The sequence below is a fragment of the Macrotis lagotis genome, chromosome X (genome assembly GCF_037893015.1).
Source record: "Macrotis lagotis isolate mMagLag1 chromosome X, bilby.v1.9.chrom.fasta, whole genome shotgun sequence".
NCBI lineage: Eukaryota > Metazoa > Chordata > Mammalia > Peramelemorphia > Peramelidae > Macrotis > Macrotis lagotis.
Window position 1 is genome coordinate 151270276 of NC_133666.1, and position 108426 is coordinate 151378701.

The following is a 108426-nucleotide window of genomic DNA, read 5'->3' on the forward strand; positions in this document are numbered from 1 at the left end:
AGTCATTGTTCAATCTCATTTTCTTCCTTTATAAAGTACGAACTTTTCTTTTTTGTCTGAATTTATTTGGTGCTTTATATTTTTAATCAGTTTTCATCTTCCTTAGAAACTTACATATGTATATATATATATATATATACTGTCATACTGTGTAAATCATTAAAGTCTAGCTCAGGTATCCTTAACCTTAGAATTGTAAATTTATGTACATTACTAGGTTTGGTGTGTTTTTTTAATATATTGGAAATTCTATTTCAATAGAATTAGTTTCTTTTGATCTATTTCACCAGACTGTACTGTGTCCATGACACACACCAAAAAAAAGTTTCATAACCCTTGCCTAGCATAATGCTTCTCTACTCCAAGGTAGCTGATTTCAGAGCCTTTTTATTGAACTATTTATATCCCAACATAAATGGGCCCCATTCTTCATGAGCCCCAATTTTCAGGACAGTTAGCTTTTTAAAAGCCTTCCCCTCCCTGTCCCATACTTCAATCTTTTATTTCATCTACAGCTTGGAGAGATTTTGTGTTAAATACAATTAGATTACCATCATCACTCAAGATCTTAGACTGCCAAACATAATCCTAGTAAGGCACATTTTTTTTATTATTCAGCCAAGTATATGACTGAGAGTATTCAAGATGTGATTTTTTTTAAAACTTGGACTGTAAAGTGATAGGCCCATAGCAAGAGGGATTACATAAATAATCAAGGGAATGAAAGAGAATACAGATGATGTAACACTATCTCTTGCTTCAAAGCAAGAAACAGCATGTACTAGGCAACATTCAGGACTTAAAGAGGAGTGACTAAAAATGGAAGCATAATTGCTCTTTATAGTTAGAGTCAATTATTTCCTTTAGGAGAATGTACCCTCTACATTAAACAATCTCCCGAAATTTCAAATGAAATGGTGAGGAAGAACTTTACTTACTGAGCTATAAATGGTTTTCTTGAAGTCACATACAGGTAGTCCTTTGGAACTATTCCATTTCATAATTTAAGTATGTCCTAGTATTCTATTAGCTACCCTAAAAAAATACAACAGATCCTTGTTGGTTCACATTCTCCCAATTCAATGAAGCAAGCCTTAAGCAGGACCTAATGCATTATGAAGTAGTAATTTAGCTCTGGAAGGGCACTAGAAGTAATCATCTTGTCCTCTGCTTCAGTTTCTAAAACTGATGAGGCAGGAAGGAATTAAAAGAACTTCAGTCAATCCTTTTCTTCAAAATTCACAGTTTTTGAAAACAGTAAATGTGATGGAAGTTGGTTTGGGGTTTTAAACAATTCTAATGCAATTCCTTGTAGAAAATAAAAGCTAAACAAAACAGTAAAGTTAGGTCCAAGGGCCAGAATTAGGGGTGAACTTAGGGGAAACTGTTATAATTCAGACATTGCCCTACCTTTCTTCATCCATCTGGGGATCTTGTTTCATATACCTATGATACTTTGTATCCTTAGGATCATTCTAGAACTAGAAGGCATACTATCTAGTACAAGCAAATTAAGTTATAATGGGATACTGAGGCCAAGGGAGATTAAGGAACTTGCTCAAATGCACATAGTATGCTGTAGGGGCAGCTAGGTGGTGCAGTGGATAGAGCACCGGCCCTGGAGTCAGGAGTACCTGCGTTCAAATCTGACCTCGGACACTTAATAATTGCCTAGCTGTGTGTCCTTTGGCAAGTCACTTAACCCCATTGCCTTGCAAAAAAAAACTAAAAAAAAATAGTAAATTCTACTCATTAGAGGCAGAACTTGAATTCACTCTGACTTTTTTCACTCTCCTCCCTTCCCGAACATATGTGGGTTCCACAAAGCCTCTAACAGTCATTTACCTATTGTATGAATATAAATCACAGTCACTCCTGAGAGGAGCATCTGCATTTTAGGATAATCTCTAATCTAGTAAAAGGATACATCCTCTACTAAAGCATCAGTGCAAATGGAAGAGGAAAATCTTTTTCCAGGATCCTTAAACTCATGCCAACCATAAGGAAAGGAGGAAAAGTGGGCCAGGAGGCAAAAAAATTCTCTAATATTAAATAACTCAGTATGACCTTGGGCAGGTGATTTACACTTTAATCTCAATATGCTAAAAAATAGAGGATTGGACTGAATCATATAAGCTTCCCCCAGATCCAAGACAGAATGTCTTCTATGACTCTAAATAATTGCTAAAACCTCTCACATCACTGATCAAGATTCTCACATTTAGCCTTATTTGAAGGCTGCAGTGTTTCATTTTTCCAGGATTAAGTTTAAAGGATTATTATCAAGAAAACTAATTGTTATTGTTTTTAAAGAGAATCAAATTGATTTGTTTTTTAACCTTAGAAAAACTTGAAGTAAGATTTTACAAATCAAAATTTATAGGTTGAGAAGGTTAGAGTAGGGATTGAGTTCCTGATGATTTAATGAAACCAGATAGAGTAAGTGGCTTTCAACATGCTTGTGATATAGCAAGCACACCATTCTTACTTTTTAAGCTCTCAAATTATATATGCATTTTCATTTTTGAAATGGCATCATGGATGCCTAGCCTCAGGAAGACTTGTTTAATTTGGGTGACAATAAAAAGAACTTATATGAACTAATTGAATTAATGATTTGTGATCATGAACATGATTCTTGGAATTGGAAATATGCTTAATACTTGCATAATAATCCCCCTTTCCTCCTCTCTGTGGAATTATGCTTGATTTTTTAAGTCAAATCAAGGGTTAATGCTTAATCAAAATGCCTACATATACATGCATAGTATCATTTATCAAGAGATTTTAATGGAATCAGAATTCCAATATGAATAATTCTAACCCATTTCTAGGGGCTGATGTGATGCTAAATCATATAAGATTGGTATGTATTGTAGGTGCTATAAAACCCTCATTATGGCAGCCTCTTGGTTCAGTGAGACAAAGTTACAAAAACATTCATAAAGCTACCAGAAAGAACATAGTTTATCAAAGCTGCCCCTTCAATGCTAAAATAACAACATACAATTATATATACATGTAACAACAATGATCATCTCTCCTTCTGAAACAGAGGCAAGATTGTGTCCTGGAAAGAACACCTGACTCAGAGTCAAGAAGACTTGGGTTTGAATTCTGCCTCAGTTCATCATTTGTATAATGAGGAGGTTGACCTTGAGTACCTCTACAATCCCTTCTACCTGTAAAACCATGATCCTTTAAAAAATGTCATCCCTTTGATATTTCAAAAGGATTCATGATCTCTATGATTCCAGCACTTCAAGGAATTATGAGATAATTTCTATAAAGTACTTTACAAATGTGCTGCTCCCATTATATGCAATTCTTGTCTACCTTCTCTGAAAATCAACTATAGACTATACCCTGTTGACCATACCCTATGCACTGATGGCCTTCAGTTAATTAGTCAAGTCAACAAGAATTGATTAGACACATTATGTGTTGAGTACAATGCCTGACAAGCAAAAGCATTACACTGGAAATATTTTTAAAAAAGACAAAACCCAGGCCCTGCTCTCAAGAAGCTCATGGTCTAAAAAGGGAAACAAGATGCAAATAATCATGTATAAATAGAACATAAACAGAATAAATTGAAAATAATCAACACATTAAAAACAAAATTTTAAGAAAGATCTGGAAAGGCTTCTAGTAGAAGGTAGAATTTTAGTTAGGACTTAAAAGAAGCCAAGAACATCAGGAGATGTAAATAAGAAGGTAGAAAATTTCAGCCATAGAGGGCTAGCTTACCCAATTAGGATATAAAGGATCTACTCAAGGATGCCAAGGCCACCAAATCATAGTGTATGTATAAGGGAATTCAGAGACTAAGGAAGGAGTTAGATGTAAGACTGGAAAGGTCTTCTGATTCTTTTCATGCTTTGTAGAAATCAGTACAATATTCATACTGTACATATGCTTTCCCTTTTTCAGGTGCTATATATTTAAAAACTGGGGGCAGGAGAGACTTTGGGTGTCCCCATTCATTTTAGAGATGAGACAATTAAGTCAGGGAAATTAAGTAGCTTGTCCAAGGTCATACAAATGACCTTGCAAGTAAGTGACAGATAAAATGTTTGAACCCATGTCCATGGATTCTAGAACCAGTACTTTTCCCACAATACCATGATGACTGTCCTATCTAATTTCTCAATCACAAATCAATATGATGTTTTATGGGCCATTTTTTTCTGTGTCAGTTATTATTAGTAATAAGACTACAGCTTACTTATATAAAGCCACTTAACATTTCATTTGGGCCACCTGCAATTGTGATTCTTTTAGGGCACTGAAAATATCTATATAATGATAAGATTGCCATAGCTTAAAAGATAAGAATAAAAAAAAACAACCTTATCTATGAACTTCAGCACTGAAGTAAGCAATTGACCCCAAAGAAACCCCAATGATTATCTAATGGTAATGAATATTGGACATGAGTTTTCCTAACCAGGGTCATGGAGAGGAGGAGGAGGATATATTACCATTGATTGGGCCCTTCAACTCTAAATCTATGAGTCTATGACCTTATAAATACTTACCCGCTTACACCATCAAAAAGAACAGGGTTCTTTCATGTCATGGAAAATACAATTTCTTTTTCTGTATAAATTTATACCACCTTTACACCACTAGCATGCAAACAAAGTTAGGCTTTCAAACATGAAGCTAAAACATTGACTCCTACAGAAATTGGTGAAAGCAATTTGGCAACAAATGTTATTAACATTTCAAATAAATATTTAGGAACCTGTCTCCAATCTGTATTATATACTGTTTGTACAAACTTATTTGTTAACTTTTCAAACTATGTTTTAATAATCATTGTAGCATAGAGTCATGCAGCTAAAATAATTAAATTTGTTATTATTGTTTAAGTAGGGAAAAACTCTGAATTCAGTAATACCTTGCCAGTTTTTATAAACATTTCATAGAATATTTCAACTGCATCCTGAAATTTAAAATTATTCTTAGAATATTTCATAAAAAAACCATTCTACATTCATAACAACTTTCACTTATCTCCCCTTCTTTCCTCAGGCATTGCCACTACCCTGGATTATTGCAATTGCCTGTTGGTTGGTCTCCCTGCCATAAGTCTCTCCCCATTGCAGTCCATTCTCCACTCAACTAATAACCCTATCTTTACTTCTCCCATTCAATAAGCTGCACTGATTCCCTGGCTTTTTCAGAATGATATAGAAAGTCTTTTAGCATTCAAAATCATTTCTAGGGGCAGCTAGGTGGTGCAGTGGACAGAGCACCGGCCCTAGAGTCAGGAGTACCTGAGTTCAAATCCGGCCTCAGACACTTAATCATTACCTAGCCATGTGGCCTTGGGCAAGCCATTTAATTCCATTTGCCTTGCAAAAACCTAAAAAAATCATCCATAACTTATCTCTTCTCCAATACTTAACACTGTGCTCAGAACTTAACCCAATTTCCGTCACACAAGTGTTAAATAAATGAACTATTGCCTTCATTTCACACTCCATACTTGAGATTTTCCAAAGTAGGTTTCAGTAATATGTGAACCAAACAGTGCCAGAAGAACAGGCTCGTTCTCAAAGAGACAGAGACCAAATTGCCAAGATTCATGGGATATGCAGGCATCAAGGGACTGCCAGAAAAAATCCACTTCTGCTTCATTGACTGTATTAAAACCCTTGACTATGTGAATCAGAACAAAATATGGCAAGTCCTCAAAAAGATGGGAGTATCAAATTATATTATTTGTCTAATGGGGAATCTGTATGTGGATCAAGAAGCAACATTTAGAACTGAATATATTGATTGTTTTAAAATTGGGAAAGAGTACAACAAGATTGCATCTTGTCACCTTATTTATTTACCTAATATGCAAAGTACACTATGCAAAGTATCATGGTGAATGAATCAAAAAACCAGAATTAAGATGCCAGTAAAAATATTAAAAACTTTAGATATGCAAATAATACCATCTTGTAGAAGAAAATTAAGAAGAATTAAGAATACTATTGATGAGGGTGAAAGGGAAGAGTGTAAAAGCTGCCTTGAAGTTTAGCATTAAAAAAATCATGGCAATAGATCCTATCCCTTTCTGGCAAATAGAGGATGTAACAAGATATCATCTTGTTGCAAAGGTATAGCCCAAATTATGTGGTTTTTTTCAATAGTAATGTATGGTTATGAGAGTTGGACTATAAATTACAAAAATCTAGTAATACTAAGTAACATTTAAATGGTGATTTAAGATTTGCAAAGCACTTTACAAACAGTATTTCTTTTTTATTCCAGCAATGACACCTTGAAGTGGTGTTTTTATCATACCCATTTAAAAAAATGAGGAAACTGAGACAAATATCAAGTAACTTATCCATTGGTTATCCAGCCAGTAAATGTCTGAGACTGGATTTCATTTTAGGTCTTCCTGACTTTAGGTTCAGCAATCTATTCACTTTGCCACAAGATACTTTTAGAAATTTTTACATTATCTCTCAAAAGAGAAAGTTGCCATGAAATATTTCAGCTTATTCCAACAAAATTTACCAATTTTTTTAAATAATAGAGTTGACTAGCAGAATTCTAGTCTTATCAATATCTTATTATTACTTTCCATTCAAAGAGCCTGTAGACTGCTCCTCCCATTCCACACTCTGTCCATATTTGCTCCTCTCCTTTAAAGTCCCATTTCCCTCATTTAACTGTTTTGATTTTTGTTTGTTAAACTCCTGGTTTAGTAGAAAAGTTTCCCATCACCCAAAACTTGAGATAATTCTAATCTCTTCAGAACCAAGAAGAAAATTTTTATCTCTGGAACAATAATTCTCAGAATTTATATTTAGTTTTCAGAACGTTTACCCTGAAGTTCTAAGCACAAGAAGCTAAAGCAATCTGTTCTTTTAAGACACAACCCTCTTCTGTTCATGACACAAACTGCAAAAGTCCAACCATATGTATCCCCAGGCATCATCTTTGGCATGTATGCCTAACAGATTTATAACCAGGCTATAAATGCAAGAGATAATATTTGGCTTTGCAGAAGAAGCAAAGAAGAAAGTGAACACTCCCCTCAAGGAGTTTACATAATCTGGGAGCTGGTAAAGGGAAAACCTCAGAAAGATTAGGGTTTAGAGAAAGTCTCCTCAGGCTTTTTTCCTGATTTTCTAGAATTTCTCTACCTTAGCTGCCAAATAATGCTCTTCATTCTGGAAATTCATCCACCTCCAGACTTCTCTCCCTGTCAGTATTCTCCACCTTGTAGCCTCTTCTTGTTGACTGATTCCTCCTAGGAATTAAGGAGGATGCCCAGGGCAGCCATGTCTTCATGTCTCTTCAGGCTTTATTCTTGAATCTTCAGACTTTCTCTACCATGTTTTCACTCAGATACATCTTTCTCATCTTTTAGCTTCTACCTATACTCGTATGCTAATAGAATGTAAGTTCCTTAAGGGCAGGGATTGTCTTTCTGCTTCCATTTGTATGGAAGCTTAGCATACTGCAGAGACCATAATAAGCACTTAATAAATGCTTGTTGACTTTATTTGCAATAGAGGATAAGGGTTGAAGAGATATCTTAATCAAATCAAGAATAGTCAGTTGATAAACATTTATTCAATAAATGCCTTGTATGGGCTCAGGAGAGTGAAGTCAGTGAAGACTAATTTTGCTTCTTCAATTTTGCCCAGAGTCTGCCCAAATCTTGCTAATTAACAATTCTTAGAGTTTCCTAGAAACCAATTTAAAATTTGTTTGTACATTTAAAATAACTTAATTTGTTAATTATTTTTATCATTTCATTAAATTAATAAATTAAAATTAAAATATACATTTAAAAACATAACTACTTTCTGACAAGAAATAAAAATGGTGATGTCTGACCAAGTCTGTCAAAGAGAATACTTGGGAAATTCCACCTCCATGAAAAGCTTCCTCATATCCATCAGTCACCATACTAAATAGACAACTGAAGTCCTGGACAGCAAATGATAAACATATACATTTTATCGGTACCATGATTGTAATTATTTCTTATTCTTCATCCTTTATATTTATTTTGTTGGAGAAGAGCTATAATTTTCTTGAAAAAAGAAATTCTTATTAGAGAAAAACACCTATCCCTGTGGAGTCTTGCCTGCTCTACTTCTTATAGTCTTACAGTATCAGAATGCTGAAAGGTTAAGTCATTCACCCCAACACATGAATAGCACCATAATAATTATCACAATAATAACTAACATTTATATAGGATTTCCTATGGCTAAGTAATTTAAAAGTATTTCATTTGATCTTCACAACAATCTTGGGAGACAGGTATTTTCCCAATTTTACAATTGAGGAAACTGAGTGAGAGGTGAAATGATTTGCTCAAGGTAGCATAGCTAGTAAATGTCCAAGACCATATTTGAATTGAGATTTTCTAACTCTAGGTCCACTGTCCTATTCACTGCTGCTGCCAGAGGTGACACTTGAACCCATCTTCCTGACTTGAGAAAGACATTTCCAAGCTGCTTCTCAGCAGTGTTATTTTAGCTTTAATAATAAAAAGGAATATTATTGTAGGGAGCATAAGAATAAGGAAAGCTTTCAGTTATTCATAAACACAAACTAATTATTGTTCAATAATAAATAATGTCTATGAAGCTAAAACTAATCGCAAAATCAAACAAGAGAAATCATAAATCAAAAAATAACAAAGAACAGAAGGAAACTTATTTAATGCATACTTTTCAGTATAAATGATAATCATATAATTCCTACCTTGTGGATTGTTGAAAAAGATTCCTTCTAAAGACCAAGGAACTAAGAGACTAAGACTATATCAGAAAGCATAATCATTCAATAGCCAAAATACAAACCAACATCTCCCAGGACTGACCTATTATGCAAGTAGCAAGTAGCATAATTCTTTCCAATGAAGAAGGAAAGAAAAACAAATTTAGATAGATACAACTCATTCCAAGATGAAGAACTTAAATAATTGCTACCTTAACACAAAATATTTCCTGTAAAATGAATACAAAGTCAAAGGAATTTAATTAAGGCCATTGCTGGCAATCTATTGAAACTAAATCTAAATTTTAAAAGACAGCAAGGATACACAAAGTTAAACAAATCCAGTATACACATGTACCCTTTCCTTAATAGCTAGAAGATGCAGCTAAATTGTTTTTTTTAGTTTTTTCAAGGTAGTGGGGTTAAGTGGCTTGCCCAAGGCCACACAGCTACGTAATTATTAAGTATCTGAGGTCAGATTTGAATTCAGGTACTCCTGACTCCAGGGCTAGGGCTCTATTCACTGTACCACCTAGCTGCCCCTAGCTAAACTTTTAATGAGCTGTATTTCTTGTGAGGTGACTCAGCATTCTTTATGCCATGTCAATTAGTGGACTCTGAACCAGGAGCTATTCTATTATGTAATTAAATTAAATAAAATTCAGAGCCCCATCTTTTCATAAGATATACCCACAACTGTGAACTGCACCATCACTATATTGCATATACAGTAATATTCTCCAGAAGGCTTATCCAGACTTTTGCTGTTTGAGTAGCATGGTCTGCTGTTTTCTAATTTTTTCTTCAAATCTTCTAAATGAATCATGGTTTATAATTATTGAGACTTCTATTGCCCTCCTCAGAGACCAGCCATAAGGTGAATTTCAAAGTAGACTGATAAGTTTAAGGATCTCTCTGTCACTGGGACTTGGTCTTTTTCAGATCAACTACCATAAAAGGACTTTGTGACTTCTGATATCTAGGGTAAAATAAATATTATGTTAAATATATTGGAAATTTAAGTATTGTAAAACCTAAAAATAAAGTTTCAAAATATTTTTAATTAAAATAGATTCTCAGGATAAAAGCTAGCAGAAAGACACTTGGCATATTTGTGAATTTTTCACATTTCTTAGTCAGTGGCTTACTACAACTGGAGGGTACTCAAGAGGTCCTCTAATCCAAACCTTCTCAATTTTCCAGATGAGGAAATTGAGGACCAGGGAAACGAAGTGACTTGCTCAAGGCAATATAAAGAGCAAGTAGAAAAGGCAGGATTTGAGCAAAAGTCAAGATCTGATCAACTGCCTGGCAAATTGGTTGTTCTTTGGTCGTTTTCATTTTGGATCCAACTCTTTGTGACTCCATTTGGGGTTTTATTAGCAAGGATACTTCTATGGTTTATTATTTCCTCTGCAGTTCATTTTGCAGATGACAAAACTGAGGCAAAGAGGTTAAATTTTTTTGTCCAACTTTACATAGCTAGTTAGAGCCTAAGGAGAGATTTCAACTCATAAAGCTGAGTCTTCCTGATTCCAGGCCCAGCACTCTGTCCAATGTACCACCTGATAATGCATCTTATCTATATATAAAAAAAGTCCAAGTGGGTATAATCTGACTGTCTTTTACACTATAAAAGCAATTATGTAAATATATTTTAGGAGGGATTATCATGGAATAGAACACATTTTTATAGTACTATTCCATAAAATATGAGTACCATCTCATCTTTATTTGCTCAAACATCTGAAATTAAAAGTTATAGGTAACATATGTGGTGCAACATAGCAGAAAGAACACTGGATTTGAAATCAGAGGACCTTGGTGTGACCTTAGGAAAATCATATAACTTCTCTCTATCTAAGTTTTCTCATCTGTAAAATGAGTGTGTAGGATCAGATGTCCTTTAAGGTCTCTTTCAGCTCTAATTTTTTTTTAGGTTTTTTTTTTTTGCAAGGCAAATGGGGTTAAGTGGCTTGCCCAAGGCCACACAGCTAGGTAATTATTAAGTGTCTGAGACCGGATTTGAACCCAGGTACTCCTGACTCCAGGGCCCGTGCTTTATCCACTATGCCACTTAGCTACCCCTCTAATTTTTTTTTAATCTTAGAATAGGACATAGAGAAGAAGCTAACTACCTCGGTACTCAGAATCAGAAAACATAGTTTCAAAATCTGGTTCTGACACTAAGAAGCTTTATTTCCCAGATTAAATTGCTCTGCCTCTCTCAACCTCCTTTTTCTCATCAGTAAAATGAGGATAATAAAACTTGAACTACCAAGCTCACAGGTTTGTTGGGAGGAAAGTGCTGTATAAACATTGACTTTTATTATCATTTTGCCTGGTACTTCAAAACCCAGTAGAAAAAAAAACCATGTTGATAATGCATTATTCAGAACCTTAATCTCTAAGACCTTTGTATAATGTTTCAGTCCACTTTTTGAAGCTTCCAAACCACAAGATCTATTAGGCATTGAAAATAAGGTACCAACTTACTCTGCCAAAGGTTTTCTACCATCCTGATTTTTCCTGTTGAGCAACATGCTTAAGCAACTTCATTGGCACACTTACTTTTTTTCAGAAAACTAGTTAAAGAAATGCATTTTCTTGGGAACCTAAACTTTCACAATACTTTTGAAACATAACTTTAGAATCTCAGTGAAAAAAAAAAACCCACAATTTTTTCTTTTTATTCTTTATCTCACTATTGACATGGTACCATGCATCAAAGTCCCAAGGTCATTAAACAGTGAAGTTCTTTTGGCCCAAAATAATGTAATTGAGAAACAGAATATAATCTTTTCCTCCTTGGTAACAAGACAAGGATTCCAATATGACTCATTCCAAGTAAGTGAAGGACAACCTGAAGAGATATGAACTTTGCATCTCCCTCTCTATGTTCTGTTCCCTGGTTCATATGATGCTCTGGGAGTCAAATTCCAGAGTCTGATGTCTTTAATTAACAAAGCTCTTGATTTTCCTTTCCCCACTATAAAAACCTGAGGATTGTCAAATGTTAAGTGCCAACTCAATAGAGTCCCCACAAAAGAATGAAGATAATTCATTATACCCTGATTCTGTACCCAACTTTGCTGTGAATGGGATGGAAACTTAAACCCTTATCTTTGATGCTGGTTCTTCCAAAGTAGAGCAGTAATTCAATACACAGCTCATAGAATTCTAAAATCTTAGAGCTGGAAGAGACCTTATAAGTCACTGAGCCCACTCTATAGAAATGTTTCAATCCCTATTCACAAATTCTTGGTAAGTGAGCATCCTGTCTCCCTATGTACACTTCCAGTGACAAGGAACTCAATATCTCATGAGGCAAAGCATTTCATTTCCAGACAGCTATGATTATTAGGAAATTCTTCCTTATATTAAGACAAAATTTGTTTCCCAATTCTTTATACCGGTTTGAACCTAGTTCTCTCTGGAGTCAAAGAGAACAAACTAATCCAACTTTCATGTGAGAAAGCTTCAAATATTTAAAGATAATATCACGTATCCATAAGCATTCTCTTCTATAGAATAAATACCCCCAGGAGTTCCTGATCAATTGAGGTGCTTCTCAAAAATTTTCACAATCTGATTTAAATTTACCTTTAGACTCGTATTATACATTATTTAACTTCACATATTCTATTATCCTGGTCCTTTTTCTTCTTATTCATATATGATCCTCTACCTTCTTCCCCTAGGCATATGCTCAAATTATCATCTACCATTCCTAAAATGCACTTCCTTTTCACTCCTGACTTTCAGATTCCATGCTTTCCTTCAAAGCTCAGTTCAAGCTCTAGTTTCTATATGTAGCCTTCCTCTAGGTTCTCCATTACTTACCACCACCACCCCAAAATTGTTTTAAGAAATTTATTTTTCTTATAATTAAATATGTATGTATGTATGTATTGTGTCTCCCAGTAATCTGTCCCCTGTATTTTTGGCTATCTATAGTCATGTTCTTTGAGGGAAGAGACTACTTATCACAATATCTGAAAGATAGGAATATACAAAAATGTTTAATGATTGTGGATTGGTTGATTGAACAGGAAGGAACATTATTAATTCTTGACCAAATTTAAAGAGTTCCTCAATTAAACTGATGAGATACAGGGAACTTGATTTATTCATTGATAGAAACTGGAGGATTTTATTTTTATGGCTAGTAATAGTGACTTAAGGAGTAGTCTCCTGGTTTGTTTCTCACAATAGTATGTCTCCATACACACTCTGAGTAGTGAGTTCAAGTATATTACTCCTCCTTTTACCTCTTTTGAAAAGGAAGATAGGACTTTGAACTCTCTAAATTGCATGATATCAAATACTTTTCCTATTTCCTAGACAACACTAGCCTTAGATAGTGCACTATGGATAGTGCCAAACTTAAGAATTCTAAAGTTCAAGAACTCAGACGCCAAAGCTTCCAGAGAAAGACTTCTTGAGGCAGCAAACAATGTGGAGAAAAAAAGAAAAGAGTTCCTATGGATTCTGTTCATTTAAAGAGTGAGTTACCTATCAAAATAGTCCATAAAACTTTTCTAAAGATTGGATAACTTTATAATGTCAATAGGTCCTGTTTGACTTTTTTTTGACACAGTGTTGGAATTTATAACATGCTTCTTCTCCTTCAAATATGCTCTTGCATCTACTTACCTTAGTACTTGTCCACATCAAGAATGCTAGATGTCAGGGTGGCTAGATGGCGAAGTGGATAGAGCACTGACCCTGCAGTCAGGAGTACCTGAGTTCAAATTCGGCCTCAGACACTTAATAATTACCTAGCTGTGTGGTCTTGGGCAAGTCACTTAACCCCATTTGCCTTGCAAAAACCTAAAAAAAAGAAATTAAAGAATGCTAGATGTCTAGAGGACTTGGATATAATACTGTTATATCTGTAATATCATGAAAATCTATAATTGTTCTTATAAAAGCAGAATTGAAATAACACATATTGCTCTAACACTACATCCACCAGTAGTGCAAAGGAATTTCCCCATTTCATGAAAGACTGCCAGCTTCAATCAAAAGCAAATACTCTGCAATGTGTCCATAGATTTGGGGAGCCAAAAATAACTAAGCTCAACATTCACATTTTCCTGTTAAGTCCTTTAGCCAATTAATGATGCTGATTCAAAACAACAAAAATGAGGAGATTCTAACAAGGATAGTGTTGTTCTGCACTATCTTTCTTAAGATTTATAAAACAATTCAATTCCTAAGATAATGCATTCTTTAAAACTGTTAAGGATTTCTAACGTTGACAATACTTTTTTAAAAAAAAATGTTTTAAAATTTTAGTAGATAGGGTTATATGGGTAATGCAGTGGATAGAGCACCAGACCTGGAGTCAGGAGGACCTGAGTGGATAGAATTTCATTCATTTTCATGAGTTCAAATCTGGTCTTAGAAACTTACTAGCTCTGTGACCATGGTCAGGTCACTTAACCCTGTTTGCCTCAGTTTCCTCATCTATAAAACAGGTTGAATAAGAAAATAGCAAACCACTCCATTACCTTGGGAAGAAAAACCCAAAAGGAATCTTGAAGAGTCAGATACAACTGAAAAATGGCTGAAAAACAGCCAATAATTATTAAATGCCTATGATGAATCTGATACTACATAAAACTCTGTCTTGTAGTCATCTTGTTCTGTTTTTTCTGTTTATCAACTTTCCTACTTTTTAACAAGTACAAAATTGTTTTTTTTAATTAATACTTTAACCTGTATCATGTGATCAAGACAAGCATGAGAGAGAAAAAAGAGAGACAGTCTTGCAGTGTTGTTCTTACAATATTGTTCTCATAATACCTTTATTTCTGAAGTCTGCAGACCTGTTTGACCTCTTTTTTCGTCCTTGTGGTATTCAATTCTTGAAGAAATGGGAAGCTAGCATTTTGGGAGTCCCAGAGAAGGTGATTAAGAACCGAATTACCAGCTTTTAAATTTTGCTTCATTTGTATCTTCTTCTCTTAAGATACTGAAAGGTTGAATAGTTGGCAGTGGAAGGTAAAAGCATTATTGTGATGATTTTTAGTGGCAGTATAGAGTCAGAATCTATTATAGACTAAATGTTCTTTTTTCTTTATTAATAAATTTTCAGTGAGATCCAATCAGAGCTCATGAAAGTGTTGTTTTTAAAAGTTGAAGGAAGAGACTTCCTAAAATTTATTTTTTATATAGTAATGGGATTGTTCATTTCTGACTAAGAGAGATAATAATAAAGTTGATATAAAATTGGCTACAAGAGGAGGATGTTGAAGAAATAGGAGCATTTTTGCTATATATAAGGACTACTCACCATGAACATGAATGCCTTTCCAAAATTTAAGGATGCTTTTTTGACTGCAATGGGGGGCATGCATATGTGTAGCTTAAACACGAATATTATTAATTTTGTACAATGCTAGTAAAGATAAAACTGCGTTATTTAATAAGTTTTTCTGTATTCTGTTATTGTGACTACTTTCAACATCTTCTGTTTTCCCCTGTTAACAGCAACTATCTTCTAATCTCTATGCTTCTTATATACATCTATATATTTTGATGATGTTCCCCCCAAAAGAGTAAAGTTTCTTGAGAATAGTTACTGTTTTGTGTTTACTATTTACTTGTTTTCCCTGGGATTAGCAAAATGGTTAGCACAAGGTAAGTGCTTAATCTTAGTGATGAATGTCACAATTTTAAAAAGACATTGAAAAACTCAAATCCACAGGGAGAAAGGGAACCCGATGATGAAGGGACTTACTATTGTTACAAAGTAAAATATAAGTTTGTACATATAGTGCTTCAGGATTTAAAAAGCAATTTCCTTAAAATAACCCTATGAAATAGAAGGCATAAATATTATTATACCCATTTTACAGATAAAAAAAGAGAAGTTCTGAGAAACTAAATGATTCACCCATGATCATATAATTATTAAGTATCTCTTATTAGGATTAGGACCCAGGACTTGTGACTTCAAACTCAGCATACTGACTACACTATTCTGAAAATCAATGGAGAAAATTAGGAAATATATATAACCTTTGTCAGGAAAAAGAACAATGAAATATTGTATAAATGCTTTCAGATTATAATTAAGATCAATAGGTAGAAATTATAGGGAGACAGATTTTTAACTTAGTATAAGATAGAAAAAAATTCCAAACAAACTAAAAGAAAAAAATTTTGAACAGAATAGACTCCCTTGAGAGTTTCCTAGTATTGAAAATGTCCAAAAAGTATAAAGGCAATCTATCAAGGATATCATATGTGGTATTCATATGTTGGGTAGTTGGGTTTTTTCCATTTGTAAGATGAGGGGATTAAACTAGATATTTTCTAAAATTACATTCAATATGAGTTTCTGTTTGATTCAGTGATAGACAGAAGGAGCAATAGGTCCTTAGAAGGCAAGTATCAGTGACTGATCACTGAGGTTGGAGGTAGGAAGATAGTCAAAAAATTTAGCAGGAGAAAGAAGTAGGCCATTTGAGGATAATTATCTCCTATTCCTTTAAGAGATACTGACTTTTTCAAAAATTAAATTGGTGACATAATCAAAGACTTATGTGGAGGGGATAATCTAACAGAATGTCTATGCCCTCTAAACAACTGGATTAGTGAGCATAGAAATCAAAGAACAGGAGATTACTCAGTGAGTGGTTCAAAAGCCTGGGTGTGAGAGGAGAAAGACATGAATGAGGGTTTTAGAAATGAAAATGGAAAGGAAGAAAGTGCAGAAGGAAGCAAAGATGAAAAATATTATAAAGGAAGGTAATTAATTAAATGTGACTAATTTTAGTGGATTTTTCCTTCAAAGATATTGCCATTTTAAACAAATAGATATTGGCAAATCTAAGAGATAAGATTTATATAGTTATATCATTTAGAAGGGATTGAAGTACATAGAAATTAGAAAAAAAGGAAAGAAATTAACTACCATTTATTTCAAGAGAAGACCTGAAAAGGGTTTTAGAAATGAGAATATTAAAAAGCATAGATAAAGTTTTGATAATTGATTAAACACATCATTTGAAGGGAAAAGAAAGTAGAAAAATAGATGTTATGTTTAGTCTCCATAATCAAAGGAAAATTGGCACCACTGACAAAGACCTAGGATGCCAATTTTGGGAAGAGAATTAATTTTCTCTAAAAAATATTAAGTCTGAGGCTCTAATTTTGTCTCCAAATAGTAATACCTATCCAAAAAGCAATACCCAGCAAAATAGAAATCTGAACTGTTTCCATAAATGATATAACTGAAACTACAGGAATAGATACAATCTCCAAGGAAGAAAGATTAGAAAGTGAAAAGTAGAGATTCAATAACTACTAGACCAAAATAGGAGAAGTCTAAGTAAAACAGATTTTAACATGGTCAAAATTTTAGAAAGCTAAGGAGGAAAGAGTACTTGGGCCTTGTTAAACTTCAAGATTGCATTTTTCATTGGGAGAAGGAAGGATGATATAGTTAAAGAAAATTTAGAGGAAAACAAGTAGTCAGAAAATGGAGTCAGTGAAAGCACACCATTTGTGAACCTTGACAATGAATGTGAGAGAATTAAAAATAAGCTATACTGGGGCGGCTAGGTGGTGTGGTGGATAAAGCACTGGCTTTGGAGTCAGGAGTACCTGGGTTCAAATCTGGTCTCAGACACTTAATAAGTACCTAGCTGTGTGGCCTTGGGCAAGCCACTTAACCCCGTTTGCCTTGCAAAAACCTAAAAAAAAAAAAATAAGCTATACTAAAAGAGGTGGAGTGGGGAGATGCAGTTAGGTTTTTGCTTATCAAGATAGGTCAAATTCTATTCATGTTTAAAAGAGGCATGGAAGGAGACATTAATAGGGAAAAAAGTGAAGATACTAGAAAAAGGATAACTAAATGGGCAGAATCCAAGAGGAATTAAATAGATCTTGGATAGAAGTAAATCTCTGATGTAAAGGGAAAGGATCATAGGACAAGTCTATAGACAGAAATACTTAGAAGTACAGAGGAAAGAAGAATGGAAAATTCACATCTAGAGCTTCATTCTTATTTATAAAGGGATATAAAGTCACACAGTCCATCAATCTGCCAATAAACATCTATTAAACCTTTTGCCTCATTTATGTAACTCCAATTGGTGCTTAACAAATGTTTATTGACTAACACAAAATATATTTGATGCAAATATTTTTCTCCAATCAAGTTTACTTTATTCTAGCTATACTGATTTTATTCGTGCAAAAATTTTTAAATTTCATGTAATTGATATTAACTATTTTATCATTTGAACTTCTATCTCTTGTCTGGTTAAGAATTCTTCCTATAACTAGAGATGCAAAAGATACCTATCCACTTCCCCCCAGTCTTTTTTTTTTTGAGAATCAAATTCTTTTTATTACTCCTGAGTAAAAGCATTATGTTGGAAACTGTACTCCACCTATTAATGGATTATTATGCCAAAGCATCCAAATGAGGGGAATTTCCATCTTCAAGAGATATTATTTCTTCCACCTCCATTTCTTCTAAATGGATGAAAAGATCAGTCCCACCACTGGTAGTAACTCCCACATTTAAAAGGTGAAACCAAGTCCAGAATAAGGATAGATACATATTGGAAGGAAGGGAGCTGCAGCTCTTAAGAACTTGAAAATTTCCCAGCTGGATCCTCACCCAGGGGATGATAAGGCTGCTGCTGCTCCAGTGTGGAAAGCAGTGGGTGCAACTCCAACACTGTGTGGTGAGGTGGAGAGGAGCTGAAGGGATCTCACAGCTCAACATGATGGGCTTCGGTGTGAAGCAGCTCACTGTGTTTCATAAAGATGCCTTTCATGGCTCTCCAATAGTTGTTTTGGCTCTGCTGAGCCATGCCATGCACCTCTATTTGTCCACTGATGGGTCGGCCATACTGCTCTCCCTTGACAGAGAGCAGCGAGTCAGTAGAAGCATGTTTGAACCGAACCTCATCGTCTCTCACCCAGTGTGAGCCACTGCAGAGGACTGCCCAGTCATCCAGATAAAGTCCCCTTCATCCTCTTCCCCAAATGCACTCACTCCCTGGTTGCCAGAGAGGGGTGAAGAGAAGTGGTGACTGTGAAGGCTGCGCCCAGTATTGACATGAGTCAGCCATATGGCCTGGCCACACTTCACAGGGGGTTCCTCTCTCACAGACTGCAGAGGTTTGTCCTCGGATCCTCCAGTAACTGCTGCTATCATCCACATCTAATATTCCTGTAACTGACTGCTGCCCACTGCCGGACCCGTAGTGCCCATCCTGCGAGTGCAGCCGGACGTTGTGTCGCGTTTTGAGGAGCTTCACGATGGAGCCGCAGGTGACGAGGGGCGGGGCGGGCCGGGCCCACCGCCCCATCGTCCCCCCCCCCCCCCCCTCCAGTCTTTAAATGATGAGATCTTTTAATTTTAATAATAGTATTCATTTGGAACTTCTTGTGATGTGTGGAGTAAAATATTGCTGTGAATTTATTTAGTTTTTCACAAAATACAGTTTTTTCAAACATTATTGAATGAAAAGATGTTCTTCCTCAAATAGTTTATACTCTTTGTGCTGCATTATTGAGTTCAATTGTTTCTCCTTTCTGTTTATCTAGTCTTTTTTAATGAATTATTTTTTAAAGCCAGTACCAAATTGTCTTTATTATTACTACTGGATTTATAAAATAATTTGAAGTCTTTCCTCTTCTCCCTAATTTTTATCATTTTCTTTGAGATTTTGGAATTTTTATTTCTCTAACTAAATTTTTTGCTCTTTTATCGAAAATCGAAATTTGATTAACATAGAATTTCATTTGTAATTTATATACTGTCATAATTTTTATCATGCTGTTGCAGCCCAAGCACAAATCTACCTTCAAGTGTTTGTCATTCATTGCTTTAAAGAGTGTTTTAAATGGTATATTTAATGACAGTTTTGAGTGTATAGATTAGCTCCCAATTCTTTAAATATTTTGCTATAAATCTGTATGAAATTTTACTTTGTTATTTCCATGTAGTTTTTAAAATTGCTCTATAGAAATATTATTGATTTTTTTGTTTATTCATTCTGACTCCTACTACTCTACTGAAAATATTGAACCTTTCAGGTCCCTTTTTTCATGATCCTCTCCAGTTCTCTAAGAAAAGAATTATATTATGTCCATACAGAAATAGATTGATCTCTTTTTTGCAATGTGAATGTCTTTGGTTTCTTTCTCTTGACCTTCTGCTATTGTTAGTATATTATAGAACAAATTATAATAAGGAAAGGGGTAACATTTGCATTACTATTATATTATTATGTTAACATTAGGTTGTGATTTTAGATCTAGGCTTCTATCATAATGTGAAATGGCCTTCTATGCCTATGATTTTTATAATTTTTAGTGAGTGTTTCATTTTATCAAAGAAGCTTTTCCCCATTTATTGATAAAATCCTATGGTTCTCTTGTGGGGTTTTTCTTTTTTACTGTTTGTTTGTTCTTAATGTTATTAGTCAAACTTTTTTCTGGCTGTTAAGCAATTTTGGCAACAAATGCTGTACAAAGTCCAACTTGATCACTGTGAATACAGTTTTGTCTGTGTGTGTGTGTGTGTGTGTGTGTGTGTGTGTGTGTGTGTGTAGATGGATGAATGGATATGGATAGATAGACATATTCAGACTTTTAAAAAATATTTTATTTAAAATTTTTGCATTAATAATCATTGCTAATATAAGCCTAAATACTCCTTCTTTCCTTCATCTCTCTTTGCTTTACTATTAAAATCATATTTTTCTCATTAAATGAGTTTCTAGCATTTAATAGCATGTAATAATTTATGATAATTATTTTTAAAACTGGTATTTTCTATTACTTCTTAATTTTAATTTTGGCAATTTAATTTTCCACTCACTTTTATCAGGTTATCTAAAGAATTTTCAACTTTCTTGGTCTTTTCAAAGGACCAAATATTTGTTTTATTTCAAATTTCTAGTATTTTTATTTAATTTTTATCTATTTTCCCCTCTAATATTTGTTTTCCTTTCTATGCTAATTTTAAATTTTTATTTTTTTGATTTTCAGATGCTTTTAATTGCATACTCAGTTTACTCATTCTCCTTTTTTTCTATCATAGTACCTGTTTAAGAGTTTTAGCTCATTTTCTCTTCTAAGTTGAGCTGTCTATTTGGAAATTAGAATTTACACAGCCTTTCTACCTTTTCCCTTTCAAATTGTTCCTGGCCTTTCCCCTCCCTTATTATTATTGTCTACTATTGCTGACTTTTCATTGTCCAGTGTAAATGTTGAAAAAAATAGACACAAGATAGGTTTCTAACCACCTCTACCTCAAGCTGGAAGATCCTAGCCCTCTAGTCACCTTATTTTGCTTCATTTCCCATTTCCTCTTCTCTCTTAAACTGATCTAGTTTTTCTCCTTTTATTTCACATAACAGAAAATGTATCTCTGCCTCTTTGGAGGTAAAATGTTTCCACTCAGCAAGTGACATTAGGATAGGGGAGCAAAGATAAACCTCATTTCTGTTATGTTCAAGTATGGCATAGTATGGTATGGTATAGTTTGGCATAGTATAGTTTGAAGGTTGAGATATTGAGTGGAAACACTTTATATTTTAGGATTTTTTAATCTTATTTCATGTGATACTTTATCTCATATGGTGTTTTGTCTTATAGATTCTGTCATATAGATTTTAATTTTTTTCATATTTGATACAGTTTCTACCCAATGTTTTGTCTTATAGATTCTGTTATGTAGATTTTAATTATTTCATATTTGATACAGTTTCTACCCAGGTAGCATAGTAGAGATTTCTGGACCTGGAGTCAGGAGGACCAGAGTTTAAATCTGTCCTGTACAGTCCTGGGAAAAACTTGTCTGACTCAGTTCCTTCAACTGTACAATGGAGTGTTAATATTATCTTCTTCTTTTAGTTATTATCAGAATCAAATTAAAGAATATTTGTAAAGTGCTTAACATGGTGCCTGTTCAATAAATATTTTTTCTCTTTCCATTTCAACTAGAAATGCTTAGGCTATGAAATTTTGTGGAAAACAACTTCTGTTTATTGTTCTTAACAACTCTAGCAATGTTTCATAGGCTGAGAATAGGAATGAATAAAGTGCATGGTTCTGGTGATCAGAGGGATTAAAGATTGGCATTAGTTATGTTGAAAAGCTTCATTTGGTAAAGAGTATGTCCTTTTAGCATTGTCAACACTGAAATAGATGATCAGAGAAATCCAATCTGGTTAGCAAATCAAGTATCACAGTAAAAGACTCATGCTTTTTTCAGAAGGTTTGGGGTCAAGTGATTGAAAGTCTCAGAGAAGATGAAGAATCTATTTATTATGTGGGAATAAGAGTAGATAAAAGATTAAAAAAAGTTTTTTGATAAGAGGGAAACAATATAAATGTTGATATCTTGGAGGAGTTATGTATTGTCACAAGGTCTGTGTGTATATGAGCTATGGTGATAATTGGCTAACATGCAGTACAGGGGTAAGTCAGTAGAGCAAATCAATAAGCATTTATTAATCACCTACTATGCATCATGCCGTGCTAATTTCTGAGGATATAAAAAGAGAGGAAAGACAGACCAGGAGATCAAAGAGACATAAGATGAAAACTGTGAGTTAGATCATCATCATCATGGCTAATGAAGTTGTCAAGGAGCAATAATAATAATAATAGCTAAAAAGAGTTAACATTTATATAGTAACTGATACATGCCAGGCTCTACACCATGCACTTTACAATTATTATCTTATTTGACCTTCACAACAACTCTAAGAGTTAGGTGCTATTATTATTATTCCTATTTTACAGATGAGGAATCTGAAACAAATATAATGGATCTCATTCTCAATATTTTAAGGGGACAATTTACATCTTAGAGAAAGGGAAATACATAATGCAAATAATATTTTTTTAAAAATATGTAAGAAGGATAGTTTGTCATCCAACCTTTCTGGAGAGAAATTTGGAACTATGCCCAAAGGGAAACAAAAATGTGCATACTCTTTGATCCAGCAATACCACTACTGGGTCTATACCCTGGAGAGAGATGATGAAAAAGGGTAAAAACTTCACTTGTACAAAAATATTCATAGCAGCCCTGTTTGTGGTGGCAAAGAATTGAAAATCAAGTAAATGTCCTTCATTTGGGGAATGGCTTAGCAAACTGTGGTATATGTATGTCATGGAACACTATTGTTCTATTAGAAACCAGGAGGGATGGGAATTCAGGGAAGCCTGGAGGGATTTGCATGAACTGATGCTGAATGAGATGAGCAAAACCAGAAAAACACTGTACACCCTAACAGCAACATGGGAGCATTGATCAAACTTGATGGACTCACTCATTCCATCAGTGCAACAATCAGGGACAATTTGGGGCTATCTGTGCTGGAGAATACCATCTGTATCCAGAGAAACAACTGTGGAGTTTGAACGAAGACCAAGGACTATTACCTTAAATTTAGAAAAAAACCTGATATATTATTGTCTGATCTTGCTATCTCTTATACTTTATGTTTCTTCCTTAAGGATATGATTTCTCTCTCATCACACTGAATTTGGATCAATTTATACCATGGAAACAATGTAAAGACTGACAAATTGTCTTCTGGGGGGGGGAAGTAAGATTAGGGGAAAAATTGTAAAACTCAAAATAAATAAAATCTTTAATTTAACAAAAAGTAGGATAGTTTAGATAAAATAGAATATAAGAATCTCAGAAAGAGTAATGTTTTTAATACATGATCTAGAAGTGGATTTTGGAATGAAAGAGGCCAAGACACCTTTATATCTCAATGCACTGAGGAGTAGAATTAAATGAAATGTTTGCAACATAAAGAAGGGTGTGTAATCTTGATGGAAGGACCAAATTTCACTTAAGGTAAAGAAGGAGAAGGAATATGTATTTTGAAAGTTTATAATAAATAATAGTTTATAGAAGCTCCACTGGACAAAGAAAAAATTGGCAATGGGGAGATAAAATGGAAAACAGGAGTGAAATGTAGAATGTATTAAGGTATCTTTGGCAGATACAGAAAGGGTGTTTTGTTCAAGTAATCAATCAATTAAATACTTAATAATTTCTTATTATGAATCAGAAACTGTTGTAGCTGTTGGGGATAAAATGTAAAAGTGAAACTGCCCCCATCCTTATGGAGCTTATACTCTACTAGGTAGAATCAAATCTATAGTTAAGTAAATAAAGGTTATATTTTTTAAAATTATACTTGATTGGTAAGAGTATAAACGTTACACTCTGGAGATCAGGAGAGATCTTTTGGGAGCATTTGAGCCTTGAAGGGAATAAGAGGTCTCAAGAGACAGGAATAACAAGAGAGGATTTTGGCATGGGGGAAAATTTGTTCAGAGTTACAGAGGCAAAAGATTGGTCAATTTGTCTAGAATGAAGAGTTTATAAGGGAAAGTGATACATAATTAACTTATAAAGATAATACTGTAACTGAATTCTTGAAAGGCTTTTAAAAGAGAATTTACATTTTAAACCTAAAGACAATGTATGGGAGTCCCTGAATGCTTTTTTTGCAGCAGAGTCTGTGAATAGAGCTACACATTAAGATCAATTTCTGTAGACCAAGGAGTATCAAAAGGAAGATAAAAGAAGCATTAGTGCGAGAGGTACAAGAGAAGCATGTTTTAAAAATAGAAGAAAAGTAGGAGTTTGTGAGGATACTTTTAATTTATGGAGCAAAATAAAGAGGGAGAAAGGACTAGATAAATAGACATTTAATATCTATATACATAGATACCTAGATGATTATGCAGCAATGAAGAGGCAAGATAGCAAATAGAAAATATCAGATGGAAGTCTAATCAATGACCAAAAGAGAAAAAAATATATAGGAAAAGATAAGCAACCATAATATTTCCCTCCGACATACTGATAAAATCTGAAGATAGTTAGTATTAGCATCAAGGTATTTAGAGAAATCTGCTACTATCTGATAAAGTACTGTCAGATAATGTCAGAAAAGTTAGGAAAATCCCAGAAAAAATGGGAAGAGAAAAGTAATCGCTCTAAAACTGGCTCATCTAATGGACCTAATCAGCAGAACCCTGCATTGTGAAAAAATGGAGGAATTATTCAGTTGACCTTGGGAGGTTGCTTCAACAGCTAAGAATCTCAGTTGAAAAAAAGTAGACTCTGAAGGGATAGTCTAGTGACTTGTAGAGATTGAGATATATTGGTTTTTATAGGACAGAGATTCTTAATATTTTTGTGTCATGGACATCTTTGACAGTCTGCTTACTACAATGATGGACCCTTTATTGGATTGATTTTTAATTTTATTATTAAAATTGTTAGTAGGAGATGATATCATAGGCTTATTTTTTTATTTTTACAGGACAATGTTATTAAGTGACCTGCCCAAGTCACAGGGCTAAGTAATTATTAAGTATCTAATCAGATTTGAACTCAGGTCCTCCTGACTCCAGGACCAGTGATCTATTCACTGTGCCACCTATCACAGACTTATTAAGGTCATCCATCAATTATTATTCTATCATTACACATTTTAATAACTATAATAGAAAGAATTTTCATTTTCAGTTACAGGTTAGTAAAATTTTAAATGTCATTTTCCCCCATGTAAGTTCATTCCCCACCCCCTCCATTTCAATCTCATCCCAGATCTCAGGGGTTCAAGGATCCCATGTTAAGAATTCTTGCTCTAGTGCCAACAAAAAATTACAAGTTAACATAATATAAGATAGAATTGTTTTAAGAAGATTCTGAAAATCACCTGGTAAGACAAGGTACTGGACACTGAGGTCCATTTTTGAACTGAACTACCAAGCATTCAACTCCGAAGGGCTGGCTACATTGTTGGAATGGCAAACATATGTTTGCCTAAAAGACCATTTTACAAAGAACTCAAATGGAGATCAGAAGAAATGATACAAAAGACACTCTCAAAGTCTCTCTATAGAAAGTTAGAATGGATTTGAGACATCAGGGATATTGGTACAGGAATGCCAGCAAGGATGCCAATATCAAAGTGCTCTATGAGAAAAAACAGCTGCAGGGCTCAAAAGAAATATAGGATACAAAGAAAAATCTCCACTCCAAATATTCATATGGGTTATTTGTGTCTGACTTGTAGTAGAGACTTCTAAACTTTCAGCTCTCTGTCACACTAAGACACACTGTACCTTGACCCCAATTTTAGTGATACCATTTTGGTCATCTTCAAGAACAAACAACAACAACAACTGGCCTTCCAGGGGAGAAGGTGAACGAATTGAAGAAATGAATTTTCTAATTCTATTCAATGATGAAAAATTGGTTCTTGAAAGTAGAGAAATGCATAAAGAGGAAAAAATATTTTAAAGAGCAGTAGGGGGTTCTAAGCATCTTTCCTGTATCTGAAAAGTTGAATGAATGAATAAACTTTATAAGGGCTGTCATTTACTAAAATGAATTCTAAAGATATATATATATATATATATATCTTTATAATATATATATATATATTACTATTTTCAGAACTAGAAAAGGGAATGTGGAGTCAGAATAGATTCTTTAGTATGGTAGAGAGATAGAATAGAATGTAGATAGTATGGGCTAGTTATGGTGAATGCTAACAAAGTGGGAGTTTGGGATGAAGCTGGCCTTTGTCATACAGAGATAGGGAGAGGTCAGAGTTCTGGGGTATAGCAAAGAGATAGCCAGAGATAGAATAAATTATGATGATTCTCTGAATTACAAAGGAAACTTGTCAAAAAAGAAAAAGAAAAATGAGGACATTCTGTTCAAGAGATCCCATTTCATCCCATCTCCTCCAAAATGTTGTCTTTTCTGACATTCCCACTCTTGCAATTATTTTCAGTCTCTTCCCATCTACTGGCTTATACACTCTTGCCTACAAACATGTTCATGTCTTCCCTATCCTGAAAAACAAAAAAAAACTTCATTTGATCCTTCCATCCCTACTAATAATTGTTATATTTTTCTTCCTTTTATGAATAAGATTCTCTAATAGGAAACCTACAATAGGTTTCCACTTTCTTCTTACCCTCTTTTTAACCCCTTACAATCCAGGCTTGCAATTTACTGTTCCACTTAAACTCCTTTTTCTAAAGCTACTAATGATATCTTGGTTGTCAAAACCTTTGGCCTTTTCTCAGTCATTATTCTCCTGTATTTCTCTGCAGTTTTTGACACCTATTCATTCTCTCCTCCTTGATATTTTCTTCTCTGTAGTTTTCAAGACACTATTCTTTTTTCTCCTCCTACAGATCTGTTTCTTCTCTGTCTCCTTTGCTGGGTCCTCTTCCATATCAGTCCTTCTAATCATAGACATCCCTCAATGTTCTGGGTTCTCTTCTATTTTTTTTCACTTTGTGAGGTCCTACTTTTGATTCATTGAATTATCACCACAATGCTGCTAATTTTCAAATCTACCTATCTTGCTTGAAACTCTAATAACCTTCAATGTCACATCTCCACCTCCTTTTCAGAAATTTTGAATTGGATGTTGAGTTAGCATATTAAAATCAATTATGTCCAAAACAGAACTCATTATTTTTGCCCTAAATCTACACTCCCTTTCCTATCAATATAGAGGGGAATTTTATCCTTCTAGTCCCTCATGTTTGTAACCTAGAAGTCATTCTGGATTTCTCACTATCTTTCACTCCCCCAAAACACACACACACAACACACACACACACACACACACACACACACACACATCTTCTATGTTATTAAAGCCTGTTGATTTCACCTTTGCAAACATCTCTCAAATGTGCTCTTCTCTCCTTTGACACTTACACCTCTAGTGCAAGCCTTTATCATCACCTAGATTGTTGCAATAGCTTGAATTGAATAGTCTGCCTTCCATATGTCTTTTCCTATTCCAATCTATCTTCCATTCAGCTAGATGTCACACATAGTAAATAGAGTCCTGAACATGTTATTAGGAAGACCAGGATTCAATTCTAGCCTATTGTCTGTACTGGTTTCCTCAGCTACAAAATGTATTAATAAAAGTACCTACTTTACAGAATTGTAATGAAGATAAAATGAGATAATTTTTGTGAAATATCGAGAACAGTGCCTGGTGATGACGACGACGACGACGACGACGATGATGATGATGATGATGCTTATCCTTTGCTCTCCAAGAAGATCTTGACATCGGGGGAGATAATGCCTTGACAAGCACATGAATTGGATTTTGAGTGAGAGGGTGTAGTGCCACGTTACCAGTTTCATTTTTTCCAGGTTTTTCTGCCACCATCCTATTCATAATTTCTTATGGCACAATCATATATCACAACTTGTTCTGCCAATTCCCAATTAATAAATTCCCTCAAATTCCAATTCTTGGTCATCACAAAAAGACCTCTCATAAGTATCTTTGTATAAATAAGGCCTTTGCTCTTTTTCTTTAATCTTGTTGGGATGCAGACTTAGTAGCTGCATTTCTGAGTATGCATAGTTTTATAACCCTTTGAGCATAGGTCCAAATTGCTCTCCAGAATGGTTGGATCATTTCATAACTCCATAAACAGTGCATTAGTATCCCAATTTTTCCACATCCCCTCAACATTTATTTTCCAATTCTATCATGTTAGCTAATCTGCTAGAAGTGAGGTGGCTTCTCAGAGACATTTATATTTGTTTTTTCTCTAATAAGTCATTTGAAGCATTGTTGCATGTGACCATTGATAACTTTGTTTTCTTCTTCTGAAAACTGCTTGTTTATATCCTTTGACAATTTAACAATTTGGGGGATGACTCTTTTGGCTCATTTTTATATTTTTATGAGAAATTAGAACTTTATCACAAAAACTTCAATTTTTTCCTATTTTCTTCCTTCCTTCTAATGTTTGTACTTTTTACTTTTGTTTTGAAAAGTATTTTTTAACTTCATGTAATCAAAATTATCCATTTTGTTATTTTTTTCCTAATTCTATAAAATAACTCCATAGTAATTTGATTGGTATGGCACTGAATAAATAAATTAACTTAGATAGAATTATCATTTTTATTATGTTGACTCAGCCTCCCCATGAACAAATACAATTTCTCAAATCTGTCTTTATTTCTGTTTTTTATGCTTATATATATAATCTGGGTTTGTCTTGGCAGATAGAAAAAATATTTTGTACAGTTTGCAGTTATTTAAATGGAATTTCCTTTTTTATTTCTTTCAACTAGTTTTTGTGGGTAATACATAGAAATGCTGATGATTTATGTTCTATATTTGTGAGACTACATTCTTGAAGCTATGAAGAAATGGCTGTATAAGGTGGTATAAGCATCAGGTTGTAGAAGTGACCTGAATTCAAAAGGAGAACAGGTAGAAATTATAGGCATAGGGAATAATAGGAACAACAGCTGAACATCAAAGTTGAAAAACTGAAGATTTGTTCAGGTGAGAGATCCAAGAAGTCTTACTGGACTGTTGTAGTGTCTAGAGGGGACCAATCTGACATGAAATTTGGCAATGTAACATGGCACAAATTTGTAGGAGATTCCAAATATCAAGCTTTTAATAAGGAAAAATAAAGAATCATAGAAACACAGTTAAATAATCTGCATCCATCTAGCCCAATCCATATCCAATCCAGAACCTTCTTGTCAACCTCCAAGAAGCAGGAAGTCAATATCTCCTGAGAAATCCTACATCCCCCCACTTTCGGGTAGCTTAAAATGTTTTGTTTCATTTTCCTGACATTAAGTCTAAATTATCCTTTTTTATATAGCTTCATTGTTGGTGGAATTCAACCATTCTGAAGAGCAATTTGGGCATAGTTTCCTTTTGATAGGGCAATACCACTACCAGAGATCAAAGAAAAAGAAAAAAAAAGGCTTATAAGTAAAAAAGTGTATTACTTTTTGTGGTGACAAATCATCAGAAACTGAGTGATTGCTCATCAACTGGGGAGTGGTTGAACAAGTTGTAGTATATGATAATGATGAAATACTATAAGAAATGATGACAGGATGTTTTTAGAAAAATCAGAGAAATCTTATGTGAACTGATGCAAAATGCAATGAGCAGAACCAGGATAATGTTGTACATAGTAATAGTAGTATTGTCCATAATAAACTGTGAATGGCTAAGCTAGGCTCAACATTACAAAGATTTAAGACAAAGGGCCTAAGATGATAAATGTTGTCCCTATCTAGAGAAAGAATTAATGAAATCTGCAGATTGAAACATAATTATTTAAATTTTATTATTCTGGGGTTTTTTTTAGTCTGTGATTTCTTTCGGAACAAGACTAATGTGGAAAAGTTTTGCATAACTTTACATGCTTAATTTATATAAAATTATTTGCTGTTTCAGGGATGGGGAGAGGATAAAGGGAGGGAGAGAATTTGGAATTCAAATCTTAAAAAGGAAAGATAAAATTTTTGTTTACATGTTAATTGAGAAAAAAATTAAATGTTAAAAAAGAATGCTATGATAATAGCTCTTTTTTAACCACCCTGGACAACCCCAAGGCATGATGTGAAATGGATGTTATAGTTCATTAGCCTTTCCCTATAGAGATTCTTACAGCTCTCCACAATCAACATTCTCAGACAATAACTATGAAACTCACTTAAAAGCTGTCTCAGTTAAAGACTTTAGCTATGCCCAATAAGTATTCCCAGTCAATAACTATGGAATTTGATTTAATTATCTTAGTCAGACTTATTAGCCAGTAGCCATAACCAATCTCTATTCTCAAGGCAGTCTGAACGAAGATACAGAAAAATATGTTAACATCAGTTCTAGCTTCTTAAACTCTCCTTAGAATTCTTCTGTTAACTGCTTTTCTTCATCTGACCTCTGAACTGAACTAAACTCTGAACTGTTCTCTTTTTAAACTGTCTTGGTTTTACTGGATTTTCTGGATATTTCTACTCAACTGTAACCTAACAGGGTCAGAATCTCTTTTCAGATTTTTTAGGAGTTATCATACCTCTAACTTCAGTTAAATTTCCCTAGTTCTCCACTTATTTAAACAGGAAAGGCATTGAAAGTCATAGGTAAGGAAATTGTTTAATTTCACCCCCCGGGAGTAACTCAATTCTATGTAAAACATCATGTACTGTATTGGCTAGGGAAGACTGAGAGACTCATGACTTTTGTTCAAACTTCTTAACAAACTTCTAAATATCATGACCTGGACTTTTTCTGACTTTTCTATTTAATCATTCAGGCAGATGGAAATAAGAATTGTGAGAGTATGAATTAAGGCAGTGGCAATGTGAAAAGGGATGGGTGTGAAAGATATTGCACAAATGTGATTTATTTGGTTTAGTAAATTACAAGAGATGAGATGTGAGAGATGAGAAAACAACCCTAATTTGAAGAGTGTATAATACTGGTCAAATGGTAGTACCACAGACAGAAACAGAAAAAGTTAGATCTAAAGAGGTACAGGCTGAAATATAATTATATCAATTTGAGGCATATTGATTTTGGGGAACCAAAGGTATATACACTGAGTATCTTTAACTAAAGAAATGGGTCTGGAGTTGTATGCAGAAGAAAGATTAATAGTAAAAATATGGTCTAAAAAGTCCAAATAAGATAAAGTTGAAATGATGGCAATGAGTTTTACAGGGAAATGACATTAGAGAGAGGAGTGTAAAAACTACTAAAAAAGGGCTTTGATGAGGAAAATCCACATGAAATAAATCCATAGTAAGAGGATAGGGAATTACGGAGTGGAAGATAAGGAAAAGTAAAAGGTATAGAAGAAGGCCCAGGAGCACTCTTCAAAGTCAAAAGAAAAAGTATTCAGTAGGATGGAGTAATCAAAAGTATCAAAAAAGACAGAAATTAAGGAGAATGAACAATATTACAAGGAATTGGTTTTAGATTTAGAAATTAGTAATCATTGGTAATCTGTAACAGAGTAATTTCAATACAATACTTGAAGTAAAAATTCAGTTGCAAGGAGTTGAGCAAAGATTGGGTAGCATTAAAGTAAATGTATCAGTTGGCTATGTATAACTTCTATAAGAAATTTAATAGTGGAATGCAGAAGACAAAATGAGGATGTTAGCTGCAGAACTAAAAAGATTATCAATAAACATGTTTAGGATTGAGGAGAATTGAAGTATATTTATTTGCTGATGTAGAGGAGTCAGTGGTGAAGGAATATTTGAAGATACCTAACAGAAGGGAAGTTTATTATATCAAGGTCCCAATGGAGGCATCAGGGAATGGGATCAAAGGAACAGAGTCTTTGTGACAGAGAACTACAAAAGAGTATCCACCAGGATGAAGGTGCTCAATAGGGTTAAAAGTTGCAAAGAAGTCAAGGAAAAGGAAAGATATATTGAAGATAGAGTAAGTGACGATACTCAAAAGCTCTGAGAAATAGAGAAGGGGACCTCAAAGAGGTTATATCAGTTTTCTTACTTTCTTAGTGAAATAAGAACTTAGGAATTAGGAATTGGAAGCAGTAGGATAGAAAGAAAGTTAGTGAACAAAATGATGGTGTTGGTGTTATAGCATGAGAATACCTGTATGTAGAAGGAAAGAAGATAGTAGAGAAGGATCACTAAATCATGTTCCTGGAGGAAAAACTTTTCCTTCTCCTAAGGCATCACATATTTTTAAATTTCAGAACATCATTATCTCCTTCCCTTGATTTCAGTTCCTATCAGTTGTAAATAAATATTTATCAAGCATCTACTATGTACCAGGCTCTCTGCTAAGTATTAGGGACACAAGAGACTCCTCCCTTTTACTTGGGTTAGGTTTTAGTAAGAAGTAGTCTATCCCCATCCTCTGAATCAGAAAAATGGGGGAGAGGATGAACAAAGTGAAATAAAGATCTTAAAATATAGTGGAGAGGAAAGAGATTTCATATGACTGCTTCCTTCTTGTAAAGTAAAAGATGAATTTAAATGCAATTATCTGCTAAAAATAGAAATGGAAGTAGGACAAGTTGGACACTTGTCAAAAGAAGTTGAGGAATCACTGTTTCAGGGTTTGTAATGGAAGTCAATTAGAGTAAATAGGAATTTTTCTAAAGACTTTCATTGTATGACATTTGTTGTATTATTTCATGTATTCCCTTTACACACCCTCTGTTCCAGTCAAACTGGCATAATAGCTCACAGCATCTTATTTCCTACCTCCATGTCTTTGCACAGATGACCTTTCATGTCTAGAATGCACACTTTTGCTGCACTTTCAGCACCGAAGAATTCATATATCCTTTCAAAGCTGAGTTTAGGTGATGATGAATCATTATGATAATGATGATGATGATGATGATGATGATGATGATGATGATGTTTGCCCTTCATTCTCAAAGAAGACATCAGGAGGTGACACCATGACAAACATAAGAATTGGATTTTAGTGAAGGGTTGCTGTGCTAAGTCACCAGCTTCACTTTCTCCTCCAGAAACATCTAGGTCTAATGGCCAGATATGAATCAGGATGACTAGAGATGGCCCTGGATGAGAGGCAAGTGGGTTTAAGTGACTTGCCCGAGGTCAGACAGTGACTGAAGCTAGATTCTCCTGACTCCAAGTTGGTGTTCTATCCCCTGAACCACCTAGCTCTTCCTTTAATAGTTTATTTTGTAGTTCAGGCTATAGATGTCTCGTTCAAGCATTTTCAACCATGTCCATCTCTGCATTATCCCATTTGAAGTTTTCTAGACAAAGATACTGGAGTGGTTTTCCATTTCCTTTTCCAACTCATTTTGCAAATGAGAAATTGAGGCAAACAGTTAAGTGACTCACACAGCTAGTAAGTATATGAGGTTGAATTTGGGTTTTTTTAAGCTTTTTTTTACAAGGCAATAGGGTTAAGTGGCTTGCCCAAGGCCACACAACTAGGTAATTATTAAGTGTCTGAGGCTGGATTTGAATTCAGGTACTCCTGACACCAGGGCTGGTGCTCTAACCACTGTGCCACCTAGTTGCCCCCTAAATTTGAACTCAGGTTTTCCTGACTCCAGATCCCTACTCTAACCACTGCTTTTCTGTACATGTGCTGTCCAAGTTAAAAAGCAATAATATAAGGTCTTTCTATGAAGGGGTTTATTTCTTTCTGTTTCCTCTTTTCCTTCCTTCATTTGTCCCATTCTTTTTCTTCATTCCTTCTTTCCTTCCTTCCAACCATCTTTCCTTTCTTTTTATTTATTCCTTCCTTGCTTCCTTTTCTTCTTTCCTTCCCTCCATCTCTTCCTTCCCTCCTTTCTTTCTTTCTTTCTTTCTTTCTTTCTTTCTTTCTTTCTTTCTTTCCTTCCTTCCTTCCTTCCTTCCTTCCTTCCTTCCTTCCTTCCTTCTTTCTTTCTTTCTTTCTTTCTTTCTTTCTTTCTTTCTTTCTTTCTTTCCTTCCTTCCTTCTAAATAAGTGATGTAGAACTTTTATGCAGGGATTTATTTCTTTCTGTTTCCTCTTTCCCTTCATCCCATTCTTTTTCTTCATTCCTTCTTTCTTTCTTTCTACATAACAAAAATGTAATATTTCCTGAATTAAATTTGAATTGAGACTTAGGTGGCTACTATGTTCTTCCAAAGTTAAAGTTCTGTGTGATCCAATAAACAAAAGGATTGCATGTAGCCATAAGGTCTAATTGAAATTAGTCTTACAGATTCAATATATATTCATTTAATATGGCTCGGTTTCTTGGCAAAATGTTTGTGAAAAACAGATGTTGGGAATTGCTCAGTGTTGGTGTATAAGATTATAGGTTTAAAAGCCAAAACCACCTTTGAGACTATGTAGTCCAACTCCCTCATTTTACAGATGAGAAAGCTGATGCTCAGAAAAGTGAAGGGTATTGACCAAGGTCATTTAGCTATTAAGTAGTGGACCTGGGTTCAGAATTCAGATTCAGATATTCTGTTTCCAAATTCAAACTAACAAGCATTTATTAAATGGACAGTATTTGAAGGCACTGCATTAGATATTGGGCTTAAAAAGTCAAAATTGAAACCAAACTCATTCTCAGTGTTTTCCTCACCTTGAAGTAAAAAATTTCTTTGATCTGAGATGCCTGCTAAATCCCATGTGCCTTTCTCAGAGTGCAAATACAATTGTTTATTTGTTTATTGAATGAAATGGAACAGTAAGGACAATAAGAAGAGCAGATAAGTGATAGGAAGGCAGGTAAAGGAAATTTTACAAGAGAGTCTTACTAATTTTATTTTCTTTCTTTAAAAATATTTGGATTGAAATACTTTGTTTTTATATTGCCTAGATTTCCCCATCTCATCCCTTTCATTCTCAGAAAGTTATGCCTTTTAATCAAGAATTTAAAAAAAAGAAATAATGCACATATCAAAAAATCTGATGTAATAATACATAATAATCCATTACTATTAATACCTCTGGTCCATCATTTCTTCTATGTCTGCAAAGGTGAAGGGGAAGGGTCCTCTCTATCCTTTCTTGGGGTCAATAATTTTTCTTTATAATTTCAAAGAATTCTACTTTCATTGTTCTGTAAATAGTCTCTCCTTTTCATTTTGTAATATTGTTTTTCTGGCTCTGCTTATTCATTTTACCATCAGTTAATATTTTTTCATGCTTCCTCATATTTCTGAAATGGTTATTTCTTACTGAACAGTAATATTCTCCTCTATTCATGTAGCTCAAATTGTTTAGCTTTTCCCCCTTTGATGGGTCTTTACTCTGTTTCCAATTATTTACTCCCCAATAAACACCACTGCAAATAGTCAGGTGGATATGTTCTTGAGTTATGTGCCTAGCCATGGAATCCCTGAATCAAAGGGTATAGGTTTTTTTAATCACTCTCTTTGCAAGAATCCAAATTCAAATTGGACTAATTAACTTTACCCACAATGCATTAACATTCCTGTCTTTTCCTAACTCCTCCAACTTTATTCCCTTCTTTTGTCATCTTTACTTATTTGCTAAGGATGAGGTACAACCTGGGGGTTGTTTTGAATTACAATTCTCTTTTGCTTAGTGTTTTCAAGCATTCTTTCATATGGTTTCTAGTAGTTTGCAATTATTCTTTTGGGAATTGTTTGTTCCTATCCTCTGACCACTTCTCTATTGAGAAATACACTAATTTATTTTCGAGGATTCACAACGCATTTTATAGTTTACAGTAGCAGATTTACCAAGTGCAATGCATAGATAATGTAAAGTGACTTGTCTTATGGCAGTAAAACATGATAGAGGAAGACAATGTGAGAAATGAGGTTGTGAGCCAAGTGTGTTAGAGGGCATTTAACTTGAGGCCCACAGCTTTAACCCCCTCTTCATCAAGCCAATTGGTATTTGGATGCCTAGACAACTGCCAAGTGGTGAGCAAGCAAGGGACCACAAAAAAACACAGCTGCCAGGGCATGGCTCTAGTCAAATTAAGTAACAGCTGTTGTGTGATTGTGTATTTAATAAAAAACACATTTTTGTGAGCATTAGAAAAGTTGATTTTTTCCAAAACATAAATAGGACAAACTATATAAATATTCAAGTAAATGTACAATTACATATACAAACATACATATATGCTCACTTATGTAAGATTCTTTAATGCATATATGCATGAAAGAAGAACTGAAGAGTTAAAATATCAAATAAGGAAGGCAAAGTAGGAGTTCAGTGGGTAAGAAACTGAGTTTCATCCCTACCATTGAGCTGTCTCCTATTAATGAATAATATTAATTCTTATTTTATAACTCCGAAAGAATTTTCTTCATAACAATCATGAGAGATCAGATGAAAGTATTATTCTTCCCAATTTACAGATGAGGAAACTGAGACTTAGACTGGGGAAGTGACTTGCTCAATTGAATGTTTTTATTTATTTATTTTTTAGGGTTTGTTTTTTTTTTTTGCAAGGCAAATGGGGTTAAGTGGCTTGCCCAAGGCCACACAGCTAGGTAATTATTAAGTGTCTGAGACCGGATTTGAACCCAGGTACTCCTGACTCCAAGGCGGGTGCTTTATCCACTAGCCACCCCTCAATTGAATGTTAATGCCAGGTTTAAGCCCTGGCATCCAACCGGCACTTTAAACTACATTATGCTGCCACCATTATTTATATATATAACTGTGGTCATTTGGGGTCAAGGTGGCCAGCACTCTTTATTTTCCTCTGAAATGCTTAATCAGAATAAGCAAGATGAATGAATGAAAAATTTCCCTGTCCCAGTCTTTCATTCAAAGGCATTAGCTAACCTGAGACAGTGCCTTGTATTGGGTCCAGTCAGGATGCCCTTGGGTTAGAATACTACTTCAGACCCTTTACAATGATATTACCAAGGCAAGTCACCGAATCGTTTCCTTATCTGCAAAAGATGACCAACAGCATTTACCTCAAAGGGCTGTTGTGAGATACAGATAACTTAGGTGGAATGCTTTGTAAACTGTTAAGTATACTATGATTATAGGCTATGAAGCAGCCCTTTAGCTGAAAAGGGAACATGGATTTCGCTCCTTTCTTCCAACTCCCAGAAATGGAGGCATGCAAAGATTTTTGCCTTGTTCCTTTTCCTTAAGTCTGTCAGAGCAATAAAAGTTATATCGCAGCACAGAAGAAAAGGGGAGAAGACTTCAGCCACAATAGTTGAAGCAGCTGCATACTCTTGTCACAGGTTTTAGCTCTGTAAATAAATTCATCTGCAAATAGTAAACTATCTCCCAGGGCAGCTGCAGGTCTGGAGAGAAATGGTGTCTTAGGATTTAAGTTTAAAGTCAAAGCCTTTCTACCTTAGGTGTTACAAATAAGTAGTGTCGTTTTCTCTTTGCTCCTAGTTGGTTCATCCAATCACATCCCGGTATGCAAATAATCCCTAGTCCATTCAGATAAAAAGGAACAAATAAAGCCAAGTGCTCAATCTGGACAAAATCGCTGAGCTTGTCTAGTACTTCTCTTCACCTGTGTTTCAGGGGCCAAGTCAGAAATGTCGACAAGTGAGAAGCAGGAGACCCCAGCCAATCCTGGAGAGGGAACCATACCTACTCCACTCAAAGACTGGAAAATTCAATATACAAAGGTTAGTAGGCTTAGACAGCATATGTTATCCTTGCCTTGGGTAGGTGAAAAATTCACTTCTTTTTAAGGAATGGAAATTTCAACTAAGTTTTATTAAAGAATCTTACATAAGTGAGATATAAGTAAGTGAAACCTATACACAGTGAGGATCTAGAGGAAGAATCTTTCTAAATAGGCAGTGTAATGAAACAAAAAACCTTACAGATTACTTGAATTCTGATTCTTAAACTGTTCTGTTCCTCTTTATTAGTCCATAGTATCGCTTAGCAAGTTTATTAGTAAATTATACTGCATAGACCTGCATGTATGGAAGAAAGCAGGACTTATTTAAACTAGGAGAAAAATAATTCAGTAAATACATTTAACGGGTAAATTCGTAAGAATTTGGTCTAATATGGCATGAATGAGGTTTTTTTTTTGTTTCTTTTCTTTTAAAAAAAATATATAGTGGTGATTATTGTATGACTTGACTGGGCTATACAGCTGTAAATTGAATGAAAGCCAATAAAGTGGGGGGGCGGGAAGTGGGTATGCATCACTGGCATACTTTTCAGATGGAAAGAAATGCATTTATTTATCTCACTGGCTAAGTTTTCTGCTATTGGAACAAATGTACAGTGGCTAACTAGTTGATGTTATGAGGGGCAGAGAGGCAGACTAGATCTCAGACATTCTTCCTGAGACACTGATGAAAGGCTCCTGTATTATTCATTTAATTTTTTTTTCTGTGCTATATGTACAAGTGTGCAGATTAAATCTGAGAAATTTCCAAAATGCAAAGAGCTTCCAAAGACTCTTTAAAGTGGTGGTGGTAGTGTTTTTATAATTTGTTGTATAACTGAGGTAAACTTAAGGGCAGAACAGAAAATAAGACCTAGTCATGTTGCAAATTTGTCCAAGACCATTTTGCTTACTGAACAAATTAAAGAGCTACAATCCTAACTACAAAGAGTAACTGAGAGAGGAGAGGGGTCAGAGCTCATTATTTGCAGCTCTGGTTGGTTCCAGCATTATAAAGTTTCAGGATGTTTCTCTCTGATGCTACATGAGACAGTCAGCTGAGTAATTTTTTGTTCCCTTCTTCGCAAATCAGTATGGGAAAGTTATACATAAATTGTGAATGGCCAGTAGCTATCAGATTCATCAAAACATTCCTTTTGGAAATGCTTTACTGAAAGAGAAAGGAAAATGACTTCTTATTTTATAGCAAATAATTCTATACATGTTTCTGTAAAGATGTGACAACTGCAAAATTCCCACCAGTTTTTCCCTCCCTCTAATATAAAGTGATCTTTCATTAGAGGCATCCTATCCCACCCCCCAAAGTGGGCACCTAAATGTTACATTTCTTTAAACATTGTGTTCCATATAGTAGCTAATTTGATTTAGGATAATTCATCCACAGTGATCTGCCATAAGTAGCTATGCAAAGTCAAATGATGGACAAATAATAGCTAATATTTACAAAATATTTTACTTATATTAACTCATTTGGATTTGATCCTTCAAACTCGTTTTCCTTTTCTGGCAACATACTGAGTTGAACTCTATTCAACATACTGGGTTGATGTCTGAGGTCACTTTTAACTATAAGCTTTAGTAAAACCATGTATCTCAAATCCAAAATAATAAGTGTAGAACTCACCCTCCTTAATTGGGGGGAGAGGTAATTTGTGGCATCTAAGCAATTTTTCTAGTTTTTAAGACATTTGTGCCACTTTTTATTGCTGTTTTGTTCTGCTAGAGTTCATAAAAAATTTTCTCCTTAAAATGCATACCTCAAGGAAAATGTATTCAATGTTTTCTTCTTTATAAATTTTTTAAAATACATAAACACATACCATACCACATTTAATGCTAGCTTTTGAACATTCTCTTTGTTCAAGAAACTTGTCTAATGTTTTATTTGGAGGTTTTTGTGAGGTGACAAGATGGTGCTGGTGTGATTAAATGTATGAATAAACCACCCCCATCTGACAAGCCATTTAAAGTCTAAATAGAGCTTAGAATCTAATAATGGTGAATGTGAACAAATGGTGAAGTCAACAAACAAATAAAAATACCATGATATTTATTGATTCCATAGATCAATTTTTAGAATTGACATTCAACTCAATTCAACAATCCTTTAGTAAGTGCCTACTGTTTTCAGGGCCCTGCGAAGTTCAAATTCTTTCACTTGAGCAATCTTTTAAAAAAAGTGATTAAAGTCAATATTTCAGAGGCAGGTAAATCTGATTACAGGTATTTTGTGTTGATGTTTATGTCAAGTGTGGGATAGCAGTATAAAAAATTAGTTTTTCTTAATGAGAGGTGTTTGTGTAAATTTACTTCACTAAAAGTAGTATTTTATATTTTAGTTTATTAGCCAAAGCCTTTTCACACTTGGAAGAACTGCAGTTATGTATGTAATTAAATCTGAATGAGTGAGTGAACTTTTAAAACCGCCTGACACTTTGCATCATCTTGTTTAGTTGCCCCACCAAAGATCTATTCCAAACTTAAATTAATGACAAGCAACTAAAGTATTTGAAGATTAAGCTGGAAATAAAAGGTTGGTCATGTACCTGTCTCTCACTTGAGAAATTAATCAATCATAGAGTCATTCTACAAGCATCTTAGGCCATTAGGAGAACTTTCTGATTAATTCATTGTAACTTTCATCAGCCTTTTTTGTTATCACTAGATAATATGTTAGATTTCTAAAAATAATCACTTATAATCATGACAGTGCAGATACTTTGCAATAATTTAGATGAAAATGAACGTTTTTAAACAAAGGTAATATTGCTGCCATGTATATAATTTCTAAAATTTATTCTTCCGTGTACTCTGATCTTTTCTTATTATTTAATAATATTGAGATCTGATAGTTTCCAAGATTGTGTATCTGGATCAGATGAAATACAGGGATTTACAAAGTACTTCCTGAATAGTACTTGGATTTCAGGCCAGATATATAAAAGGAATTTACCAAAAACTGTATTCTCTTCACTTAACTTTTTTCTGTATCTGTCTTTTCTGTCTCTATCTCTTCTCTGTCTATCTGTCTCTGTCTTCTCCTTGCCCCAACCCCATTTGCACCCCCTCCCCTCTATTGCTTTTTTCAGTCTCTCTCTCTCTCTCTCCCTCCCTCTCTCTCTCTCTCTCTCTCTCTCTCTCTCTCTCTCTCTCTCTCTCTCTGTGTGTGTGTGTGTGTGTGTCCTCTGCTTCTCATAATTGCCATCTGTCTCTATGGGTCTCTTGATTTGTTTGTTTCTTAGTGTTTGCCTCTGTTTCTCTGCGTTGCTATACACAAATACACATATACAAGCATGCACATACACACTCTATTTAATAGAAATTGAATATTAAAATTAATTTCAATAATTTCTCTTAGTTTTTTCCCCATAGTCCTTTCTAACAGAGAATCTTTTTGGCATTTTCCTTTTTTGCAGAGGTGGGAGTGAGGAACATTAGCAATTTTGTCAGATCTTTTCAGTGTTTTGGTTTAGTTTTGCTGAACTATGTCTCCCATTCCCCTTTTTAGTTTTTGACGTATGGTATAGCTTTTTGGGAGTGAAAGGAAAGGAGAGATACATTGAGAGATGTAGATGATATAAAAAACAAAGAAACTAATAAAAATATTTCTTTATAGAAAAGAATTGCCTTATTTATGTTGCCTTTTCTGTCTCGTGGCTTTATACTTAGATATCCTTTTATCCTCTCCCCCCAATTTTTCCCTTATGATTCTTTCTTACATAGTTTTCAGCAGCCATGTTCTCTGGATCAGGATCAGGATCAGGATCAAGTTTTTAAAAATAGGGTATAACAAAGCATTTTTAAGCATATCTAAAATAAAAAATTAAATAAATGTAGAATTCTTAGTATTTGCAAAATCAGAGTCTATGGAAGACTTTCTTAAAACCAAGAAATTATTGTCTTATACCATTTGACCATTTTTCTTTTCTTTAGGAAAAATGTCAGGGAGACAGATTTCCTAAGCGAATAAACCCAAAAGGATGGTGGAGAGCAAGATTTTGAACAAACAAAATCCTAGTCATAATTTTAGTACTGGAGGGAATCTTAATCTAAATCTCTGATTTTGCAGCCAAAGAGACTGAGGCATAAAGGGGGATAATTGACTTGTTTTGAATTCTTCATACAGTGGTTTTTAATTTCCTTTAGAGATCAGCTTAATTTTTAAAGGCACTTTAGAAAGGATTTCAGCTCTTTTAAACTTCTGATGATTTAATAAACAGTTCCCCTACTGCCTTGAAAGAGTGAATACACCAAGATTACTGTAACATTCATAATTTGGACCTTCTGGGTGAAGGAGTCCAGAAGTGGAGAGGATATCAAATTTGGATGTTTTTCAGTTATTTAGAAGTCAACTTTTTCCTCCTCTAGTCTATGTAAATTATAGATGAGAATATGATATAAGAGAAAATTAAATTATATTTAGTATCTTTGGTGTCTCTGACTATTTTCCTAAGAAAGTGAGTACTTAACATTATAAAACATAGTTGTACCTTGTGTTAGCTTTTCAAGAGAGCAAGAGGTACTTGGCAGTAACTTTGCTTCTTCATCAGGAACCTAAAAGTACCTGGAACTGTTCAATTTTGCCTAAGCTCTGTTTGATTTACCAAAGAGGAATCAATTGTCATAACACATTAACATGTTGATGTAATTTGATTTTTAATCACTGGGAGCCCTGAATATTTGAAGGTCTGATCTTCATATGCTGAGACAACAAAAGTATTGCTATCTCCCCAGGAATAGAATGGACAGAGTAGAGAGAGTTTTTAATTCAATCTGAGAAAACAGGTATTGGAGAAGAGAAGATTTTTGAATTACATATATTTTTAACTCCTAGACCAATGATACTTTGTTATTTTCTGGTAAAAGAAATTGACACCAGCACCACAAGTTTCAATTGTAAAAGGAGAAAAAGTATTCTTGAAACCTAGATGTGTTCCACACTCCTTCTGAGCAAACCCATTTCAACCCATATATCAAGCTTGCTAATTAAAAGTTGACTTTAATCTCTGCTTCGATAAAGTAGGTTGTTATCTATAAGCTGAGGAGATAGAGCTGAGAATGACCCTCAAATGAAGATTTCACAGACTACCAGTATTACCTAAAATTCTGAGATTACAGAATCATTCCTTTGAATTACCTAACATTCCATTTTAACAAGCAAGCATCTATCCCATGTAGTTTCCTGTGAACAGTTTAATCATGTCACTTTCTTCCAGTGACTGACAGCTAGCTAAGATAAAGATCCTGACAAAAATAAGGTTATAAAATCTGAGCATGTCTAGTTCAAATCATATATGAATAGAATTATTTTTTCTATAACACTCCCAATGAATGATTATCCGGTCTTTACGTCAAGACCTCTGCTTGATGAAGAGAACCTACAACTCCTCAAAATTTAGAGGAGGTTGCCTCATTCTTCATCTGGGTCAGCATCATTTCTCTTCTATCTACAGATGCCACTACCTAGAAAAGCAATAGGGACAGAAGCACAAGCCATTGAAGTGTATTAGTTAATCTCTCTTCATAGATGTATAGAACCTCTTCCCTCTAGTAGTATGTTCATTGTGAGTTGATTCAAAAGATATTTGTTAGTATGTAGCAAAATTCTCTAGCACAGGAGTGGGGAACCTTTTTTCTGTCAAGGGTCATTTGAATATAATATCATTTACGTGCTATATTTGGTCAAACACTGAAATTAATACACTCCTAAAATACATTCCACATGTTACAAGTCTATATTCTATTCTTAAGTTAAAGGTCTTATAACATCTACATCAATTCATAGCATATAGGGAGTTGCCATTTTGTAGACTCTTTTTGATGACAGGAGTGAGTTTCACTTGAAAAAATCTGATCTGTAAAAATTCAAATTTACAACACAAATAAATTACAAGTGTGTGAATCCACCTTAAAAGCCTTTCTCAGCTTTGAAGAATTTAAATAGAAGGATTTAATGAATATAAGTGGATATTTGTAGAACATTATCTGATAAAGAGGAGATGGAAATTTTAAAAAGGCATTAAAAATCATTTTCAATTAGAAATTAAGAAAGCATATCTAAAATAAAATTTAAATATAGTATCCTTAGTATTTGCAGAATCTGCCTGCTTATAACTTCACAAGAATACACCTATTATGTCAAGTGAATTGTGACTATATCCAGGGTGGTGTTTCTATTTCATAGTTAGTTCCAGCTCCTAGGACTGCCCGAGAAGGCAGTGCATCCAGTTGCCAGTTGAACTGCTTGGGAACAAAAAGGGAGTGCCAATAGCATACTCTAAAAAGACTGGGTTTAAAGAGTTGTATAGACAAGATCTGGTTTATTTAGATAGGTTTTAAGATTGCTTAAAGTCATTGTGCATTTCATTTTAAAAAACACTCCTAAAAACAAACAAAATATGAAAGTCAAATATTTGATTAAACCCAAAGTTTCTTATCTTGGACTTTCTCCCTTATACTGAGGTGTCATGGCTTCAAGTACATATTCTTTGTAGAGAAGATGCAGAATGTTGTTTTTACTTGTGTTTGGTTCTATTATCACTCACTTTTATTTGAACAGTATGGCTGTTAATAGAAAATATTAAATGGTCCATAAATTCCATATAGATATGATATACTAAAACTTTTCAAGCATTTGGACTACAGTTCCTTAAATTTTGTTAGAAATAATATTTAAAGGACTTTATAGTGTTCGTGCATTTTCTCTCTTTACATTTGACTTATAGAAACAGGTACCAAGTTATTTAACACGAGAGTGATGTGGTTTGACTCTCTAGGGAGAAATTTTTTGTTACCTCTCCTCTTTTTTTTTGTTGAGTTAAAAAGGCAGAAAGGACTGTCAACATTGTTTTTATTAAAAGCTCATTCATGAAATGTTTTTCATAATTCTGTAATAAGGTTTGGAGTTGAGGACCATTTTCTCATTTTGTGACCTTCAACAGGTCATTTGACTTCCCCAAGGGTAGTTTATCTAGATGATTGCAAAGATACATTCTGTTTTAACTCTATTATATACAAAGTAGGAATGATCCTAATATTGGCAAAATCAATCTACATACAACTTTCCAAGAACACATCTATTATGTCAGTTGAATTATGCATATATAGAGGGTGGTATTTCTATTTCATGGAGATGTCCAATTACTAGGATAGCCCAAGAAGGAAATCATCGAGCTGCCAATTGAACTGCTGGGGGAATTCTCTAAACATCAGGTTTCCTATCTGTAAAAATGAAAATAACTGCTCTAATTTATTTATAAGATAATGAAGGGGATCAAGTAAGATCACATTATAGGGAAATGTTTATATAAATTAAATTATGTACATAAATATTGGTATATAAGTATAAGATAAGATGTTCACAACTTTTACTTGTTAGGGAATTACTTTTATAAAATCACTATATTTTTCAACCCCCCCTCTCTTTCTTTTTGCTCAGTTTTCCCTTGATCATTGCTTCTTCCTGTCTTAGCATTCCCCTTTCTCTGTATTAAAAATATCATGATTTTTAAAAGAATTCCCCATGGTTCTTAAAAAATTCTTTTCAATTCAGCTTCTTTGGGGAAAGCTCTTTCTTCAACAAGGACATTCTTCCCAAGTCACTGCCCTAACCCATATATTAGACTAAATAATCAAATTTGAATGTCCATACAGTCTTAATTTACCAAAAATTTACTATCTTTTTAGTATTGTGTATATAAAATTTTAGTTCACTGGCACCTTTAACATGTCACACATTAAACATAATGCAACATAAGTTATATTGTCACATATACATTATTGGTTGAACAGGGAACCTGTAAATTGCCTGCTTTTCTCTGAACAAGTAAGTCACTTGAATGGTACATATGTTCCAAATTATTCAATCTGATTCTAGAACTATTATAAGGCATTGCAATATGACTATGAAATCAGAAAAAAAAAAGATGATGAAAAGAAGGGTTTTTCCTCTATCAGAGAGACAATTTTCCTGCCTTCTCATAGCTTCTGGGTAGAATTTAACCCAGTTCTACCTCCAGTCTACAGTTCTGGCATTCAAAATTAGGACATCATAAATATGACTGTTAATCAAATTTAGTTCATTTTTAGCAGGAAAAAAAGTGAAAGTCAAAGAATTCCTTGAAAAATATGCTGCGAGAATAAATATATGAAATGAAACTAAGGCTTGGGAAAAGTTTATGGTCCTCAGAATAATCAAAATTTCTTTCCCAACAGTACATTTCTAGCTCAACAGGAAACTTTATTTACTGCTTAGTAGTGTATTACTGTAGACTTGTCTGTTTGTCATAAAGGACCACAATCCAAAAATAATACAATTTTGTTTTCTTTGTGTTACACACACACACACACACACACACACACACACACACACACATTTATGCATATATGTGTACATAGAAAGCTAGAATTTAGGGGGAAGTAAAAATCTATAATGAAATTGCAATAAAATATATTCAAGGCTTATAGATAACTGTAAATATTTATGATTCAAAATGCATCTTTGTCCCCAGATTCATAATTGATGGTATGTGTAATATCATGGTAAATAGTATGACAAATAATTTTATTTCTATAAATGCTACACCTTTTTTTCCAAGTTTGCTCAAGGAAAATAAGTTTTAAAAAGATTATGTATGCATGCTATTGCTTCTGATTCAAAAAGGACTTCACAGCTTTTAATTAATTCATTCTTTAATTTCATTCCTCTCCACCTTGTTAAATTTTATCTAATAAGAAATGGGATTGTCGAACCCCAATTGTCTCCCTCTGAATTGACTAACCAATCTTTATATATAAGATGTAATGAAATTAAAACTTTGAAAACAACCCTAAGATAATTCCCATTGGTTATTTTTTTTTTATACAACCAAGGGTAAAAAAGAAGGGTATATTGTTTGGTAAATTTGAACCTATAATTAGCATGTTGGCTTTGTTAGATGAATATTGCCTTAAGAGAACTACTAAAAAGATTTTGTTCCTGGCCAAGGTTAGATAACATACAGACAGTATGGATCACACCAATATTTTATTCTAGGCATTAACTTTCACCAAACTCTATTCTGATATGTCATCATGGTATGAAGGATGATCCTGGGTTCCTGAAGGTTATTCTAGCAGCATATCAATGCTGGCTATTTTTACCCAATATGATGCTTTGAGATGCCAGATAAGTTATCTATATCACTTTCATCTTCATACAATAAATGGAATTAAACTTTTTCTTTTTTTTTAAAATCTAACTAGTAAAATCTAGTTGGGGAGTGACTTTAATGAGTAGCATAGCTTCTGATTTCATTAGTTAAGTGAGCTCTCAGATGAGGAAACTCCTTTTACCTAAGCAAGTCATCATTTTCTCTGCAACTTATACTCTCAAAAAGGTTGCTTAAAGACCCTTGCTCAGGGTCTCACAACCAGTAAATATGAGAATCAATGCCTTTAGGGACACCATCTAGCCCTATTTTATGCTGCCTCTATTTAATGAATAAAGAAAAACAATTTTAATTAATATAAAACATTATAATTTCAAATGTTTCTAATATATTTCTAAAGTACTCAAGGATTTTTGAGAAGAGTTAGCTCTTTTAAGTAGTTAAAACATTTTGCCTAACTCATTCATGTTCTTTGCACTATAATAAACTAAATCATAAAAATTATTGATAATTAATAAACAATATTTTTATGGAATAAAAGACTTTATCTAGTTTGTCTGAATTAATATAAATTCTAAATGAATGATGTCCAAAGATACTGTGGTTTTTTTTTTCTATAGAGCCAGTCTGTAATTGCATCATCTCTTAAAAAATTATGTGATTTGCCCCATAAAATTAAAATGACAATTCCATACCATTTCTTAGAAATCCTTTTGAATGAAACAACTATGTTTAGGTGTCTTATCCAAATAAAAATTTTAAGGGGAAGCAAATGAGGGAAAGGGGAAAATTTTGTAGATTTTTGCCAGAAACAAAAATAATTTTATTTCATTGATCATAAAAGGGAAATGTCTTAAGAAATCTCTATAGTTCTGATGTTTCCAGTCAGGTCCAATTCTTCATGACCCCATGTGGGGTTTTCTTGGCAAAGATATTGTAGTGGTTTGCCTTTTCCTTCTCAGCTCATTTTACTGAGGCAAACATAGTTAAAAAGACTTGCCCAGGGTCACACAGCTAGTAAGTGTCTGAGGACAGATTTGAACTGGGGGAAAATGAGTCTTGACTCCAGGCCTTTCCAAGCCTGGCACACTATCTACTGTGCTACTGTTGACCAGAAAATATTGTTGTTTTCCGGTGGTGTCTGTCTCTTCATGATCTGGGGAACCACACTGTCCATGGGTTTACTGACAAAGATTCTGGAGTGGTTTGTAATTTCCTCTCCAGTGGAATAAAGTAAACAGAAGTTAAATGACTTGCCCAGTGTGACACAGTTAGTTAGGGTCTGAGGTCAAATTTGAACTCAGATCTTCCTGTCTCTAGGCCTAGTGCTCTATCCAGAGTCATCTGTTAAAAATCTTAACTCCCTTAAAGACAAATGGGACATCATTGCTATAATAGGCTCATTTTTAGTAAAACACTAATCTTAAGACTTAGTAGAATTTTAAATTACTACTTTTAAATACATGTCAGAGATTAACATTCCTTTATAATTTTAGCTTTCTGAAACATAGAAGAAAAGTGAACTCTATATTTCTGGTGTCAAGTGTTTATTTCAATACGTCTCTCTTTTTTAATTTAGACAGTACTGAGTATGTTATTCTTTAATATAATTTTCCTTTACATACAAAAGCAAGAAAATTAAAACTTAGCTAATTGATCTCAAAGTACATGTAATAATTTTAAAGTAAATACTATATGTCTTAAAGTTCAAGATTTAAAAATGGGACACATAGAAAACTTTATACCCAGATTTTCCTTAATACTCCTGAAAACAAATTGCATGCTTTCATTGTTGTTACAAAGCTGTCTAAAGTACAGAACTATTTTATAATACTAAATCACTAATGCTATGATTAAGCACACAAGCTGAAGTGGAAAATTGAGACAATTAACTCTACAAAGCCAATTCCTGCTTCAGATTGGGTCCTTTGGGTGTAATCATTCCCTTGAATGATTTCCTTGAATTCATTAGTGTGTAGGTGGCCTTCATTCCTGGGGACATTTTCAGATTGTCCATTCTGGTTCATATTATCTTAAAAGTAGTCAAAATAACATGGAGGCAGGAGATTATTTATAGAATCATAGAATCTTACCAGTTAGAAGGATTGTAATGAATCATCTAATCCAGTCTGTACTTGAATGATAATCTCCCCCACAATATGACCTTCATAACTTAGGTTTTTGTGAGGAAATGGTACCATTAAGTAAGGGTCATTAATGATGTTCCAAGACGAATTATTGTGGAAAATTTTTTTCAAAACTCCTGAACTATGTATATGACTTTAATTTCTCTTTATATTTCTCAAGATATTTATAAACAATGAATGGCATAATTCATCAAGTGGCAAAAAGTTTCCAGTCTTTAACCCTGCAAATGAAGAAAAAATTTGTGAGGTGGAAGAAGGAGATAAGGTAAGTTTTCTCATTTATTTTTCCTTTCATCCAATAACAGTTTGTTTTTTCTTGATTCTCAGTTTATAAACTACTGTATAGTCAAATCTGTTTTCATTTTTTTAAAAAAACTAACTTAATATAGGAACATAGAGATTATCTAGTCTAGTACCATTAGTTTCACAGATGAAAAAATTGAGGCTCAGGATTAATGACTTGACTGGGGCATAGAATAAGATTTAAATGTAGATATTTTCACTACAACGTCTATTCCTGACAATACTGATGAATCACAGAAGACAGAGGAATGTTCAAAATGCCACAAACCATAGTTCCTAATAGACAGTTTCTTAATAACTTGTTTATTCATGATTGTTTCAAATGTGATTTTTTTATCATATCCTATATTTTTTCCTCCTCACTCATCTCTAAATTAGCAAAAAGCTTGACCACATACAAAGAAGTTTGACTCATAATTTTAAAATATTTATATGCCCCCATATATTAAACAACTCAAAAGAACAAATTGTTAAAAATATCTACTAATGGAAATGTTTTACTATCCATTGCTCTTAAACCTCACTAAATGTTTTGTCTTTTAAAAATAACTTAAGGAACCTATGTTGACTTAGCTTGTTCCAACACTTCTTTGCACTATTAACAGACTTAATAATCTTTTCCTCCCATTATGAAAAGGCAGACTTTATATAGTATATATGACAGTACAAACTCTGAATCAGTGGTGTCAAAAAATAGTTTTGTTAGTGACCATGCATGTATTAACTGACTATCAAAATACTAAAATTATAAATGAAGTGATAATGGTAATTACACTTGAATGTCACCTCCTCTGTTTAATTATTGGATCCATATAAAATTTTGAAGGAATGAATGAGGGTTGAGAAGAAACATGAGAGCTTATGTTAGGCTATTAGTGACAAAGATAGACCAAACAGCATGTTTTCTGACTTATTTTCCAGTATTCTTTCTAACATATAATGCTATTGAAGTCAACCAAACAACAATTTAAATCTGTTAGAGTTGTTTTAAGTACTGAATCTCTATGCTTAGGAGAAGTAATCTGCTAATTTGTATGTGGGTCCATTCACCAACAGATAAATAGACCTAGTTCTGTCAATGGCCTTAAAAGAATTCAAGGAGTTATGATTTCTTGCACAAGGACACTCCAAAACAGATTTCTTCCCCTCTCAGGCGTTAGTAGGTGGTTTTGTGGAAAGATAATAGCCACCCTTCTGGAGAGGAGTCCCTCTGGAGCAGCCTTTGAAAAATTAGGGTCACCTGCTTGTGACTTTGACTTTAGGATATGTAAGACCAGGTAAGAAACTTAGTCCCCTAAAGAACAATAAAGGATAGAGTTAAAAAAGTTGCATAAATTCGGGGTTAAATTATGAAATATATATTCAAAATACATTCTAGACACCTAAATTAGAAGAGTGCAACGAAATGAGTCTTCCACCATGCAAAATGTTTTTGAAGGGTTTTTGTTTTGCTTTTCAGGTTTTCTTTGGAGGGGAGGAGGTAAATGATTAAACTTAAGTAATTTGGGACCCTCTAATATAACAAAGCAGTCAAAGGGATGCCATACAAACAAAACAGAAGTGACTTGATATATCTTTATTAAAGTAATATAAAGTATTACATTTAAGGTTTAAATAATGTTTTTAAGTGGTATAGACAGAGCAGTAGGTTCATATGATTCTCCATACTTTATCTGTATAATATTGAACCTTTAGAAAATTTGATATAATCTTTTATCTCCCTAAGCATGGCAGTCATTAAACTTTTGGGAAAACAGACTCTAGAACAAATTTAAGGTTATTGAAAGCAAAATCTTCATGTTTGATATTTCGTCTTCCAATACTTCCTATTACAACAGCTGCTATTGACTGTTTATTTAAGAAACTTTATTTACATAATAAGAATGGGCACATTTTAAAATATATCACTTCAAATATTGAATGTCTTTGATATATTTGGATATGGTTTTTTTTACTTACCCAGATGGATTTATGATCTGACTGCTGCACATATTCCCTCCAAAAATGCAAACTGAAGCCCTGGGTATGCCTTTCCATCCTTTGTGACTCATCTATTTCCTCCCATAGGTTCACCATATAGGGTCTACCTAACATGTTGGGAACCTCTTCTACTTTCTCTTATAATTATGAGAATTCCAATGGATCACATGGGATATCAATTCATATAAACTCTTAAAGTATGAAGGGATTATCATTGTCTACCAAGACATAATTAATTGGCATGACTTCAGAAAATACCATGTTTTAACTTAAATATTCCTTGAGCCCTGGCTTCTACATTGAAGTCATCATATCCTATTATCTGGTACACAAAGCAAATATATTGGTTTTGTTTGTCAATGTACTACTAGAAATATATTCAAAGGAATGGAGATCCAACAAAAGTCAAATAACCTATATAATATATGTCAACAAATTTTCTTCTTGAATTGACAGGATCCATTCAATGCTACTTCATGGCCATGATTTTATAGATGATGTGGACCTGCTATCATAATTTCATAAGCTCCATTAGAGCAAGGTCCCTCTCAAAAACATCCCAACTTTGTGCCACTCTCTGGTGTCACTAGCACATGATAGGTATTTGTGGAACTGAACTAAAGCATCAGTGGATGAAAATTGACAAACCTGTCATTAGAAAGGTAATGCTTTCATTACACTCTATAGCGCCATTGCGATCTAAACACACCTTTTCCGGATGGAAAGCTTGGGAAGCTTTCCAGAAGCTCCAGCAATAATATAGTCAGTCTCCATGGACAGGTAGTAGTGGAATTCCTGGAAAGGCAAGCAGTAGCAGAGTAAATTAGAGTCAGAGGATTTGGGCTCAAACGCTAATTTATCACATATTACCCATGTAACAATAGTCAGTTCATTTACTTTACTGACAATTTCTCCTCTATAAATTAAAAGGATGGATTAATTAGAATACCTTTTAGATTACTTGCAACTCTAAATGTATTTTCTTGAAAAACAAGTCTTTTAGGCACATTACTCAACAAGCAATTCTTTTTTTTTCAATTTTTTAAAACATTTTTATTTAAAGTTTTAAGTTCCAAATTTTATCCTTCCTTCCCTCACTTCCCTCCCCACTCCCTGAGATGGTAAACAATTAGATATAGGTTATACATATACAATTACATAAAAAATTCCATTCATTTTATACAAAAAGACTCAAATAAAAATACAAAAATGAAAGAAAGTGAAAGCTAGGATGTTTCAGTCTTCAGTATTCATAGTATTCAAAGAATATCTGTTATTTATTTGGAGATGCATAGATTGCTTCATCATTAGTCTTTTAGGATTGTCTTGGTTCATTGTATTGCAGAAAATAGCTAAGTCATTCACAGTTCATCATCTTGCTGTACACAATGTTTTCCTGGTTCTGTTTGCTGCAATATACTGTAAGTCTTTTCAGATTTTTCTGAAATCATCCTACTTGTCATTTCCTATAGCACAATAATATTCCATTTCAGTCTTAATACTGCAGCCTATTTAGTCATTTCCCAATTGATAGACTTCTCTCTGCTGTCATGGAATTTCAAGTCTTGAGTTCTTAGGGGCAAAAAGAACAAATGTTTCATTAGCATCACAAATGGAATTTGTATTTCCTTCTCCAAGTTGTAAAACAGGAAAATTGGAGATCAGTTCTAATTCAAAAATAATCAGGGGACTTCTTTGCTATGAATCTGTTAGCCCACATTCTTGCAAAAGCCATTTTATGGTAATAAAGAACACTAATCAGATCTGTAACTAGGGTGAAGCACTATGGCAAAGCACTATGGCTTTGCCTCCAAGCATTTATACCTATGGGTACAAGATATATTTTATTCTCATAGAAATCTTTGACCCATCACCTCTGAACCTCAGAGTTCTCCTTTACTATAAAATTCTCCTTTATGTTTATTCTGTTCGTTCAATTAGTTCTAGATTACCACCCTTGGGTCCTGACACTATCATATGACTTTTTCCCAGGGTTTGGTTTCTTTCTACCCCCCATAGTCTCTGCCATATTATTCTCCTTGGGATTGGTGGAAACAGGTATCATGGTCCTTGCCAAAAGGATGCCAACATAGATCTGGCAAACTATGTCACTCTTTTCAAAGGGAATTTCCCAGATTAGCAGTTATGTGGTAGTACACTTTGGGAGGTGATTTTTTTAAACACCAGGTGATGAGTAATATCACACACACACACACACACACACACACACACACACACACACACACACTCAAATACACACTGTAACTGAATTTGCCCCATGGACCAAAAATTCTAATTATCACCCTATATGCTTATTGTCTACTACTGAACTTAAAATTTTAAATTATACACAAAATCAAGTGGTCTGGATTACTAAGCATTTAAATTCCTCAGGAAATGCAACTACTGATCACTTAACATTCAGTTCTCTTCATGTAACTTTCACCCTTCAGGAACAGTCTTAATAATTCATTGAGAAAAAGTTAATGATTACTATTTAGCACAAAGATTTGCCTTCTTTCTAACAGTTCTATAGAGAAATGTGTAAAGATAAATGCTGTTAACTACATTGCTTAATGAAATATTCAAATTTGGCAAATTACACAGTCATTGTAAACCTAATATTCTGGAACTGATTCTTTAGATAATGAACCAAGAGATTTTAGGAATTTAATTTGTGTATAGAATAGTACTAGTAACAAGCCTATATGCTGCCATTCAAAATGTTGTTTTAACTAGAAGATGGGGAAGGGAAGACCAAGTAGAGATTACTAATCATAGATAGTTTTGAGTATAAACTGGTTTGCTTTTCATTTTAGTGGTTCTTTCAGGCTATATGGACAATTAATTGAAGACTAATAATAGAACATGACTATATTTACTAACACATTAATTACTGGAATTTGAAATACCCATTAAAATGTTTATAGTAGATACAAAAGAAAACAAAGTTTAAAAAAAGTTTTCATAAACTGCTTACTCATTACTTTTGATTTAATATTACATATACAATTACAATTCAGCTAAATTGACCTGCTTATTTGTTTATCCCAGAAAATATTCCATTATCAGCCCTTGGCACTTTCATGCCCACTGTTTGTGATAAGCATACAAAATAAGATACAATAGATCCCTGAGCAGTTTCTTCTCTTCAAACAAACCATAGAGGATATAGATCATAATCCCTTTTGTGTTAGTTTTTTGTGGCCAATAAAAATCTATTCCTGAAGCTAATGTCCTAGTCCTGAGCTTCCCTGAACTGATCCAGATTTGTCTTCAGACAACTGATATAGCTGCCCATGCAGCTCTCCTTTGACATTATGTTCCAATGCCCAGTGTTTTCTCCCTGCCATAATGTAACAGAGGAGATAATGAACGTGACAAATTATGAAAAATATGGAAAGACTTGTATGAGCTGCTAACAGAGTGAAGTGAGTAGACCCACAAGAACAATATATATATTTACCATTATAGTAAAAAGGGAAGCAATTCTGAAAGAATTCAGAACTTTGATTTCTAAAATGTGATGGAGAACATACATTCTACCTCCTGGTAGGGACTTGATTGTCTAGAACACAGGACCATGATTCTCCTCCTCATTGTCAGATATGGTCAACATTTTGATCTATTTATCTTGACTGTACACAATTTTTATTCCAGCATCTAGGCAGAATAGGGATGTGGTTTGGCAAGAAATGAAAGACGTAGGGGTATGGAGGCTAGGAAGAGTATCAGGAAAGTATTTTTTTAAATTACAAAGAAGAAAAGACAGGGAATTGGAGAAGGTATAAATTCCTGGTTCATATATATATATATATATATATATATATATATATAAAATTTAATATATTATATATTATATAAATACATTAAAAGTAAAATACTCTATGACATAAGTTCACAATTCTTTGTATTCTCTGCTTTCCTTTATGTCTTGATATGGTTTCAATGATTATCAAATTCAAAATTTCAAAAAAAAAAAAGCTCAAAGAATAATTTGTGTGTGATATAGTGAAAAGAACCCTGGATTTGGGATCAGAAGATCAAGCCCCTGCTTACTAGCTCTGTGACTTTAGGCAAATTTTTTCCCCTCTTAGGGATTCAATTTTCTTATCTCTAAGTGGAGGCATCATATTTTTACTTCCTCCTTCAAAGAGTAGGAGAAAGCCAGGATTCAGAGGTAGTCACTCAATAGGACATCAAGCTCCCCTGTACTCTTCCTACTGTAGCCCTCTTCAAAAGAGAGTTGGAATTTTGAAACTGTAAAATACTATATAAATGTGAGCTAATATTAGAAATCAGCCTCTAGCAAGAGGATATGCTTCAGAGCAAGCCAAGAAGGGGTAGTCAAGCTTCATCTGGGGAGAATGAGATTGGCAGGCACTCAAGGGACACAGACTTCCTGGGGGATAGCCAGGTTATGGAAATTCAATCTAGATGAATAGACAGAATATGTAATGTTCAGGGATCTAAGCAAAAAAGGGATCCTGGGTCCAGAATAGATTATATTCAGGATAGAGACAGATGTGTCCTGACTAAAGAAGTTCAGAAAGAATGGAATGTTAAATTGGATAAATCAGTATTTGCCCTTTGGTCATATTTTATATATGTATTTCTGTATATGGATGCATATGTGTACTCTACTTTCTCTGATTACTAATTTGGTTCCATTAATATATAACATGTTTAGATAGATAGATAGATAGATAGATAGATAGATAGATAGATAGATAGATATAGATAGATAGATAGATAGACACACACACACACACAAAGACACATACAGCAAGTTTCTCCAAACATAAATATGACATTCTAGACAAATGAGAATGTGAACATGCAAGCACACACATGGAGTCACCCACATGCTTGAGAATCAGGGAGGATATGAAATAGAGAGCTGTCCTCAGCATCAAGAGACTAGCTCTGACTTCATTACCTTGAGAAACTCATGAAATTTCCAATGCTTCTGGCAACTCTCTTGAGACTGTAAGAGGTGGAGGATGTGTGGATTGCAATGGCAGAGGAAAATTGTTTACTGCAAGTTCCCTACATCAATGAACTCACAGGTCTGGCAAAAGCAGTCTAGAGATGACCATGTTCTAGGTATGAGGGGAGAAAGTTAAGGAAAAAAAGAAATAGATCCCATCCTCTATCAATTTACATTTTGGTAAGATAGGGCTAATAGCAAAGAACAATAGACAGCTTATAATACCAAGTCCATTTTCATGCTGGAATTAATTTTTTTTAAAAAACATCAATTCACAATGGAAGCCTAGTAGATAGAACCTTGTGCTCTCTTGAGACCAAGTCTGCTGTATTTCATAATGAGGCATTCAAGTTTATAGTCAGGAAGACCAGAGTTTAAATCTTGTTTTAGAAAATATTACTAGCTGTATGACTCTGGACAAGTTCCTTTATATCTCTATGACTCAGAATCCCCAGATATAAAATAAGATGAATAATAGGGTCCTACCTCACATGAAGATTTCAATGAAATAACATGTATATTGCAAACCTTGAAGCTCCACTTAAGTGACAGAAAGAATATAAAGGATATGTGAGAAAGGATATAAAAGATGAATCAAAAAATTTATAATCTGGGGAAACAGAGCATAAATGAAAAATTAGGGAACAATTCCTGGGGGAATTGTTACAGAAATACAGGTTACAGAGATTCAATCTAGATGAATAGACAGAATATGTAATGTTCAAGGATCTAAGCAAAAATTTATACTAATTGTCCCTAATCTCATGGTAGATAAGAGAAGGAAAAGGTCACCATAGGATAACGAAGTCAATCAAGATAAGTAAAAAAGGGGGGCGGCTAGGTGACACAATGGATAGAGCACTGGCCCTGGAGTCAGTGGTACCTGAGTTCAAATGCGGCCTCAGACACTTAATAATTACCTAGCTGTGTGGCCTTGGGCAAGCCACTTAACCCCATTGACTTGCAAAAACCTAAAAAAAAAACCCCATAAAAGATAAGTAAAAAGTCATTGTTGTAGAGATACAAAGAAAGGGGGGTCAAGAAATCTGTGTTTTACTCAAGAGACCTAAGTCAAGAATATGATGAATTCTTGATGAATTACTGCAAGAGGAAGAGTCACCTGAAATGAGGAAGAGGTCCATAGCTAAGTTCCTAAAGTCACATCAGCAAGATATTCAGAGTTTTTGTTGTGTTGTTTTTCATTTTTGCATCACAGGTCAAACAGTCTGCTATGGTACTATATTTTATGATGCATTCAAGTTCTCAAAACCTTTTTTAAACATAAGGGACATAAGGTCTGATGTAGGCAAGAAATAGAAAATTCAAATTTCTGGACAGATTTCCGGTCCATTTGGCTATGTGGTCTCTCTTTGGGAGGCCAGAATGTCTATGATTGGCCATATAAGGATAAAACTATGGACTGAACACTGAACAGAACCACACTATGAAAATTACACCACACAGATCTGTTTAAATACAAGGCAGTCAGTATATAATGTGTAAGTTGTGTTCTCCTGATAGCATGCAGACAGCCTTACTGGTCCTGGTGATTTGCTTTATTTCAAAGCAGCAGGGTCAGACTTCTTTTATTTAACTTAGGGAACAGAATATAAGAAATAAAGCCACATCTCAATGTAATAAATCATAGAGATTAAGATTTATCTACATATGTAGTGCTTGACCATCAGTCCTACGTTAAATTTCTGTTTTTAATGTCTGTCTGTGAATTCCAAGTTGTGTCTTACTGTAAATGTCATCTATTCTCTAAAATGTTAGTAGAATAATTTAACTTAAGGAAACATTTTACATTTGCTCTGAAAATCTTAGCCTAATTTGTACTCAAGTAAATTGCTAATTCAATTACATTTTCATTAACTACTATAGGAACGATACTGGGGGAAGTAATGGGAAACCAAAGACTAAAGTGAAACATTCCTTTTCCTCATGGGGCTTACATACTACTGGGAGGTAAAACAGGTACTCAAAGAATGTAAGTTAAGGCATAAAGGTGACATTCAGAAAAGAACTCAGTTAAGAGTTGTCTTCTGAATTGAGCCTCAAAAAAAAACTTGAGATTCTATGAGGTCGAAGAAAGGAGAATCTTTTGTTTTTGTCAAAAATAGTTTATGACAAGGGTGATATAAAATTATGAAGATAAATGCTGGTGGATCTGGAAAGTTGTTGGATCCTTAATGTTAAATGCAAGATTATTAAACAAGTATATATTTGAACACTCATCTATCTTTTCTTCCCCTCCTCTCTTGTTGGAGGCTATCTCTCTCTCTCTCTCTCTCACACACATACATACATCCACACACACACATACACACACACACACACACACACACACACACACACACAGCCATGTTTTTTAGGTAAGAAGGGAGAAAGCTATGAAAAAAAAGAAATAGATCCCATCCTCTATTAGTTTACACTTTGGTAAGACAGGACCAATAACAAAGAACAATAGCTTATAATACCAAGTTATATGATATAGCCTAAATGATTAGAGAAGTATCACTTTAGCAACAGCAACAACAACAAATGAGATTCTACTATAGAATATATGAGGCTTTCACATGTATACCTAGGAGATGCATTCTTAGCAAAACAAAAAAGAGATAATGATCAAATAGATAATTTTGGTTACATGAATTAATGTAAGAAAATTCATTCCAAATGAATTAAATGAATAAACTTAAAGCAATTATACTATATTAATTTATCTACAATAAAAGAGAAGAGCTCTACCGCTAAAATTTTATATTAGTATTTAATCCATAGTTACAATCTTCAATAGTTTAACAAATATATGACTAAAAGAAAGTCCCAAATAGGTAAAGAAATCAAATAATTCTCAAAAGAAAAATAAATCATTATTGAGGCCATTAAATTAATACAATTACAAACTATTATTAAAATATATATGAATAAATGCTCCAGATCCCTAATAATAAGAGAAGTGCACACTAAAACACCCTTTGGTTTTTACTTCATGTCCAGAAAATTGGCAAAGATGGGAAAAGTCAAAGTTGAGAATGTTGCGAAAAAGTCAGAGGCATTAATGCATCGCTAATAGAATTAGTTGCTAAAACCATTCCTGGAAAGAAATTTGGGACTATGTGACTAAAGTATCCCTACCTTTTGACAACAAGATTCCTCTGCTAATCATATATTCCAAGATGCAGCTGACAAAAAAGAAGGGGTGGAGGAAAACTGTCTATATAGGACAAAATATAGTGTTTTCTGTGGTAGCAAAGAAGTAGAAGCAAAGGAAAGACTATTGTTGAAGAATGCCTGAACAAATTGTAATGTGTGAATAAAATAGAATATTATTGTACAATAACAATGAACTTGAGGAATGCAGTTGACTCAAGGAAAGAAAAATGAACTGACATGAAATTAAATATGTAGTCAGAAAATAACATATACAACAGTGATGAAAATAACATATAACAACATAATGAAAATGGAAAAGAACAACCACCATATAACAGTGGGAAAATAAATGTTGTGAAGTTTCAAAGAACAAGTTTAGTTCCCAAAGCAATATGACAAGGGAATCCCCCCACCACACCTATCTCCAATCCTTTTCAAAGGTTGTGGAAAGAGTGGAACACTGTATATTAATGCATTAATCAATTTAAATTTGGCTAAATTTTATTTTTTTCCTTTTTCTCCTAATTGATTGTTGTAATGAAAATTACTCTGTTAGAAAAGGAAAGGAGGGCTACAAGAATTCCAAGTGATATGAAAACAAATGATAACAAAATGTTAAAAGAAAAAAATCAGCAAAATAGTGACCCATAATATATATCTTAGAGTTTAGAAAGTGACTGTCACAATAGACTTGTAAAGAAATATGATATTATGTCCATTTTACATATTGATGAAATTTAAGGTTTCACAGGTTTTTAATGACTCACTAATAGCACTGAAACAAGTTTTAGGTTGGATTTCCTGAATCTCTACATTCAGTACTTTTCTACAATGTCATATTTCTTCTCTATAAAGGCTTGTAAGAGTAAAGGAAAAGGGACGGCTAGGTGGTGCAGTGGATAGAGCACCAGCCCTGGAGTCAGGAGTACCTGAGTTCAAATCCGACCTCAGACACTTAATAATTACCTAGCTGTGTGGCCTTGGGCAAGTCACTTAACCCCATTGCCTTGCCAAAAAAAAAATGACTGAAACACGGAGAAGTTATGTGATTTACCCTGAGTCACACACTAAGAGAATGAAACAGGAATTCTGAAGATCTTCTAGAATTCAGATTCAGTGTCCTCTAAAATGTTTCCTACAGTGAATCCTTCATCAGTGCTCTAGGGAAACCTACAAATACATGTCACATGAATAGCAGGCAAAGTCAGCTATTTTCCTTTCTTCAGATTTTCATTGTTAAACAGTGTAGTTCTCAAAAGAATAAGTGTTTGCATAAGAAAGGTAGCCTGGTGTAGCAAAAAGAATATTGAGTTCCTTTAGTCAGAAAACTTGGGCTTAAACCCTATTTGTGCTAAATATGTGACCTTAGGCAAATCAGTTAAATTCTCTGGACTTCCTGTTTCTTTCAGTGTAAGAATGAGGGGATCAATATAGGTGCTCTTTAAAGTATTCTCTATCTTCGCATCCTATTAGATTTGCCATATGTGTATTTTTTCCATCAAAAAATATCTATATTTAAAAGACATCTACAAAACACTTCAATCAGATAAACATTTGGAAAAATGAAAATAGCCATAATTCCTTCTTTTTTAATGTAATTTACCCAGTTTTTGCTTTTTTTTGTCAAAATGTTTCATAATTTTAAGCCAATGCATATGAGTTCTATCAGCATACTTAGATACCCAAAGCGTTCCATGTTGAAGTTAAATTGAGAAATATTGCTTGAGTATACTTCTTCTGAATTTAGATTTCTTTGATTTTTTAGGAGGATGTCGATAAGGCAGTGAAAGCAGCTAGAGAAGCTTTTCAGATTGGCTCCCCTTGGCGGACAATGGATGCTTCAGAGAGAGGACGGCTCCTGAACAAACTGGCTGATTTAATTGAAAGAGATCGTCTGCTATTGGCAGTAAGTTTGCACCAGATGAAGCAGGAGATGTGTAGAGGCCTCAATTTTATTCTTTGTTATTAGTTGTTTTTGTTGGCAGTGATGATTTTATGTTCTCAAAAAACAAATTCTTCAAGGTTTTAAGGAATTCTTTTACAAGCTGTTTTACTTCTCACTCCTAAGAGCTGAAAAGAATCTTATTGAAAGTCTTTTTTGCACATAATGATTTTAATAATAATAATATAACTTTGATAGGATAAGAAAATGGTTAATCATGTTGTTTAATTGATATAGTGAATATACCAATTAAGGAAATGCTATCAATCAGGGTAGACTCTTCCCTACAATTTATAATATTAGTGATTCATATGGAGCACTGAGTGAGTCTGATTCATTCAGGATCACATAGTCAGTGTTAGGACTCAGATGCATTTGTTTCAGACAAGTTCTCTATCCAGGGTTTCCTGTTGCCTCTCAAAAACATTTTAGTGTTTGGTAGCACTTTTAAAGTATTGCAAAACACCCTCACAAAATCATAGAGACTCGGAGCCAGAAAGGATTCAGAAAGCATCTAGTTTAATCCATCTAGAACTTATCCCCAAAGTATCTTCTAATCTTTGCTTGAAGTGCTCAAATAAAAAGAAGCCACTACTTCCAAGGATTCCATGGTTAGCAATTCTTTCCTTATAGTGAGTCAAAATTTGCTTCCATATAATTTCTTCCAGTGGTTCCTACAATTTAAAAAAGTTGAATACCTTTTCTATGAGAATTCAATTCAATTCAAAAACTGAAATATCTTTTTGGCTGCCATATCAGTGGAAGGGGAAAGGAATTCAATTTAGCATCTACTTGGAAAATACCAAGCATTATGCCTATATTTTGGGCATTAGTACATGACTATCTGAGGTGGTAGGTTTTTGTCACTGCCCACTTCATTGTTCCTTTGAATTTTTGGGCACCTACTTCCATGATCCTTTCTATGTTGGTGACTACTCTTTAAAGTACCAAGTTTGGTAGATGGATTTTTTTTCCCACTTTCTCTCCCCTATTAAGTTCAGTCAAAAAAATCCCCTTTGTTTAGATTTGCAGATCTCCAAGAGCCCATCACATCTATATTTTAATTATGATACAAATCCAAATTTAATCAATTGAACTCTTAAACAATATCTTAACTAGTGTTTACTTTCCTTCCAACAAATCTGGAACATTTATGGAGACAGATAATAATCAGGTTCTAGGAATGACTTGTACAAGGTTTATAGCATCAAAACATTCTCATTCTGGAAGGGATAATGGAAATTAATATAGTCAAACAACCTCAGCTTATAGATAAAGAGGCTGAGACACATAAGTCAAGTGATTTGTCTAAGACCCCTCAATTAACAAGTGGCAGAGTTGGAATTTCATCCAGCCCTCTTAATTCCAAATAAACCTTATTTACAGTCAGTGTTGTAAAGTTCATATATTAGATCTATTTAAATGATGTGAAATTATTCCATAAAATTTAGAGCAACATGTAAAAAACCAGTTTCAGTATTATCCACAGCTTCCTGAATATCTATAGCAACAGGGAACCTACAATTTTACCGATATTATCAAGGCTATCTAGGATCAAAGAAATCATCATTTATTTAATTATGGACCTACAGAACAGCTAGAAAAGTACTCATTATGCAACCATCTACCAAGTGTCTCTGACATTCAAAACATTGTGCTTGGTATTGAAGGAGTCATATCATTACTGCTTTTAAGACATTAAGACAGTGTTCCTGCTTTGGTGAAGTTTCCGTCTTAGATGGTGAGGAGAGAGGAGAAGAAAGAAATGTAACATTTAAATCTTCCTTGGTAGACTGGGCCACGTCACCCTTCCATCCAAAATTCCTCAGTGCTTTTCATTTATTTTTAACCATGTATTCAGGACTCCCCATCATTTGGTGCCTTAATGCTATCACAGACTTGTCTGATACTACTCCTTTCCATGTACTCCTTTTAGGCAATGAATATCTATCTGTATCAGGAGCTCTTAACTTGATATCCATGAACTCTTTACAATTTTATTTTAGTATAATGAGTTTCCATTGTAGTCTTACTTTTTTATTTTACATATTTAATAAACATTATGAGAAAGGATCCATGGGTTTCACCAGATTGCTAAAAGGTTCTGTTACACACACACACACACACACACACACACACACACACACACACAAACACATTAAAAAGTCCTATCTACCTAAAGACAATCAGAAAGAAAACCAGATGATCCAAATACAGTACATTTAGTACATTTTTAGTTCAGTACATTTTATGAGACTGCAGCTTAAACTTTAGAAGATATATTTGCTAGAGTATGTACAGCACAGATTTATGAGTGCATCAGTGTGAGGGACTCTAGTATACTATCTCCATGCTAAATACTGCAGTGTATCTAGTAGATAAATGTAGGGAGTTAGCACAAGCATAAACAGAGTGGTTTGCTTACTCAGAGTGTGTAGACATTACCTCTCAGAGACAAAATCAAATTGTCCTAATTTCAAACTTTGGATTCTTTGCTATACCATGCTGTCTTTTCACTGGAGTGGCATTGTTATCTAAATAAGTAATAGTGCCATATTTTCTTTTAAATTCAAGATAAATATATTGAGCTTATTTTGAATTGTCTTTTTCCCCCTAGACAATAGAATCTGTGAATGGTGGAAAAGTCTTTTCCAATGCATATCTGATGGATTTAGGTGGCTGTGTGAAGATTTTGCGTTATTTTGCAAGCTGGGCAGATAAGATTCAGGGTCGTACAATCCCAATAGGTAAGTAAATTTGAGCTCTTAAAAATTATTTGATAATGGAAAAAATTTCACTTTAGCAGGTACTGTGGTCTACTAATAATTATCAATGTCCCTTTAATTACAGATTCTTCAAAATTATGCTAACAGGTTTAGAAATACTTTAATAAATATTAAAAATCCTTCAATTGAGTAGAGTCAAATTTATACTCTTTTCAACCCAAGGGTCAAATTTTCAAGCTGATATTTTGCCTTTTTTTCTTTTTTTCTGCAATGTTATACTCAGTTACCAGGTAATTAACTAGGATTCTTTCCATGCTCCAATAATATATCAGCACAATCAGCTACCCCGTATCTTGTTTTGTACTATTATTTAAATTCCCATAGAAGCTTGTTAATTCATAGAATGATGAAAATGAGTCTAAGAGTGTGTATATATGTATATGCATATGTTTGTGTATATATATGTGTGTATAGAGATAGAAATATGAATATAGTAAATATATACACATATATGTACACACACACTCTATTCATTGCCATTTTGCCACTTGTGTGTGTATATATATATATATATATATATATACATATATATGTAAAACTAAATGGAAAAGGTAAATAGAAATTTGGAGAATTTGAAACACCATTGGAATTTGGTTCAACTTAACTCCAGAACAGACTAGCTCAAAATGATACACAGGTAGAAATTTTATTTATTGGTTTTATAATGGAGTTTTACCAGAAAATTGGAAGATAAGCCAAATAATCATCTAAAACCTAACTGGTAAAACCTAACCGGTCCTATGAAAACATGGTCCTAGTCTGTCTCTACTCTTTGAAGAACAATCTCACTCTCTTAATTAAATGAATCCAGTAGTTGAAAATTTGATGGAGATGATCCTTAACTTTCTCCAAGGATTTTAATAGCCATATTGGCACTGCAACCACCTAAAAAACAATAAAAAGGCCAAGTAGAAATGAACCACAGAAATGAGATGGGCATTGGGGAGTTCATGGGAAATGAAACACAAGAGGGTAAGAAAATAGTGAAGTACATCATGTAGCTCTTTTTGAGACACTAGTTTCTAGATTGATTAAATAAAAGGAATAAAATTGACAAGATTATATTAATAAGTAGGTATAAAAATACAACAAAAATCCATTAAGTATATACTAGGTATAAAAGTCCATAAAGAATTAATTGACTATTCATTGGAAGGACAAATACTGAAACTGAATATTAAATACTTTAGTCAAATTATGAGGAGACACAGATGTTGGGAAAGTTTGAAGGCAAAAAGGAGAAGTAGATAGCAGGGGATAAGATGGATAGATGGTGTCATGGAAGCAACAAACATGAGCTTGGACAGACCATGGGAGATGAGAGAGAGTGCAGAACAGAAGAAGCCTGATTGTGTTACATAGGATCACAAAAAAGTCAGACATGAGTGAACAATTAACAGAAACAATTGTTTAAAGTACTTAACCAGGTTCTGCTGAAAAACAAAGAGGAAATAGGACACTGACCTGTCTTCTAATAGACACTATGTTACTCTAGGGCCTATCTACAGAAATTTAAACAACATTTAGTAGGAAAGACCAAATGAAATCTTTTAATATGTGGAATGAAGTTAAAAATCAGACATAAACCAGTTGTCTTTAATGGGGAAGAAAAAGGGATTATTAGAAGAAATGTTTGTGGTTTCTTAGGGGTTTTGTTTGTTTTTATTTCTTAAAAAAAACATTTGGGGAAAATCACTGAAGGAGGTTGTGCCTCCAGCAAAGAAAACAGAACCTGTATGTTATAGAAATCCTGGTTTCATTTTGCTATTAAATCTTGGCATACTAAAGTTTGCAGAACTGTAGTTTTTGGCACTTTCCCTACATCTCCCCACTTTCACTCTATTCATTGCCATTTTGCCACTTGTATTCTGGAAATATTTTCAGATATTGTTTGTAATATTCGAGGGAAAGGAATACACTACCTTTTAGAGCATATTCAATACCCAACCATCAAGATAGTTGATTTGGCCTGTGGGCAGGTAATATACCATATCATGAGTTTCTATTTTGTATATACTTTAATAGTTGGTTTTATGCATCATAGCTATTGTAAATGTATCTTTGAATTTACTATGTTTGCTTGTTTTAGATGGAAAGTATTTCTCTTACACAAGACATGAACCTGTTGGTGTTTGTGGCCAAATCATTCCTGTAAGTTGCTTCAAAATATAAGACTTTTGAAATTCTCTGACTAAAGGACCAACCATGGATTTTTCGTCCGACAAAATTACAGTTAGGAATAATGTTAAATAAAAAAGTTGTAGAAGTGCTATGCAGTAATTCATAATGAAGCCAGATTTTCTCAGTGGATAAATGACTAGAATTCTTGTCCTTTGAGGACACGGTTTTTTTTCTTTTTAAATGCTGCAGTGCCAATGAAGCAAATATCCTTTCGTTGAAGCCATGAGACATTTTATCCAATTTAAAAATGGATTTTCTTTTTTTTAAATTGCTCTTTATTATGCCCCTTTGTAGTAATGAGACAGTTTGTATAAGATCAATTTTTTCTAGCAAGGAATAGACTCATAAGTAATTTGCTTCAGAGGGCTTAATTTTAGTGTAATTAAAACACACCCCATTGCTCAACATCTTTTTTGAACTAAGAAGCTGGAAATCTCTAATTGCTTAGAAGTACCATTTCCAAGATGTGAAAATTCCGAAAGGAACTTTCTTAAATATAACATGCCCAAGAATCATGTGAAATGATTGGGTGTGGCTAGAAATACCCCCAGCAATGTGATTTTAAAAAATCCTTTAAAGTATCAACATTTCTAAAAATACTGCCAGTGGCATTTTAGCATACAATTCTAAAATACAGTGTATCTCTTTCCAGACTTAAAATGATAACACTCCAATTCTAAATGATAACATGTCTCTTTTTTTTAAACAAGAATCATCTTTGCAGTGATTTCCTTGAATATCAACTACAAAAAATGACATTTTCAAATAACCTAACCACGTAGCTTATCTTTTTAGACCAAACCCTAGAGTTTCATTGGCATTCTTGATGAGGGCCTTCTGTACCCAAGAAGAAGGAAGAGTATCTCCTCAGCAACTCTTTTAGAGAGTTTCTTGAGGCAATGCAAGGCTAAGTGATTGGCCCAGGTATATACAGTCAACATGTGACAGAGGCTAAATTTCTTGACTGAGGCTAGATCTCATACACATTTTGCCTTGCTGTTTTTGTAGACATATATAGTATCTAAATAACTAGTTACATCTCTTAGAGTTGGAAAAAATTTCTATGCCACTTGTTAAAGGAAAAAAGCAAGAAATGACACAAACTTTTAAAATCATTATTAAAAATCAAATATAATAAAAATCGAAAATAATAAAATCACTAACAGCTAGATAGATATTTTTCATGTCCTATATATTCTTAAAAATATTATCTAGACAATATAATGTTGTAAATAATTGTCCTGAGACCAAAGAGTTTTTTTCAGTCTTTTAAATATTATATAGGTACACTATATAGTTCCCACTTAGGACTTTGTCCTTATACCATGAAAATGATATTTTTTTTGAGACTACATGAACATGATATTTTTTTTGAGATTGTAAAGTCACTTAAAATGAAATGAAATGAAAGGATCCTATCCATTCCTATCACATCCTATATACACAAGATGATTTTATTAAAAGATCACTTTTTAAATTTGAGGATTTATCTTTGATAATGCCTTTAATTAAATCAATAAGATCATATAAAAATAAAACTTTTACTACAATAATTTGGGAATTGAAGTGTGTGGAAAATCTAATCACAGATCCATGATTTCATAACTGTGGGTCCTCCCTTCTCTGGTCTGAATCATAACCTCTCTATGTAAACAGATCTACATGAGTTGCTTTGATTGGGGGGGAAACTCTGTGTTGATGACTACTCTTCTGATGAATCTTCTTCTCTAAAAATTACTATGGTAGTCTTCAAATGATAATATAGTCTAAACCCAAACCCATTCCCCCCAAATTTTTTAGCTACATAGAATCATCCAAAGTTATAGTTTTTGAAAACTCAAAATCATCTCCATGCCTGTGAGGCATTAATATACATACAGCTTTAGCAAAGAAAGTAGTTCAATATTAGAAAGAAATTGGTTCTTATTCATTGCTTTCTAGTGGAATTTCCCTTTGGTTATGTTCATTTGGAAAATTGGACCTGCCCTTTGCTGTGGAAACACTGTGGTTGTCAAGCCAGCAGAGCAGACCCCACTTTCTGCCCTTTATGCAGCATCACTAATCAAAGAGGTAAGTCTGCTAAATCATAATACTTTCCAACAATCTAATATGTAGAGGGAAAGAAAAGAAAAACAACTAGAATACTACCCTCTCCCTGAGAATGAATATATTAGCGAAATGAAATAATTTTTTAAAAAACATTTATTAATTGTTCTACCACCCTTTTAGATTGTAATCTCCATAAAGGCATGTATTTTGACCTTTCTTTGTATTGAACCCACAATTCCCACCCCCACGCAGCTTGTGACAGAATGAGTATTTAATACATGTTTCTGGACTGACTGACCAACAAAGATAGTACCTTGAAAGAAAAGAACCAGTTTGTTCTTCAAAGCCTGGGATCATATGCTCTAGTTTTTCAGACCCTGCTACCATTCCCCTAATTCCTCCCTCCCATCCATGGCTTTCTATGTGACCTTTGAGCACTTCATCAAGGGCTTCTTAGTGGTCTGTTCTATTATTTCCACCCCTTATTTATGCGACTAACCTGACCATGAATCCCTTCAGTGGTCACTATTGTCTCCCCTATGTGGGTTGTCTCCTCTATTAGAATAAAAACTCCTGGAGGAGTGAGGATGTCTTGCTTTTATATTTTTATTGCCAACATTTAATGTAGTATTTGATCACAAGGGTTTAATAAATGCTTTTATCATTTATTCAAGGTGCTCTTCTAGCTGTAGTAGTTTTATATCCTTCTTTTCTAGAATCAGTCTGTGACTCTGTCATTCCTTTAGGCAGGATTTCCACCAGGAGTAGTGAATATTGTGCCTGGTTATGGACCCACAGCAGGAGCAGCCATTTCTTCTCACATGGATGTAGATAAAGTGGCCTTCACAGGATCCACAGAGGTAAGACAATTTAAGTGTAAAGTCATCCTCAGTGGTTAATTAAAAGTATCCTTAATATAGTTATCTTAAAGTCAAGGTTCCTTATAAAATACATTCTATTCCAAGAATTTGTATCTTACTATGGTCTTCACATTTATACCCAGATAAACAGTTTAGAGATAAAAAGAGAAATAACCCTCTGCAATTGAATTCAATGAGCATTCATCATGTGTCTCCTGTTTGCAAGAAACTGCAGTAGGTCTGGAAGAATGTAAACTCCTTGAGGGCAGGAATCCTTTCATTTTTATATTTATATTCTTGGTGTCTAACCCAGACCCATTTAATAAATACTTGTTGATAGATTGATAGAGATCTGGTATCTTCCTAATTCTCACTCAACTTTCCTTCCTTATTGTTTGTCATAAATAAAAAAGTATCAAAATAAACTTGAATTCTGTGAGCACAAACCAACTAACAAGGTAGACAAGGCCAAGGTAGGCTCCACATATTGCTATGGATAAGTCACATGTGTATGTAGAAAAGCTGACTCTGATTATAATGGATCAAGGTCTAAGTCCTACACTAAGTGCTGATGCATATGGCCATAATATAAAGAGAGATACCATGATGACATGCAAATCAAACCTAGAGTCCAGAAGTATGAAATGAACATTTTTTAACGCATTTGATCAGAACTGTGGTGAATGTTATCTGTGAGCTAATAAGATACTATGTGCTTACAATGCTTTAAAGTTTACAAAGTAATTTTCTTCCAGCAGTTCTGTGAAAGGTTACCCAGGTCTTCAAATCAGAATCTTTGAATTTGAGTCATTTTCTGTCATTGTTAACTGCAAAAATTTCAGCAAGTCATAACCTCTCTTGTGTTTGGGGATTTTTGCTGCAAAATAAAGGAGTGAAACTAAATAAATTCGCAAGATCCCATCCTGTTATGACAGTTCAGTTGTACAAGTTTGAAACATGCCTGATCTCTATATTACAGTAGTTTTCATTTTTAAGTTTTAAAGTAAAACAGCAATTTAAGTCATTCTATTAAGCTCATTTAAAACATGATTGCACTTCTTTTGTTTTTAAGACCTTTATATTCAGAAGCCTTTCATGAATATATGCTATTTGTCCATGTCATATAAGTAGTTTATAAAACCTTCCAAATTCACAAAAGACTACACAAATTTTCTCATTTGATCCTTACCACTTTTCCTGTGAAGTGGCTATGTAGGAATTATCATCCTATGTTGAATTGATGAGTGACCTGTCCATGGTCATATAGTAAAGTCAGGTCTTCCTGAGTCCAAGGGTAACTTTCTACTATTCATCACATTATACTTCCTTATATAGGGTATATGGAGTATTCAGGGAAAACTAACACCTGTGGTATGAGGACTTGCTGAGCCATTTTCAAGTCTGTTTATCCACCTTGATGTTCAGTCACCCTACTCTCACCTATGGCTCCAGAAAGTTGTAGCATGAATAACAGCCACACTCCAGTAAAACCATCTTGTCAGATGGTCTAAACCAGTTTGAGGGTAACAAGGGGGTCTCAAACCTATAGGCAAGTTAGGAAATTGTCTATCCCAAGCATGTGAAGATTTTCTACCAGCAGAATATTACCATATTAACCATGCTGGAAAGGAAGACACAGACTCAAATTAAAAAAATAGAGAAAGTGAAAAATAAATGCTTTGATCTGCATTGAGATTCTCTCAGTTCTTTCTCTGGGGATGGATAGTATTTTTCATCATGGGTCCTTTGGAACTGTCAGTGTCACTGCATCGCCAAGACTTGGTCATCCACAACTATTCATCATAGTATATTGCTGTTAAAGTATGTACAATGTGTACAAGGCTCTCCTGGTTCTGCTCACTTCACTTTGCTTGTTTAAACAAGTCTTTCCAGTTTTTTTCTGAAATTTGCCTGCTCATAATTTCTTGAAGCACAGAAATAATCCATTACAATTATATACCACAACTTCATTTCCTAATTGTTAGGCATCCTTTCAACTTTCAACTCTTAGCCACCTCAAAAAAGAACCACTATAAGTATTTTTGGACAAGTAGCCCCCCCCCACCCTTTTTAAAATTTCTTTGCATAAAAAGCTAGGAGTCATATTTCTGGACCAAAGAGTATGCATAGTTTGATTGCCTTTTAGGCATAATTCCAAATTGCTCTCCAGAATGGTTGAATCAGTTCCCAATTTTTCCACCCTCCAACATTTATAATTTTCCTTTTTTCTGTTCCATAAGTCCATTTGATAGTGAGGGAGCAGAGTTACTACTTTTCTCTGATCAATAGTAATTTAGAGCATTTTTTCCAAGTGGCTATAGATAGCTTTGATTTCTTCATCTGAAACTGCCTTTTCACACTTGTAAGAAGTAGCAGAGCTACAATTTGAATCCAGATATTCTAATTTCCAAATAGTCCTCTTTCCATTATCCACACAGCTCCCTTGGCTTCATGGTCAATTGTGGAATCATTGACCCAGCAAACACTGATGATGCATTAACACAGACTAAGATACCTAAGAACCCCCACAGTCTCCAATCCTGTGCTCTAGGATTCTCAACTGTCCTCTATATCTTTTCTCAATTGCTTTTTGGTTTTTTTTTTTGCTTTCACATCAAACTTGTTTTCCTGAAAACCATGTGCCTTTGGGCACAGAAAGTTTTTATAATTAAAACTAGATTAACATTGCAACAAGATATCAACTCCCTATTATGAGTGTTTAATGATTTTTCTTAAAATGAAATCTGATTTTCTTATTCCATAAGTGGAAATCTCAGACAATTCCTTAAAAGGAAAACTCAAATCACCTTCCTTTTCGTGCTCCATTTCAGGTTGGCAAACTAATCAAAGAGGCTGCTGGGAAGAGCAATCTGAAGAGAGTTACCCTAGAACTTGGGGGAAAGAGCCCTTGCATTATATTTGCTGATGCTGACTGTGAGTAAAATTAATATTTTTTAACGTTTCTTTTCCCTCAATTTCCATTTTCTGACCAGTGTCATTCAATTAGCTGAATTCTCAATCAGTGAATCTCTTGATGCACCTTAATAAGCAAATAGTTTCCTGTCTTCAGTACAGGAAACCTTGGATTTGAACTCATGCTCTGTCACCAAATAACAACAAACATTCAACACCTCATAGCTTTTTTTCTGTTTACAACTCTGTGAATAAGAGAGAATGACTAAATAACAACTCTCAGATCCTGTCTAATCTAGTGTTGATGTTCTATGAGTTTATTAGCACAATTATCCAATCTATGCATAGAAACCTTGTTTTAAGTCTTAAAAGTATAATAGCAATCAAGAGATCACATTCTACCAAGATCTCTTTCAGAATGCAAAAACATGCAAATTCTATTTGTAGTAGATAATAGAGTGATCCAAATGATGGACATTGTAATTTCAATGGAAAAATTAATAAACTTCAAGCCTAAAGGGCATATGGTCCTTTGTTACATTGCATTCTACCATGCTTTATTCGATATTTTACCTATATGGCTTTCTAGAGGAAGATGTCCTTGATGTCCTCTTATGATGTTTTTAAAAAGACTTTTTTTTTGCAAGAAGAATGTTATTAAGCATGTGAGAAAAATGGAAACTTAGTTTTGCTTTAAACAATCTAAATAAAATTGGGTGCTAAAGCAAAGTTATCACAGACTTCTAAACCATAGAGTGAAAAAAAAGAACTAATTCCCTTTGGGGTAGGAAATAAGCTATCCTTAGTAGTTTAGTGAAGGAATTTAAAAATTATTATCAATTGCTCTACATTTATGTTTCAGATCCCTAGATAATTAGAACTTAAAGAAGGTTGTGTTGTCTTTGATTTTAATAATCAATAACTTGATTGTTTTTATTAATAATTAATATTAATTAATAAATATTAATAATAATTTCATAGTAATCACTCATAAGAGCTAACAGTGATATTGTTCCTTAAAGTTTACATCCTACTTTTCATATCATCACTCATTTGATGCTCCCAACCTTGTGAGGTAGGTGTTATCATTATCCCCAACTGACAGTTTGAGGAAACTAAGGCTGAGAGAGTCTAAGTAACTACGAACCAAGGTCACACAACCAGTGAGTGTCTGAATCTGAATTTAAATTCAGGTCTTCTCAATTCTACGTCCAGAGCTCTAGATGCCAATCTAAGCTGCCTCTTACTTTAATAAATTTAAAACTCTCATATTATTTTTAAATGGTCACGCCATTTTCTCCACAGTGCATAGACAGGTAGGGTTTTATACTGAAATATTTGAGGCATTTTGACATTTTTTTCTGGGATGCAGGAATAAATAGATTTCAAATACAAAGAAACCATTAAGCTCTACTTCAGATGTCACTTTTGAAATTGATTTGTACATCAAAGACCAATTTCCTGAGTTTTTTTTAAAGTAACACTTTGATGACTGGAGACCTAAACACAGCCATTTCAAGTTTTTCCCCATATTCCAGTTTTAATGCAAGCCCCAAAACAAATAATCAGTGACAATCAAGCCCAGAATTCATTTAGAATATCTGCTTTGTGTTTTAAGGGTCAAAAAAATACTCCTTTGGGGGGGGGGGTTAAATAAACTTTTTACATGTGTAACATGCTGTGCTAAGTTTCTTATAAATATTATCATATTTGACCTTCACAACAAAACTGTGAGGTTAGTACTGTTATTATCCTCATTTTATTTGAAGAAACAGAGAAAGAAAGATTAAATGACTTGCTAGGATCACCTGTGACTAGTTGTCTGAGACTGGATTTGAACTCAAACCTTTCCTGTGTAGATTTCTTTTGGAAGAAAATATTTTCTTTTCAACTAACCTACAACTTCATGCTATTTCCTTTACAGTGAATAATGCTGTGGAATTTGCACACCATGGCGTGTTTTACCACCAAGGTCAGTGCTGTATAGCAGCATCGAGGATTTTTGTGGAAGAATCTATTTATGATGAGTTTGTCAAGCGAAGTGTAGAGCGTGCCAAGAAATATATTCTTGGGGATCCTCTGAATCCAGAAGTACAACAAGGTCCTCAGGTTGGTTAAATAAGGAATACAATACAATAGAAAACATGAATTATGCTCTGTTTTCTCGCTATGGATCTAGTCCTTCTTGGATGAAATGAGGATCATTGCTGCCTTGATGTCTTTTGTAAACTGACTGTAACAAGTTGGAATACTTAGAATTCCAGATCTTGCTCCTCTTGTCATGTTGTTTAATATTAATTCCTGAAACCAATTAAGACAAATTAAGAATTAAGACTCTGAGAAAGTATTTATGTTTTAAAAAATCCCACCAAATTCAGGAGGTGAAACAGTTTTAATTCTCATCAGTGTCTATTGCCTACTCTGTTCATCAAAATGAAAGCTATGTGAATTCACTCTTTAGTTCCCCAGAATCTTGCTTTTCTCCCTTTATGTTCACAAAGATGTGTTTATACATCTTTGTTCTATCCTAAATACTGCAGTCATTCTGTTCTACACCACAAAGCCATCCTGAAAGATTATCTTAACCTAATTTGAATACCCTGCTCTATCACATATATAGGCATAAATGTTTATCCTTTCATTTAGTCTACTCCTAACTTTCTCTAGAAAATTGGCAGTAATTTAAAAAAAAAGAAATAAACCAATCTATTTAGCTAGCAAAACTGCTTTTCTTATTCCTCAGATCTCTTCCCTTTCCTAGTTATATACCCATCTTCTTCAGATTGAGATTATACTAAATATGTAGTAGTTTGCCCCCCACACCTGTATCCAGGTATAATCTAATTTCTAAATACACACTGATTTTCATTGAAATAATTCCCTTTGTCCCTTCAATTTCACATCCATATCCATTTGTATTTTTTTCCCACTACTCCAAGAGATAACCAAGGACACATAACCACTATTCCTTTTTCAATCAATTCACCCAAAAGGGATTTAGAATTCTCTACATAAAGAAAACTAATGGTCCCAATCCATAAAAATTTTTACAGTGAAGCAGTATTTCCATTTTACCTCTGTCATTTTGCCAATTATTAATTGCTTCTAAAATACTTTCAAGGAAGCTGACTTGATTTGACCCAATTTGCTAAGTCTCATTATTTCTTAATTTTTATATGATTTGATCTTGGACATCTGAACAAATGTCAGAAAACAAATATCTTTATTTTCAATGGATTTTGATTGTTTGATTTTTCAGAAGATATGTTTTAAAGATACATATGGGAGAAATAATGAAAAATTTCTCCAATTTAAAACATTAAGCCCAAGACAGTTGACTGTGGAACTTGCACTGGGGTTACCCCCTCTAGATAGACTAGGAGGTCTCAAAAAAAAGAAGATATAATTTTCTAAGAAACAAAGAGTTTGCCTGTCAAAAGCTGATGATTTAACAGTTCATTAGAGCTTAATCCCCCAAAATGATGAAAAGATTTTATCCTAGATTGCATTTAAACAAATAAGTATGCTAAGACCAAAAAAAAAACCCAAAACCCTCCAAACACCCCTAGGGTTTCCCCACAAATTTTAAAATATCTTTTGTTGTCCTTGTGGGAAAGAATTATCATAAAGACAGACTCCTTTAACCTGGAACATTTGGCCTATTGCCTCATCCTCCCATTTGATGGGTCAATTAAAGACTTTTCCACTGTGAAGACAAAACATAAATATTATAAAATATAAAATTCTCAAATTTAGCTTTTAACATCTGACCAAAAAAATTGCAAAATAAAATAAACTTGACAGACAATTCACTGTGAATTGCAAAAGTTTACCTAAAATTAAATATGAAATGTCAATTATAAATTATATCTACTAGTCCATTCACTTTCCTACAATCTTAGCACTTTAAGATGACTCTCTCAGTCTTAGGAGACCTAGTCCAGATCCAACAAAGTCTGGAATATTTCAGATATGTCTGTATTCTGGAGAGACTTAAAAATGCTTCATAATTCAAGTTGAAGGATAGGATTTAACCAAGTTCTTTGATTCCAAATCCATTGTTCTTTTCCACTTCCTAATCTCCAGGAATTTACAGTCTAGGTAGAAAAGCAGATCAATTTGGGCCGAACTGAGTTAAAGAAGAAGGTTTGAGTTGAACCTTGAGGAATGATGGAATTTGTAAAGATAGACATAGAAGAGACTATTCCAGAATAGGCCAATGTCATAAATAATAACAAAGAGATGGCAAACAGCTTGGTATATATTTAAGAGTCATTAAAGATATCAGCCTTTCTGAAGAAAGGGGGTACTTATATAGGGAGTGGTGAGAACTGAAGTCATATATAAAGGGTGTGGTCAGATTATGAAGGGGTTTGAAAGTAAAAACCAAGCTGAAGGAAATAGTAAAGATGATGAAAGCTGTATTTTGCGAAGATTAGATTGACAAGCTTCTTATATGCAGAATGGATTAGAGAAGAGAGAGAAGGATGTTACAATAATCTAGGTTTGGGGTGATTTAGACTAGAGTGAACAGCAGACCTGGAGAGAAAGGATCAAATACAAAGGACATTACATAAGATAGATGGGGGAAGGTAGGGGAAGAGGAAAAAGAAAGAGTAAAACATAGCATATACCAATGATTGAAACAGGGCAGACAAAATTGGTCTATGGAATGGAAGAAGCAATGTTAGAACAAAGTGTTAGAACAAAGTGTTAGAACAAAAAAGAATGTTAGATGTGAAGTCAGAGGACTTGAGTTCAGATCTACTACCATGTGACACTGAGCAAAAAACACTTGATCTTAAGATTCAACTTCCTGTATTTAAAATAAGAGGATTGGACTAAAGGATCTCTAAAGTAGATTCAGCTCTAAATCTATTAACCCTCTATTTAGAAAATATACTAGATTTGACACATAGATCTTCCACTTAATATTCTTATGACCTTGAATATGACACTGGACTTCGCTTGGCCTTAGTTTCCCCCAATGTAAATGAGAGAGTAATTTAGATAACTCCTTGGCTCTTTCTAGTTTTAAATTTATGTTCACAATGACCCAACATGTTGACTATGAGGTGACATCCTAGAGGCAATTGGTATTATGGTAGTAGAGTACAACTGAAATATGTGAACTAGAAAGGCAAGGTTATATTTAGAGGTATAGAATTCACTGTGCAGTTTCCTGAATGCTAATAATGGTGGTGGAATACCAAAGGTGACAGGAGAAACTGATCCTTGAGTGCCCTACTTTGGGAAGCCTGCCACATGTTGTTTGTCTCTCCTGCATGATTGTGGATTGACATGAATTACATAATAAAAGAAAAGCCATCCCACAGTAAAAAAATAATAATAATAATGATAGGAATATTTGAATGTATTCTTTATTGTGCTGGGGGAGGGGAGAGGAGAAGGTTATTTGTTATTTATTTTTTTGTTTTTAAGATTAAATCTATTTTGCCTAAACTAGAAGAAGTCTATTGGCCACTGATGGGTCTGATCACATGATAATAAGTGTGGAAGCTTTGAATTCCACTTTGATCTAGCCTAGTTTACTCTTTCTTAGGAAGGATGGTGCTCTCCTCACGTTGTGGAGTCATCATATCAGACTCAGTCTGGACACTTAATTTCATCCATTAACAGCTGAGAACTCCCAACCCAAGAGCAGTATGGAGGCGTCATCAACTCACCTAGCCCTCATTTTTTAATGCCATAAAGTATTTAATAAGTATCTTGATAAAGTCATCTTCCTGAAAACAAACTTTCAACTTACTAGACTTTGACTCACACTAATCAACACATTCTGAAATTTCCAAATTGAACCATGTCTGAGTTTTCAAAAATATTCAAGCATTGGCTTACCATGTATCTTTAAATCGGACTTTCAATGAGCAACTATAAAGACATGGAGTGATTTGTATAGTAAATAGGATTCTACAAGCAATTAAGAAGACAGGCTGATAAAAGTGTGTTACCACTTGTTATTTATAATAATTGGAATTTAAAATAGAAAAAATTAAAAGCAAGTTTCAAAGACATTCATTTTACTAGAAATATCAGATGAACAATCTGGGGGCAAGGAAAAGTAAAATACCTTGGGCTACTCTTCTAAATTATAATTCCAGGTTTAAAGGATTCTTAATTTCCTTGTTCCACATAAAAATAAAATCAGAATAACTGATTTTTTTCTTATTCTACTTTTTTAGTGTATTAGAATAGACTCTGACTAAATTATAATTTGACAGAATTATATTATTATGCTTCATAAGACTTTTTGTACAAGATGGCTTTGAAAACAAAATTGCTATATTCATATATTCCAGATCAATCAAATGAGGTTATTTAAACACGGTGAATCTTTTCACCATTCTTTAACCACATGGTAAAGACCATTTTGAATTGCCTGTTCATATAATTTCTCAACACTTAACATTTTTATTGTTAACAACAAATCAACATTTTATATAATAGCTTTAGATTTACAATTCTAGGATAAAAGAAATTAAACTTCAGGACAAGGAAACTATTTTAATATAATGTATGATATTTACCAATATTCTCTTCTTTGAATTATAAGTTCAGGGAAAGACTGAATTATTTTCTTAAATTTCTTTTTTCTTTTTTTTCAATCTTCCCCAACCCTTCATATTTTCATGAAGATTGATAAAGAGCAGCACACCAAAATACTTGACCTCATTGAGAGTGGGAAGAAGGAAGGGGCCAAACTGGAATGTGGAGGAGGACCCTGGGGAGAAAGAGGTTACTTTATCCAGCCCACAGTTTTTTCTAATGTTACTGATGAGATGCGCATCGCGAAAGAAGAGGTAAGACTTGGTCACAATCTGTTCTTAAAGTTTCTTTTATTTCCTACAGCCTTTCCCACAAAGGGTATATTTTCAAAACACAACTGGATGAATAACTTTCCAGTAGATACTTCTCTCTGCTTCTTGTTTCTCCTTAATTTGCCTCTCTTAGTCATTGATGCAGCTTTAGCTGTTGTCATCTAGGATGGGAAACACAGAGCACACCCAAACCATCTGGCAATAATTACTAATTATCATATGGCAGTTTCCAACTATATATACACACAGAATAAAAATTTCTCTCTTCATGTTAAAAAAAACTCAAGAATTTTTTTTAAAAAAAGCAATTTATGTGATGGGGATTTGTCTCCCTTTCAGTAATGGAGAATCTTTGTAATACTTCCCCTTCTGAAAATAATAGCTGGATTGACCTCAATTTGTCAAGTATCATTTAAAACATTGAACCCACCTAAGAATCAGAAAACCAAGAATGTTGCATTGGTTTGTTAACATTACTAAGATTTCTTTATGAATGTAATGAAGGTTTTAGAAATGAGGACTTTTGTTGATCCAACATTGACTTTCTTTATCACTGAAGCATTTCTCTGGTAGTGTGATTATGTAATAAATAAATGAGATGTGTCTCATTTAATAAAAAAAAAGTGTAATGTTTTGCAAAGCATCTTCTTGAAATGTCCAGACATTTAAGAAAAAAGGGAACTTGAAAAAAAAATCATATACATGGAACTGATCTAGAGATGACATCCAATCCAGAACACTGACTTTAAATTTTCAGATAACTAAGCCAACCAGAATAAATTGCTTGCTTGTTTATGGCTATAGCATCTGTAAAGATGAACACTTCACAGCCTTTACTAGACTAGCTTTCCCATCACCTTGTCAAGAGTTTTTTTTTCCTTCTCTCTAACTGAAGTTTCTGTTTGCCCTTCCTTTTATTCTATCTAATAATAAGAAAGATGATAATCATGGGGTAATATTTAAATAGCACTCTAAGGATTACAGTGTCTTACATGTATTATCTAACAGGAATTTAGAAAACACATTAGTTAGAGCTTCCTTGCAAAATTCACCAATATAACTTGAAGATATCCCCTTATTTTCTCACTTCTGTAACCATCCTCATCCTTTTTACTGCTATTTACTTTTATATTACATCCTGTCTATTTTTCTCCACAGACTTTTTTTTAATCCCTTCAATGATTGTATCATGCTCTTAAAATCATTGGATGATAGATCTAGCATAATGAGAGATCTTAGAAATCATTTTGTGTTCAATTCTTATTTAAAAAATTAATAATAATAATAACTGGAAATCATCTTGGATATTCCAGAAGTGTTGGTACAATTTTAAACTTAATAATACTGGACAACATCTGGGGCAAGTCTCTTTACTATCCCTATGTCTCAATTGTTTCATGTGCCAAAGTGGTAAATTTCCCTATCCAATAAAGTGACAAAAACATATGAAGGTTCTGTGATTTCTGGCTGTGTTAGGAATTCCCCCCCACCAAAGGCAGGTCTGAAGCAATCCATTATCACTTAATAAGTAAGTCCTGGGGAGTTGGGTAAAATACATGAAAGTTAAGAGACTTGTCCATGCAACTATAATAAGTATCAGAAGCAAAATTTTAAATCAGGTGTCCCTGACTTTGAGCCTAGCACTTCATCCTTCCATAAGATAGCTTTCAGCTAATTAGCTTATTAACTTGAAACTTATTAACACTTCTCTTCACAGGGAAAATCATCAATTCTTCTCTTTATTGGGTAGGCAAACAGGGTATTACTTCTTTTATTGATGAGACAAACGAGGCTTAAGGATGACAAAGTGACTTGCCCAAAGTTACATAGCTAATTGGTGACAGTATGGAAGAGAATCTAGTCATTCCTGACTTTTTTTTTAAACTAAACTACCCCGCTTTTGTTATTCATTTTATTTTGCTCTACATAGGTCTCTATTACAGTCACATTCGGCTCTAGTGAGTATTTCATATGAGTTCATTTCTCTAAAGATGAATGTCTTTATGTATAGAAAGTGTATATGTATTTACCCTTTGTTAAAATAAGACTTTGAAGCATTTGCCTGGCTTTTTCATTCTTATGGGGCAGATTTAAATTGAAGTTGAAAGGATATGATTTAAAAAGAGAAAAAATTACTTCTGTGTTTATATATATATATATATGATATTTGCATATAGATGTACATATATTTGTATATGAATACATATGTATAATTTCAGTTGTATATTTGGTTTATGTGATTTATTATATTATACATAATAGGCTAAATATTATTAACATATATAATTTATATATGCTATATTATATTGACATATAAAACATAAATATGATCATATATAGTATATATTAGCATCTATGCTGTATATTTACATATTTATAATTTTATGTTATAAAGCTATATTTTAGATATAGTTTATATATATTATATAATACATTGTTTTCTAAATAATTTTAGAAGTCATTTCTATATATATAATATCATTAAATGATATATTTATATATATATATATATATATAATTTTAAGGTAGTTTTCTATCATACTCTTCCAACTCCAGTTATATCATATATGTATATTCAAATACATATTTTACATAATATATTCATTAATTTATTACATAATGTGTTATTATACTTTGGGCCACAATGAGTATTTCTTATTTGTTAATATGTATTTTTAATACTGTGGTTTTTTGATTTTCTGCTAGTATGTGCAATGTTCTATTAAGAGAAATATTCCCTCAGTATAGTTGTTTGAAAACTTGTCAACTTTTAGATTGCTGAAGAAATGCAGAAGATGAATGTGGAAAATTCACATGGTCCTTGTTTTTCTGAGCTGGAAATTACCTTTAACAACACCTAATTTAACCCATTTACATTTGTTAAAATAAGTTGTTATTCATATATTTTATATTACCTTCATTTTCCTCAGTATCTCATCCCCTCCCTCTCCCAAAAATCCATCTCATACAAGTAAATTTTTTTTATTTTTTTAATTTTATTTATTTAAGGCAATGGGGTTAAATGACTTGCCCATGGTCACACAGCTAAGCAATTATTAAGGGTCTGAGGCTGGATTTGAACTCAGGTCCTCCTGACTCAGGGTTGGTGCCACCTAACTACCCCTGACAAGTAATATTTTAAAGCCAAAAAAAGGAAAAGGAAAAACATAACATATCTTATCAATACATTAACCCAATATGAAAAGACACTGATGGGTCTTAATTCCTTACTTTTCCCATGAAGAAAAATGAGCCCTCTTGCTCAAGTCTTGCCTAAGGAAACTTAGCCACATTAATCCACCACCACCACCACCATACCCCAATCCTCCACCCACCCCAGCCCCAAACAGTGATTTACTTAACAAACTATTTTTTTCTCTTGAGCAAGTATTAAGATGAGCTTGTATTACCTGAATGAATACCAATTAAAAGTTTCTAAGTGGTAACCCAGAAACTCATTTGGTGGTGAGGAAAACCCAATCAAAGATTTAAAATATACTATAAGTAATCCATAAAGAGGCAATTATGCACAGAGGGGATTTCCTAGGAGGAGAGGTGGGGCTGGGCTTGATAGCTTTTAAGATTCTATAATTCTTCCAAATGGAGGGTTAACTACAATTCTAAATTGGAGGTTTTCCAAAATCTTCTATAGGAAGTGATGCCATGTCTCTTCTCATCATTCTCTGACCTGCATCTCCTAGTAGGTAAATAAAGAGACACACTGATCTTTCAAGATCACGTGGACAGGGTAAGATTTGTGCATAGCCGTCACTCATGCCTAACATTACTGGAGCCAAAGAGGAAAAAAAAAATCTACAACTGGGAAAACTCTTTCAAAATCATTCTGCAACTCTATTGTTCCTCTTGGCCACAGTCAGATTTCACAATCACCAATAAGCAGCGCATGCAACAGGTGGTTCAAATAGCTCAAGACAGTGTGAGTGGAAGAGTGGCAAACTAGAGATGCCCTCCCCACCATCGCCTAAAGAGGGGAGAGAAGGGATGGGAAATGTGTTGAGTTGCACAGGCAATATTCTCCGCAGAGTTAGCTCAGGGAAAAGGGGGAAATTGGGATCATGCTGTCAAACTACTCTTATAATAAACTGGACAAAGTAAGTGGAAAAACACAGAAAAGATTATGGTAGATTACAGAAAAGTACAGACTCAATTTGAAAGGATTACAAACTGGCCTTTTTTTTAATTCACAAATATTTTCATAGCTTCTCTGCCTCAATCCAGTTCTTTCTCAATTATATACTCATATTTCTTGGCTCCAAGACAAGGGGAAAATGGCTAAGATCTTGATGCAGAATGGTTGTAGCATACTTGGAAGATTAAGGGGCCAGGAGAATCCAAAAACCTGCTGGTGACCACAAAAACTTGAGGATTTATTTTGGTGTTGTTTGTTTTTTGTCAGCAAATGACTTTTTACCTCAAAGAGGATAACCAAAGTAATCTCTACAAATATCTAAATGTCCTAGAGCATTTTTGTAGCATTAAAATTTTTTTGGTTACAATTTCCCATATAACTTTAGGCTTAATATTATGATTGAAAATATATAATGAAAAAATTTAAAATAAAACTATATTTAAATGTGTGGTCCTACATCCCCACAATCACCACCACCAAATTTAAAAAGTCAAACACACATCATTGGAATAAATATACCTTTGCCTAAGTATATATCAAATTGAGTGTAAGATTTATAGATCAAAAGTAACTTCAAAAATCTAGTCACACCCTTTAATGTTTACAGGTGAAGAAAATAACGACCTAGAGTGATGAACTGATTTGGCTATAATCATTCCGCTAATAAACAGAAGTCGAGATTCCTTCTGATTGGATCATGTAGCCAATTTGAAATTAATGAACTGTAGAGAATTGAGGTGTGGAGCCAAGTTCTGAACACTTGTATCCTCATTCCTTGGTTTTGTCTGAATAGCTTCCTCCTCCCTTGCCATAAAACTGGCAATGTCATTGATCTCTGGGTGTGACCACTGATCAAAGCTGGCCACCTACCCCTAAGACATGCTCGGTCTAATAGTTAAAATCATAACTAAAATAGTTAAATCTGTAGTTATAGCTATATAACGTTAAATAATTATATAGCTATATAGCTAAAATAATTGACATCTTTCAAGAGGTCAGATATTGTTTGTTATAGCATTGTGCAGCTCTAATAAATTATTTAGAGGAGGAATATTTTAAACATGTATCCCCAAATGAAATTTGAATTCTGAAATTAAATTCTACAAATTTGGAATATAGACCAAAAGCCTCCCTCTATGTCTATCCCCACCTGATCTCTCCTCTTCCTGTTGAGCAGATCTTCGGACCAGTTCAACAAATCATGAAGTTTAAAACAATTGATGAAGTGATCCAAAGGGCCAACCACACCAACTATGGCTTAGCAGCAGGCATTTTCACCAAAGATCTTGATAAAGCTATCACAGTTTCTTCTGCTCTTCAAGCCGGAACAGTCTGGTAAGTCAAACCTTATTGATGTTGACCTTTTGAATTATGTGACATCTCAAATGACATTAACAGAAGAACTTAGACTTTTACAGAATCAGATTTGGTTTTCTTTCAGACCAGGTGGCCTGCTGGGATATTTCCTTTCCCTTTTCTCTGAGCTGCTGATAATTTTATAGATAATAGATATTATAATTTAATTGAGTCTGTTTTCCTTGTGTGGTTTATTTCTTGAACATATTTTCCTGAAATCTGTTTTTTAATTAAAACTATTAGAAAAGCAGGGCGTAAGTATTAGATAGAGATCCATGCTAGGAGTCTGGAAGACTGGAGTTCATTTGAGACCAACCTCTGACAAATAATAACTCTGTGGCAAGACAATTAACCTCTTGTGTCCCAAGACCCTCTAAGATTTTAAATTGCAATAGTTGCCTTTCAGCACCAGCAGAGGGAGCAAGTAATAGAGTTCTCTACTCTAATGAAATCACAGGACTAGAACAACCAGACAAAACTCAGTTATTTATGTAAACCAATTACACATTTAGCACTATGCTAAGTATTGAAGAAGAAATTAGCAAAAAAACTTCTATATAACATGAAATATATATATAATATATATAGGTATATGTGTGTTTGATATAATTTTTGTGATTTCATTGTGTAAGGAATCCCAAATAAGGAAATTTCTCCTGCCAACGTACACTGACATCTTTTTTGCAAGGCAGTGGGGTTAAGTGACTTGCCTAAGGTCACACAGCTAGGTAATTATTAAGTCTCTGAGGCCAGATTTGAACTCAGGTACTCCTGACCCCAGGGCCAGTGCTCAATCCACTGTACCACGTAGCTGCTCCTTATTTGGGTAGGAATTGTATCTACTTCCTCCTTCTTATACATACATTTATATATATTTTATATATAGAGACCATCTAATAGTCTATATATATATATATAATAAACTATATAATTACAGTGTCATATGCTTGATCAGTTTCTTGTATAACATACTGACTGTCTTCTGGTATACTGATTTTGAGATCTCACTCCCATTTCAAAAGACCTGCTTCTTATTTTTCTGTTTTACCTTGAATTTTATCTCACCTGTCCCTTCCTATCCTCATAACTGCCTTCACACTTTCCTCCACAACCATCCCCTATCATATCTGAGAACAACTTTCCATCCAACAATAGCACAACAAAATACAGTGGCAACAGTAGTTTACAATTCTAACATCACAGAGCTCATCATTTGTGTTAGCACGGCAGCATTGCATCACAGTCTTGTTCACACCACACAACTGCTCAGCTATTCCCAAAACATATTAGTATCTCTGGTAGAGATGAGCTTTTTTAATGTGTTCTAAATGATTTGTACTAAAATACATGAGATGCTTCAAAAGAATTAATACAAGTAGCTTGGTTACCCAATCATCAAAAATATTTTAATATCTATAATATTGCATTAAGATCTTCTGTCTCCATACATCACCTCAGTTTTCCTAAAAGCTGAATACTCCTTCCTGTGGCATATTGTCCAATTGATACAATAGAAGATTAGTGACTTGAAAACAGAGACCCTGTGGGCAAAGCTCCCATTCTGATGCTTACCAAGTGAACTTTAGCAAATCGAAACCTCCATGACCTCCTTTTTTCTGTAAAATGAAGGGATTAGATTAAATGACTTTTCAAGATTTCTTCAGTTTAAAGATGGATCATGATGACACCCTTCCTCATCAAACCCACTCTATCTCACAGCCCAAATAAAAAGTATGAGAAACAAGACTAAATCTCTGGAATTTGTTCAGAAACTCAATTATCAAATTTGTTTTAAAAACTAGAAATCTATGTACATTCCTAGCTTAATAGTTCTAGTTATATTTAAACCTAATAGTAAGCTTAATAGTTCTAGCTATATTTAAAAAATTTCTTTGATGTAAGCACTCTCACCATTCATTTATGCTATTGTTGACTTTTCCCCATCCCCTGGTCTAATTCTTAGGTGGTCATCTTGCACATGTTTTAGGCTATTATAATGGAGTCAGTTGGCGAAGGGGGAAGGATCATTTATAGACACTGTTCTTTCTTAACTTAGAGGGACTGGTCCTTAGATGACACACGCATTCTGTCTCTAGACCCATTCTTAGAAGTTTTCATAATGGGTCAAAAATAACAACTTAATACTCTACATTTAACTTTCCAATACTAACCATCTCTTAAATAGGACTTGGGAGATCCAAGCTACTGCTAATTGTTGTAGTCGGTATACATACATATCTGAGGCTAGATTTGAATTTACAAAGGTGAGTCTTCCTAACTCTGGGTAAGCACTCTAATCTACCAGCATTCTATAAGCACTGAGCACCTAGTTACCTAGAAAAATGTGGATTACTTTATAAATAAACTTTAAAGAGCTAATGCCTCTAACTGACCTGTTGATTCAACGAAACATAAGAAATTTGTGTTAACCCCCTACTATCAACTTCACAAAAAAGCAGTGTGGTTTGTATTTAGAGAGTTAAACTCAGAGTGAGGATCCAGTCTCCTCTGACACAACTGCTGGGCTTCCAGGGACTGAGGCTAAGCTGCAAAGCAAGTGCCAATAGGTATACTGGTGGCAGAAGTTTCCTCACTGGGAGTTCAAATGTAACCACTTGTTACAAGCGTAGTCCAAAAGAATTTTTAAAATAAAAACTCATAAACCATATGCATAACAAATAAATGTTTTATTGGATCGGTTAAAATAAGTATAAAATATTTCTGCCTTTTTAGGGTGAACTGCTATAGTGTGGTTTCTGCTCAAAGTCCTTTTGGTGGATTCAAGATGTCTGGAAATGGGCGAGAATTGTAAGTAAAGTTTTTGGGGCTGATTCTAATAACATGTTAAGGATCTGTCTCCATGTTACTCTTGATATTCCTGGATTCTTTGGGAAAAATCTTAAGTCATTAATTTAATGTCTACCTGTATTTCTTAATTCTTTGTAATTATGATCCTTGGTGTGAAAGGGACTATGAATGCACTTAAATTTTACATACATTCACCATATAAATGTATATATAGAGATAGTACAGATGCATATTCATGTATGTGAACTTATATTAAATTAAAGATGTATGCAAAATTTAATCATATGAATGAACTTTGGATGGTTCATCTGCATGGTAATTTGATTTATGAAAATGCCTTAATTTGCCATTATAACATAAGACAACTAGGTGAATCACAGTGATTTTAAATTTAAAAAAACTCAGTATTGGCTGATATAATACAAAGTGAAAGTATGAAGTTCCTGATAAATATTTTACTTTTAACTGAAATGACTTAAAGTCAAATACAGTAGATTGATAGAATAATTTATTAAGCACTTATTATATGTCAAGTACTGCCCATCAGACCATCAGAGAAGGCATTTCTGTTCCTTAGGCAAAATTTTTAAATTGTAGACCTCTGCCTACCCTCAATCCTTTACTCCCATTTTAAAATTGCACCTTCTGTGTGTTACTTTCTGATGGAATTTTGAGCCTTTAACACAAAAATTGGCTTGTCGGGGCAGCTAGGTGGCGCAGTGGATAAAGCACTGGCCCTGGAGTCAGGAGTACCTGGGTTCAAATCCTGTCTCAGACACATAATAATTACCTAGCTGTGTGGCCTTGGGCAAACCACTTAACTCCATTTGCCTTGCAAAAAAACCTAAAAAAAATTGGCTTGTCAATAAATATACTCCATGAAGATCAGGATTTTTTGAATATATATATACATTTGTAAAATAATAACAATAATAATATTACCATGTGCCTCTACTTGTATCCCATCTTCTCCTCCTCCCACTAAGGGCCATTCCCTAATTACTTTCATTAATTATCCTAAAACCTGACTCTACCTCTTAGATTCATTGCCAAACTTTCCTTTATACTTTTCAGATTGGACTACTAGATTAATTGGGTAATCATAAAATAACATGAGTAACATAAATTGCATTGCATTTTTCATTTCCATGTCTTTAAAGTGAAGGGATTAGTTGCAGTCATCTAAAGTACTATGATTCTGAGTTCATCTCAGAAATCTGGAGAATGTTGAATATAAAATGATAAATTAGTAGACCTGTGACTTAAAAAATAAACTAAACAATTCAGAAATATTGAGAGTTGTACCATTTAGCTAATTCATAATGATAAGGCACAATGAAATCAAATAATAGATATCAAAGTGCATAGCATTTCAATCCATAAAGGCAGTGTCTTTCAAAAAAACTAAAAAAAGTAATTTAAGCAATTGCTTGAATAAGGACTTAAAGGAAAAGGCAGCTAGGTGGCACAAAGGATAGAGCACTAGTCCTGGAGTCAGGAGAACCTGAGTTTAAATCTGCATTCAGGACACTTGATACTTACTAGTTGTGTGGCATTAGGCAAGTCACTTAGTCCCATTCCCTTGCAAGAAATAAAATAAAAAAACTTAAAGGAGAAACAGCATCTTATGAATTAGGTTTAAGCTCAAGCTTTCTGCTTAAATTCACCCAGGAAGTAAGTTTGGGAAGTTTAGCTGACAAATTAGTTTGGTATGATTTTGATGTCTTTCCACATATAGGTCACTAAACTCTCTAGTTTAACAATGTCTTTGCTAAAATGTGGTACCAGAACATACAAGCCTCAAGAAAGTGCATTGGGTCCAGCAGCTTCTTAACACTGGAAACTATATCTCATTTGTTGCGGTCTTAAGAACCAATTTTATCTATAATATTTAAACATTAGTTCACAATTCAGATTTTCCTACTCCAAATTATATTTGTGAAGTTCATTTTTAAAACCCAACTTCATATTAATCCTTATTCAATTTCAACTCACTAGATTTGGCCTGATATTACTGTTGTGATCTCTTTGGATCTCACTGTCATCCATTATGTTAGCATATCATAAATTATTTTGTACTAGTAATAAGTTTTTAACTTTATCCTTTCTCTGTCTTATTTTTATAATATTTTCTTTTTTGTGGTGTTCTTCAAGCCAATATTGGAAATTATATTGGAATTAAATTTGTCTTTTGAACAGTCATCCTTTATTAAACAATGACTAAATAAATTTCTTAACATCATTACTTATTAATAACTGGAAACTGCTTTTTCAGTTATGGTGAAGATCAAGCTTCCTCATTTTTAAGTCACCTAAAAGATATGTGTACTTTACAGCCTGGTGTTTTTGAATTATATTTGCCCAAAGATAACCGGGGCAAGGATGGTGATAATATTCCCCAGGTACCAAGATCAGCAGACACATGAATTTAATACCCCTAATGGTCTAGGGCAGGGTTTATTGATCTTGTATCCATTGACTCATAATGGGATATATCCTATGTATTTTATGCATTTAAACCATTTTTGTGAGGTCTCTAGACTTTACCAGATTGCCAAAGGGGTTCCACATCATCAAAAGATATTAAGAACCTCTTGTCTAAAGAGAGCTGTTCCCACACCTCATGATATTACACAGTTTGCCAGCCTATACCTCTGCCTTCAAGATTTTGTGGCCTAGGTTATGTGCTCCAGGAAATAAGAATGGGAACAACAGTGCAGATGACACATTCTCCCAATGAGACTGTCAACAGTTAGACTGATATTAGTGCACACCACTAAACAATACTTGACTGTCTTCATGAACATACTATCTCACCTCACTCCTATTTGCTAACTTCTGCCAATTATTTTGGCTACAGATGACAAAAATTCCTAGTTATGCCATTGTATTTCAATTTAAAAACATTTCCTCAAATGTCAATCCAGTACCTAATGAAGTGCAAGTATCTGTAGTACTCAGTTGTAATCTGAGTGTTAGTGTGAAAAACCCTTAATTTCTCCTTAAAAAATCCAAAGTGGTTTCTATATGGCTTTTTTACACAATGGATGACAGTGAAATCCAAAGTGATCACAACAGTAATATTGGGTCAAATCTAGTAAATTGAAAGGGATTAATATAAAGTTGGGTTTTAAATAAATTTCACAAATATAATTTGGAGTAGGAAAAAGCTCAATTGTGAGGAAATATTGAAATATGGTAAGTAAATTTGATTCTTAGACTGCATCAAATGAGTGTCTGATGCTTCTAAGACAATAAATCACTTCTCAAAATACTTATATCAATGCCCTTTGATCCATACCTATAATTTTGTAATAATTTTGTTAACTCTCAATATAGAAATATTCTCAACTGATTCATATAGTCACTTTATCTGTAATTTATTCCCTTTAAAGAGTTGATTGGGAACATTTGCCCATGGGCACCCAACTATCATGAGTCACAGACAATCTTGAAATGATGCCTCCCTGACTCTAAGACTTGTCCTCTAGTCATTACCCTACCCTGTCTCTACCCTAGTGACAAATTCTGTCTATAATGTACGGATAATGGTATCTCAAATACTATATGGAATTTTTTTCACCTCTAGGGGAGAATATGGTCTCCATGAATATACTGAAGTTAAGACTGTCACAGTCAAGATTTCTGAGAAGAACTCTTAAGAATGCTACAAGAGATGGAGCTGTGTATCTTCGATGAATGAGCAGCTCTTATCTAACATCATGAAAGATTTCACACCCAGCATCATTATATTCCTGATTTAAAAATAAGTAAAATAAACTTTTAGCCACATTAGCAGTAATAAGTAACATCTAGAGTATGTGCTTTAATCTGAAAGACTCCTTTGCCTTTTGACGCTTATGTGAATACAGCGAATCACATTCCAATCGACAATGGGAGATTTTGACCCAAGATCTCTCAAACATTAGAAGAGTCATGAGTTTTACTTAGTAGATGCTTCTTGTAGAGTTTGAGCCATTAAAAAAATGTGAGAGGACCAGTTGTTTTGCTTTTTATTTCTATTCATGATTTACTTGACATTTTCTGCATATGTTAACAACCAAATAGATGTAGCCAGTTTGCTTGTGCTGTGAACTCTTTCTTGTCTTTGGAAATGTTTCCTCAGATGTCAAACCCCATGTCTAATGAAGTAATTTGATGCCTGCACTGCTTAACTGTAATCTGAATATAAACTTCATTAAAACAATCTCACATAATCCTTTGTATATGTTGAAATTGTAAGAACAGATCTTCATTGTGGGAGGTAACTCAAGACATTTTCCATCAAATTGGACGTGTGTTTTCCTTTAGTCTTTATGCAGAAGTCCCAAAGATTTTCCTCATGATGTATTTTTTTAAATTTCACATAAGTCTTATGTTTACCCAGATGAAGAATGTTAAGGAAGACTGATGTGAGAACACTGGGAAGGAATAGCACTAGGGATACTGAAAATTCAAGTTAGAAAACTAGCCTCCTTGTAGTGGATAGAGCACCAGCCCTGGAGTTAGGAGGGCTTGAGTTCAGATCTTTAATAATTACCTAGCTGGATTAGCTTGGGCAAGTCACCTAACCCCACTGCTTTATAAAACAAAATAAAACTAACCTTCTTTAAAGGAGCCCTGACTTTAACAAGTATAGAGATGTAAAAAACTTCAGAAGTAATTTAATTCAATGCTGTCATTTTAAAGATGGGGAAATAAATCAGGGAGATTAGGCCCTTGATTTCACACAGGTAGCAAGTAGCCCAACTGGAACAGAGTTCAATCCAAGTCTTCTGGCTCCAAATGGGCCCTCTTTACCATGATACCATTACCTTACAAATTATGGGGACAAAGACAGGTTGGTAGCAGTTAGATTAATAACAATTCAGGTAAGCCTTTAAAATCAACTGGTAACTAATGATGGAATATTGAAAAGTTCTGTTCAGAGTATGAGCATTGGCACACCCTGAGGTTTTCTTTTAAACATCTACAACTTAGCAAAGCTTTGTTTTTATCCTCTGTGAAGTATCACCTCTTGGGAATTCAAAAGTCTTGATCTTTTTAAGAAGACTTGAAAGTGACTAAATTCACATGTTCATAGATTTTTGAACTGGAACAGCTATCAGAAGTGAAATTTTATATTTATCATGAAAATACTCGGGCAGAGAGAAGTTAAGTGATTTAGCCAGAAAACAAATCATGATTTTGCTCTTCACATTTTCTCACAGATAATTTATCAGACATGAACACAATATCAAAGGGGGGAAAGAAACAAGACATTAAAGTTGTTTTGAGACTAGATGAGCTGTCTTTGCTCATTTTCATTAAGTAAAACGTGTTTCACCGGTAAGAGGTTTTATATTTCCCCCTAATGAAACCAAAGATTTAATAGAAAGGGTGTCAAAATATTAATACAAAGGTTATTGTCAAATGTTCTGTCAGTCATATATCTTTCCTGTCTTTTCCAGCAAATCAGGATGACCTTTCCCAACAACAATAATTCCTCCATCCCTGAAATATTCAAATCTAAACGTAATGAAAGAATTTAACTCTATTTTATTTGAGACCCTTTTATTATGGCTTACAAAAGGACAGGTTAAAAAGTACTTTCTACGGATAAAAGTCTCAAGTATGAGACTTAGAATTCACATTGAACTGGGTCCTTAAGGAAAACTATATGTACCAATAGGAGGAAGTTAGGGTGATAAAAGAGTGATATAAGAAATTATAGGGATGATTTCTTGTCCTTTACATATAAATTTTCCCAGAAGCAGAATTTGAACCCAGATCTACTGACTTCAAAAGCAAGGCCCTTACAACAGTTTTCTGATGTCTTTTCTTCCTAGTCAAAGATTTAAAACAGGACACATTTAGATTTCCTTGCACATTGTTACTTAGCATGTGGATTCTTCACATTTTTCAAATAGCTCTTTTATAAGACACAAATGAACATTGAGGATAATGGTAACAGGTGTACACAGCATTAATTTATGAAAATTCTACTTTGCAAAACAGCTAGGTCATAGATGGAGCTATGATTCCTGAATCTGCGGTTAGGAAGACCTGAGTTCAAATTTGATATTAGACATTTGCTAGCCAGCTGACCCATGTTTAGCCTCTGCCTCAGTCTCCTCAACTGTAAAATAGGGATAAATCCCAGGGTGGTTGTATCAAAGAACATTCTATTTGGGCTTCCAGGTCATAAAAGCAATAAGATAGTAGACTAGATATTTTCTTCGAAGTCTGCAAGATAAAACAGTCAACAATAAAACAATTTCTGCTATTTCCTCAAAGACACCCTAAATCCAAAAGATAAAAACAAAGAACTGACGCTTACTGTCCAAGAGCTCACTCAACGGCTGCTTCCCATGACTCATACTACTGACAATAAGGCTATACTAGCAGATCCAAAGACATAAAACAGTCACATTAAAAGCCAGCCCTATACCCTAGAAACCACTCCCTTTTTCCAGTGCAAAGGAGTCCCCAGCTCCATGCTTCAGAAATTTCCTCTTGCCTTAACAGTCAGCTTGGCCACAGTCCTTCAAGAGCAACAACTCCCAGGGACTGCAATCCAGAGGCACCAGTGTTGAAAAGTTCAGAACTGTTGATTCTAGGGAAAAAACAGACCATGAACTGCTGATAAGTAACCAAAGAACTGAGGATCAGGGGAATGGGACTGGTCAACAGGACAGGATATTGGGAGTATGGCACCATGCCAAGTGGGAAGGAAAGGACAGACAGGTGGATCCAGTTCACACCACACACACACACACACATACACACACACACACACACACACACACACAGAGACACAAACAGTTCAGTATGGGAGAAGACTGAAATGCTTTGAGATCTATCTCTAAAGAAAATCACAATCAGAAGGGAGGTAAATGATAAGGAAAATAAAGGAGAAAGTACCAAATTTTTCAAAAGATATCTCAAAAACTTTGACCATAAACAGATAAATTGAGGGAAAAAACAGTAACAATAGGAAGGAAATGTGGCCTCCACTGCTATAAATGAGTTCAGATTTTAAAAATAAATACTACAATACAAAAAGAAAATGTACAATACTTGTTGAGAAAGAGGACCTTGGGGAATTTGAGAACAAAGAACCGCAATATGCTATTTCTGAATGGTTTAAAAGAGAAATGGGGATCATGAGAATAAAATATATGACCTATATAGCAAAAGAAAATGAGCAGTGTAGAAAAAATGAAAAACTGCAATGGCCTTAACAAAGAAAGAAAAGAGAGAACAATAGATTGGGAATTCAAATACATAGAAGTGAAGGACAATCCAGAAGGAAAAACAAGAAATAATTACAATGAAAGATAATTTTTGGAAAACACTCAGCAGTGTCTAACACATAGATACCAGAAATTTCTTTCTCTCCATCTGATTGCCTGAGTCTAAAGTTCTGATGCCTTCTACTCCAAGAAAAAGTGCAAGAATTTTGTGTTCCTGAGATTTCAGAAACAGGGGACTTACCATTGTCTTTATCTGCCTGCCCTGTTTCTCAGTGTCCTTTGTTTACCAGCAATGAATGATAGATATTTGAAAGGTTTATTGATGCCTTTTGGTTTGCATATCTATCAGTTTTGATACACCTAGATGTTTTAAAATGAATTATATTGGGGCCGCACCAGCCCTGGAGTCAGGAGCACCTCAGTTCAAATCCGGTCTCAGACATTTAATAATTACCTTGCCTTGCCCAAGCCACTTAAACCCATTTGCTTTGCAAAAAACCTAAAAATAAAATAAAATAAAATGAATTATATTTAAGATGAAAAATTTAACTTCTAAATATACCAAAAAGATTTCAAATCCTTTTTTAAAGAAAGATTTTATTTAGTTTTACAATTTTACCCCTATTGTTGCTTGCCTAATCCACCCCCCACAGAAGGTAGTCTGTTAGTCTTTACATTGTTTTCATGGTATATATTGATCTAAGTTGAATGTGATGATAGAGAAGTCATATCCTTAAGGAGGATAAATAAATTATAAGAGATAGCAAAATTACATAATAAGAAAATGGTTTTTTTTCTCTAAATTGAAAGTAATAGTCTTTGGTCTTTATTCAAACTCCACAATTCTTTCTCTGGATACAGATAGTATTCTCCATCGTAGATAGCCCAGAATTGTCCCTGATTGTTGCACTGATGAAATGAGCAAGTCCATGTTGCTATTAGAGTATACAATGTTTTTCTGGTTCTGCTCATCTCACTCAGCATCAGTTCATGCAAATCCCTCCAGGCTTCCCTGAATTCCCATCCCTCCTGGTTTCTAATAGAACAATAGTGTTCCATCACACACACACACACACACACACACATACCACAGTTTGTTAAGCCATTCCCCAATTGAAGGACATTCATTAATTTCTAATTTTTTGCCACCATGAATATTTTTGTACAAGTGATATTTTTACCCTTTTTCATAACCTCTTTGGGATATAGATCCAGTAGTGGTATTACTGGATCAAAGGGTAGGCTCATTTTTGTTGGCCTTTGGGTGTAATTCCAAATTGCTCTCCATAAAGGTTGGATGAGTTCACAGCTCCACCAACAATGCATTAGTGTCCTGGATTTCCCACACCCTTCCTACATTGATCATTGTCCTTTCTGGTCATATTGGCCAGTCTGAGAGGTGTGAGGTGGTACCTCAGAGATGCTTTAATTTGCATTTCTCTAATAAGCAGTGATTTAGAGCCGGTTTTTTTTTATGTGACTATGGATCACTTTGATTTCCTCATCTTTAAATTGCCTTTGCATATCATTTGACCATTTGTCAAATTGAGGAATGGTTTTATTTTGAAAATTTGACTCAGTTCTGTATATTTTAGAAATGAGTCCTTTGTCAGAAATACTAGTTGTAAAAATTGTTTCACAATTTATGACATTTCTTTTGATCTTGGTTACAGTGGTTTGTCTGTGCAAAAGTTTTTTTTAATTTAATGTAATAAAAATTATCCAGTTTGTTTTTAATTATGTTCTCCATCTCTTCCTTGGTCATAAACTGTTTCCCTTTCCATAGATCTGACAGGTATACTACAAATACTTCTTGCAAAAGTACTTTGTAAATTTAGGCACAAAATTTAAGGGATAGAATGTTGCCTTTGAAATCATAAAGATCTGGCTTGAAATCTCAATCCTAACACTATCTGGGTGATTTTCAACAAATCACTAAGCACCCAGTTCACAGGCAATATCCCAAAATACTTTTAAAGCACAATTGAGCTGCACTCTATATTGTTGGGAGGAATTAATACATCAGAAGTTCACCCTCCTGACAAAAATTATAGATATATTGTGTTTTTATATGATAAATACAATAATCCCCTTAATAAATCAGAGATAATAATATCATTTGCCTTCATCTTATATTTCTTCTTCATCTTCTTCATCTTATATTTCAAATGAAGTAAAATGAACAATGGCATATGACAGTCAAATAAACAATTATTAAGTGCTTAGTAATTGTGTTAAGTACAGAAATACAAAGAAAATGCAAAATTCTTGGGTTTTGAAAATATTCTTTAGAATATTGCCCACCATTCTAAGTGTTCAATACTAGGAACTCAGAAAGGGGCAGATCTTAGAACTTTGTGCTATCTGCCCTTTAAATCTTCATCAAAACATATCAAGAATAGATTCTAATAATTAGGAGTTTAACCCTAAAATACATTCAAGTTCCAGTGCAAAAACTTCTCACATTTAAAAGGATTATTAGCACTTTCAAAACAAGTTTACTTACCAGTAATTTGAAGCTAATTATCACTTTAAAGAACTCTGAGGAACTGAAAAATCCAGAAAAGAATTCCCAACAAACATTAGAGTTTAGAAAAATAATTTGTCTGTCTGGGGATGAAATTTTTCAAATTTGGGATTCCTACCTCCCATCCTTGCTTAGATACACACAAACCAGACCATGTCCCATTCCTATGGCAAGTGTTTTGGATAATGTATAAAATAGATGATTTACTGGCCCGGCAAGATCCTCTTGTTATGGGCTCCAACTAGAATGCTGCCTCCCAAAATGTATAACAAAAAAGTCTGGCAAGAGAATAAGATAATTGACAAAATCCAGAAACATGTTAAATATTTAAAAATAAAGGCATCATTGTATAAATAAGGCATTAAATGATTATGCAGAAAATATCTGTTTTACATTTGTTGTGTTAAGCCTGTAGGCAATTCTTTTGGTCATATGATACTAAATTTTTGACATTTATAATGATGACAAATTCTAATACCTAGATCTTAATAGTTTCCATGTACATTTTCTTCTCAGTCTGGAGAAATAAGTCATCAGGAACATACATAGTTGTCACAGTTGAGAGTCCTGGAGTCAGGAAGACCTGAGTTCAGCTGTGACTTCAAACACATAAGCTATGTGACCCCGGGCAAGTCACACTTAAACTGCATCTGCCTCAGTTTCTTCAAATGTTAAAAAATAGATAATAATAAAACCTATTTCACAGGATAGTTGTGACTTTGGAGATCATTGCTGAGATGTAAACATACAGCCCATTCAATATTCCTAATTGTGACCCGAATCAGGTTAAACTATAGCTGGGAAATATTTTTAAAAAATACATTTTTAAAAATAATAAAACAGGGGCAGCTAGGTGGCACAGTGGATGGAGCACTGGCCATGGAGTCAGGAGTACCTGGGTTCAAATCCAGCCTCAGATACTTAATAATTACCTAGCTGTGTGCCTTGGGCAAGTCACTTAACCCCATTTGCCTTGCAAAAAAAACCCTAAAAAAATTAATAAAACATAAACAACATTATATTTTAAAACTGTCAATATGCAGCCAACAGGGGCTTCTATATATAAATTACCATCTTTGTTTCTATTTAAACTTGACCCTACTAACTAGACCTCTGATTATATAAAGAGAGAAATTAATCCTAGAATTTAAATGACTCATCAAAGTTGCAGAGGTACTATGTGACATGAGTAGATTTGAAAGAAAGTCCTCTGAGTTTAAATTCATCATTCTTTCTACCAGATCACCATCTCTCCTGGTTTTGACCCCATTATTTATTAATAATAATTCAATAATAGTAATAATTCATAATAATCAGAGACTTCAACAAATCACTTAAAAAAGCAAATACAAAGCAAAGTTGACAAAAAAGACAAGAATAATCAATGTGGGAGGAGTTGTGGAAAGACAGGTATATTAATATATAGTTGATATAGTTGTAGATTGATACAAATAATCTGAAAAGCAGTTTGCAATCATGCTAAGGAAATGAATACATTGACACAGAGATCCCACTACCAGGCATATATATATATATATGTGTGTGTGTGTGTGTGTGTGTGTGTGTGTGTGTGTGTGTGTGTGTGTGTGTGTGTGTATATGTATCAATAAGTAATATGTGCCAATAAATAAATCCCTATCTCCAAAATATTTATAGGAGTGGTTTTTGTAATAAAGAATAGGAAATAAATTAGATGCTCAGTAACTGAGGAACTGCTGAACAAGTTGTGTTTAATGGAGTATTTCTTTGATGTTTAAAAAATTATGAAAAGATGAATGGAAAGTCATTGGAACTTATATGAAGTAAAGCAGACCAGGAAAGCAATATGCATAAGAATAATATTAATGTAAACAAAAATAGCAATAATAAAAAAATTATGTATTCATAATTACATATAATATGTAACAAATGACAACATAATTACAAGTAAGCTTGACCCCAAAAGAACTATGGTACAAGAATATACTTTCTTCATTTTTTGCCAAGAGGTAGGAGACTATGAAAGTGAACTATATCATGTCAACCTTGATTGATGTGATTATTAGTTTTGCTAAACTATTGTTTCTTCTTTCTTTTTTCTTAGTTAATAAACTCTCTGAAATTAGGAGGATATATATATATATATATATATACAGAAGTGAAAGTAATTTTTAAAAATAAATCAATAAAATGAATGATATCAACAGAAACTGGGCATAATAAAACTAATAGCTAACATTTATGTAACATTACTGGTTACAACCCTTTAGTATAAATTGTAGTATTCAATTCTACAAAACACAATTGAACAAACATTTATGCATGTAAGGCTTCATAGTTGATGGCAAAGTTACAATAATAAAACAAAACAGTTTAGGCCCTCAGACATTAATGGAAAACCAGTAATATTTCTTTCTTCCTTTTTCCTTCCTTTCTTTTCTCTTCCTTCCCTTTGCACCACTCTCTTTCGCTCCCAACCCTCTCTCTTTCTCAAATCCTTCCCCCACCCCATTCAGTTCAGGAAAGTTTAAAGCTACTAGAGAGAGAGAGGTATATAAGTATGTGAGTAAACAAGGTTACATAAGTGTGGAGGTTGCTCAATTCCCCATGACTCTATTGCAAAAATTGAGGCTATTCAGTCTTATGAATTTTTATAAAACCATTCACCCACTGAATTTCAATTGTCATTGCAATTAATGAATGACATTTGAGTTTAACAATGGGCAAGTAGAAAACGTTTTTAATCATGCCAGAGGGACAAACTAGAGTTGAGAGTTGTCTGTTGATTTATTCTGGGATGTGGGCCATATAAAACTAATGGAAGGGATTAAAAAAACCTGAATATCTGTATTTACATTCAACAAAATTATGTAATCCTCATAAAACCATAGCATATCTGGAAATCAAAGGGCCTTTAAAAATCAACTGGTATGACTCATTCATCTTACAGAGGAAGAACTTGTTACAGAAAGTAGAATACAAGGACTATGAGAAAAAGGAGATGAAAACTGCTAAGATAAGAAAAAATCAAGGTGCCTAGAATGTGACCAGGTGTTAATGAAGAGAGAACAATTAAGGAGTTGGGGTTGGTCACAAGACCCACTTTACCCACACCTGAAGAAGCTGGCTCCGACAGGAATGAAGAGCAGGTGGAATTTGCATTGAACATAGTATAGATGTTTGTCTTTCTGTAACAGGTAATTATTCTTCATTTTCAAAGCAGTTTTGTCTGCCACCTAGAAAGAATTTAGAAGGACTTGATAGCTCTTTATCAGAGAAATAAAGTTGTTTTATTTTTTAACGTTTTAAAATGAAAGTAGGGTTTCAGGAATTTAAAAAAGTAGAATCCTTATTTGAGACTGGAAGGAAAGAAAGAAATGTGCCACATATGAAAAGGGATTCACTTTTCATGAAGGGGGATAGAAGGAGGAGGAGAAGAGGGAGTGTCAGAGAAAGAGAGGGAAAGAGAGAAAAAAAAGGAGAAAGAGTGAGAAAAAATGGAGAGAGAGAAAGTAAAAGAACAGAGCCCCAAAAAAAGAGAAAGAGGAAGGAAAGAAGCAAGGAAGGGAAGGAGAAGGAAGAGAAGGAAGAGAAATTACATTGCTTTGAATTCAGGCAAAACAATGTTTCAACAGAAACTCATGTGGAATTTTTAGATAGGAAATAAACATGAGTTTAATACAAAAAGATCCTTCCCTGGAACATTTCTCTCATGTTTCAATATGTGATAGGGGTGGTCCACCATTCATAACATTTGTGCCAAAGGAGTATAAGCTCTAGAAGATCCTATCAGACTGAGAAAGATGTTTGTGTCTGGCAAACAAGTAATGTGTCTATCATTTTAGACCTAATATAGGTAAGGGTGAAGTGTAGAGAGATAACCCTATCATCAGAAAAATTAAATCATGAAATAATTTTCATTAAACCACAGCGATTTTAGAAGACTGATCAGGTATGAGCATTTATAATCTGTATCACCGAATGGAGTAACTACATCAATGAAATGTTGAATCCCAGTAACCCAGTGAGATAATGGAAAATGTATTGGCATGGCTAATGTAAAATTTGTTTTGCATGATGTAAGGCAAACCATTCAGTCTGGATGTGAATATGAATTTTCCTTAATCACGGTGGTTCAGCATGACTGGACAAGGTCATATTTGGACATCCACTTAGTAATAGTTATATAATCAAGCTCAGATGTAAGTCCTTATTTGGACCTGGAAGTAGCTACTGTTAAATAATTTTTTTATGCTTGATGTTAATTATGTAAGTCTCAGATTTGGCATGATGTTGGTTTCATTCTACGTCCCCCTGAGACCCAGGTCAAGTGGAGTGTGAAGGCAGTAGACAATGGAGTGGACATCAGACCATGGGAGGAAAGGAAGACCTGGAGTGAACCGGACAAGGACAAAAAGCAGACTAAGGAACTTGGAGAACTGATAAGTGAAGTTGAACAATGCAGAGCGAGTATGATGTGGACTTGACCCTGTAACTTCCTACAGTCAGAACTATACAACAAATCTCTCCATGCCCCCCTAAACATCCCTTTTATCTTTCTGAATAAAGAACCTGAAAAGCAATGAGGATGGGATTTGTTTGAAACATCCAGCTCCCCTGGAACAGGAATTGACTTACATTTGTCATAGGAGTTTTGATAGGATTGGATTGGTTAACATTTGGCTCCAGTTGGCAGGATCAATCTGCTTTACACATGACTATACATTTTTGGAATAGATTTTATTTTATTTTTTTGCCTTCTCGATGGGGTAAGGGAAGGAAGAAAATTGGAACTGGAAAAAATATTTTAAAAAATAGCTAGGTGGTGCAGTGGATAGAGTACCCACCTTGGAGTCAGGAGGACCTGAGTTCAAATCCAGCCTCAGACACTTAATAATGTGTGACCTTGGGCAAGTCACTTAACCCCATTGCATTGCAAAAACATATATATATATATATATATGTGTGTGTGTGTGTGTGTGTGTGTGTGTGTGTGTACATATATATTTGTATACATGTATGTATGTATGTATGTATGTACGTATGTATGAATGTATGTATATAGACTTTGGAGTTAGAAAACCCAGAATCACATCCTAAATCTGCCCTTTCTTACCTGTGAAATCTTGAAGAAGTCACTTGACACCTTTGCTCTCAGTTTTCTCATCTGTAAAAATTATAGCATTGGATTGAAAATCTCCAAAATCCCTTCCAGTCTAAATCCAAGATCTTATGTTAAGTATTGAAACAAAATAAAGGAAATAGAAAAGTGTGTTAAGGAGAGAAGAGGAAATTGAAAAGATGACATACTTGTATATGTAGTAATAAGGTCTATAAAGTCAGATAATACAAATAGATAATGTAAGGTAGGAGATAATACAAGTAGTCCTTCACATATTTGCCCCATATGAGGGGTTAGTCTAGGGTCTGCGAATGTATGTTTTCATATTTTGATGACTACTTCAATATAATATATTTCCTTTGTAATCTTATGTATTTTATTTTTTAAATATCTTTAAATTTATTTATTTAAGGCAATACTTGCCCAAGGTCACACAGCCAGGTAATTATTAAGTGTCTGAGATCAAATTTGAACTCAGGTCCTCCTGACTCCAGGGCCAATGTTCTATCCACTGTGCCACCTAACTGCCCTGTAATCTTATGTATTTCATTTTATGCACTTAAGAATTTTACTCTGAGAAAAAAATCTATAGATTTCATCAGATTGCCATAGGGGTCCAGAAAACATATTCTAAAAGGCTAAGTACCCTATATCATAAAATATATCACTTCATTATTATTCATTATTATTATTATTATTATTGTTATACTTGTATTATATTATTATTGTTAAGCTTAAATCCCGAGTCTGCAAAGAAAAATATCAGCAAGGGAATCCTCTTGCTATGTTAGTTGTGAAATAAATAAACCTACAAAAAAGGGGAAGCCTCCATTTTTACTTCTGCCCTTTCCCCTTTAATTCAGGGGTTGCATATGCCTTGATGATATCATAGATTTTCCTCTGACTTACTAGTCATATTCATAAAATGATAGGGAATTCTAAGAGAGAGTTCAGATAAAAATTTGCTAAAAATTAGTACATTAAAGTACTAATTAAAATTTAAAACATTTAAGTAGATATATCATACAATTTAATTGTTCTTACTGTAAGATTAGAGTTAAAAAGAGTAGTTTTCTTGTTTTCTAACCTAAAATGAATCTAAAATTGAGAGGCACCTGAAACAGATAAAAACAAACACCTGGGCCCAAGGTACTTAATATTGACTCTTCTCACCTATATAATCTGTCTATTCTGATATTTCACTTTTTTTAAAATTTTGTAGAGGGCCAGGTGGATATTTCACTTTTAAATGAAGTTTTATATGCAATGAATATACTCAAAAGGTAACATAATAAGGATGCTGATTTATAAAATTTTATTGATTATAAAAAGTAACAAATGAAATTCACTAGGTTTTTAACAGCTGCAATAAATATATTGTCATAGCTAATCTAAAATGTGATTTGTATGATGTATATCTGGCCTTGATTATATAACCATTACTAAATGTATGTCCAATATTTGGCAATAAAATGCCATATCTTGACAGAGTGATTGACTTCAACAAAATGGTCTGGGTTCAAGTCCTGCCCTCTGCATTATACTAGTTGTGTGGTTAGTGACAACTTCAGTGCTTCAAAGCAACACTCTTGAGGCTGTAGAACTAAGCTATACAACATTTTCCACCTTTTGCATTAGTAGAGGCAATTTCCTCATTGGATCTCCTTACACCAATGAAATCACAGGTCTGTAAAAGTAGGGAAGGAAAGGGGCAGGGAGAAGGGAGGAGAGGCAAAGTAAGGCTTCTCATTATCTTCAAACCCAGCAACAGGAGTATATAATCTGCTACTTCTCTAAGAAATTGAAGTCAGTCAAAAGGGGATAGTTGATAATGGGTAAATCAATGGATTTAGAGTCAGAAGTTTCGTGTTAAAATACCAACTCTGTTATATTGTGGGACCTTGGTAAAGGTCCTTTCTAACTCTATCTGTGATCCTGAGTACTCTCTCCCTTCATATTAGAAATGTTCTCAACATCATTTTCTCTCTTTTCTTTTTCTCTTATAGAAAACAAGATTTCTCTCCTTTTTTTGTGTTTATAATCTTGCTCTAATTCTCAGCTTCTCCTCCAAGCCACAATCAAGCAATAAAGGACTCACTCAAGTATTGGTAACATAGTCATTCCTTTTGCCAAAGTTCAAGAAATTCATAACAGAAGTTTTCGACACTTTATTAGCTATAGTGAGAGTTTATCTTGTGCTCTGTCAACCATAAACCCTATGGTGATATAGCAGGAAAGAAATGGTTCACCCATCCCAGTATTCCTAGATATCACCATCTCTCTTGGGCTGAAATAAACCACATAGGGTGTCTACACTAGGTCCCTGATAGCACTCCACATCCTTGATGATATCCCCACAATCTTAAGATCTTTAGAGCTACCTAACAACCAAGGAATTCAAGAGATCTTTCAACAACAAACATAAACTTCTCTGTTTGCTATTTTAAACTCTTTATAACTTTGCTTCTACCTTTTCAGATTATTCTTGCATCACTTCCATGAACTTCCATGAAGTGCTTAATAAATATTTCTTGCTTGGTGGCTTAGAAAACCTCTTAGAGAAAGGAGAGAAAGAAGGAAGGGAGAGAGGAAGGAAATAAGAAAGGAAAAAGGAAGGAGGATAGGCAGGTAGAAGTAAAAATGTATAAAGTGCCAACTATGTGCCAGGAACTTTACAGATATTATTCTATTTGATCCTTACAACAAACCTGGTAACTAGGTGGTATTAAAATCCCCATTTTATAGAAGGAGAAAGTGAGGCAGACAAGTTAAGTAACTAGCCTAGAGACACACAACTAATAAGTATCTGAGGTTAGTTTTGAATTTGGGTTTTCCTGATTCCAGGTTCAGTATTTTATCCACTGTACCACCTAGTTTAGAGATGTTCAATAATGGGGAATTCACTTTATAAGGAGATAACCCCTTCTACTTTAATCAGGAAAATTAAAAGGGGGCATATTGGACAGGGGTGGCTTTGGAATCATGAAGACCTAGAATGCTGCCCTACCTATGAAATATTAACTATGCAACATACCAACATCATGCCACTTAATCTTTACAATACCTATGGTAATTCGATAAAATTAAGCTCTATATAAAATTTTGATTTGCATTGATAGAAGTAGTTCCCACACTGGGAGACCCTCAGACTGATGAAATTATAGATCTAGACTCAAAAGAAAAAAAAAAGGATATACTGATTCTGCTATTTCACTCTTAATTTGAGTTGTGATATTAAAACTGAGTAGTGATTTCTGTAAGATTGTTCCAACGTACTCCTTTTTACAGTCCACTAATCTTTTATCTCTTTTGAGGATATAGCATGGAATAAAAGTGATTTTATATGTTTTATATAAGAATTGTTTTATAATCCACAGATTATTATTTCCCCATTTATCTCCTGCACTATTTTCTTTTGTTTTTTTGCCTTTAACTTTTCAAGTTTAATAATAAGTTGCTGTTACTTACTAATAGCTCCCTGTTACTTTTAAGTAGCTACAATCTATTCTGGACATAGATAAATATAACTATAGCATTTCTATATTTCAACACTTTACAAATATTATCTCATTTTATTAACCAACAATCCTGGGAGAAAGGTGTTAGTTATTATTATTATTATTATTATTATTATTATTATTATTATTATTGTCATTTGACAGTTGAAGAAACCGAAGCAGATGGAAGTAAAGTGTGACTCTTGTCCAGGTTCAGACAACTGATGAATTATCTGAGGCTAAATTTGAATTTTGATCTTCCTTTCTCCAGGTCCATACTTAAACTCCTGCACCACCTACCTCTCTAAACTCGTATTTACTTGCAGCAATAATTATACATGGGGCAGCTAGGTGGCACCATAGTGGCAGAAAGCTGGACGGGAAGTAAGGAAAATACAATTTCTCAAATCAGAAAATCCAGCCTGAGATGGATACTAATGGTTGTGCGACCCTGAGCAAATCATTTACCCCCATTTGCCTCAGTTTCCTCATCTGTAAAAAGAACTGGAGCAGGAAATAGCAAACCACTCCAGTATCTTCGCAAAAAAAAAAAAAAACCAAATGGGGTCACAGATTTGTTTCACAAGACTGAACAACAAAAATAACTAATATAATACAAAGCAAAGTACTGTGCTAGTAAGTAAATATGAAATACAAACACAGGAAAGGAGATGGTTGATATTTGAGTTTCACATTCTTTCACTATTATTTTCTCAGAATTTTTTTTAAATTTTATGTAATGCATCAGTATAATTATATAAGAGAAGTACTCATGTTTGGATTCTTTCTTGGCCCCAAATGCTAGTTTTTCTGCGGAAGAGCTCCGTGGTTCTCTATAACAAACAAATTTACTGGCAATTGTCCCAGATGTTTTTCTGAAAAAAAGGTCAAGAAACATTCCATCTGTGTTTTTGTAGTTAGGGAGTGAGGATGTGTGTGGCAGTATAGAGACCTGGTTTTATTTAGTTCAATAGGATCAGTGGAGATTATAGGACTCAGAGATAGAAAGAAAGCCTAGAAATCATTCTAGTCCAAGAACTAACTAAAGGAACACTCAGGAGGACATTAACAGAGAGAAGAACGAAACTGATCAAGAGCACCCTGTGAGAAAATAGCAGAACTGAGGAATTCAAAACAGAAATTCAAAACCTTGGATTTTAAATCCAAGGCTTTCACCTAATTTAAGCTGCCTGGGTAGTGCAATATATTCCTGTATTTTCAGGATCCAGGTTCCTGGACTAAATGATGGATTTTCAAGAAAAACAAAACAAAACTCATAATTTTTAAAAACCAACACTTATTCTTGGCTTTATCCCACCCTAAAATGTTCTCCCTAGGGATCCACCTTTTCCTCAAAATTCTACAATCTCTTTTTGGATTTATGGTGACTGGAACAGAAAGCTAAATTTGGGGAAAATATCAATGGACTAAGCTCAACTTCTCTTTGCAATAAGAGGTCACTCCACTAGACTGGTCACCTTTTTCCTGCATGCAATGGCCTAGGAAGGCTAGGATGGGAGGAGAGCCCTGAAGCCTCACCAAGGGAGGTCATCGTCATCGCAGGGCTGGATGACTTTGGGGTCAGTCAGGGTTCAGAGAATTGAGGGGAAGGGCAGAGGCAAGCCAGGAATAATGAAAGAGAGGCAAAGCAACAAAGGAAGAGAAAGAATATAATACTCAAGTAGTTAACAGGCAGAAAATGTGGGTTGGGATTCATGACTGCCAGAAAGAGACCAAAGGGGAATGATTGCATAATGACAGGGCAATGGAGCCTATAGGGCAAGGGCCAAGGCAGAAACACTGACCAAAACTTGAAAAAAAAGGAAATTCTGAAAAGGGTTGTAAGTGTGATGTCAGCTGAAGTAAAAAGAAGTGAATAGTAAAGCAAGTTGGAAGAGTAAAGGAAGTATAGTAGGAAAGGGAGTAGCTCTAAGGGAAGAAGGAAAAAAATAAGAGTGTCTGTAGTTGAGGAAGAAAGGTGGAGATGACCTCAAATGGTGTCAAGAAATCTGAATGCAGGGGTGGCTAGGTGGCACAGTAGATAGAGCACCAGCCCTGGAGTCAGGAGGACCTGAGTTCAAATCTAGTCTCAGACACTTAGTAATTACCTAGCTATATGGCCTTGGGCAAGCCACTTAACCTCATTGCCGTGCAGAAACCTAAAAAAAAAAATCTGAATGCAAGTATTTCGTAGATCCTGGACACTTTGGCTTTTAGAGGCTATGATTTTCCCAAGTCATAAAGTAAATAAATGTTCTTTTACCAGCATTTTACTGAGCGCCATATAGTACTCCACCAACTTGGAGATGATATCTTCTTTTGCAATGTTTTTCTAAATCAATAAAGTAGATAGTGATGACATAGGTATGGAGTTCACATAAGATATGTCATAAGGCTCATAGCATAAAGAGCCCAGCATTTTAGTGATGGTAGATAAAAACATTGAACTATTTGATTATAGAGTACAGTTTGTTTCACAAAAGAATATTAAAGAATGGCAAGATTCAAAGGGGTAAAATAATCAGAGATCCAAGAGAGAGAGATAAGTGGAAGACTTAGAAGATAAGGAGACCATGGTGAGAGAGAGAGACAATGAGTGAATTCTTTCAATGTCTCTTTTGTTCTCTGGTTTCACAATTTTCCTTGACAATTTCTTGAAAGAAACTAAGTCCTCTTTTTTGATTATGGCTTTCGTGGTTCTGTTATTATCTCTCCTGAATCCATTTACAAGCT

At 34.0% G+C, this 108426-nt stretch overlaps 1 protein-coding gene and 1 pseudogene across 1 annotated transcript; one reads left to right on the forward strand and one right to left on the reverse strand.

Annotated features, from left to right (window-relative positions):
- Positions 1-18491: 18491 nt before the first annotated feature.
- On the reverse strand, positions 18492-19094 carry LOC141498857 (stromal cell-derived factor 2 pseudogene; annotated as a pseudogene).
- An 11400-nt stretch (positions 19095-30494) lies between these two features.
- Positions 30495-91330, forward strand: LOC141496879 (aldehyde dehydrogenase 1A1). Its single transcript, XM_074199454.1, has 14 exons — positions 30495-30742; positions 37595-37701; positions 49178-49282; positions 61215-61355; positions 64009-64138; positions 66267-66328; positions 68300-68428; positions 69154-69267; positions 72099-72201; positions 74105-74289; positions 78837-79001; positions 84347-84504; positions 87259-87333; positions 90923-91330. Exons 2-14 carry the CDS (start codon positions 37609-37611, stop codon positions 90993-90995), a joined length of 1533 nt encoding a protein of 510 aa, XP_074055555.1. The 5' UTR covers positions 30495-30742; positions 37595-37608; the 3' UTR covers positions 90996-91330.
- The last annotated feature ends 17096 nt before the right edge of the window (positions 91331-108426 follow it).

What these genes read in the sequence shown, in the direction of transcription:
- LOC141496879 (XM_074199454.1), top strand. Translation starts at nt 37,609, where the DNA reads ATGTCGACAAGTGAGAAGCAGGAGACCCCAGCCAATCCTGGAGAGGGA. An exon ending in CAGCATCACTAATCAAAGAG is followed by an intron (nt 68,429 to 69,153) that starts GTAAGTCTGCTA and finishes TCATTCCTTTAG; the next exon opens with GCAGGATTTCCACCAGGAGT. An exon ending in TATATTTGCTGATGCTGACT is followed by an intron (nt 72,202 to 74,104) that starts GTGAGTAAAATT and finishes TTTCCTTTACAG; the next exon opens with TGAATAATGCTGTGGAATTT.